At 50.8% G+C, this 143453-nt stretch overlaps 1 protein-coding gene across 1 annotated transcript; it reads left to right on the top strand.

Annotated features, from left to right (window-relative positions):
* The first annotated feature begins 29546 nt into the window (after positions 1 to 29546).
* TMEM132E (transmembrane protein 132E) lies at positions 29547 to 82905 on the top strand. Its single transcript, XM_077163272.1, has 10 exons — positions 29547 to 29671; positions 66182 to 66258; positions 68815 to 69745; positions 71155 to 71301; positions 71528 to 71720; positions 72532 to 72675; positions 74975 to 75180; positions 76945 to 77233; positions 78126 to 78317; positions 79220 to 82905. Exons 1-10 carry the CDS (start codon positions 29547 to 29549, stop codon positions 80276 to 80278), a joined length of 3363 nt encoding a protein of 1120 aa, XP_077019387.1. The 3' UTR covers positions 80279 to 82905.
* The last annotated feature ends 60548 nt before the right edge of the window (positions 82906 to 143453 follow it).

Raw genomic sequence — 143453 nt, 5'->3', positions numbered from 1 at the left:
CTCTTGACCCGAAAGGATGCCTCAGTGGTCTAGACAGAGAAGATTTCCCACACCTCAAAGTGTGAAAGAGGCAGTACTGATTACTCTGCAGGCAGTCATGAAAGCCCCATGAGGACAGGGACCTCAGCCTTGTATCCCCAGCCCCTGGGATCCAGCAGGCAATCAACAAACGTTTGTTGCACCGCCAAGTGAATGAGTGAGTATGAATGGATGCTTCCACATCCATTTACCCAATTCCTTTGGGTTTTTCCCCCTCCCCTTCAAATAATTATTGACACCCACAGTACCTCAGGATCAGAGATGAACAAGCATTCTGCAGTTTAGGAGCTCATTGCCAAAGGGACAAACAGATGGATGACTCTGATCTAGTGCAACAGGTGCTAGGAGGGAGGACACCCAAAGGGGCTCGGCCAGGCCTGGGGTGAAGGGGAGGTTCGACAAAAGCTTCCAGGAGGAGGTTTCTTGAAGTTGAGTCCTGAGGGACAACCCACTGTCACCCAGGCTGGCAGGGCCCTGGGCCAGGGGCGTGGCGGGGGTGGGGGCACATTGACCAGAAAAGAGTGTTCCAGACCAAAGCAAGGCATGTGCAAAGGCAGGGAAGCTGGAGAAAAATGTGACATTTTCAAAGAACTGACAACAGTTTAGCGAGACCAGAGAAGAGAATCGGGGCTAGAAGACAAGGACAGGGTTGGGTGGGGGGGGTTGGCAAAGCCCGGATCAGGAAGGGCCAAGTGAGCCGTGCTGAAGAGTTGGGACGCTACCCTCAGGGCAAAGGGAAGCTATCGAAGGGTTTTAAGCTGGGGAATGACATGACCAGAATAGCAGTTTAGAAAGATCACTGGCTGCTGCATAGAGAATGGACTAGAAGCAAGGGGGCTTGGTCCCAAGCAGAGCAGCTAGGAGGGGGAAACCGAGGGCCTGGACCAGGCAGGGGCAGTGAATGGAGTGAAGTGTCCAGGAAGGATGGGCAAAGGACAGTGACAATCAAACGTGGGGAGGTAGGTAGAGAGGGGTGCAAATATCTTGGGTATGTAGGCAGATGGAATTGCCACTGAGGACATAAAGGGAAGTACAACTGGCAGAGACATGGGGCCTGCTGCGAATGCCTCCCAGGGGGAAAGCTTCCAGGGCCACCTCCCCGATGTCGGCTACCTCTACAGTACTTCCACCTGTCTGACTTAAATCCAGCCCACTGCAGTGCCATATCTGTGTGCTTCCCCTGGGAAAGCATAGGTATGAAGCCTTTGGTGCTCAAGCTGGCATGGGCCTTAAAGGGACCTCTAGATCAGTCTCTTCATTGTCAAATGAAGTCTTGGAAACCGAGGCCTGGGGTGGGGGGATGACTTGCTCAAGGTTACCAGGTGACTGAGTGGCAGAGCTGGGAACAGAGTCCAGGTATCCTGACTCAGAGCAGAGACATTTTACAGTGACTGCATGTTCCAGATTTCCTGGGACAGCCCCGAGTCCAGACGCACCACGTACCTGGCCCATCAGTGCACTTGGGCTTGTCACACCTGTTTCCCTGTGGTGGGTCAGCAAATGCAGTCTCTGTAGCTACACTAAAGGGCAGAACTCAAAGGCCTTCCTTTAGACTAAAAAGTCTAGAGGGCCAACTGCGGAGTAGAAAGGAAAAAGAGCGGGTGTCAGATCTGGGTTTGAAGCCTGCCTCTTCTGGTGGCACTTGCTGTACAGCTTTCTGAATGGCTTCGTGAACTGGAAAGCGCCATGGGTGGGATAGAGGCTTCTTAGTTTCATGGTTGCACCTCTAAGAAACACTTGGCCTTGACCGCTCCATTCCAGACAGGCCTCTAGACACCTCAGGGGATGCAGAGAGAACTTAGATGGGCTGCACAGAGGAACTGGCCCCTCTCACTGTCTCTGGGCTCTAGGCAAACCAGGACAGACGTTACGGGGTACTGGGGCCAGTGCAACCAGCCAGAGCTTCCCTGTCACTGCCTGGGACCCTGAGGCTGGACCCATCATCCAAGGGAGGGAGCTGCTGTCTGCCCCACAGGACCCTTTCAATAAACCTTTATGGTACACCAGGTGCCCTGCTAAGTCCCTTCCCACATGGAGCTTACACTCTAATAGCAAACAGATCACATCACATCACACCCCTGCTCTGAAGCCTCCCGTCACACTTAGACCCTGCCTCACTTCAGCTGCCAGCACTGCCCTTCACTCCACTCACACGCACCTCCCACCTTTTCTTCAAATATGCCTACATGAGGTCAGAGACTTTGTTTTGTTCACTGCTCCGCCTCAGTGCATTGTATGCAATATTGGTTGATTGATTGAATGAATGAAGTCAGTAGACTATGGCGCTTGTGCCATGAGAGAAGCATCTACTGCATTTCCCTGCCCCAAGACGCACTTCCTAAAAACCTTTGCACATTTTTGGAACATAGATACGTATATTTAAAGCAGGGTTTATTTTCCCCCAAAAGATATTGGTAAATCAATGTTGCTCTCTCACAATCGATGGCATCTTGCAATTGAGGAAATGCACAAGAACCCAGAGAGGGCAAGGATCCATCTTCTTCAAGGTAGAAACTTTACCAAGCAGTGACTGTTTAACGGAGCTTTGGGGAATGAGTGAGCATTTTCTGAAATGAGACGTAGAAAGGACATCCCCAGCTGAGGAAAGAGTACGTGCAAAGGCACTGAGGTCTGGAGAAGTCTGATCAGGGCAGGAAGAGCCCCACAGGCTGGTGTGGCTGGGCTGGAAGACGACTGAGGATGACACTGGAACATCACTTCAAGGGGCTTTCAATGCTCCTCTAAGGGCTGTGCTCCAGCGGGGAGCCACAAGGGTCATCAGATGAAGCTCTCACCTTCCTGCCTCACATCAACCCCACAGCAGAGCACAAGAGAGAATGTCTGTCTGGATTTAGTAAAGAGGATGAGTCCTCAATCCCAGCAGCAGGACCCGAAATGGATTTTTTCCTCCTTCTCTCAATTATCCAGATTATTTGCTACTAGGCCCTGGTTCTGCTTGGCTTATAGATGCCACATCAAGGCTGAGTCCAGGGGGCAAGGTGCTCCACTGGCGTCCCGAGGCAGCCTGAGGGATGGCAATGAGGTCTGGTCCTCTGCACCCAAGAGTGCCCTCCAGCCCCAGGCAACTGACTCCCTCCTGCTCCGGCAAGGAAGGGCCAGCTTTCCCCCAGCCAGAGAAGGCAGCGGACCAGGCCCCCTCCTAACAACGCCATGTGCCTGGAACTGTGCCCAGCCCAGCATGCCCACAAACTTCTCCCCTTGAGCAGTGAGTGATGTTCCAATACCCATTTCACAGATGAGGAAATGGAAGCTCCCCCTCCAGCCCCTGCAAATGCCTGGCCCATAACACACCACGGGAAACATTTCATTTTTCCATAAACACCAATCGAGCATCTGCTGGGTGCAAGCCTTTCCTCCAGGATCCACCCCCAAATAGACTCTGAACATGCCGCACCTATGCTGTCTCCTCTGCAGAAATTCTCCTCTACCCTGTTACCACCCAGAAATCTCCACGAAGACTCGAAGTCACTGCTCAGAAGCTACTTCCTCAGTGAGGCTTTGCCAGCCCGGCCAAGCAGGGTCCCTTGTTCCCGCCTCTGCTGCCCACCCCGCACGGCAGGAGGTGTTCACAACCTCTCCCTCTTTTAGGGCAGAACGCAGGTGGGGCACAGGTGCATGGGTTGGATGTGTGCATGACTCGGTAAGCCAAAGAACCCCCAACCAAAAGGCCTCACCCTAAAGGAGAGCAGGGCCAAAAGGTGGTGGGCAAGGGGACAGGCAAAGCAGAAATGTGAGTCAGGGGTGGCCACTCTCAGCTCAGCCAAGCTCTAGGGCTCATGGCAAGGGTGGGGGGGTTCCAGGGTTCCTCCAACCAAGAGCTGAAGCAAGGACAAGGGAGGCTTTCATTGAGGACTGTGCAGGGCTTCGAAAGGGGGCGTGAAGGACTTCCCCAGGGGGGGAAAGTGGGGTGGGAGGAGAGAGCTGTGCCTGGGGAATCCAGGGTGGGAGTGGAGCGCTCATTGAACAAATGCAGCCTGGCGTTCAACAGCTCTTCACCAAGCTCCAGCAGAACAGAAGCAATCTTTGGGTTTGCAGTTAATTTGTTCTTTTAATGGACCCATCTTGTTATCAGCTATTAAAATGGGCTTTCCCCATTAGCTGTTGGAGGCCAGAGAGGCAGCTGGTTTCCCAGCCCCTCTGCCTTAACAAGGAGTGACTGGCTGGCACACACTGTGCTCAGGCACTGAGGGAGGGGCTATGGCTGTTAACTTGCCCAAACAACTAGCCCAGGGGCATTTGTGCCCTATGGGCTGAACCATGAAACTTACGCAGAATATTTTGAAAGCAGACACAGGAGTCCAAGAGATTAAAAATGTGAATCCTACCAGTATTCACACACAGGGATCTCAGTTGGGAAACAGACTCAATGATTCATATATTCATAAAAAAGGAGAGCTGAGAAAGGCCTATTGATAAAGAGAAAAGCCCAGAGAGGGCAAGTGACTTTCCTGAGGCTACAGAGCACCTGGATGCCAGAGCCAGCCTGGAACCCAGGACTAACTGTGCCCAATCTCAGAGATCTCCTGAAAGATGAGTTGTAAATGCTGGTCCAGGCACTTCAGAGCTGGGGTTCCCAACTGTCCCTCCAGATACCCCTTCTTGTTCATTTTCCACTCCACAAACTTATCTCTTGAGTATAAACTCAAATATGTCATCACAGCCCAACTAACAATAATTATACTCTCCGACATGTGCATGCACTTTACAGTTTACAAACTGCAGTACCTCGTTACCTCTCCATCTCAAAGGTAGGCAGAGGTGGAATTATTTTAATCCTCATTTTCCAGATGAGGAAGCCAAGGCTCAGAGACCGTCAGGGATACGCCCAAGGCTCAGAGACAGCTGCAAAAGATAAGGCCAGTATTCAAAGCCATGCCTCCCAAATCCAAGTCCCAGGACCTCTCAGCACTGCTCTGTGGCTGCTAGCTGCAGAAATCAAGCTCCATTCTCCCAGAACTATGCTCAGAAACACAAACATGCAGAAGCACACACCCATGGCCATCACCCCACCCCACCACATGTGCCCAGACAAATGAGCGCGCGAGATGTGCCCCCAGCACACCCCGCCCCCCTCAAACACACTTATGTGTTCCTCCCCCCAGCCAAGCCTGGCCCAAATCTGCCGACACTCTGGGCACTTAATAAGCAAAAACATCAAGTCACTCAATCAATAAGCTCAGCTGCTGACAACAAGCGAGGGCTGAGCACTCCTAAGAGCTAATAATGCTTTGAGCTATAAACATAGCCATTAGCCGGCTCCCACCCTGCCAGGCTCTGCCGCTGTGGGCAGGGGCGCCCGTGCCTGCAGCCAAAGGCTGTGGCATTTTACAGTTGACTGAACCCATTTGGCCTGCCCAGGCTGGGCTGCTGCTGCCACCTCCTTCTCCTGGCTTCCTCGGGCACCCCTGCCCAGGCCCAAGGAGGGGCTGCCAGGCTAAGGAAGTTCCAGGTGGACCCACCAGAACACACAGAAACCCGAGGTTCCCCAGATCCAGGACTCCTGACTTTGAAGGCTGTGCTGTCTCCACTGCCACACAGCACCACCCTTGGAGGCAGCCTTGGAGAGCCACCTTGGATTGTCAGTGGAAAATGCTACTCACCCAGCCCTTGATGAGACCCTATTCAAGGATGATGCTGGTCTGGGTTCAAATCCTGCCTCGGCCATTTATTAGCTGCAGGACCTTGAGCAGGTAACTTAACCTCTCAGTGCCTCAGCTGCCTTGTCTGAGAGGCACATGGTGAATAACCTATCTTCCAAGGTGATTCTGAGAGTTAAAAGGGATTGTTGTGTGTAGCAGAGTGCCTAATACACAAAGATACCCGAGAATCGAGGCAGGCGGAAAGTGATCAACTAGAGACACATGTGTGGTCGAGGGAGTCAGCATGGCTGGAAGGGGAGAGAAACACCAGCCAGGTGGGCTATGTTCCCTTCTGCCTCCCACACCTTGACATTCACCATGGCCAGGCAGTGAGCAGAGGGGAGCCTGTTTCCAGCTATTGCCTCCAGGTGATCTCTGCCCTAACAAATCCCATCCAGACAGGGCAGGTGGAGGAGATGAGGGATAAGCAACCCCGGATGTCTGGGAAGACAGGGACCCACTGGGGTGCCAGCCCTGGATCAGGGAGGGCCATGGGGCCACATCACAGATCCTAAATCTGAGCACAGATTACACCATTCTCTCCTCTCAGATGAGTCTTAGCCCAGGTGGGGAGTTGCAACATCTGAGGATTGCCCTTAATTAGTTGTTGTTCCAAAGCACAGAATCAGGGGGCATGTACTCCCCCACTTCCCACAGGAAAATAATGTGCCTTCTTAGTAAGAAGAATTATTTTAAAGTAGTGTCAAAACAAGAGTCTCTCTCTCTCTCTGGAAATCTCTCAGTGTTTCTGACTTTCCTTGTCTGCCTATCTGTCTGTGTGTGCTCTCTCTTTCTTTCTCTCTCTCTCTCCCTCTTCTGCTGTCTCTATTTGTCTCCTCTCTGTGTTCCTTTCTACCTTTCTCTATCTTTGTCTCTCTGTCTCTTTCAATCTCTGCCCTCTCTCTCTTTGTCTTCTTTGACTCTGAGACAGATTTTGTGTGCATGTTTGTGTGTGTGCATTTTTGCATGTGCAATTTTATTTCTCCTACTGCTGACACTTTTCACCCTGCTCAGAATTCCTGAAAATTTCTTGATAAGAATTACCGCTAATGTCCCAAGATTAAGGGGGAAGGCATCTTCAAGGTAAGATAGTTCAGGACCGTGGACAGTTCCACATTGGCCCAGGAGAAGATCCTGGCTCAGGATGCCCGGGGTAGGAGGAGGCAGGAAGTATGGGAACTGGCCAGGTCGGAAGAAGAGGAGTCTGCGTGGGTGTAAATGAGCAGGGCTGACCACAGGGTGAGGATAAAAGGATAATGAGGATGAAGGGCTAGACGGATGAAAGGAAATGGCTCTGAGTGAGTGTGAAGGGGAGAAGCTATCGGCTCAGGTGGACCTGGGTATAAAAGAGAGGTGAGCAGAAATGTCATTGTCCATGAATGTGAAGATAGGTATAAGGTATGTGCAAAGGGGTACAAAGGGGTTTAGCTCTGGGTCAGTTTCCTAGCGTTTCCCTTGTCATTGCCTCCTCGGAAGCCAAAGTGACCTCGAGAGGCAGCAGGGGCTGGGCCAGGCTAAGCCCCAGGTTGGGGTGGAGTGGCCTGAGTGCTGAGCTCCCACGCTGGGGGCTCTGCACTGTGAAAGGAAGGCGGGGACGGGAAGTAGGCCATTCCATCAGGCTGGCGGATAAATATTTAGAGGGCTGTTTCAACGTGTATAAAAACTCAGCGCGTCTGCTAGGCAGTGTTTGCAGAGGCTGGAAGGGGAGAGCTGGACCTGGGCCAGCCGAGAAGCCGTATGTTTAAACCCTCTAACTCACAGCTCGCCTAGCCCACGCCACACCGGCCTTCTGGCTCTTAGAGACACGCACAGGGCACTCAGCCCACTGGCACTCACACACCAGCACCTGGCATACGGGGACATACTTAGGTACACACATAGCTCATTGGTTCCCACACAGAGGCACACGTGCACATACGCCCACAGCATCTAGCAGGCGAGCCACAGACTCACATCCAAACGTAGATAACCCGCTTCATGCTCACACAACACACGAGCTGTGTCACACAGTAACACATACACAGCCAAACCACATAGTGCACGTCTCATTATACAACCTTCACAGCGGCCCGCACAGTTCACACAATACACACACAAACACGGTTTACATGGTATCACGCTCATGAATATAGATAGGCTTAAACATACAGAGACTAATTGCAGATTAAACAGTATCACAGGTTGACCAAGACATACACAGAATGTATACATGACCTCACAGAGGAATTAAAATATACTTTAAATATCTTGTCACTCACACACACACACAAATGCACAAACATAGGCATTTAACACTCATGGACTCTATAGCTCTTTAAACATGAACTCACAAACACAGTGCACATAACATCACCCATAAACCCACAAGTCCCCAGATGCATTCTGCAGTACCACACGCCATCATGAACATGCAGCTGGCCATCACCTGGGAGGCTTTATCCTATAAAGATAAAGTTTATAGGGTCATGGTGGAGACACACTCTGGAGTCAGAAGGCCTGGGCTCACATCCCAGTTCTTCACAAGCTTATCCTTACAGTGGCGGTGTAAGGATTACGTGGGATAATGCACTTAGAAGGCGTCTCAGCACATAGCAAGCACTCAATAGATTATATGATAGTGAATCACACAGTGTATGCATATTTACTGTCCCCATTTCACAGGTTAGGTAATTGAGGCCCAAAAAAGTGGAAGCAACTTGTCCAAAGCCATGAAAATGCTGATAAAGGTGATGCTGGTGATGGTGGTGGTAGTGATGGTGACACAGTCAAGTGCTGTTCTAAGTGCTTTCATATATATTATCTCAGTTTAATCCCCATAACAACCATTTGAGATAGGTACTATTATCATTTCCACTTTACAGTTGAGGAAATTGGGACACAAAAATGTTGAGTAACTTACCCCAGGTGACACAGCTAATGAAGGTAAAACCAGCACCAAATCCACGCAGGCAGCTCCGGAGTCTCCCCAGCGTTAAGCAGGCCCTGTCCTGCCCCTCTGGCCCACTTACCCCAACACCCTTCCCAGGGACTCCAGGACTCCGGAATAACGTGGGGTGTTCTCCTTGGGACCTTACCCCACCCACCTGCCAGGGCCTTTCTCCCTTACTGTCAAGGCCTCCTCTCCAGTCCACATTCTTTTCTAGGAATGTGGACCTTGTTCTTGGCCCAGCGTGCAGGAAACCCAGGGAGACGAGAGCCAGGAACCCTGGATTCCAACCCCAGCTCTGGACTCTCTCAGCCACGCAATTCTGGCCAAGTTCCTTAACTTTCCTGGCTCCCGGTTTTCCCAGCTGTCGAACAGGAATGACTGTATCTCCCTCATTTGTCATGAGGATGAGTCTTACCAGGAGCATGAGAAGTCTTTGCAAACTATGAAAACTCTCTGCAGATACTGATGGCAGGGGGCTGAGACGGTCACGGAAACCCTTGGCGCCCGGGTTCTGTGCTCAGAGCAGTGTGAGGTTCTCAGCTGGCTGTGTTGGGAATGTTCATAGAGCCCAGGGCCCTCCTGAAAGCGCTCAGGGAGAGATGGTGGATGAGACTTGGGAGCAACCGGCTGACAGGTCTTTTTCAGTGATAAGAAATAGGAATGTCAGGGAGCGTGGGTGGTTACATGGTAGAATTCTCGCCTGCCATGCAGGAGACCCGGGTTCGATTCCTAGCCCATGCCCTCCCTGCCCCCCGCCCCCGCCTAAAAAAAATCAACAACAAATTGTGCTGCAATAGTCACTTGGAAAAAGAATGAAATGTGACCCCCACCATACACCATATAAAAAAAGAAGAGTGTCTCCATCAGGACAGGCTAAGTTATACTGCAGTGACAAATAACCCCCTCATTATTTCTTATTCACGCTAAATATCCAACACCAGTCAGCAGGGGCCTCTGTTTATGGTGGTCAGCTGGCCCGAGGCTGATGGAGCACTTAACATCTTGCCTGTAGCCAGTCGCTCTCCCAGAAGGAAAAGAGAGCTCTGGAGGGTCTCTCTTCAGCAATTAAATGATTGGTTTCAGGTCTTAAGGGGCCAGGCTGGGCAATCCCACCACGTGCCCCGTGATAGTGGGCAGCACTGGGAATAACTAGGTAACAGTGTAAATGGTGAGCACAAGAAGGAAGAAGCAGCAGCTGTGACCCCACAGCAGTGGGCACTGCACCGTGTCTCCAGAACTCCCCTGGGTGGATTTAGTATGCTGTGGCCAGTGTGCCCGGTCCTGTGAAACATGCGATTGCACCCCTGGGGAGTGGGCAGCCCTGGCCCTTCTGTCCATCAAGCAGAAGTTCTGGGACATACAGTGCACTGATGGGCTAACAGCTAAAGAAGTCCACCTCCCAGAATTGCAGGAGGCATTCTAACCCCTGCGTGTGGGTCAGGAGCACGGCTTGCCCCAGGTCATCGTATGAGTTGATGCCCAAGCTGAGGCTACAGCCCAACGTCTAGGCCAGTGCTGCAAGGCCTCTGACAGAGGGACCCTTGCTGGAGGGACGATGCCATTCTCATTCTACACCTCCACATCAGATCCCTTAGGGATACAGGCTAAACCTGCAACCCTACTCCCACCACATCCCATATGCTGGACCTCCTGACGGTGTCAGGGCCAGAAGCAGCCACATCAGCTCCCTTCCTGCTGCGGGGTGTAGGCTGTAAGGAGGAACACATCCATGAGAGGAGTCCCTGACATCCTTCCTGGTGTCTAATCCAGAGCATTCTGAAACCTCAATTCAAGACGCACGGAAGTCCACGTATGAGCAAATACAGGCACACAACCGCACAGGCGCTGCAGGCAGAGCCAAAGCTCTTCGGAACTACTTTGAGGCTGCACTGTCAGTCCCTTTGGCAGCCAGTTCTCACCCTAGAAACCAGGGCAAGGGTCCGAAGTCAAGCCCACACACATCAGCAGCCCTTTGGTCCTGCTCAAAGGCGCCTTTTTCCTCCCTGGGCTTTTGGCCTCTTAAATCTCCTCTCTGACATTTTTTTTCCCCCTTTGGTGCTTTCTGTCTCTATCTCTATTTCTCTCTGCATCTTTTTGGCTCTTAATAGGCCTTTCCATTTTGGTCTCCCGAGTCTTTCTGGATTTTTGTCCTTGTCTCCATGTCTCTATGTCTCTGTTTTTCTGTCTTTTTTCATTTTTCTCCCTCTCTCTGACTCTTTTTTTCTGTAGCATGATAACAGACTGATAGGTTAGAAAGGGCCCTTAGACTTCATCAGACCAAAACCTGTACTTGTGAAAATGAAACAATGGAGCCCCACAAGGGGAAAGGATTTGCTCATGGGCATGTATTTAGGCTTCTACTACCACGGATAAAGCCTGTCTTGTTTCATCAAAGCTAGAGCCTCCCTTGCCAGCTTATGCTGATTGCAAGGAGAAGGAGGAGGAGCAGGGGGAGAGCAGTGATGATTCCATGGCAGAAAGGCATAGAAGGAAGAGTCTTGCAACAGCAGACGAGCACTCATTTCTAGTACTAGCTTGTCTGAAAACATGCTGCTTAACCTTGGGCATGTCACTTACCATCTCTGAGCCTCAATTTCCTTTTATGTAAAATAGAGATAATCAAAGCCTCTCTGCCAGCTTCACAGGCCTCTGATTAATTTCGTATTCGATGAAGGATGTGGAAATGTTTTGAAATAAACTGTAAAGCATCTGCCAGGAGTGGAGGACACACCGTGATGGCTGAGTGGTGATGGTGATGATCCTGATGATGACAACGATGCTGCTGGTGATGGTGGTGATGGTGGTGGTGGCGGCGGTGGCGGTGGCGGTGGCGGTGGCGGTGATGGTGGTGATGGCGGTGGCGGTGGTGGTGGTGGTGGTGGTAATGACCATGGCAGTAGTGACAATGGTGGTGGTGGTGGTGGTGATAGTGATGGTGGTGATGAGAGAGGTGGTAGTGGTGCCTCTGTTAATAACAACATGTAACGCCCTGGATCCAGACCTCTGAGATTGAGCTGTAAATTAGCGGCTATCCTTTGGAGACAGAAGACCCCTCCACCTCACACCAGGAACTTCTCCTCAACTCCTACCATCTCAGGTCTCCTTCTCCCTTCCTCCCCTCAAATCACCCCAAACCTCAACTCCAGGCTCCATACCACTCCCTTCCCATTCCCCACAGTCCCTTTCCTGTAGGTGCCATTCTTTCCTGAGCCCGTGTGCGTCGTCTCCCTCTAGCAGCCTCACTCCCCTCCTTCCACCTCCCCAGCCTGAGCACGCACACTCACCGTAGCTATTTATATCAAGGGACACCTCACATTTCCCCTGCCTTGGCCTCCTTCCATTCAGCACCACCCTGCACCAGCTTTCTCAGATGGGAGGCAGGATGGACAGGGCTCTGCCTTCTGCCCAGACCCAGCTCTTCCCCCACTCTTGGGACAGGACCATAGCAGGATGGAAGAGGGCTGTTCACTGGGTGGCACCAAACCCACTCTTTGCCTCAGTTTCCCCCACAGTGGAGTGAACTTCTGGTCTCTGGAGGCTATGAGAAGAGTTCTTGCCTGGTATAGAACAGGGTCAGTAGCTTCTAAACTCCACAGCCACCTTGCCAGCTCTCAGCAGGCCAGAGAAAGAGACAGAGGTTTAGAGAGAATGAGGGAGGCTGTAGGAGGGACAGGACAGGTACAGGAGGATATCACAGCTGGTCAGGGGATCAGAAGGGATGAAGAGCAGGTGGGAAATAGCTATCAGCCAGAATTGATGACTGAGGTTTGGAGTTCCTGTGTTCTCATCCCAGCAATGCCTCCCATTGGGTCACTTTCTCTCTTTGTGACTCAGTTTCCCCTTTGTATAAGGCATAGCCGCTGACTGATGCAGAAACCCATTGGGTGCCCTCATTGCAGAAGTGGACAGAGGTTGGCAGCTTCCCACCATCCTGGCCTCCCCAGGGTCACGCACGGACTCACCCATCCCTCCCCGCCTTGCCGAGGCTGTGCCTTTGACAAACACCATGAGGGAATCAATCATTCCCAGCAGAGCCGGGCCCCGGCCCCTGACATTCCAATTAAACATTTCACTCTGACCTTGGTTGCATCATCTCGGCTTGGAATAACGTCATCTATCTTCCCTGGACAGACGGAGCCTACAGGCCAGGCAGCAGGGACCAGCCAGCCACCCATCCACATTGGCCTCATCACCACAGGGACACATTTCAGTCAGGAGGAAGCCCGCCCTCTCAGGAAGAAAAGCCGCCAGCCTTCCCAGGGACAGCCATTCATCTCTGTCGGAGGAGAAAACCAGCTTTCGTCCCCACCAAGGGGAGTCCCACTGTTTACTCCACCGCCCTTCCTACTGGGTGGCTGTCACCAGTCAGCTAGGAACTCTAGAGCTCCAAGGAAGTGGCAAGGAAGGTTAAAGGGAGACCTGAGGGCAGGGGCTGCTGGTACTTGGTTTGAAGAGAGGGATAGCACTTGCCTGATGGGGAGACAGCACTCCGAGAGGTGAGAGAGGGCGTATGCCCTTGGGCTTCTCCCAGACTGATGGGAGAGGTGGGTTTGCTTTGGGGAAGCCTCAGGATGACTTAGGGAGTCCTGCCCTTGGGGACTTTTTTTTTTTTTGGCATGGGCAGGCTCTGGGAATCGAACCCAGGTCTCTGGCATGGCAGGTGAGAATTCTGCTACTGAGCCACCGTTGCCTGCCCCTTGAGCAACCCTGCCTCAGGGAGAGCTCAGTCTGAGAAACCAGCCCCTTGCCTAGGGGAACCCTGGTGGTGAAAACAAAACTCCATCTGGGGCAGCATCTTGAACCCTCCCCCGCCGGCACACATACCCCGCGTGTGGCCTGGAGAAGGCGAGGTCCCCCCATACACAGCTCCCTAAAAGAACGTGTCTGATTTTTGGCATCAGGTAAACCTGACTTGAGTTCAAGTTCCACCTCTGTGCTCTCCTGTCCGTGTGTCCTTGAACCAGCGACTCAGCCTGTCCTTCACCTGGAAGACGGGGTGTGCTTTGAGGAGAAAGTAAGGCCCCGGATGAAGAGTCCAGCAGAGCATCTGGCTCACACAGACTGTCAGTGGAGGGCAGTTGGCTCAGGCTCAGATTAACTCACAGGACGGGGCAGGGTGGCCCAAGCCAGCTCAAGGATTCTGGTCCTCAGAGGGGAGAGGGAGCGGCTCAGGTCCCACCCGGTAATAACCACGCCAGCCACAGAATCAGGAGCAGGGCCCATGCCAGACCCTCCCTGATCCAGCAGGAGACGGCCCAGGGGCAGATGCCCAGTGCACACACTGAGATGATCCAGGGGCTCAGTCTGTGGGCGAAGAGGCAGGACCCACCCCCAAAGCAAGTCCAGGTTTAAAAATTAGAATCTATTACCCCAGAAGTACAGAAGAGATTTCTTGGACGCCTCCACCTCCAAAGAGCCACTTCAGAGCTGGCACTGTTTCCTTTAGGATTATTTTTAGCTTATATTCCCAGTAATAATTCTTTCGGATGGATTTCAGGGTTGTAGCTGTGTGCTCTCTGGGAGATGGGAGTGGTTACCATACAAAAAAAAAAAAAAAAGAGGGTGTTATTCATAGTAATTCTACTGCATTTGTAAAGTTATTATTAAGCATTTGTCACCACAAAAGTCACTTTGAGTTGGCTTTCCATGGAGCTTTTCTCCCTGCCCAATTTTGCTTCCTCATCTTACATAGGACGCTGAGAGAGTTTAGAGGACTCATCCAAGAACACATACCAAGAACCAGAGACCACTTTCCCCAGAAAGAAGCGAGAAGACAAACTCTTTGAGGTTTGCGTCTCCTATGAGGGGCATGATGCTTATAATAACGAGAGCAAACACATCCAGAATATTACCATGAGCCACTCACTGCTCCAGAGTGCTTTCCAACACTAGGAGGGAGGCACTATCATTAGCCTCATTAGCCTGATTTTATAGATGAGGCACTGGGCACAGAGAGGTTAAGTAAGTTACCTAAAGTCACACAGCTAGTAGATAGCAGAGCTTGGATTTAAACCCAGGCAGTCTGGCTCTAGGACATAGGTACCGAGCCACTAGATAGCCTCTGGTAACCTGTAAGGATCTGAGAGTCAGGTGGTAAGGTGGAAACAAAGTCGGGGCTCCAGTGAAACCAAGATTAATCTCTCTGCTCTGTTTTGCAATTCTATAACATTGCTTTCCTTGACCTGAGGCGAAGCTGGGATCCCCAAGTGAGGAAAACATCTGCAGACACCCCAGACTCCCTCTGAGTGTCCCCTGCTGACGGATTTTGAAGCGCACATGAGATTTCGCAGGGAGCTCAGCCTCAGGGGGCATTTATTATTGGATGTGCTCTGAACAGGTGAAATGAACACAGCTTTTAGAGGCAGACACACTTGAGATCAAATCCCAGCTCTGCCACTTTCCAACTGTGTAACTTTGGGCAAGTTTCTTTGCTTCTCTGAGTCTCAGCTTCCTCATCTGTGAAATGGAGATAAACTCACATACTGCTCAGGATTATTGTGAAGATTCAAAGAGCTAAGGGGTAGAAAGAACCTGAAGCAGTGTAGGATACTGGTCTCCAAACTATGGCCTCTCCAACCCTCTATTCATTAATATATTCATTTTTCCAATAAACATTTTTGAACACCTACAGCACAATATGGGACTGTGTTGGAATTTGAGGGAGATTCAAAGAAGAATAAGATGCAATTTTTGCCCTTAAGGATTCTGTAAGTGAGTAGGGAAAGTTAAGATCAAGGTAGGGTGAATTTTAATAACAAGGCAGATTGGTTCTCCCTGGAGTGGTTTGGTTGAATAAGGCTTCACAGAAAAGTTTCCACCAAGAGGTGGGGAAGGATAAGCAGGTACTCCAAGTATAGTGAATGTCATGACAAAAGGCACCAAGGCAGAGAAGAGCACAGCTTGTTAGGGAGATAGGGGCTAACAGGGGGTTGGGGGCTGGGGGTTAGGTAGGCATTGAGCCTAAAGGCAAATTTGGGGAATTCAGAGGTTATCCTGCAGGCAGTGGGGAGCCACAGATGGTTTTATAGCAAGAGGGAGACTTAAAAGCTGAGAATCAGATTTGGGAGGTGAGGTGGGAACTTGAAGCATAGATTCCAGTTTTAGTAGAGCAAGAAGGAGAACTTGGGTTTTGATCCCAGCTCTGAAATCAGGCATATCACCCGCTGCTGTGAACTTCATATTCCCACTTGTAAAACTCAAGGATTACCCAAATGGCATGGCAGAAGAGCTCTTCACAGCACGCTTGGCTTCCTCCCCATTTTCAGCATGCCTGGATCCTCTCCCCCACCTTCACCAGCAGCCCAGGCTGGCACTCTCCACCTACAGCGAGGATCCTGGGCACTGCCAACCCTGGGTGCCAGGTAGAGCTGGCTCAACAGTGCTCTAGGGTCACACGCAGCAGTTCGGGAGGTCCAGGGAGAAGCTGGGCTCATGACTCTTCCTACACCACCTACACCTGGCAGCCAAGGTGGCTGACGCAAGAGAGGTTGAGTAATAAGTCGCCGTGAGCTCAACAGTTTACTGCTACTTAGCTGCTGGGCTGTAACAAAGGCAGCGCACTCGCTCCTGCTCTCTCTATCTCTCTTGTGCTCTTGCTCTTTCTCTGCTTTGTGTTTTTCCAGAGCTTTGTCCTGGAATTAAATGAAGTTGCGTGGGGGTGGGGAGGAGAAGAGGGAGAGGGGAGAGCCCGGCCCACATGGCCCAAGTCCAAAGCTTCTTTTGGCCGTGTGCCCAGGGTGGTCCTAGCTTACCGTCAGTGTGTGCCGAGGGGGAGAGGGAAAGGGGACAGCGAGGGACAAGGTGCGGTGGGGTGGAGGAGGGTGCTGCCTGGAGGAACTAAAGACAAAGTTTTTAGGGAAATGAGAGAAGGAAGAACCATAAACGGACAGTGCAGAGGGCAACTCATCACAGGGAGGTGGTATGTGTGCCAGCGCACGTGTATAACAGGCCATGCTTTATAAGCAGCTCAGTGCCTTTAACACCTCTAGCTCTGTATTTGACTGTGTCTGGAGAACTCTGACCAGGTACAAGTTGTGTGTAACTGAATAAACTACCCTTGGAATGCGTACACAATCACGGGCAGGTACCTCTGTGTGTAGGGCCGTCCACGTATTTGCTACTTAAGTTGTTTGCTCACTATTACGTATGTTTACTGCCATTACAATGCACGGTTCATGAGTGCAGGGAATTTGGCAGTTTTGCTCATGGCTGTATCCCCAGTTCCTAGAGCAGCGCCCGGTCCATAGTAGAACCTGCATAATTATCTCTTGAATATTTGAAGCTGTAATTCTGGGTGCCCCTGTGTGTGAAGCTGTCCATATGCGTGTGTGTGTTGTGCAGTTCTGCAGTGTCTATCTAGCTGGGGAGTTGTGTGCACCCTCTCGGCGGGCCATGCTGTACCTGGAGATGCATTGGCAGCCCAGCAGCATCTGGCTAAGAGGTATGAGGCTCAGGACCAGGAAGACATGGGTCTGGGACCTGTTCTAGAAGGAAGGCAGAGCCAGCCAAGAAAGGCAAACAACTCAGGAAGGAAGGCTATCTGAGCTCTGGGGGAAAGGGCAGTATCCATAAGCAGAAGCTCTTGCAGCCCACGAACGTGAGGGGAGGCGGAGGTGTTTCTGAGGCAGTAAGTCAATCTTTAAGGGCAATGCAGACCCTGAAGGACCTGGGCCTGGGAGGGGGCACATACAAGGGACTCATGGGCCAGAGGAACAAGGCAAGGGAAGGGAGACTGCTTGTCTCCCCAGCTTCCTTTTCCAGCTCCACTCCAGCTCTCAGAGGCTCCAGCCATGCATCACAGTTTCCTTACCACAATGCACATTCTCTGGCTCCAGGCCTTTACAAAAGCTGGTCCCTCTTTTTGCACCAGCCTCTTCTCCTCTCCCTCTGTTCCCTACTTTCCCTGGCCCACACCAGTGCATCCTTCCTTCAGTGCAGCTCAAAGGTCACCTCCTCCAGGAAGCCTCCCCTTATCCTGCAATACCCCTGACCTAAGCTGAACTAGGTGCTCCCCTCCACGCCCCTACCAGCGCAGTGCTTCCCCTCCGTGGTAGCATTCACCACCATCCTGCACTGTAATCCTGCATGTCTGCCTGTTTATCTCCTCTAGAGGATGGTGAGCTCCTCTTCCTCTACTGAAAAATCATTAACTGAACACCCAACAATTTTCAGGCAAGGTGTTGGGCATACAATGGGGACAACACAGAGGTGGCAACTGTCTTCCTGGGTCTCACCTCAATAGCAGGAGACAGACACGTCAGGACAATGTGAGAGATGCTTAGAGGCAAGATGCACAGGGCACTGTGGTTACAGACAAGGACAAAGGTGTAGGCAGCGTCAGGGAAGCTTCAGAGAGGAAGAAATGTCCAAGGTGAGACTGAGTGAATAAATACTTATATGCTGTTATTAGAACTGGAGTTCACGTCTGAGCTGAACCAAGAGCCACACTGAATCAAGGCAGAATGCCCAAACCAATGGCCTGGGGAGATGCATTCCCTCCACCAGGCTGAGCCAGGAGGCAAAACTTTGGGGACAGGCCAGGCCCATCCTTATATCGAGTTATATTCTTGGTTTTGTCAATAATTGCTGTGTGATCTTGGAATAGTCTATAGTTCTCTCTGGTTCTTAGGTTCCATGTCTAGAAAATAGGAGGAGTAGATTTTGATCTGTAATTCTAAGTTGAGAACCTGACCCCGTGCCAGGGGAATTTACTGTGTAGTGATGACTTTGTGCTCAGGATGCAGAGAGAAATTGAGCAGAGGGTAATGCAATCACGGCTTGAATGCTGACTGATTCCAAAGTTGCTGTTTTTCTCTTTTTTGCATGAGGCCACATAACCATATCACAGTGAGTCTGGGAAGACCTCAGAGAGAAGCCTAAGCTCCCCAAGTCAGGGTGAGGCTGGGACGGCAGCTGGGGGAACTCCAGTCTCTGCAGGGAACAAGGCCCAGTGAGAGTATGGACAACCACGACGAGCGTTGGGGGTAAAGGTGGCCTGGACAGCAGCCTCCCAGCCTTAAAAGGTCAGGAGACTAGGTGCCAGGTGGATCCCTTGGGTGAACTCAGATCCAAGACTCAATTATCAGGGCTGGGGAAAACCTAATGCCTAATTACTGAAATAAATGGTTCTGAATAAGTCATTCCATCAATCCAGAAATATTTGTTGAACACGTATGCCAGGCTTGCTCCTGGGCAGTGGGGACTCATCAGAGAACAGCTCATATGTTCTCTTGACCCTCGTGAAGCTTATATTCTAGCGGGAGGACAGAAAAGAAGCAGACAGATTATAAGATAAAATGCCAACAGCTATGAATCAAATTCAAGTTGTGTAAGAGGATAGAGCAATGAAGGTCAGGTGAGAGTTATGTTATTTTAAATCAGATGGTCAGGAAAGATTTCTCTGAAGAGGTTATCGTTGAACAGTAGCCTGAATGAAGTAAAGGAGAAAAGACCAGAGAAGTTCTAGCGGAAAAGTATTCCAAGAGGAGGGAACAGCAAGTACTTGGGTCCCGAGACAGGAATGCATGTGACATATTACTGCAGGGGGGGGGGGGGGTTTGGTAACCACAGTGTACTAAGAAAGGGAGAGTGGTAAAATTGAGTTTGGAAATGTAGCTAAAAGTCTAATTATATAGGGTCAAATCATAGAGACCATAGGAAGCAGATTGGTTTTAATAGTAACAGTCACGTATTTGTGCCCAATTCTATTGTGCAATCTGCATACATTAACCAGCATTTACAAAATCCCTGGGGGGGAGAGGTCGGTGTGATTATCCCCATTGAACAGATGAAGAAACTGAGGCTCAGAGAGGTAAGGAGGTTTGAAGCCATACTGCAGAATGAGTGATGGAACCAGAATAGGGCAGCAAACCTTATTTTTTTGCCCAAGACGATCCATTGAAGGTAATTATTAATAGTATCCCTTCTCACACTCAGAAGTATCCCGGTTTGGATGATAAATTATTTGGTCACCACATACACTGGAATCCATGTCTTGGGAAGCCTACATGCTGCCCAATAATCCATGCTGCCCAGAGGGGAGTAGGGGGCCCACATCCCTACAAGGCTGGCAGCCTGATGCTAAGGCCCTGAAAATTGCCCTTTGTCACTGTCCTGGTCTAAGGATCAGTATTACCTGGAATCTGAGCTGGGAGCTCAGCCTGCAGGAGGAGTCAAAATGGCCCAGCAGCAAGAGCAGGGACCAAGCGATTGTTGTAGCAGTCACGTGAATGCATAACTGTGTACTAAACTGGGTATATATATAACTGCAGGTAGGTGTGAATGTGGGTGCTGGAGCAAGAGAGGCAAGAGGCTCTGTCTCTCGGTGTGGTGCTGCAGAGAGGACATTATCTGCTTGTCTGTGGCTCCTGTCCTCCCCCAGCCCCTGTGCTTGCCTCCTTCACAGCATTGCTCTCCTCGCTCTGAACGGGCTGTTTGTGCCTGGTCCCTCCACTATACTATGAGCATCTTCAGCTAGAGACAGTGCTTTGTCACCTATGGAATCCTGGGTCCTGATACATACCTGAGCTTTGGCGTCACATGCACCTGGTTTCGAATTGTGGCTCTGCTGCTTTCTAGCTATGTGCCTTGAGGCAAGAAACTAGTGTTTCTGAACCTCACTTTCCTCATCTGGAAAATGGCAATAATAATAGTATCTACTTACTAGGGTTGCAGTAAGGTCCCAGATAATGCATGCAAAATGCTCAACAATACGCCTGACATAAAAAATCCTCACAAACCATTACCTATTAACATTATTAGGTGCTAAATATTAGATGAAACTAACTCATAAACTGTCCCCATCTGAGTCTTATTCAACCTCTATATTCTCAGTACCTAGTACAACGCTTCACACATAATTAGAGCACAATACAAATTTCAAAGCATTTAATAAAATGACTGAATTAACAGGACTCAGTTTTTGCAGCTATAAAATGAGAAGGCTGGCTTAGAAAACCCCTTAACCCACCCCTAACCCCATTCCACGTCAGACAGACTAGGATAGGATTCCAGGGAGATCTCCAAAGGAGAACTCCCTCAGTGCTGCCCACAATGGGAGGAGGGGAAACTGAGTCAGCAATGGGAGACCCATTTCCCTACTATTACCTAAAAGCTATGGGAGGCATGTCCCATATGTCCCAGGGCCTGCACACCTTGGCCAGGACAGTGCTCAGTTTCCAGAGAGGGCAGGGAGAGCAGGCTGGAATTATGGTCCTCAGACTCCAGTGTCAGCTGCAAACATTTGTGGAGACCAGCGGTTTTGTCCATACAGCTGGGGAACCATGCAGACTCCTCAGCTAAGAAAAGCCACCTCATCTCTTACCTCCGGCCTCTCTGTGCTTCTTCAGATTGGGCAGGTGGGCAGGGGTGGAAGGGCCTCCCTTCCCCTGACCTTGCCTCAGCAGGCTCCTTTCCCCCTTCTCCCACACACACACAGCCTGTTCACTGGCTTGCCCCTCAGTGGGATGGCTAATAAGCCCTTGGGTAACATTAATTACCATCAGGCATTAGGGGCCTAATGAGAATCATCCTCCTTGAAGACTCCAGCACCTTCCATCTCCAGGGCTCGGCTGGGAAGAGCTCCGTGAGCCACCCCCTCCCCTCCCCTCCCTACACCTCTGTCCCAAACAGACGTAGAGGTGGGGGAGGGGTAAGAGCCACGGTCTGCAGGCCCCAATACCAAGCCAAGGTAGCAACCCAGCAGCCTGCGAGGGGAAGCTTCCAGGAATGTCCCACTCACCTTTTCCAAAACAAGGAAATGTCACTTTGGGGGATGAAAAGGAAACTCGCAGGGTCTGGAGGGCTAGAACTGAGTCAGGCCGATTGGGGATCGAGGAAGGGGGCTTGTTCAGCACCCCAGCTGGTTGAGTGCAAAGGCTTGGGGGGAGCGATCCTCAAGGTCCACAAGCATCCCTATACAGGCTTTGTCCATAGGATTGAAGACCCGTCCCTTGGGGTTTGGGGCGTGATACCCAAAGATGACATAAAAATCACTGCCATTGATCCGATGCCTCATTGGCGGTTGACTTGCTTGGTCTGATCTGAGTTGCGCTCTAATGGAATGGGCCAGAAGGTGGAAAAGAATTGCACCCCCGACAGCCCTCCCCCTTCAACAGCAGGTGCCGGGGTAAGTGTGCAAGAGGGCCAGTTCCTCATCAGCACTTCATGCCCTTTTCAAAGCTGACAAAACAACCTGTAGAAAGGCATGTCCCCTCCTCTCCGTCCCCACACAGCCCGACACAAACACACCCCTAGTCTCCCCCCCTCCCGCCCCAGCTGAGTCCCCCACCCATTCCAGCACCGGAGAGGGGCTGGGCGCGGCCGCCGTGCTGGTTGACCACCGGGTGCCCCTGAGAGCTCCAAGTAGGGTGCCCCTCCCCGCGCCTCTGGCAGAGACGCTGCAAAACACCTCCGGCTCTGGGTACGCGTGCATCCTTTGCAAAGAGGCATCCGCGGCTCGGTGGCTTCCATCCTGGAGAAACGCAGCCGCCGCAGCTGGTTGGACCCACTCGGGCCCCGGCGCTAGCCTGCACTGGGGGAAGAAAAGCAAAACAAAACGGCGCGCGGGCCCGCGGGGTCGGCTCTTGCCGGAGCCTCAAGAGCCGCGCGCGCCCCCAGGCTGGGAATGCGGAACGGACACGTGGACAAGAGAGAAGGAGCTGGGGGGCGGGGGGTCTCCGTGGCGCGCGAGCCGTGGGCCGCGCGCTTCAGGGCCACGTGACCACGGGGAATCTGGGAGGGGAGAGGAAGGGAGCGAGCGCGCTCTGCTTGGCGCCCGCTACTGCCGGGGTGGGCGCTGAATCCCGGACGCCGGAGGAGGGCGGGCAAGCGCGAGTGTGTGTGTGTCTCTCTCGAGTCATTTACGGTGGAGCAGCCGGCGCGAACGCCGAGGAGGCGGCGGCAGCGGCTGCTGCTTCGTGCAACTGTGACCCCCACCCCCCCATATCTTCCTTTTTGCTCCTTGATTCTTCTCCCAACACACACGTCCATGGGGATCCGGCCCCTCGACCGGCACCTCCTCTCGGCTCGGCTCGGTAGGCACCAACTGCCGCCTTCCCAGTCGCGGGCTAAGCGGATGCCGGGTGCCCCGGCCCCTGGCGCGGCGCCCGCGTCTCGCAGCCCGCAGCCCGGACTTGCGCGGCGCTCTGCTCGCCCAAACTGACTCCGAGACTGCGAGAGCCGATGCCGCGCTGCACCGAGACGGCGGGCTGGATGGAGGGCGTCCGGGGACAGGGACGGGGACAGCGAGGAGAAGACGACGTCGGAGACTCTGAACCCCGGAAAAGTTCAAGGTTTGTGTAGATCCCCCCCGGGAAGACGAGGAGCGAAGCGGGGCAGCTTTTCCCTCCGCTGAGACAGCGAGACCTGGGAGGAGAGGGTGGCGGCCCAGAGCTGCAGCGGGCTGGACGAGCCCCTGGCCATCATTTAAAGCATAGGGCCGGGAGGCTGGAATCGGCGCCCCGGGCAGGAAGGGCTCCAGTCAGGGTGCAGTAGCGGGCTTTCTCGCTCCCTCGCCTCTTGAAGTCCCATCTCCATGGGACAACCAGTACCAGCCGTGCCACATTCATCCCAGCCACGGAGCAGCTGCCCGGGAAGACGGCGCTGAGTCGGCCCGAGTCGAGCCCGGGCCCTTGTCGGACTGGAGAGAGCGCGCTGGAGCCGAGAAGCGAGCTCAGCGAGGGGACAAGACGCTGGCCTCCCGCCTTGGGCATTCCTCCCGGGAGGCACCCAGGGTGGTTGCGACCCTTGTCGCCAGTCTCAGCACTGCACGGAAACTTTTCCTTCTCCAAATGGATTAAAGTTGCCTGGGTTTTCTCATCTTTGCGAAAGAAACCATTCATTTGCGGTTTCTGGGACCTGATCTGGAATTTTTATGCTGGAGCTGCTGCTGCAAGGCGCTGGGAGGAAGGAAACCGCGCTATCCATGTGGGTTCACTACTGAAACTGAAGACATTGGCGCTAGCGTTGGAAATCTGCACCCTCGAGCGAGTTCGGATTCGAGCTGGGCCGCGGGGCCGAGACATCCAGTCCTCAGCTTCAGCAGTCCCCCGGACGCCCGCGGCCACCGGGCCCCGGGACGGCACGTGCGGCTCCCCCCTCGCCGCAAAGATCCTGCAGGGGGCACCAGCCAGGGGAGTGGAGGCTCCTCCCGCCCGGAGCTGCGCCCCCACCAGCTCTGAGGGTGTAGCCGGCGGTGTCTGGGACGCCCCCTCCCCGTAAAGTGTCCCCGAATTGCCCTCTCTGGGCCCCGAAACATAAGCAGAGAGAGCCAGGCGCCACGGCCACCTTGAGTTGGATGTGACCAAGCCCAGCCTGGGGCCAAGTCGTCGACTGTTGCCCCTCTATCCCCTCCCGCCCCCGCCTCGGCCATAGCCCCAGACATGTCGGGCCGCGGCGGCACCGCCCTGCTCTGCCTTTCCGCGCTGCTAGCCCATGGTAAGTGTCGCGGTGCGGACTCGGAGGTGAAGACGCGGCGGACGCCGCCGGAGGGGGGACAGAAAGGACTGGAGAATGGTGACCCCCTCACCCCCGCCCTGGTTCTGGCCTCGCAACCGCCGCTATCCACTTGGCTGCAGCTCGAGTTACCTCCAGCTCCCAAGCTCTCCGGCGGGAGCGAAGGCTACAGCCCCGCCCTGGGGACCGAACCCGGCCGATTAAAAGGGCGGGGGTTAGGGGATGGGTGGCAGTCGTTCCAATATTCTCGGGATTAGAAGGAAGGATCCAAACCCGAGAGTGTGGGGGCGTGTCCGCCCACGGAGATCTATTAAGATCCTCTAGATCGCATCCCGGCCTCCCCACCGCCCACGGCTGGCGGGGCTGGGGGCTGTTGGGACTCCGCGGGGATCGCGTCTCCCTCGGCGCTGGCGCGCAGGCGGGTGTGGGGCCGCGTCGCCCGCTGCCTGGCTTTCTGCGGCGGTCCTCGGGAAGGGAAGTGGACTGACTGTGGCCCGGGGCGCGGTAGTGGCTCGGCCACCCGCTGTCCTGTGAGCTGCATCTAAATGGCCGGCTTAGCGGAGCCCGGAGGGCGGGGGTCTGGGCAGCGGGAGCAGGCCCGGGAGGCGGGCGGCGCGCGGAGGGCGCAGGCTGCGAGCTCAGCGCTCTGCAATCTGTTGCGTCTGCTCCCCAAGCTCGCCCAGGGCTCAGCGGCGCGGGAGGGGGCGGGGTTGGCGCTCTTTGGCTGTGGGACCGCAGGGGTACCGGTGAGGGACCATGGAGCCTCTGGGCAGTCCCCTAGAATTGGAACTTGGACCCGACGGGAGGAGGCTGCGGCGGGTCTTCCGCAAGCTGGAGGTGCTCCAATAAGGGGAGGGGCGCTGACCGAGGAAGAAGGAGGAGACCCGGGTGGGGGGGTTGGAGAAGAGCTGCCCATTGTGGCCTCCTAACACAAAACCACAAGACCTGAGACACATTTCTCCCAGCTATCGGGTGGAAGGGCTTTTCGATGCCCGGAGCTGAGGGGTGAACGTGGGAAAGGTTGGAGGGGGTCTTAGAGACTAAGTCTCCTCCTCTCTTTAGGACCCTCCATGTGTGGTGCTCAGCCTTTGCCCAGATCTGCCCCAGCCTGCTGCGCACCCACACAAGGTCTCTCACCAGCAGCCTCTCTCAAGGTTGAAAGAATAAGGAAAGAGGCATGGGCCCTTGGAATCTTAGAGTCCTGGGGCTAAGAGTGGGGTGGGGAGCAGACTGATCTCCCCCTATGGGTATATTGGTTCTTCCCAACCGGGGGTGACGGAGGGGGCTGTTTTGCTCACCAGAGACAGTCAACCTCACTGCTTTATATGGGAGGAATGGGCAGGGCAGTGTGCCAGTGGGAGTGGAGTGCAGCCGGGAACCAGAAATCTCAGCTCTGTGTGAGGATGGGGAGAGGGTGGGGAGGTGGGTTCTCATGTCTGGGTACCGGAGCTACAAGAGCTGAGCTTGTGTCCCAGCCCCGGTGAGCAAAGGGTTTTGGTACCCTAAGGAAGCTCATCAACTCAGGCCTGGGTCCAGACGTGGTGCTTTCCTTTCCTAAAACCTAGGGGAGGTCCCGCTTCTTGGTAACTCAGATGCTGTCACTCAGGTCCCCACTGCCCACCTTCCTGACTGCTCAGCCTGGCATCAGTAGGTCCTTTCCCCTTTCTCTCCTGCCAGAATCCTGCCTGCTTCCTAAGACCCAGCTCGAGTTTAGCCTTGATGTCCTAGATGTACTTCTCTCCGAGTGTTAGCAATCTGTCTTGTTTTCTAGTTTGGTGTCAGTGGCTTCTCTGCCCTGTTAGTCCTGAAGCGGTTGAGGCAGAGCCACTGTCTCTCCACGCAGCCCACGCTTATGTGGCACGGTGCCCTGCTCGAGGGACTAGCAAGATCTGAAGAAGCTATTTGAGGCGGTGGGGAGGGGTCCCTCATGTAGCAGGCACCGTCCCCCACCCCCCGACAATCTGGCTTCCTGTCCAAGCTCCTTTCTTTGAGGTCTGAGTCTTCTCCCTCTTCCATGCCTCAATTTCACCTTCCTCTGGGAAGAGTGCTGCAGATGCTCGAAGCTGAGAATCCTCCAGATGGGTGAGGCCAGAATAGCAAAGGTTCTCTCACCCACCACCCACCCCTACTCCTCTGGATTTCCTCTTTCAGGGCTGTCTGCACCCATCCACCCAAACCTTCCCTTGGTCGGGGAAAGGGTACACGAACTTAATCTCACTTCAGGATAACTTTTGGTCAGGGTTTCTGAGGGTGGGGTAGTCACAGTTTTCTGTGCCTGGCAGGATTCTGACCACACCCAGGCCGCATGGTTCTGACCACACAGCCAGACTGGCAGCCAAATGGCCTGGGCATGTGTCGAACTCTGACGCCACCGGGCAGGTTGCCCTTGGGCTGCCTTCCTCTTGGTTCCCATCTTCCGCCAGCACTGTGGTCCCTACCCCATCTTGCCCTTTCTGGCTCAAAGGTCACCTCCTCCATAGAGCCTTCCCAGATCCTCTTCCCACCCCGGCTTCTCACCACTTGTTCCATACCCTGTCAGAAGTAATTGATCTCTTTCTAGTGCTACCTTAGCACTTCATGCTGTCTTCTAGCATGCGTCTCCTCACAGGCTGCAGTGTGCATGGGCAAAAGAGGTGTGTGCGTGTGTTCACATGCCTCTCTGCACCCCCACACTTACGTTTTGGTCAGGAGCCATGTCTTACCCAGTTTGGCTTTTACTCTTCAGTGCTTGATACATTGTAGGTGCTCAGCAGAAATGAATCAGGTGGAAAGACAACTCGGGGGCCCTTTCCCATTGTCAATTTAAAAGGGAGCTCTGGGGTGTGCGGCAGAAGAGGGAAGGGGAGAGGATGAGCAGAACAATGGGATGGAGCAGGGACTCCTGGACGCACGGCCCTGCCACGCCCCTTGGGTGGCACACACAGGACATGAGTCCTGGGTGACATGTTATACAGGGTCTCACAGGATAGACATGTAGTGTCCTGTATTGCTCTTTATACATGATCTCAAAGGCAGGTGTCCTTCCTTCTCCAGCCCCAGCCTAGCAAGCCTCGAGTTTCCTCCGATCGTGTCCACTCTTCCCTCCCTGAGTCGCCAAGCCCTAGGCTCCCTTGGAGATGGAGGAGGGACACGACAGGAAGGAGGGTCAGTGCCGGGCCTCAGGGGGCTTCCTTGCTGCTGGGAGTGAGGCATCATGCTGTCTCCTCTCTCCCACACCCATCTTCCTTCTAGCCCCGCGGAGCTGCGTGCTCCGGAACACCCTCGCTAATGTTCAAGACCAGTAGGTGGGGATGTGTTATAAACTTGGCTGCAGCAAATGAGCTTTATTAGAATCCATTCTGAGAATAGCTCGATCCCTGGCTGCAGGAGGTCAGCCCACTTGGGAGCACCATGGCCGGACTCCAGCCTCTCTTTGGTCCTCTCTCACTGGGGAATTGATAGACCCTCAGGTCTGAAATCAGTAGTGAGTGCTCAGTATGCTGCAGAAACTGAGACCCTGAGAGGCAACGTATCCCCCAACTCCCCCCACCAGTCTGGTCCATCCTCCCGGGGGAGGCCTGTGGGGAAAGGGGAGGGTTTACTTTTGTTGTCCTGCATTTAAAGATGTCCACAGAGCTGGAACTGAAAAAGACCACAGACCCACAAAATCCAAGCCTCATGTGGCACGGGGAAGAGTCTGGCTGAGGTCACTCTGCAAGTGGGTGCCAGAATCAAGACTAGAACCCCGGTGCCCCAGCCTGAACAGGCTTCCTAGGTTGTCGGTCAGCTCCAGCCCCTGCAGAGATCCCGCACTGCTGTCGTCCCCTCTCTCTCAGCGAGTTCTGAAAGATACTTTTCAGGTTTCAAGCTAGACTATGGTCCCAAGCAGACAGGGTGTTCACCAGTAAGGTTAATAGCACTTGCCAAGGACCTACCTATCATGAGCTCAAAATCCAGTTGGGGAGATGGGACAAAACCCCAGATTCTTGAAATTCAAGGCTGTATAAAGCCATTGTATCCAGGATACGGGAGATGTGGATTCAAATCCTGGCTTTGTCATCAATTTACAGAGTAGCTGCAAGAAATTCACCTCCCTTCTCCATGTCTTGTTTTCCTCTCCCAGATAAGGGGGCCTGATGCTCGCCAAGCCCCCTTTCAGCTCTTCCATTCTGTGATGGAGAGTCCCTCTGACCTCCCTGATCTTTCGCCACCCCTTCCCACCCCGCAGCTCCCACACCGATGTCTGCGCAGAAGCTAACAGGTACATCTGCTCCTCCCTTCCCATTCCCTCCCCAGGGTCCTTCCTCCTTCTACCTTGCCAGTACTCAACACAGAATTTTAATATGAGATTAATGAACCCGTTGTTTTGTTTTTGTTTTTTTAAGAAAATAAATTCTTTTCCTATTTTCCTTCTCCCTCATTCTAAATGAGAAGCGGGCCTCCTTATCGCCGATTTGGCTGGCTGCGCCAGATTCCAGCAGTCTCCAGAGGTGGGGAAGTATATCAGGGAGTGCCAACACTATACTAGCAACTGCACCAGTCTCTGGAGATGGAGGGAGGGAGGCACCGGGACAGGGAGGCCGGTGTGCTGACAGAGGGGCGCAGGCCAGCCCTCAGCGTGGTGGCGGCAGCCCCGGCGGGGGCCAGAAGTCATCATCCTCTTCCCTCCGACTAGTTCGCCTCTTTCAGCTTTCCCTTCTCTTCTCCACACATCTACCCAGGTCCTGCTGGCTGGCAGACAACCCAGCAGGAAGAAGTAGAAAATGGAAGCAATTACCTAGATAATTCAATGCTTATTGTATGAATGAATGAATGCAAAAATGAATAATTCAGTGCAAACAGAAGGGTAAAAATGGTAATTGAAGAAAATCTTTTTGCCTAAATTATCTAGATAGTTATCTACCTTTGGGAAGTTCTGCTTTTTATCTAACTAGAATCCTATTAGCTGTATTCTCGCCCACATTTTTTTTGACCAGTGAGGATGGGCAACTGGTTACTCTCTTCCCTTGAATGACTGTTCCTGCTTGGTTCAAACTAGAGACAGTGGATGGGACGTGTGGCTGCTGGTGGAATTTTCTCTGCTTGTCTCTGTTCCTGGGTCTGCTTCTTATGGTTCTCGGAGCTGGGAGAGTGATACACCCAGCTCTCATAGGTGAGAGGACACCCAAAATGGTCTAGGTTCTCAGAGGCATGTCGTGCCAAGAGTCCCAGCACTCGGGGGCAGGACCCTGGCTCCAAGACAGAAAAGACAGCCAGGAACCCCTCCCTGGGGTCATAGTCCCTCAGTGGTAAGCCCTTAAAAAAGCCCAGCCGCAGTCACATCGAGGGACCCCCCCTCTCTGTTCTTCTGGGGGAGAAAAGGGGAGGATGGGAGGCGTTCCTGTCCTCGGGAAGCCCCCAGTATGACAAAGGAGGCACAGTCTCATCTTCAGAGAAGCCCCAATCTGACAAGGGAGGCACAGCCGCCACCCTCAGAGGTGGCCGGTATGCGCCTGCCTGGTGAGGGTCTGCAGTGTGCCCAGAGGTTGGAGGGCCCCACGCTGCCGGCATCCCTGCCTCCCCATGCACCCCGGCTCCTGGGGCTGTTGGGGAGTCTGGCTGTGGGCCAGAAGTGAGTGTATTTTTGGCTGCTTGGTACAGATGATGCAGCAGACTCGTCACGGTGGGAGAACGGTGTCGGGGGGTGCTGGGAGCGCAGGCGCCTGCTGGCGTGCACACCCACATGGTCGTGGCCACATGCTCATACGCTGGGGTTATGACAGTTCTTTGTATTCAAAGCCGTGATCTCCTTGGATTCTTACAGCAGCTGCTATGTGAAGGCAGCAGTTGTTATCCCCATTTTACAGAGAACAAAGCTGAGACTCCATAAAGTCCTGGCAATACCAGTTCTTGAAGTCAGGTTTTCTGGCTCTGAATATAGAGCTCTTCTTGCCATACCTCTCTGTCTCTTGTCTGCGTGGAATAAACCCAGACACAGAGAGACACAGCCACAGGGGCCCGTGTACCTGGGCAAGACCCCTTGCCAGCCGGCCCTGCCATCCTCTCCAGTCTCATCTTGACCCCCACCCTCTTGCAGCCCCACCCAACTAGGCTTCTTTCAGCCCCTTGAGTGAAGAATGCTACTTTCTACCTCAGAGCCATTGTACATGCTGTTCCCTCTGCCCAGAACATTCTTCCACCCCATCTCCTACTTCAGGCCAAAAGGTATCTACCACTTCCTCCAGAAAGCCCACCTTGGTTTCCAGAAAAACCAAGACCTCTTTTTATGGTCCCATACCTCCTAACTCATTGAAGATTTGCCATGTGTGTGCACTGTCTGGCTTCCCTGACGGTCCTGAACTGTGCTTGACTGTATCTCCGGGACCTCTCAGGATGTCTGGAATAAAGTGGACATGTAATGACTGACCAGCAGATTAGTGAATGAGCCCTTGTGCATGTACTTGTACACACGGGTCCCACCCTGCGCCTTCCCCATCCCTCACTGGACATTCTCTTAGTGTTGCTCTGGGCCAGGCACTATTCTAGGTACTTGGATTTAATCAGTGAACAAAGTAACACCCTTGCGTTTCTGGAGCCTACATTCTCCTGGATGTGGGACAGACAATAAGTAGTGAACATATTAAATAAATTATATAGGATATTGGAAGACCACAAGCGCTATAGGTGGTCCAAAGTTGAGAGGGGGAGGCAATATTAAGAAGAATGATCAGTTGATTAAGTGTCATTATGCAGACTTGAAGGAGATGAGGGAACAGACTTAGGGACTATCCGAATCCAAGGGCAGAGCGTCTGGCCATGTGAGAGCCTTAGGGCAGGACTGGGCTTAGAGCGCCCTTGGGAGGGATTGGGGCCAGAGCTCGGTGAGGGGTGGGAGGGTGGGCGGGGTGGGGTGGGGCTCTTACAGGGCCTCTCTGTGAAATGGGGAGGTGCAGAGTTCAGAGCTGACAGTGACCCGAGCCGACCCGTACCTGCAACTTCCAAAACTCAGGAGCAGGCGAGGATAAGCTCCTGCCCCCGGGGACTGCAGACAAGGGCCTCTGTAGGGTCTCTTCAGCCCGCTGGTTCCCCGCAGTCCTATCTTATGGCCCCCCAACCACCCTATCCGAGGCGGGACCAGGGTGTGCATGGTCCAGACTACAGCAGTGGCCACCCAAAGAATCGGGAGGCTGCTTCCCAGACCTCTTGCTACCTGATTAACTGTGATTCATCCAGGGCTCTTCCAGGCCTTGGCCTCCTCATCTGTAAAATGGGGCTTTGTTTCGAGTTGGTTACATGGCCTCCTCTTCTTCTCCTCTTCCTTCTTCTCTGTCTTTTTCAAATTTTATTGTAGTAACCTAGATACACCACTAAATTTCCCATTTAAGCCACCAATGCGTCTATTTCAGTGTTATCAGTTACATTTTATGCCACCATCACCACCATCCATTGCCAAACTTTTTCATGACCCAAACAGAAACTTTGCCCATTAAGCAGTAACTCCCAGCCCCCACCCCAGGTCCTTGTAAACTGCATGCTATTTTCTGTCTCCCACAGCCTCTTCCTGCTCAAACACCGTCCACCCCTCCGTGCTGGAAGCCAAATGCCAGCTGTCCTCATCTCCACTGAGGCATTGGGCTGCTAAATAATCTTCACTTTCTTTCACAGATTCTGATTCTTTAATCCTCTTTCTTTAAAAAAAAAAAAGAAAACATCGGCTGTAGGTGTGTTGTATGCACTTGTCTGAACTGTTGGATTATATGCCACTCTAATTCAAGAACGACCAGGAGGGCTGGAGACTCTTGGGTTCAGGAAATGCAAAGCCCACTTTGCCTTGATTCTCTGAGATTACCTGCTGCTTTGACCTCTCTGCCTTGTTTTGGGTCTGCAAGTGTCTTAGTTGGTCACCTTCTCTTCCGGCCACCAGCCCGCCGCCACAGCGTGTCCACACCTCTTAGCCAGGGAGGAGGCCCACCCTGGGACAACCCACTCTCTCCCTTGCTCTGTCCTTTCTGGGAGAACAAGGCGTACGGGGCCCTCGTCCAATAGGAAGGAGCTCTTGGATTGGAAATCGGAAAAGTTGCCATTTTCTCGGCTGCCAACACAGCAGAGAAATGGTCTCAATTTTCAGTGCCTGTTCTCTGCAGGAGAAAAACTGCCAGCTGCCAGCCGGGTGCATGAGAGGTCTGAAATGCCGGGATAAAGGGCTGGAACTGGTGGAGGGGTAGGACCCCCTCCTCTTCCCTCCAAAGTGGATGTACGACTTCTGATGAGCCTCTGAGGTGAGGGCGAGAGGCAGAGGGCTTGGCTTAGTATGGGAGGCTGGGGTCCCCTCTTGGACCCTGCCCGAGTGGGGACTGTAATAAATGAGTTATTGCATGTTGAATATTAGAATAGTGCCTGGGACATAATAAGAGTTGAGACATGCTGCTTGCCAATCTTAGCATTGATTGTGCTGTGCAGAGTGCCAAGACAAAGGCACGATGCCTGCTCCTCGGGGAGCGTCTGGCGTGGTGTCCTGGGGAACTGAGACAGGTCTGCAGGGATGGTGATAAAATGCAGAGTGATAGATATGTGGGAAGGTCAACAGGGTGTTGTGGAGGGAGAAACCTGTTGCCTGTTAGAGGGATCAAGGGAGGCCCCATGGTGGAGGTGCCACTTCCATCAGGTTCACGCATTCTGCCCCTGGAAGATTAATCGGTCAGCATCTATGGTATGCCTGATGTCTGGGGAAGACAGAAACACAGGGCAGAGTGGTGGCTGGTCTGTTCTGAGTCCAACTCAGGGAGGACCGAGCTGTGTGTAGGAGCAGCAGGGTATGAGACATAATGCAGAGAATGTGGTTGGTAATTCTTTGGCTGGATGATCTCTTAAGACGTCTCAGAACTTTAACCCTTTGTTCTCTGGAGTGCTGGGGAGCTATTGAGAGTTTTGGAGTGAGGGAGTGACATGATCAAAGCAGAGTTCTAAACAATAACTTGGTCTGGGGGCAACATGCAGATTGGAGCAATGTTGGAAGCTGTTGCAGCTGTGAGATGGGAAAAGGCCACTAGAAGTCACCCAAAATACCACCCCATGGCAAAGAGCCCACTTTCGGAACCAGAGAGACGGATCTGAGTGTGAGTGCTGGCTCTGCCACGTACCAGCTGCCTCACTTGTGGGAAGTCGTTAAACTTTTCTGCTTCTTGGTTTCCACTTCTGTAAGATCAGATCACAAATGTGAGGCATAGAGCCTGCGGGGTAAGAGCTCAATATGTAGAAACTCACTTTATTATTTTAGCAACTAAGACCCAGAGAGCAAAAGGCACTTGCCTGTGGCTCACAGCCTGTTCTGTCCACTCTTGGCATATGGAATATCTTTGCTTTACCATCCAGTCTTGAGGTCACTGGAGAAGGTGGCCGTGTTGGAGAACTGAGAGAGACTGACCTCCCTCACTATTTTGAATCGAGACTCAGGCTCCCTTCTCATTCCCACCGGCAACCAGAGGCTAAGGGTCAGTCCAGAGTCACTCTCGGCATTTGGGTTCCAGGAAGGCTCAGGAGCCAGTGTGAGGTCAGAGAATGAAGGGTGAGCTTTTGAGTCATGCAAACGAGGGTTCAAATGCCACAGCCCCCCCCCCCCCACCGGCCCAGGAGCAGCTGTGACACTTGCAGAGTGGGACTACATCACCTCTCGGGCTAGACTACCGCGAGGAAGAGAGAGCAGTATACATGGAAGGGCCAGAACGAACCCTGCGCCCTGCCGCAGGCCTCGGTAAACGCTCCTGGGGTTCCTTCCTTCTTGCCTGGAGCCAGGCCTCGCTGCTGGGAAGCACGCCTAAGACAGCGCCAGACACTTCCCAGAAAGCTGTTTTCTGGTGCTTGGGGGTTTTTTTTCTTTGTATTATTTGGGGTCTTTTTTTTTTTTTAATCTTTTTTCTTTTTCTTTTGCCCTTGATGCCTCCTAGCAACGTGCTGCTTATTTTAAAAACAGCAGTGGCCAGCTGCCGGGCCCTCTGACTCCTTCTCTTCCTCCCTCCCTCCCTTCCCAGGGAAAACTGCCACAGGCCTCAGCTCTACTTTGCAATGTGGGGTAGAGGGAGCATCCTGGGTCCAGCAGCCAGCCCCCACCCAGGAAATGCCTGCTCCCAGCCTGCAGTCTAGAAGCACTTGGGGACGCACGTTTTGGGGCCTGAGGCTCCTGGTCTGAGACAGGCGCTTCCACTCCTTGCCGGGGGACCGAGGACAAGTCACTTTTCGGTCTCAGTTTCCTTAATCTGCAAACGGTGGGAAGAATAAGAGACCCAACTCATAGGGCTGTGGGTGGGCGCAGGCGACCGCGGCTGGCTGTGCGCCCTGCCTGGCACACTCAGCACTTGGGAAATGGTCTGGCATCCGTACCAGGTGAGCCCTTAGGAGTCACCTGACCCACCCAGAAGACCCTCACCCACCGCGCTCTTCCTCCACCTGGTGAGGGGGCTCTTCCCCAACTCTGGGTCTCTCCGAGGTTCCTTAGGCATCATGACATCCAGGCCTCGCCCTGCCCCACGGGACGGGGTTGGCGGGCCCAGAGGGGAGCAGACCTCCTGGCTACAGCTGGTGATTGTCCTGTATGTGGAAGAGAGGCAGCAGCCATCTTTCCCCTGGGGTTCGGTTTCCCTATCTTTGACACGGGGGTTGTTGTCGCACCAGAGCAGCACCGTGCGTTCTAGAAACAAAATGCCAGCCACATATGTCAGTTAATTTTTTCTTGTTATCATGTTAGAGAAAGTGAAAGAAATAGGTGAAATTAAGCTCTCTTTTTGTTTTTGTTTGAAATTAAGGTTTAATAATATGTTTTAAACAGTATGCCCCAAATATTGTCATTTCAACAGGCGATCAGTATAAAAATTGAGATATTTTATATTCTGTTTTTTCATACTAACTCTGCAAAATCCCGCGTGTGTTTTATGCTCGCCGCAGCCCACCTCCATTTGAAGCAGCCACGTTTCAGGGTCTCAGTAGCCGCTGGCTAGTGACTGCCAAACTGGACAGTACAAGCCTAGACAGGCCCAAAGGACCGGGTCAGTTTCTCCCCTTGGTGGTATTTCTGGGGCCCTGGAGTCAGGGGTTTTGGGGACCACTGAGCTGGGCCCCCTCTCCTTTCTGCAGTCCTTCTTGAAGAACTGCCCTGCTCGGTCCTTCTCCAGCCCTTATCCCTGCCCCCAGTCATTCAGAGGCTATAGCTCCCAGCGTGGGGTGGGCAGCCCAGGGCCACCTCCCGGAGTCGCTCTCCTTCTCTAGGTCAGACCACATCACCCTCCTGCTCGGAACCCTCCAGAAGCTTCCATCTCATGAAAAGTGAAAGGCCCCCGCCTTCCAGGGGCTGACAAGGCCCACGCCATCTGCCCCTTTCCCCACATCACCTCTCTGACCACATCTTCCCTCTCCCTGGCTCAGCTTCGGCCTTGCTGACCTCAAACATACCAGGCCTGCTCCCACCTCAGGGATTTGGCACTTGTTGCTCCCCCACATGTAATAAGCACGACTGGTCCCCACCACCCCTTCAGGTCTGCGTGTACCCTAGCCTTCGCTCGCCGCCCCTCTCCAAATGCACCCCTCACCTTGTCCCCTCGCCCTGCTCCCTTTCCCTTCACCTGCCGTCTTACATAGTTACGTCTTTGCTTCTTTAATTGCGCATAGATGGACTGCTGGAATGGAACCCCCTGAGACCCAGGCCATACTGTTCTGTTCACTGCTGCATTTGGCACCTAGCCCGGGACCTGGCACAAAGGAGATGCTCAGTTAATACTTATAGTGTGAAAGAACAAATCACCGAAGTTGCTCCTTCCCATCCTCTCACTCTTTCCACTCCAGGAACCACTGGGAAGAGAGATCTGGAAGCTAAATGGTGCTAGGAATGAGAAGCAAGGAAATTTATTCCTTCCTTCACTCATTCATTCATTCAATCACGAACACACTCACCTGCCATATCCTCGCTGTGTGGTCTTGGGAAAATTACTTAACTTTTCGGGTGGCTCAGTTTACACATCTATAAAATGGGAGAGAAAGAAAGAGTACCTTCTTCATAAGGTTGTGGTAATGAATAAATGAATTAATGCATGTAAAGTGCTTGGAGGAATACCTGGCATGTTTTCATACACAAACTCCATGTCGAGCACTGTGGCAAACATTGGATGTGCAGCGATGGGGACACAGGGACAAGGATGCAAATGGTTTCAGAGCAGTGCAAAGCTGGGGTAGTGGAGGAGCTGGGAGACTGGCCTCTCCTGGACTTTGGAGAGGGGGCAAGCATGGTTTCCTATCATCTCGCAGCAGCCACTGCTGAAGTCTCTGTGAGCTGGTGAGTTGACTCCAGCAGTGCATGAGTATCTCCAACCCAGAATGTAGATACTCAGCTCTGCCTCCAACACTGGGGAGTCAATTCTGTGCTCTCAGCCTCAGTCTCCTAATCTGTAAAGGGGTCTCATAGTAAGCAGTAACTCCATCTCAGATCATGGGGAGTCGATGAGCTAACACCAGCATGTGCTGGATGCTCAATAAACAAGAGACACTAAATCAGCCTCATTGTTAAAATATCAGCCAAAGGAAAGAGAATTCACTGTGGCTCTCCTTACGCGGCCCTGCCTGCAGCTGGCGGTCCATCAGTGCTTGCTGAACTGCGCCACAAGCCAGTTTGCACACTAACATTCTCTCGTGGGCAAGGCTGTGCCTTATTCACAGTCCTTGGCATCAGGGAGGGTGAGATACTTAATGCCAGAGGAACTTGGGACAGGAGAGCTAGAAGGGAGCTTTAGCTCAATCTTCCAGGAACTATCCCTATTTTAAAAGATGGAAAGACTGAAGACCCAGGCCCCCGGCTCCCGGGCCAGTGGGCTTGTTATGATGTCTACAGGGGTTTGGCATGAGGGTGTTGGGGGTGGGCAGGGAGTGACATCCTGGAGGAAGCTGGTCGGTCACAGGGGGGAGCACCCCCCATCCGGCTCCAGGTTCCGCAGGGACTGTATCTGGGGGCCTTGCTGCAGCAGGTGTGATGTTTACACTGACAAACCAGATTCCATCTCCAATGATCATGTCCCCACACAGCATGCGATGGGAACAGTGTGGAAGCCTTTGCTAAGTGTGTGACTGATTGTGTTATTTTTCCTTCCGTTCCCCTTCCTCTCCCCCTCTGCAGGAGCCCCACCTCTCCCCCTCGCACACCATGCACACGTGCACACACACACCAAGCACACGCATGCACATGGCCTGCATTCCCCAGGCATCTGCTTCAGGCCGGTTTGGTCCTTCTCCTGCCCTGGGGTATTTGAGTGCCAGGTGCCCCCCCTTCAAAGCTCCCCAGCTTAACGGAGGAGCCCGGACTCTGTGACATCTCAAAAATGGCTACCAGACACCCTATCACATGCACACCTCTCCACAGCCTGAGAAATTGGCACTCATTACCCCCAGTGTGAGGTTTAAGGAGGGGGAGCACTTGCCCAAGCACAGGGAGTGGCAAAGGGACCCTAACTCTGGAGATTATCCTTCCACTCCCCCTGCCCTGTGCTTCTGGGTCCCAAGGCCCCTCCCCCAGCCCCCGGAGTCACATGCATTCAGCTTGGCCCCAGTGCCATAAGCTTCACTCATATGGGCACCCCAGTCACCAAAAGGGAAACTGAGGCATAGAATGGCTAGCTCATGCAGTGGGGCTGACTTGCCTCTTCACAGGTGCCTCAGCCCTTTGCTCACTGCACCCTCCCCGCTCTTCCTTCTCCCCCATCCCTCGCTGCTGCGCCCTAGCGCCCAGCCCTGATTTGCCAAACCAGAACCCTGCAGCCCCCTCCTCTGCTCCACACCCCTCAGAACCCAGCTTCTCCTTCTCTAATCCTTGCAAAGCTGATCTGCATCAAACTGTCCCTGAGCCCTGCTTTTAAAAGTCTTCATCTTTTCTCTTCTCCCTAAACAGTCCCTAAATGATTTCTGTAAATTGCTATAAGTAGCTCAAAAAATAATAATAATAACTCAGCAGCTCGCTGCCTGATCAGAATGTCAATGGCTGTCTCCCCGCCTGACCGCAGCTCCCGGCTCCTTCCCGACAGGCACCCAGACATAGGCCACTCCGCACCCCACCCAGGAAGGGGGGCATTGCCTCTGAGACGGAGCCTGGCCTCCTCCATCCGGCAGGAAGCTGCTCCAGGTCAGGCTGCTCTGTCCTCCTTCCCAGCTCCTCCGCCTCCCATCCCCTTCCGTTCCTCTCCCCCAGCCAGGCGGGGGACTCTCCCAGGGGAGAGCTGTGCCTCCTTCATCCGTCTGGGGCTCCAGCAGAGATGACTGTGCCTCTCTCATCAGTCTAGGAACTTCCCAGGAGAGGCCGTGCCAAGTCCACTAGACAGGGGACCTCCGGCAGAGTCGCGGGAGGCGCTCAGACGCGCCTCTGATTCTAACGTCCCTTATTCTGCAGCCGGTTCTCTTATAGAGCCTCCTTTCCTTCACCCCAGACTAGAAATTTAGCTCCTGATTCCTAGATTGGCATCTGTCCCATTGATTCAGCTAAGCATTCATTCATTCATTCATTCATTCATTCTACAAAGCCTTCCTGAATAATATTCTGTGCCAGACACTGACTAAATATGGGTCCTTCTGCAGATCTGGCTTTTTGAAAAACTCATGGGACCAGAGGCCCCAGTCATGGGCCTGCTTCTCCTTGGAGTGGGCACTCGGCCAAAGGGCGGTCACCAAGGCAGCCTCCCCCATAGATGTCACCCCAACTCTGGCCCCTGGTCACGTCATCATCTCCTGACCTCTGTTCAGTGTGGGCCAAGGAAGGCCACCCTGGGAAAGCAGAGGCCCACAGTGAGAGGGCCCCAGCAGGTCTAGGGTGCTGCCTCCTGTGGGCGCTGGCCTACCTGCCAGCCCCAATCTCTACCCATAGCCCCCTCCTCACCTCTGCCCACTGAGTACTGAGACCACGGCCTAGGGACTTCCGTCCTAGCCCTGCATCCCTGAAAACGGGTGTGACCTTGAGCCTCCCCTTCCCCACTCTGGGCCTCCATGTGCTTATCTGTGATGTGACAGCGTGGGACTAAACAAGGGATTTCCTAAATGTTTTCTTAAAAAAGCCAGGGACATCCAATCTAGAGTAAGATAAAAGCAGAACCGCTGGTTGAAGAGAGAATGGAGTTGTCCCCCATCTGTCCCCTCTTCCCCATCACCCTGGTGGTTCTTGGGATTCAAGCCCTGACCCTCCTCAGCCCTCCCTCAGCCCCTTCCATTCTGCCGCTGCTTGGATCGGTGGTGCTGCTGGATGAGGGAGAGAGTCCCTCGCCTCCCTGCCCCTCGTTCCCGGGGACCCCACTCAGTTTTCCAGTGGGGAGGAAGCTCGTGAGAAGAAATGGCCTTTGCCTGGACACCCAGCCCGCCCCACCCCCACCCCCACCGTGGGCCCTTAGTGAAGGGTCTGCATTAAAAAGGCAGGCATGAGAGAGGCTCCCAGGCCACAGGGGCGCCAACCCCAGAGCCCTGCCCATTCCCTTCCTGTTCAGAAGGCAGGATTGTTCCAGAAGAGATAGAGCCCGTGTGTCATCCTCCCTGCCCTCGCGTAATGTGCAGGAGGAAGGAGGAGAACAAACACAGACACAGCCCTCCACTTCCTCTCTAGTTTAAGTGGAGCCCAATTAAGTGAGTAATTGTTGCAAATGCGCAATTCCCTCCCACCAACTTGGGGATGTGAGCCTGGCAGCAGCATGAGCCCAGCCAGCCCCGGCCTAGCAGGGGAGGTTTCCCACACAGGGTGGGAGGTGCTGACCTGCAGACCTCTTGGTCCCCGCACTCCAGCTAGAAGAGTTGCCGGGTGACCCAGGCCTGACCCTTGCTGCAGACCCCAGCTGCCCCCGAGGAGCACAGCCTCAGGTCTCCAGCCTCAGGTCTTCACATTCAGCAAATCCTTATTGACTAAGAAGTTGGCTTACCATCCCAGACCCAGACACTTGTTCACGAGAGGTCAGACGCCTGGAAATAAGTGGCACCATCAAAACAGGGGTATGGCCCCCAGGAGGAACAGAGACAGGATGAGGGGCCTTAGTCCCATCTGGGACCTCGCAAGCCTTAGGCACAGACTTTTCCAAGGACGTAGGAGTCGGGCTTGGCCAAAGTGGGTCTCTGCAGAAGAACCAGAGATGGAGCTTTCTCTGGAGCAAGATGTATAGAAAATCAGAGCACGGAAGATGAATTACTCACACCAGGGAGCATTCTAGAAACCTGCATAAGGTGCCCCACACTGTGGGGCTCCAGCTAATAATGTCTGCCAACCACCCAGTGTCCAGTGAGGAGGGGGCCAATGCCCTGCGTGGGCGGCAGCTTGTCCTCACCTTCTGGGTGGGCTTGCCTGATGATGGTCTCTGTATTATAGCCTTTAGGGGATAAAAGAAAAAGTGCTATCCCCAAAAGGCTTGGGTGGACACCTGCAAAACAAATGGCTGATGCTGCTACTGCCACTGTGCAATCTGGAGGGAGGAGAAGAGAGGGCAGGTGTGAGTTCTAGTAATCTCTGGATTCGCATGTAGGGAAAGGAAAACCTTTGTGAGAAATACAACTCAGGCAGTGGTTCTTGATCTTGGCTGCACATTGAGGAGTTTTAATAAAATGCCGTTGCCTGGGGCCCAGCTCCAGGGATCCTGAATTCATTAGTCTGGGGCGTGGCCCAGGTGGCAGGAGTTTTAAGCACTCCTAGATTGTTCTAAAAATGATCGTGGGGACTTCCGGAGAAGATGGCGGCTTAGTAAGACGCGCAGGTCTTAGTTCCTCCTCCAGAACAGCTACTAGGGAGGTAGAGGCGATACAGGGCAGCTCCCGGAGCCACGACAGAGATCAAGAAGACAGCATACCCCATTCTGGAGTGGCTGGCTGGCTGGGAGAACCTGCTCCGGTGAGATCGCCGAGGGGCGTGGGCTTCCCTGGGCCGGGGCGGCAGGCGGCCGGAGTCCCTCCCGCCCTCCTTCCTGGGCCGGCTGGGAGAATTAGACAGGCGGTCCCCTCAAGCCGTGGCGGCTGGTGCCCCCCGCCCATGCGCGGCCCCCCGGACCAGCTGGGAGAATTGGATCGGAGATCCCCAAGCCGCGGAGAACGGCGACCGGGGTCCCTTCCAAACATGTGGCTTCCCGGTTCGGCTGGGAACGGTGGATAGGCACTCCCCCAAGCCGCGGTGGCTGGCGCCTCCCCACCACACTTGGCGCCCCAGGCCGGCTGGGAAATTTGGACAGGTGCTCCCCCAAGTCATGGAGTCCGGGGCCCCCCCACCACGCTTGGCGCCCCGGGCCAGCTGGGAGATTCAGATTGGCACTCCCCCAAGTCGCTTCGGCTGTCGACCCCCCCCCCACAGCGAGAGTTTTCCAAAGTTAAAGGAGCCACAGCATCTTTTACTGGTGGGACCCGCAGACAGACGAGCGCCACGAGCGCCACCTACTGGGCAGGATAAGAAAAACAGAGCCCAGAGATTTCACAGAAAAAATTTTCAACCTGCTGGGTCTCACACCCAGGGAAATCTGATTAAATGCCCAGACGCCAGCAGAAGATAACGGATCACGCTCAGAAAATTGAAGATATGGCCCAGTCAAAGGAACAAACCAATAGTTCAAATGAGATACAGGAGCTGAGACAACTAATGCTGAATATACGAACAGAAATGGAAAACCTCTTCAAAAACCAAATCGATAAATTGAGGGAGGACATGAAGAAGACATGGGCTGAACAAAAAGAAGAAATAGAAAAACTGAAAAAACAAATCACAGAACTTATGGGAGTGAAGGACAAAGTAGAAAAGCTGGAAAAAACAATGGATACCTACAATGGTAGATTTAAAGAGACAGAAGCTACAATTAGTGAATTGGAGGATGGAACATCTGAATTCCAAAAAGAAACAGAAACTATAGGGAAAAGAATGGAAAAATTTGAACAGGGGATCAGGGAACTGAAGGACAATATGAAGCACACAAATATAGGGGTTGTGGGTGTCCCAGAAGAAGAAGAGAAGGGAAAAGGAGGAGAAAAACTAATGGAAGAAATTATCACTGAAAATTTCCCAATGCTTATGAAAGACCTAAAATTACAGATCCAAGAAGTGCAGCACACCCCAAAGAGAATAGACCCAAATAGGCATTCTCCAAGACACTTACTAGTTAGAATGTCAGAGGTCAAAGAGAAAGAGAGGATCTTGAAAGCAGCAAGAGAAAAACAATCCATCACATACAAGGGAAACCCAATAAGACTATGTGTAGATTTCTCAGCAGAAACCATGGAAGCTAGAAGACAGTGGGATGATATATTTAAACTGCTAAAAGAGAAAAACTGCCAACCAAGACTCCTATATCCAGCAAAATTGTCCTTCAAAAATGAGGGAGAAATTAAAACATTCTCAGACAAAAAGTCACTGAGAGAATTTGTGACCAAGAGACCAGCTCTGCAAGAAATACTAAAGGGAGCACTAGAATCAGATATGAAAAGACAGAAGAGAGAGGTATGGAGAAGAGTGTAGAAAGAAGGAAAGTCAGATATGATATATATAATACAAAAGGCAAAATGGTAGAGGAAAATATTATCCAAACAGTAATAACACTAAATGTTAATGGACTGAATTCCCCAATCAAAAGACATAGACTGGCAAAATGGATTAAAAAACAGGATCCTTCTATATGCTGTCTACAGGAAACACATCTTAGACCCAAAGATAAACATAGGTTGAAAGTGAAAGGTTAGGAAAAGATATTTCATGCAAATAACAACCAGAAAAGAGCAGGAGTAGCTATACTAATATCCAACAAATTAGACTTCAAATGTAAAACAGTTAAAAGAGACAAAGAAGGACACTATCTACTAATAAAAGGAACAATTAAACAAGAAGACATAACAATCATAAATATTTATGCACCGAACCAGAATGCCCCAAAATACGTGAGGAATACACTGCAAACACTGAAAAGGGAAATAGACACATATACCATAATAGTTGGAGACTTCAATTCACCACTCTCATCAATGGACAGAACACCTAGACAGAGGATCAATAAAGAAATAGAGAATCTGAATATTACTATAAATGAGCTAGACTTAACAGACATTTATAGGACATTACATCCCACAACAGCAGGATACACCTTTTGCTCAAGTGCTCATGGATCATTCTCAAAGAGAGACCATATGCTGGGTCACAAAGCAAGTCTTAACAAATTTAAAAAGATTGAAATCATACACAACACTTTCTCGGATCATAAAGGAATGAAGTTGGAAATCAATAATAGGCGGAGTGCCAGAAAATTCACAAATACGTGGAGGCTCAACAACACACTCTTAAACAACGAGTGGGTCAAAGAAGAAATTGCAAGAGAAATTAGTAAATACCTCGAGGCGAATGAAAACGAAAACAGAACATATCAAAACTTATGGGACGCAGCAAAGGCAGTGCTAAGAGGGAAATTTATTGCCCTAAATGCCTATATCAGAAAAGAAGAAAAGGCAAAAATGCAAGAATTAACTGTTCACTTGGAAGAACTGGAGAAAGAACAGCAAACTAACCCCAAAGCAAGCAAAAGGAAAGAAATAACAAAGATTAGAGCAGAAATAAATGAAATTGAAAACATGAAAACAATAGAGAAAATCAATAAGACCAGAAGTTGGTTCTATGAGAAAATCAATAACATTGATGGGCCCTTAGCAAGATTGACAAAAAGAAGAAGAGAGAGGATGCAAATAAATAAGATCAGAAATGGAAGAGGAGACATAACTACTGACCTCACAGAAATAAAGGAGGTAATAACAGGATACTATGAACAACTTTACACTAATAAATACAACAATTTAGATGAAATGGACGGGTTCCTGGAAAGACAGGAACAACCAACTTTGACTCAAGAAGAAATAGATGACCTCAACAAACCAATCACAAGTAAAGAAATTGAATCAGTCATTCAAAAGCTTCCTAAAAAGAAAAGTCCAGGACCAGACGGCTTCACATGTGAATTCTATCAAACATTCCAGAAAGAATTAGTACCAACTCTCCTCAAACTCTTCAAAAAAATCGAAGTGGAGGGAAAGCTACCTAATTCATTCTATGAAGCCAACATCACCCTCATACCAAAACCAGGCAAAGATATTACAAAAAAAGAAACCTACAGACCAATCTCTCTAATGAATATAGATGCAAAAATCCTCAACAAAATTCTAGCAAATCGAATCCAACAACGCATTAAAAGAATTATACATCATGACCAAGTAGGATTCATCCCAGGTATGCAAGGATGGTTCAACATAAGAAAATCAATTAATGTAATACACCATATCAACAAATCAAAGCAGAAAAATCACATGATCATCTCAATTGATGCAGAGAAGGCATTTGACAAGATTCAACATCCTTTCCTGTTGAAAACACTTCAAAAGATAGGAATACAAGGGAACTTCCTTAAAATGATAGAGGGAATATATGAAAAACCCACAGCTAATATCATCCTCAATGGGGAAAAATTGAAAACTTTCCCGCTAAGATCAGGAACAAGACAAGGATGTCCATTATCACCACTATTATTCAACATCGTGTTGGAGGTTCTAGCCAGAGCAATTAGACAAGAAAAAGAAATACAAGGCATCAAAATTGGAAAGGAAGAAGCAAAACTATCACTGTTTGCAGATGATATGATACTATATGTCAAAAACCCGGAAAAACCCACAACAGAATTACTGGAGCTAATAAATGAGTACAGCAAAGTAGCAGGCTACAAGATCAACATTCAAAAATCTGTAGCTTTTCTATACACTAGTAATGAACAAGCTGAGGGGGAAATCAAGAAACGAATCCCATTTACAATTGCAACTAAAAGAATAAAATACCTAGGAATAAATTTAACTAAAGAGACAAAAAACCTATATAAAGAAAACTACAAAAAACTGTTAAATGAAATCACAGAAGACCTAAATAGATGGAAGGGCATACCATGTTCACGGATTGGAAGACTAAATATAGTTAGGATGTCAATCCTACCTAAATTGATTTACAGATTCAATGCAATACCAATCAAAATCCCAACAACTTATTTTTCAGAAATAGAAAAACCAATAAGCAAATTTATCTGGAAGGGCAGGGTGCCCCGAATTGCTAAAAGTATCTTGAGGAGAAAAAACGAAGCTGGAGGTCTCACGCTGCCGGACTTTAAGGCATATTATGAAGCCACAGTGGTCAAAACAGCACGGTATTGGCATAAAGATAGATATATCGACCAATGGAATCGAATAGAGTGCTCAGATATAGACCCTCTCATCTATGGACATTTGATCTTTGATAAGGCAGTCAAGCCAACTCACCTGGGACAGAACAGTCTCTTCAATAAATGGTGCCTAGAGAACTGGATATCCATATGCAAAAGAATGAAAGAAGACCCGTATCTCACACCCTATACAAAAGTTAACTCAAAATGGATCAAAGATCTAAACATTAGGTCTAAGACCATAAAACAGTTAGAGGAAAATGTAGGGCGATATCTTATGAAACTTACAATTGGAGGTGGTTTTATGGACCTTACACCTAAAGCAAGAGCACTGAAGAAAGAAATAAATAAATGGGAGCTACTCAAAATTAAACACTTTTGTGCATCAAAGAACTTCATCAAGAAAGTAGAAAGACAGCCTACACAATGGGAGACAATATTTGGAAACGACATATCAGATAAGGGTCTAGTATCCAGAATTTATAAAGAGATTGTCCAACTCAACAACAAAAAGACAGCCAACCCAATTACAAAATGGGAAAAAGACTTGAACAGACACCTCTCAGAAGAGGAAATACAAATGGCCAAAAGGCACATGAAGAGATGCTCAATGTCCCTGGCCATTAGAGAAATGCAAATCAAAACCACAATGAGATATCATCTTACACCCACCAAAATGGCCATTATCAACAAAACAGAAAATGACAAGTGCTGGAGAGGATGCGGAGAAAGAGGCACACTTATCCATTGTTGGTGGGAATGTCAAATGGTGCAACCACTGTGGAAGGCAGTTTGGCGGTTCCTCAAAAAACTGAATATAGAATTGCCATACGACCCAGCAATACCATTGCTAGGTATCTACTCAAAGGACTTAAGGGCAAAGACACAAACGGACATTTGCACACCAATGTTTATAGCAGCGTTATTTACAATTGCAAAGAGATGGAAACAGCCAAAATGTCCATCAACAGACGAGTGGCTAAACAAACTGTGGTATATACATACGATGGAATATTATGCAGCTTTAAGACAAGATAAACTTATGAACCATGTAATAACATGGATGGACCTAGAGAACATTATGCTGAGTGAGTCTAGCCAAAAACTAAAGGACAAATACTGTATGGTCCCACTGATGTGAACCGACATTCAAGAATAAACTTGGAATATGTCATTGGTAACAGAGACCAGCAGGAGTTAGAAACAGGGTAAGATAATGGGTAATTGGAGCTGAAGGGATACAGACTGTGCAACAGGACTAGATACAAAAACTCAAAAATGGACAGCACAATACTACCTAATTGTAAAGTAATCATGTTAAAACACTGAATGAAGCTGCATCTGAGCTATAGGTTTTTTTTTTGTTTGTCTGTTTGTTTGTTTGTGTCTTTTTTTCTTTTTCTTTTTCTTTTTACTATTATTATTATTTTTATTTTTTTCTCTATATTAACATTCTGTATCTTTCTCTGTTGTTTTGCTAGTTCTTTTCCTAAATCGATGCAAATGTACTAAGAAATGATGATCATGCATCTATGTGATGATGTTAAGAATTACTGGTTGCATATGTAGAATGGAATAATTTCTAAATGTTGTGTTAATTTCTTTTTTTTCTTTAATTAATAAAAAAAATGATCATGGGGATGAATACACAACTGTGTGATGATGTTGTGAGCCATTGATTATATACACTGGATGGACCGTATGTGTGTGTGAAGATATCTCAATAAAAATATTACAAGAAAAAAAAGTCCTAGATGACTCTAATGGGCAGCCAAATTTGAGACCCGCTGCTAGAACAAAGCTTCCCACAGGTGCTGGGGGTGGCAAGAACAAGCTTCTGAGCTACTGAATGCAGATGGCTGGGAGGGGCTTGGAAACCTGCATTTTATAAGCTTCCTAGAATTAAGACAGACCTGGGGAGTACAGGGGTGGGGGTAGGGTGGGGGGTGGGGAATGACTCAGGGCTGTAGTAATAAATAATATTTATTAAATTAATTATGGATATAATGTATCTGGTGGACCAGCCCAGGAATCTAACTACTATAGATAACATTGTCTCTATAGGGAAACCTGTTGATATGTGTTTCCAAGTTCCAACAGCCAATTTGCAGTGAACTGTTTTTTTTTAAACATGGGCAGGCGCCAGGAAACGAACCTGGGTCCTCAGGCATGGCAGGCAAGCACTCTTACCTACTGAGCCACCGTGGCCTGCCCTGCAGTGAACTTTTGATAGGCAGCGCATCTATAAATGGGCGTGTGTGTGTTTGCTCTCAGGGTCTGGGTTGTCCTGCTGTCAGCGAGCCCAGCTGGGGCTCCAAGCTTGAGGGTCTGCTCTAAGGTGTAACCTTGACACCTGGATTGCACCAAGTGGAGCATTTGTGGAGATGGCAAACTAAAAAGTGGTCAGAAGGAGGAGGGCCCGGGTGGTAGTGGTGGAGGCAGGCAGCAGGGAGAAGCCAGCGAAGGGCTGGGGCAGGCAGAGCCCGGGCCGGGGGGGCCCAGGGCTGGAGTGTGAGCAGCAGAGCTGGGCCCAGGTGGAGCGCGAAGCACGCAGGGCCTGGGGCACTTTCACGTGGCTTCAGCCCAGCCCAGCGTGCAAGGGCAGCCTTGAGGGGTGAAAGATTCCAAGTAGGGAAGAGACAGGTGCAGGAAAGAGAACTTGCAGGGAGCTTCTTTGCCCAGGCCCAGCACACGGCGGGTGCCCTCTCGGGTTTGCTGTGGGACAGACTGAGAAGGGCCTGCGGAGGGCGTTGGGGCGGGGAGGAGTGTCCTTCTGCCTGCTGTGTGGAATTTCACCAGTAACAGCCTACAGGAATCCTGGGGGGAGAGTGCTGCAAGAGGCCAAGGACAGCTCTGGCTCTGGATTTAGCCATCACCCTGACGTTGGTGAGGCAAGCGGTGGGAAAGCTGAAGGAGAGAGGCAGAAGCAGATCCAGGGTCCCGGGCTGTGCGGCCTGGGTAGGACTTCCATCCTCTGAGCCTTCTGTAAAGTGCAGAGCTGGGCAGTGTCTACATACGGCCAGCCTGCAGCCCGACGGCCCTGCTGGACCCCTCCCTCTCTGAGGGGCAGCCACTGAACTCGGAATAACGGGTTTGTGGGAAGAACCCCCAGTACCTGGGACTGCCTTAGTAGCTGGGGCCAGGCCTCCTAAGGCCAGCCTGTCAGCTCCGCAAGGAGCTCGGTCTCTGGCTGGAGGCTGTCTTTGTCCCCAAAATCCCAGCCCTACTTCCAGCAAATGGTGAACTCCTGAGAGTTGGCCATTCATAGGGAAGATGACCCTGATGGCCTTGGGGGGGGGCTGTCCCTGACCACACAGGGTGACAGTGATTAAATGCACCAGCAGCTGGGCCATCTGGGGCCCTCTCTGCTGCTAATTTGGGTCAATTAAGCCAATTTGTCTTTGTCAACTTGAAGTCCCTTCTCTATTATGGCTGCAGCCCCTCTGGGACCTCAGAGGACAGGAGGCTGCCTCTCTCCCACCCCATCCAAGGCCCCAGGCTCAGGGGCCTTCCTGCACCTTGTGACCCCTCCACCTCCGTCATCCCTGCAACTTCCCTGTAACATAGATCAGATAGGTTTAATCCCCATTCCTCAGGTGAGCAATTAGAGCATCTCCCTAGAGGGACTTCTTCAAGTTAGCCGAAGAGAAGGTATGTGGACTGGCATTCGGACCCCAGGCCCGTGCCCTTGGCTTTGTACCCCATGATCTTTACCATTTCCATAAGTGGCTCCGTCTACAGTCTGACCCCAGTGAGCCCTTGCTGACACGGCCTCTGAGGGGTTACAGGGAACACAATTTGGAAACCACTTTCCCACCCCATCAGGTTCCACCTTCCACAAAAATAGAGATGGAGTCAAGAATTGGTGTCTCCAGAAAGAAGACAGCTGCCTCTGCTTGGCCCCCAGCTCTAGGTACAGACAGACATGCTGCCCTGAAGCTGGTCCTGGGAGACGTCAGCCTGTCTAGAGCTGAAGTAGCAAAGCTGTCCCCTTGGGCCTGGCCCAGCCTGCAAGATGGATTGGGCAGTAGCATTTTTGGCATGTACTAGGCCAGAGGCCAGACCCCAGCCCCAGGCTGACACTTAGCTCCGTCTACCCTGAGCTGTGTGCTCTGGCAGACCCCTGCCCTTGTCTGGGCCTCTGTTAACCCTTCTCCAGCAAGGCGGGGGCTGAAGCAGAAGGTTGGGCTAGGACCCTCTCAGCTCTCACATTTGAGGAATTGGCCTGGAGGTGGTGGGGTGAGAGGAAGGGGGCATTTCTCTCCTCCCTGCCTAGGAAACCAAGCACTCCTTCTCTCACCTGCATTCTAAACAGGTGAGAGCAGGTGGGACATTTTGCCTCACTGGGAGACCGGCAGTGATGAGATGAGCACCATGCTCCCTGAGAAGTCCCCAGGGGAGAATCCCTTCTGTCCCCTTCCAGCTTGTGGTGGCTTCAGGGTGTCCTTGGCTTGTGGCAGCACCTCTCTAATCCCTGCCTCCATCTGCACATGGCCATCTTCCCTCTGTGTCTGGCTCTAAATTTCCTCTTTTTATAAGAACACCAGTCATACAGGACTAGGGCCCACCCTAATGGCAGCTTAATCTGTTGGGGGGATGTGAAGCACCAACTCGACTGCTCATTCCCAGCCCCCTTAACCCCCAAGTCCCCTCCTGTCTCCCAGCTCACATAGTGAAGCGGCCCTCCTTCTACCTGATGTCACCAAGGGAAACCTGCCCCTCCTGCGGGACCCTTCCCTCTCTCCCCTCAGCTCTTGACACAGCTGGCCTTGAGTCCAGGTGAGGTGCTACTTAAAATCACAACAATAGCTGTCACTGGTGCTCACCAGGCATTTTTCTAAGGGTTTTGCACATATTAATTCATTGAATCCTGAGGTAGGGACTGTGACTGGCTTAGAGAGCGTGATAAGTTGCCCCAGGCCACAAAGCTGTGCCAAGTGGCAGAGCTGGGGCTCAAGCACAGGGTCCTCTGTGCTCTTAACTGCTTCCCCGAGCCCCTCTTCAGACCCAGTTCTCAGGAAGAGTCCTCTCCTTCCTCGCTGCCACTGCCCAGCTCAACCCAGTACCTCTCCCCTGGAGTTCCTTCCCTGCTCCCAGTCTCCCATCCAGGTTGCACTCCTAGAGAGCTCTTTGCAAATGGAAATCTGAACAAGGTATACCACCACTCCATCAGGAAGCAAGCCAACACCTTTAAGAGATTTCCAGTCTCCCACTGCCCAAGTATTGGATGAAATCCTGCAAGCCCCTTATAGTGGCATTCAAGGCCTTCCTTGATCTAGCCTTGACTCTTCTCCAGGTCTCCCCCTCCTTTTCCCCCCTTCCCCCCACAAACACGCATGTGCTCACACGCCTATGCACACACTCACACACATGCACGCATATGCACGTGCACAAACTTGCACACCTGCACGCACTCACATGCCATGTTCCAACCTACTCGAATGACAATCTGAGTTTGAACTCATGCAGCCCCTGCAGGTCCCCAGGTTGTCACTCTGGCCCATCCACCCTTGCTCTTCCTGGCAAACTCATACCGGCTCTATTAGCTGTGCTGTCTTTAAAGCATCCCAGGTGCAATTCTCCACATGCCACCCTGTGTACCCTCAGCAGCATCTCACATAACTGCCAGAGGGTCTGTCCCACTCAAAGACCAACTGGAACTTCTCTGTGTCCCTGCCCTCACATGGGAGTCCTTCAGTGATCGAATAAAGAGAGGAATGCATTCTGAGGAAGATGAAGTCCAAAGTCTAATAAAAAAGATTAATTATTAATAGCAATAGCTAATGTTTATTACTGAGCACCTATTCTGTGCCAGGCACCAGACAAAGCACTTTCACTTAATTCTCACAGTAACCCCCATGAGGTGGATGCTCCTGTCGTCAGCACTTTACAGAGAAGCAGCTGAGGCTCAGCAAGGTTAAGCAACTTGCTCAAGGTCACAGAGTTGCATGAGGCAGGCTGGGATTCAAAGCCAGGTTTACCTGAGTCTGGAACTGAAGCTTGAGACCTCTTCTGTCCATGCTTCAGCCACCCAGAGCTGTCCAGGATAACTGGGTGGCCCTGGAAGGGCTGCATGGTAAGGTTGTGTCTGTCCTCCGTTGCCTAAAGAGCTGCTCACATTTCCTTATAGAATCACCTGTGAAGCCCTGAATGAGTGGCCTCAGGTCCTTCACCCCAACTGTTATGCAGGCCACTGGGGGCCCCAGAAAAGGAACTATGTGAAGGGTGAGTCAGGCCAGCTTCAGAACCACTCAACTCTTCAACACTGGGCCAAGAAAAGGTCCCTCCTTCTGAAATAAGGGGGTCAAGTGTCCTCAGAAGTCAGCACACAGGGGCAGAGTGAAGCAGGAGAGGCAGCCCCTTCCCAGTCAGCTTCTCCAGAGGCCCTACTCTCCCCAGAGCAGACCCCACAGAACTCCCCCAAACACACCCTCTGCACTGGAGCAGCCTGACCCCATCCTGCCGCCCTGACTTGACAGACAGACAACTTCTCTGTGCCTTCACTAAGCTGCCGCCACCTTCAAAGACCCTTTCTCAGAAACACAATTCCATGCATCAAGGAATGAGGATTTATTAGTCAGATACTGCCATGATAATGCTACATAACAAAACAACCCCAAATTCCATGGCATAAAACTGGGCATGCACCTCTCATGAGCCTGCTGGATGTCTGGAGGGGCTGGCTGCTCTAGACCAGACATGCTGGCCGGACCAGGGGCTACTTGGGGCTGTTCGTCTCACAGTGAAAGTCAGGAGCACTAGAGGGCATGGCCAATTGGGTTCAACTCCACACAGGAAGGAAGAGAATTGTCCAGAGGTCAGAGCTGGAAAGGGCCTGAGAGGTCACAGGCAGAGGAAAAACTGAAGCCCAGGGAAAGGTAGGGACTTGCTCAAGTCACACAGCAAGGGCTGGACAGAGCTTGGATTAGCACAGCTTCTCCCTCACCCCTGCCTGCTGCTTGCTGTTTGGAGGCTCCTAGAAGCCCACTCCCTGAGAAAGGAGTGCCCGGGGAGGTAAGAGGCCCTAGCCTCATATTCAGACTTTCGTTCTGGTGAGAGAGAGGAACTGGGCCAGGCTGGAGATGGGCACGGGGTGCCGCCACCAATCCCACCGACCTCCCCTACTGAGCAGAGAGATGCCATTTGAGTCTCTCCACCGCCAAACTCATCTTCTCTTGCTGGGTGCACTTCCCCTGCTGCAAAGACAGCGCAGGGACCTTCTTCCCCCCACTTGGTGTCTTCCACTCTCTTCCCTCTCTTTCCTCTCACCTCCTTCCTTTCCTCTGCCTTCCTCACAGTAGTTAGCAGTTTAGCAATGGGAGCCTCCCAGAATCTCATGGTTGGAGGGTCATCTAGGCCAACCCTCCGCCCAAGCAGCATCCCCGATGGGGCAGCTGTGGCTACAGAGAGGTGAGAGTCACTGACCCCCAACCTCAAGAGGCACGAGGAACCGGCAACAAGGGTGCCAGATGACAGGGGCACTGTTAGGGGGAAGTTGGGGGGCCGTGACTGTTTTGGGAGGAACAACCTTACCTCCCTAGGGCAACAAACAAATCTCTTTCCTGGGATGCCTTGCAGACTCCTAAAACTTGCCAGGATATCCGGGTTTCTCATTCACAAAATCACTTTGGATTTTTCCTCCTTCAAATGATATGGTTTCCAGGGTTCTCACAATTGTGGACAACACCTCTGGACACATTTCATGGAATCTGTATCCCTCTTAAAGTATGGTTCTCAAAGGGGCAGCTGCTTGAGAGAATGAACAGCTATCCATCACCTCCCATCGTCTGACCATATACTTCTGTTAATGTGATTTGAAATATGGAAAAATGCATGGGCTTTGGTGCTAGTCAACCCTGGGTTTCAATTCCAGACACGTCATCTATTAGCTCTGTGATCTTGGACATGGTTAAGTTGCAGTGTCCTCGCATATAAAATTGAGATAACGGATACATACTTGTGTGGGAGAACGGAAGTAAGATACACTAGTCACATGGAAGAGCTCAACCAATTGGGACACATAATTGTTAATTATGCACCCCAAGATGGAATTAGCATTTCGCACATTTGCACTCATGAAGTTAAAATTTTGACCTTCAGAGCGGGACTCAACATTTGCCTCCAAGTTTGAATTAGCAGAGACCTGTTGGGAATGGGACTCCATTATCTGCCTTCCTGTCTCTTTTTCTCGGAAATGAGGACCAGAGGCTGTCAGAGACAAGATGCAGCTAAGGGCTATTGAGACCACATGAGAGTGAGAGCGATATCCTTTCAACAGAGGTGGGGGAGCAGGTGGCTATAGCATTGAAGAGGATGGCATCTGCTCTTGTGTGGCCTGTCCCAGAACCTCAAGGCTGTAGGCAACCTCAGCAATGTCTGGGGGAAGGTCCCATCCGAGGCTTGGAGTCAGCAGGCTAAAGCAGGATCTAGCAGCCGCTGTTGCCCCGCCGGGTGCCCATCTAATCAGCTGTGACTCTCCGTCCCCCGAATTTGGACTCAGATTCAGATCATCCTCAACTGAGACTCCTTGGCCTGTAAGATAAAAACTATTAACCAGCCTTGCTGTGCAGCAGCCCCAGGCAGACTTCCTGGAGAAGGTGGGATTTGGGGATCTTTTTGAAATGGTGGGTGAATCATATTAAGCAGCAATGAGGAAAGCACATTCCAGGCACAGAGTTGGGGGTGTCTGCGAAGGGTCCTGGGTTTAGTTCTTCACGTGGCAGGGAGGAAAAAGCCTCTCCGTCTGCTCTGCTCTCTCAGAACCTCTACAGTAGGTGCTCAGGCAAGAAGGGAAGGGAATGTAGGAAAGAGAATGGGTTGGACCCGAGTGGAGTGGGATGGGGCCCGAGAAGAGGGGGACACAACTGTGGGCAGACGGGCCATTAGGGCCAAGTCTGTTTGCAGGAGAAAGGGGAGACGCCCACGGGGGTCCTCAACCCTTCACCTTTCACCTCGGATGCTGGGAGCTGAGCCCAGGGCAGGGAGCCCTTCCACCACCCCAGCCCCAGCTGGGCTGGGCTGACCTGATGGGTAGTTGAGATGGTATTAGCTCAGGAAATTAATTATAGCCCTTGATTATCCGGTTACATATCAGCCCCTTGGAACGGCAGCTTCATTTGTCTCCCCTTCCTTTGTCTGAGAATATATGGGTAGGGATGGGAGAAGGGCAGGTATCACCCCATGGTGTCCCTCACCTGCTGAAGAACCCTTGTGGCTCCCTCTGGCCCACGGCATGTGGGACAGCTTTTGAAGGCACAGGATCTATTATTCACATAAAAGCCTATGTGAAAATCACGATTATCAAAGCTGCTCAAGATTCCTGTTGCCCCCTTTCCCTGTAGGGACCCCTCCAGAGAGCCCTAGAACTCCACAGAACACAGTTTGAGACCTCTGGGGTAAGATCCGCAGGCTCCTTAGCCTGACCTTTGAAACTCCTTGCCCTCCCGTTGCCGCCGTGCACACAGTCTCCTCCCTCACCTTTCCCTATGATGGGCCATTCTGTCCACACCATCCCTGGCTTCATCCGCTGCTGTGCTCTCTCCTCCCGGAATGTGCCTGACCCCTACCCAGTTCGGTGGTTGCATTTCCACCCACTCTTCAAGACTGTGCTCAAATGACTCCTGCTCCTTAAAGCATTTATGTGTAGGCATCTGGCTCTTCTTAGAACACCCAGGGAGCTCTGCACTTCTCCGAAACCGCAGCCCCGCAGCACTTCCTACCTTTTAGCATGGTTATTTATGTATTTGTCTGGTCTGCCTGTTAGCCAGCAAATTCCCTAAGGGCAGAGATGATCTGCTTTATCTTTGTCTCCCTAGCAGTTCCCAGCAGGGTCTTGGACCGAGAGGGAGCTAAATAAATATTTATGTGTTGAGTATGGTTATTGAGCCTCTGTTACAAGCCCTAGTATTGTGACAGGCAGCCAGGCTACTCGGTAAAAGCCCTGGCTCCTGCCCTCAGCAAGTCTTCCTTCTAGGAGAGAGTGAAACACACAAACTGACAGTTGCAATAGAGAGAAAAAAGTACAGAATGATGTATGCGAGCAGCTTAGAAGTCAGTGCCTGACCCAGCCTTGGAGGTGGTCAAGGGCGTCTTCACTGGGGTGGTAGCACCAGGGAGAAGTCAAAGAACAAGTGACACCTACCAGGTGGGACAGTGTGTGCAAAGGCCCAGAGGGCCTAGAAAACAAGGCTGGAGATGCTCAGACTCTGGCGTATGAGTGGCAAATAGACAACAGGGGGACAACTCAAGAGATAGGTAGGGGCAGGTAATGCAGAGCACTGAGGGAAGGAAACCCTTATGGGAAAGTTGGCCTGGGAGCAGAAAAGAAAGCATTCCACAGTGAAGGGGAATGGACGACAGGGTAGATGGATGGGGGAGGAGGGAGCTTTGAGACCATGAGGACAGATTTTCTCCTCTCTGGACCTTAACTTTCTCATCTATAAAGTGGGTACTTTGAACCAGAGAGTACTGACAACCCCTTTCCAGCAGTGAGTTAAAAATGCTGACGAAGCACATTCCAGACAACTTCTATTCACTCAATATGGTACCAAGATTAACCAGGTACAATGGGACCTTCTCTCTCAGGAGTGGTCAGATCGAATCAGGGGGAGCTCCTGGGGGAGGTGAGGCAGGGGAAACGTCCCCTGTGAGCCAGGGTCTGTGAGAACCACCCTACACGAATTCCCACTTTGACTTTTCACAACTGTGTGTGGCGGTTTTGTTAACACCCATTTTGCAGATGAGGAAATTGAGGCTCAGAGATTAAGTGACTTGAATCCACACCTATGAGTCTGATCCTCTGAGTCTCTCCCCCCGCCCCCAACCCCATACATTGAAAGCTGGCCAAGTCCTTGGCAGCCCTTCTTATAGCAGTTCTCACATTTAGGCCCTTCTTCCTTTCTGTGGGGCAGAGGGAGGAGGGACGGTTGACCTCGTTCTCAGGTGACCAACTGTCCAGAATTTTCTGGGACTATAGGGGTTCCTGGGACCCAGGACTTTCCATTTTAAAACTGGAAGACTCCTGGGCAAACAGGGACAAGTTGGTCACCCTACTTGCTCTGCAGGTGGTGCACTGTGGCCCAAGTCACCCCTTGCAGGGCCCAGTCCTGGGAGCCCCCCACCTCCGGTGCACACTATATTCATCCCTGCGTGCCTGGGGCAGCACACCAGGGCCCCCTCCCCAGCCACCCAGGTCTCAAGGCTTCCAGCCTCCGGCCCCAAGCTGGCGGCTGCTGCAGACACTAGGAAAGGAGAGAGCTTGGTCTCTGCACTCAGAGGACAAATAACTGAATCAGGGAAACCAAAGAAGACTCAAAGCACAGCTAGAGGATGCAAAGGGCTAATGCCGAGCCCACCCTCCTCTGGCTCTGGCGCCCAAACCAGCTTGGAGTGTGGTCTGCTCGTTGCTAGGTCTGTTCACTCTGTCCTCAGTGGGAAAGCCCCCGAGGGGCCTTGGCTTGAGTGACCCACTCTAGAGCCCTGGCCAAGCCCCCTCCTGGGAATCAGGGGTCTGATTTCCAGTCCCCACTCTGCTAATAAACCTTGGGGACCTTGGACAAATCTTCCTCTCTCTAGGTCTCAGTTAAATTGGGGGTCAGAAGAAGGTTCACTGCTCAGACGTTTGTCAAGAGCACAGGATATCAGTAAGCCTGCTTAGTTGATGGGTCCCAGCTCCCAGGCCCCAAGAAATGCACCAAGAGCCAGAGGAATCTGGAGGGCCCATGGGCCTAGGCCCAACTGTGTGTCCGTGGTCAAGCCCCTTAGCCTCTCTGAGCTGCAGTTCCTTCTTTGGCAAAAACAGGGATATTATTTGCCAGGGTTATTGTGAGGGCGGGCATGACCCATGTACCCAAGTGCCAGGTGCCAAGAGGTGGGCAGTCTCTGAGTATCAGCTGGGCCCCCCTCCCCAGGTTTGCTGCAGCTCTGACCCTGTGCCCCGGGCTGAATGGCTGGAAGGATGACGTGTCTCCCCAGCTCTCGCCAGAGCCGCCCCTCCCCAAGGCCCACCCCCAAACCCACCCCGCTGTCCCTCACACACTTTCTTTTTCCGATGTTTGCGGCTAATTGTTTATTAGGAGATGCAGGCGGCTGCGCCGGTGGGAAGGCTCAGCTTGCTCCGCTATAATTAGGATAATGCACATTAGTCATTTAGTGTAACTCGGAGAGCAGCCCCCTCCCCCGCGCTCCCGTCCCCCGCTGCTCCTGCCGCAGCTCACGCTCCGCTTTCCTAGGCCGGGTTCCTACGGGTTGGTACAGGCTCCCCTGGGCCAGGCGGCCTTGCTCCCTTGGCTTCTGTGGACAACCCTCCCCCAACCCTCCCCCGACCCGTCCTCCCGCCCTCTGCTAAGCCTCCTTTACCTGGTGGTTCATTTGGGCACCACCCCACCCGCACGCCGCGGTCCTGCCTGTACGCTCTCCACTCCCCCTTTGCCCCCCTCCTCCCACCCCCTCCTCTTCTCTCTCTCCGCCTCCCTGCCCCTCTTTTCTCTCCCTTTCTTTCTCTCTGTCTCTCTAGTCTTACTCCTTTATTCTTTCCTTCTGTCCTCTTTCTGTCTGTCCCCCACTCCTTTCTCCCCTCCCCTTTCTTTCCCTGTCCCCCCACCTCTTGTCTCCCCCTTTTTTGTCTGGGTCTTCCTGTATTCTTCCCTCTGCCCCTCCTTTCTTTTCTCTCTCCCCTCCTCTTTACTTTCTGACTTAGCTTTCTCTTCCTCCTTACTTCTGGTCTCTGCTCCTCCACCCCCAGCCCCACCCCCTCCCACCTTTGTAGCCGGAACCAGAGAAGGAGCCATTAGGTCAGCCAGCAGAGCAGATGAGAACCCGGGTTTCTGGGGCCTGCCTGGAGCTGGAGGGGATGGAGGCAGGGACAGTTCTAGATACGGTGTGATCATCCCCCCTCCCCAACCCAGGGCCCTGACCCAGCCTCCCAGGGGCTTGCCCCCTCGCTGCTGCCCTCCCCTCTCCCCTGCCCTGCCTGTGGTCTCTCACACTCACTGGGCCCAGGACTGGGCTGGCAAAGGCAGAGTGGGGGGAGGGGTGGAGGGAGGGGTGGGAACGGTCTCCAAAGGCCCCTCCCCCGAGCATGTCAGTGTGGCTTCATTGATCTGTTGACCCAAGAAACCAGGCTCCACAGGAGACTATTGTGTTTGGAGGGGAAGTGGGGGTCCCACAGGGCAGCCAGGTGGGGAGCCCTCTGCCCTCACATGGCCTGGGTGGAACGGGCCAGCCGGTGGTGGAGGTATCCATTAGGTTTCCAGTCTACTAGGAACAAGGGGCTATTCCAGCAGGAAGCAGGTGTCCTTGGTCCCTAGCCCCCACCTACTGACAAACTCCAGACCTGGTGACAGATGCCCCCCCCGACCCCCATGCTCCGTCCCTGGGTACCCCCACCCAGCCCTTTCCCATCAGAGCCCATTATGGCTGGGCCGACTGAGGTGTAGGCCCAAGGGTTGGCCCAGCGCCTACAGTAGTTCCTGGGGACAGGAGTGAGGATGGCGGCCCCTCCAGATCTTCATAAATAAAAGAGCAGTTCCCAAGGGCGAGGACTGCTTGACTGGAAACACAAGGCTTCCTTGTCTCCCCAAGCTGACTCTACCTCTGTGCCCCACACCCCTCCTGCCTTGGGACGCCTCCATCACAGAGACACCATCCCAAGAGTCCACGTCACCCCGTCCCAGGCTTCCCTTCCCACCTCCACCCCCTCCCCGTCAGGGCCCGGAGGCTGCCCACCCCAGGGTCCTGTGGAGCTGCAGGAGCCCATGGGAACAGAGACTAGAGAGGAAGGAAGGGACCCAGCCACTCTCTCAGGACCTTTGCTTGGTCTCTCCTGGGGATTGCTTCCCCCCTGCAGCGAGGCTTCCAGGGACCAGTAGTGAGCTGGGAAATTAGAGCCTTATTGCCTCTAATCCTACCTTGTTGGGTACTGTGGGTTCGTCATCCCCTCCCTGGGACGTGGTTCCCACTCCCAGGAGCAGGACTACCTGGCCAGTTCCAGCAGGACAGGCAGGGCCTATCCTGGCAGCAGCTTCTTGAGGTCCCAGCCCCTAGGTTAGCTGGGCTTGGTTCATCTGTTCTCTCAACCATATTTGCCCCTCGTCTCCTCCGTTTCTCTGCCTGGCTTTGTTCTTATAGCCGAGGGCAGCCTCCAGTCTGGAGGAAAGCAGGATTTCCAGCTGAGGGAAAGAAAGGAGTGGCCCGTTTAGGATGGATGTCCTAAACTGTTTAGAATGGGGCAGGGTGACTGCAAAAGGAAAACTGGTGTGGACTTGTATGTGTGTGTGTCTGCGTGCGTGTGTGTGCATGCATGCGTGTGGCAGGAACACCCACATCCGATCCTCTTCCATTCATTTATTCTACAACACTATTCAGCACAGTAGTGGTGCTGACCCCGTGCTGGGGGCTGGGGGTAAAGGAAGCAGCAGGGCGGTTCCCTTGGGGGCAGGCAAATGAACAGCCTATCAAACACAGGGGGCTCCAGCTGGGGTTCAGGTGGGAGCAGGGGGTGGGGGAGCCACAGAGTCTCTGAGGAGTTCCTGACTCAGGAGCTGCCTGGTAAGAGGGGTTCTGTGTGCTGATGGTGATGATGACACTGAAACAGGAGCTGACATTGAAGGAGGGCTGACTGGGTGCCAAACCCACAGGAAGCACTTTGCAGGTATCCTCAGAACAGGTGCATTTCATCCCCACAACCAGCCTTATGAGAGAGGTGTAGTTGAGGAAATAGCGGTGGAGAGATGTTAGCTGCTTACCCGATCACACAGTTAATAAACAGCAGGGCCATTCTGACCGGAGCCTGCCTGACCCTCAGTTTCTTCATCCGTAAAATGTGGGGAGGGTCCCTAGTGTCCCTTCAACTTGGAGACCAGAAGTTCCCAGCCAGATGGTAGGAATGCCCCAGAGCAGCCAATCTCCAGAGCTGCTGGGAGTAAGCAGGCAGGAGGTCTCCTGGGAGGGGGGTGAGGGCTACATGGGGGCAGGGTGCCTCTCTGGTCGGTCCCTCCTCCAGCTGATTTATTCCAACACTGTGTTCCAGTGTATTAGGAAGCTGCCTCACCAGGATTTACAGCCTGCCAAGGAGATAAGTAAAAGTCATCTGGGGGTCACAGGCTGCTGGGAGGCTTCATTACCCCAACCCCATCCACACCCACTGTGGGAGAGGCCCCGTGCCTCTGCCCTGGAGTGCCTCTGTCCAGCCCAGGTTGCCGGCACTTGGGGGTCCTCAGTGTTGGGGTCACAGGGGTCAGAGGAAAGGGAAGCCTCCAGGCTGATGGAGAGACGTGGCCCTGCCCTGGGGGGGCACCCGCCTGGGCTGGTCCTAGAGGCAGGTGTGCAGCTTCCTGGCAGGGAGTGCCTGAGCTGCTTTGGAAAGGAGGGAGTAGCAAGTCAGAAGAGGGAGGTGTGGCAGCCTGGGGGTGGGGGGCACAGATATGCACATGAGCCTGTATGTCATCTTTGTGAAAAAGGCGCCCCCTCCAGACATAAGCAGTCCGCACTAAGTGCCTCATAAGCAGAGCTCGGGCTGCATTTTAGCCCCAGTCACTCCCTCAGCTGGGTTTCTTTGCACAAGACACAAACTGCTCAGCTGTGCACAGAGACCCTGTCCTCGGTGGAGGGTGGGGGGCAGTGTTTGGAGGTCCACACGCCCAGACATCACATCCCCTTTATCCAGGTAACGCCTGCCTGACCCTGAGCACACCAGCGCTCCTCGCAGACATGGCCCCTGCCTGCTCCTTTGTGGTCTATGTGGCAGGCAAGGGAGGGATTATCCTCTTCTCACAGATAAGGAAACTGAGGCTCAGAGAAAGGAGGGGATCTGCTAAAGGTCACACAGCAGGTCAGTAGAAGAGTATCCTGAGCTGGAGTCCAGAACCCCCAGCAGCTCAGTACACTTGTAGCCTCTAGCCGCTTTCAAGGCCTAGGACATTCTGCTTTGTGTGCCATCTCTGTACTTGTCCTATTTGGACCTTGAAAGGGGACCTGCCGTGAGCCAAGCAATGCACCAAATGCTGGAGAAAAACAGGTCAGCACCTCCTCATCTCAGAATTAAATAACCATTACGTGTTGAATGAATGAATGAACAAATGAACAATTATCTAGGCACTTTGTGCCTAGAAACTAGACCAAGTGATTTGCTTATTTAATCATGTGAACTTATTAAATAGGTTCTATGATCTCACTTTACATTTGCGGAACTCAAGACTCAGAGAGGTTGAGTAACCTAACCAAGGTCACACAGCTAAGAAGCATTAGGATGAGATTTGAATATGAGTTTGTATGGCTCCAGAGCCACAAAAGTCCTTCTTTTCTTTTTATTTCCTCTTTATTTTGTTCTATTCTTGGAACAGCTTCAAATCCTTCCCTTCATTTTTAATGACATTTATTGTTTTCTTCCTAATTTTATAAGCAATACATGTTCACTGAAGACAACTGGAAAATACATAAAAGCATAAAGTAAAAAATAACAATCACCCATAATCCCTGCCCCCCAGAGAAAACCACCATTAGCATTTTGATGCATTTTCTCCCAGTGACTACATCTTTTTAACAAAATTGGTATCATGTGTATAGCCAGTTTTATACCCTGCTTGATTCAGTTCATAGTATTTTGTGAGCATTTACTCATTCAAGTAAACAATTTTTTGATAACTGGATTTATAATTGCTACCTGTATCCATTCTAATGCCTTTGTCCTAACCCACTGCCTACTTTTGGACATTTAGGTTTTTTTCTAATTTTTTTTTTATTAATAGACCTAACACTGCAGCGAACATTTTTCTACATAAATCTTTGAGCAGAGTTTTGCTTATGTTTTAGGATAGATTCCCAAAGGAGGAGTTACTGGATCAAGAAGCATGAATAGTTTTAAGGCCTTTATTTTGAAATTACTTTCCAGAAGGCTTGGCCAATTTACCCTCCAACAGCAGACATACGAATGCCCCATTTCTTAAAAACCTTGCTAATACTGAGTATCACTAATTTGGAAAGCAAAAAATAAAAACCTTTCTGAAGACTTAGGCTTTTCCCACTGCATTGCAAACAATAACTGTTTGGTGCCACTGGCTGACATCGAATATAATTCCCTGTATTCTCCATGGGAAGATTGGACCCTAAAGAGCAGAAATGACAGGCTTGTCTTAGCCAGATCCACACAGAGGAGAAGAGCAGAATTGGAGCCCAGGCATCCCTCCTCCCGGTTCAGGACCCTCTGCCCTGCACCCCCTGCGTCACCTTCTGTCATTGCAGCTCTCGCGGGCCAGGGATGTTTCCCCAGGCCAGTCCTGGAGACCAGCATGGGGGAGGGGACCCTGGGAGCACAGTCCTTTTGGTCATGGACCACTCGGCCCCTGGACCCTCAGCATCTGCAATGATCAGGGCTCTTGCTTCTCTCAACCATTCAGTGCTTTGACAGACTTGGTCCAGGTCTCTCCCCTGGAAGTTCTGTGTAAGCCTGGGTTGGGCCCTAGAATCCATTTGCTGTGCTTGTTTTTTGTTCCAGCTGATTCATGTATTCACGCAAATTCAGGAGCACTGCGCTAGAAGATACCCGAACATGGACACCTGGTGTCTGTGTGTGTATATGTGTGTGTGTGCGCCTGTCTGTCTGTCCCTCTCTCACATACACACACACATACACGCACACAAGCACGTGCGTGAGAGGTGAGCCAGCCGAGCCCTCTCCCAGTGCGGCCCCACCTGCCCATGAACCTTGCTGGCACGCCCCACTGTGCCCCTCAGCCTCACACTCACCAAAGCTAATGACAGTTTTTTTTCTGATTTACCAGCGATTAGTTTTAATTTAGGAACAATTAGAGGTAGAAGCGGGAAGCATCTGATCTTGATTAGAAGCAGAGAGGGACAGAGGCGCCCCCACCCCCGGGGGTCCCTGGTCCCAGGCTCCAGACAGATTCATTATCTATTCAGTAAGGGTGGGAAGGCCTGGGGGTGAGGTGGGAATGTCTGGGGGTGGCCAGAGGGCCCCAACTGTGCTCCCTGATGGGACAGACCGAGATGGAAGATGTGGGGCTCTGTCCCACGCTGAAGGAGAAACTCAGGGCCCTGGGCAGGCACCCCAGGGGTTAGAATTGAAATGTGTTAGGCACCTACTACGTGTCATACTTTGTCCTGTGCAAAGCTGGCTCAGACTTACCATCGGCCCACATCTCAACCTAGCTGGAAAGGCAAAGAGTAAACAAGTTCCTGCCTTTGGTGTTGGCGGCAGCCTGAGAGACCTTTGCACAGCAAAGGAGCCCCTGGGTCAGTGTCTTGCGGCCCAGGGAGCACTCATAGAAATGACTGAGGAGACAAGAGATGGCTTGTGCATAATTTGCATTTCACGTTCCTGCTAGCACAACACCCCTAGTCCAGCAGGGGGTGTAGGGGACAGAGCAGACAGTAGCAGAGAGGAAGAAGAGCTGCCTACCTAAGCAGGGTGGTGGCAGTGAGAGGGGCCAGGAAAGCTTCAGGGAGGAGGCAATGGAGCCATCCGGCCCGGGAGGAGGGGAGGGCAGGCCCCTCCCCATATGCAGGCCTTCTCTCAGGCCCAGCGAATGCCCTTCTGCAGGGCCCCAGGGAGCCAGGGGAGGGACGAAGGCCACCAGCCTCCCGGCAAAGTGGGCCCCTGAAGTGCTCCTGGCACACTCCTGAGTCCCTGGAGGCCGGGCAGGTCAGTGCCCAGGGGTGCTGGTGGGAGAGGGATTTGGGGTGACAGGAGGTGAGGCATGCCATGTTCGAAATGAGTCTCCCACCCTCGGATACATTCTTTACAACCTAGGACAGCAAGTTGTTGTAAAGAGCTGGCCGGGTCCTCCCGGGGCTGTGGGGAGGAAGGAGCCGGCGCCGCTCGGCCGTAAAGGGTCGCAAGCTCAGCACGGTCAGGCCAGGGATGAGAAGGTCTCAGGCTGTAACAGAAGCTGCACAGTCCCAGCTTGCCTTCCCATCCTGTTTCCCAGTCTGGTGTCTCTGCGTCTTCCTGGGGAAACTGAGGCTGTGAGGGGCAGAACTAGCCAATCCCCATCAGGAGCCAGAGACCTGGAGAAACCCTTTCCATATGAGATCGCTCCAGGGAAGGGGGTCCCAGGGCTGGCCCCAAATAAGAAGCGGTGATCCCTGAGGCCCGAGGCTGCATAGACAGAGGGGAAACCAGCTGCTGCTCACAAGCAGAACTGAGGTGGCTGACGGGAAGGTGGTACTAAGAATCCCAAGCAAGCAGGGAAGCCCACAGAATTGTTACGGCAGCCTGGTGTAAAGTCCGAGGGGCAGGCTTGTGCCAGCCTGCGTGAGCCTGAGTGTGTGTGTGCATGGTGTGTGCACACTCCTGGGGCAGTCTGGGGTCCCACTGCTTGGTGTTGAGTGTATCTGGGGCTGGTAGGCTCAGGCTGTCACTTCCACCCTGGCCTTACCTCTGAACCTGGCCTGAGCTCGGTCCCTATTTTGACCTCCCCTTCTCCCCTTTTCCTCCCCAAGCCCATTTTGTGCTCCATGATGTCTGGACATCAGAGCTCTGTGCTAAGTAATACATGTGTGTTAGCGCACACACATGGGTATCCTCTAACACACAAGCACACACATTTGCATACCCAGCATCTCCGAAAAGTTCATGGAGCCAAATGCTGATGCCACCAGTCTCAACTCCCCTTTCTCCAAGCGTATCCATGTCTGTCTCCTGGGAGACTGGGGACCAAAGAGGCAAAGCTGCTTCCTTAGGCCCCAGAACAAGTAAGTGGGAGAGCGGAGACTAGTGCTAGCGTCTCAGGAACCCTTCCCTGACATTCACAGAGGTGGTAGGAGGGGGGGTGCTACGTGTCACACTGACATAAATAGGAAAATTGTAGTATCTTAATGTCTTTTTGGCTCTCCTTTCTGAATGCTCACTGTTTTCATAAGAGAAGTCACTTTCTCTTTAAGAAACTTAGTTTCTTTATTTGTGGGGGTGCAGAGAGGGATCAAGAGACCCTAGCCCAATGCCTGGAACCCTCCCCCTTTGCCCTAGTGCAACTGATCAAGTGGTCACCCTGTCACCTCTGCAATGCCCCGTTGACCAGGACCTCACTAGCCCCACAACAGCCCAGTTAGTGCTACAGCTTATTCAAACCATTCCGTCATTTAATAAAAACTCGTTGAGATCCTACTATGTGCCGGGCCTCTTCCAAGCCCTGGGGATATAGCAAGGAGCAAAGCAAAGTTGTTGTCCTTGTGGAGATTAAAATCTAGTTGGCAGAATCAACAAGTGCATGATATAATTAAAATTCGGTGGTGGTTAAGTGCTATGAAGAAGATAAAACAGGAAAGGAATGGAGAGAGATCAAGGGTGGGCCAGTGGGGCAGGGGTGCTGCTTGAGGTAGGTTGATCACGGCTGACGAACATGGACTAGAAAGTGAGAGAGGCAGAGAGAGAAAACCACATGAATATCGGGGGAAGAAAGTTCCAGGCAGAAAAAAAAAACAACAAATGCAAAGGCCCGGCGGCAAGGACATTATTTTAACATATTCAAAAAAGAACAAGGATGATTTAACCTAATAGATTTTGGCTTTGCCAGACCAGCTTCCCATTCCAGGGTTGGGGGTTGGAGAGGCATGCAAATTCCAGTCCTTTCCTTCCCGCCCCTCTGAGTCCAGGGTCCATCTGGTAACCTCTGTCCCACAGTGACTTCGAGGTGTCCAGATGGTCTGAGGTTAGGATGGGGAGAGGGGAAAAAAGGAACTAAGTGCTACTTAGCAGCCTCTCGGGTCCCCTGGGGATGGATAAGAGAGGGCAGTGTCAGCGGTTCTAACCTTCCCCGTCCCCACCCTGCCTCCTGGGCCTGGAGAGTCAGCACTTACAACTCACTGACCACAGCCGGACAGACAAGCACAGCCGCCCCTCCCCAGTTCCGCCCCAGGACTCACTACACTGACATCCACACCTGCAGATTACAGAAAACACCCTCCCCCTTGTCTTTTAGCTACAGTCCAACATCCCCTGAGGAGGTAGGGCTGATGTCACCTCCTCAGTTTTACAAGTGGAAAATGAAACTCAGAGGTGAGAAGCAACTTGCCCAATGAGTCTTTGGCAGAGAGAGGCCTTGAACTTGAATCCCCTGAACCCTCTGCCTGTCTGCATGTTTTCTGTTCCTTCTAAAGCAGAGGCTTGGCTATTGTACCCAGCTTAAGTCACTACCCTGGACTCCCACATGCATGCTTTGGGGCCAGCCTACCCGACCCCCCACCCTGGGCAGCAAGGACACATTCTCAGAGACTCCAAGGGTAACTGGGACAGGAATTCCAGGGGCCAGCCAGGAAGATGCGTTCCATCTCTGCAAACATCTTCCCGTTCTCGCTTACACTCCGGTGGCCACCTCTACCCCACTGTCAGCAGCCGGCCATTTCTTGTAGAGCGCAGAGTATCTAGTGGGGGAAAAGGGGTATGGAAGCTGGGTTCTCCTGGGAATGGAGGGAAGGCAGGCACTCTGGTGGTAAAGATATGGGCTTCCCAAGGGGAACACAGTCTGGCGGTTTTCCAAGCTCATCCTCAGAAGGAGTCCTAAGGGGGAAGGGTGACACCAAGTGTCACTTCTCTCAGAACACCTGACCCCAAACACCTTTGCCACCCCCCCAAGCCAATTTCTTCATTTTTCAAATAAGGAAATCAAACCACAAATTTAGACAAAAAGACATAACCTCGACACTGGAGCATCAAGAGTAGGGAATTTTTAGTTCATTGCATTTATGAGGAATTGGCTTTGGATGTTTGTGAAATTGTCGAGGTTTAATTGACAGTGATAAAATGATGAATATGCATAAACTGCAAGGAAGTGTCATAGTATTGACTAGGAATCTCCTCCTTGGGACACAGTTTTCTGTGGAATCCCTCAGTGTAGATCAGCTGTGATTTGTTGAATGCTTGCTGGTACAGGGTTCTGTAGATAACTAACCCTCACAAGGCAGAGTGTTAACAAGTCCCATCACTGAGGACAAAGGTCTGATGAAATTCTGGGTTGAAGTCCCATTATTGTGGAGGACTTCCTGGAGGAGGTGGCATTCCAGCTGGGCTTGAAGGAAGATTCCAGTTAGACTGTGTAGGTATGAGAAAAGAAGAGAATACCATATGGAGGACACAGCACGAGGAAAGGAGGGAGAAGAGCCCGCATCAGTGAGGGCTAACATCAGTCAGCTATGCAGTTAGGCTGGAAGCCAGAGCTTGGAGAGGGGAGTCTTAGGGGAACGGGGAAACTGGAGCCACACTGAAGATGGCCCTGAATGCCTTGCTCAGGCCCAAAGTGAGTTGGGATATTAATAACATATTTGCATCGTGTTGCATAATTTATGAAGTGCATAATCTATGAAGTTTGATTCTCAAAAATGAAGAAAATAACTGCAAAGTACTCAGTGCGACCATCATTTTTATTATTTTGATTTTAGAAGTAGAAGCATGACTCAGGGTGTCCATGGGAAGGTCCAGAATTGGATCGCAAACCTCACACCTATATCGTGGGTCTTTCCTGTACCTTGACAGTGGCAAATAGATTTTGAGCTGGAAATGAGGGAGTGACAAGGTCAGACCTGTCTAAAGGAAGCCCACTCTGGCTGCTACGGGGTGGGGGCTGGGGGGATGCCTGAGTGCGGGGGACAGGGACAGGCAGAAGACCCAGTTGGGAGGTGTTAGAGACCAGAACTGGGGCAGAGGCCTGGGGGATAGAGGAGAGAGGAGAGTCTAGGACAAGTCAAGAGATGGAATTGCTAAAACTTGATGGCTTCCTAGATGGGTAAGGGAAGAGGGCCGAGAGGAGGGAGAAGTCAAACACGAAGCCCACATTCGGGATTGGGAGACTGAGAACAAGATTCCTTGTTTATATCATACCTGGCAAGTGGGGGTGGAGGGTGGTTACAGGATCCGCTGGGGACGCTGGACCATTCAGAGGCAGCTGATGCTATAGTCAAGGCTCAGGTTTGGAAGTCAGGTGGTCCCAGGTTCTAATCCCTCTACTGACCCCTTTTCCCATATGACTTGGGTACATTATTTAGGCATCCTGCAGCTTGGTTCCTCCATCTGTGGGATATAATAGGCCCTCAAAAAATAGAAGTTATTGGTAGAAAACTGGCTGAATAAATGGAGATGATAGTAACATCCACCTCAAAGGATTATCAGTAAAAGAAGGACCCCAGCACTGGAAAGCACCCAGGGATAATAGTAAGAGCTAACACTTCCTTGGTGCCTGACCGCAGTCAGCCCTTTATGCACACAAGGGCACTTGGAGGTGAGAACAATTTTATACTCATTTCACAGATGAGGACACCAAGGTCTCAACCTTGTTAAAGCCTCTCAGTGCTCCGCCCTGGGATTAGCTTTACCCCTATTTTACAGATAAGGAACCGAAGCAGCAGAGAGAGGGCAATTCTCACTCCCGCAATGGGGGAGGCAGGCACGGGAGCCCAGGAGCCCCGCTCCAGGGCCCACCGAGAAGGGAGAGCAGCCACTGAGCCCCTCCAGCTTGCAGAGTGGGAGCACCCTTAGTGAGGGGGGGGAACGGGGGCTGGCGCGTGGGGCGCGAGCACCGGCCTCTCCTGACCACTCTGGGCCTCTTTCCTCTGCCCCCAGCCTCTGGCCGCTCGCACCCAGCCAGCCCCAGCCCGCCGGGGCCGCAGGCCAGCCCGGTGCTGCCGGTCAGCTACCGCCTGTCGCACACGCGGCTGGCCTTCTTCCTGCGCGACGCGCGGCCCCCGCCGCCCGCCGCCGCCAACGGCTCCCTGCAGCGCTCCGAGCCCTTCGTGGTGTTCCAGACCAAGGAGCTGCCGGTCCTCAACGTCTCCCTGGGGCCCTTCAGCGCCAGCCAGGTGGTGGCCCGGGAGCTCCTGCAGCCGTCCAGCACCCTGGACGTCCCCGAGCGCCTGACGGTCAACTGGAAGGTGCGGGCCTTCATCGTGCGCGCCCGCGTGCCTGCCTCGCAGCCCGTGGCCCAGGTGCTGTTCTACGTGGCCGGCCGGGACTGGGACGACTTCGGCGCCACCGAGCGGCTGCCCTGCGTCCGCCTGCACGCCTTCCGGGACGCCCGGGAGGTCAAGAGCTCCTGCCGCCTCAGCGGGGGCCTGGCCACCTGCCTCGTGCGGGCGGAGCTGCCCCTGGCCTGGTTCGGGCCCCCGGCCCCCGCCGCGCCGCCCGCCGCCCGCCGCAAGTCTCCCGACGGCCTGGAGCTCGAGGCGGCCGGGGAGAGCCAGCAGGCCGAGCTCTACTACACGCTCCACGCGCCAGATGCGTCGGGGGGCTGCGGGGGAGCCCGTCGTGGGGCCGGGCCCGGAGCCGGGGCCCGCGCCGAGAGCCCTACCCAGCACCCCCTGCTGCGCATCGGGAGCATCAGCCTGTTCCGTCCGCCCCCCAGGAGGCCCCTGCAGGAGCACCGGCTGGACAGCAACCTGATGATCCGCCTCCCAGATCGGCCCCTCAAGCCCGGGGAAGTGCTCAGCATCCTCCTCTACCTCTACCCCAACTCCTCCTCCCCCTCCAGCCCCAGCGTGGAGCATTTCACCCTCAGGTAGGGAGGACTGTGGGTCTAGGGGTGGGGAGAGACTAGCTTCCCTTCCAAGATCAACAGCCTGCCCATCCGTTGTCCTAACCCCAGCTCTTCCACTGATCACTCGAGCAACCTCAGGAAGACACCCCACTTATTTGAACCCCAGTGTTATTATCTGCCTAATGGGAACAAAAAGTCCTGCCCCTGCCTCCATACTTCGCCAATTTGGCATCATGGTAAAAGCAGACATGTTAGTTTTCACAGGCAGAGATGTCTGAAATGATAGAGCTGAAGCTGGAAGGGTCCTTAGACAACAGCTGATACAACGCTCCCATTTTACAGATGAGACTGAGGCCCAAGAAGAGATCAGAGAGCAGCCCTGTGGCTGGGAGCAAAAAGATGGACAAGAATGTGTACATGCATCAGGACATTTTGCCCCAATCCTGAAATTAGGAGAAAAATTTTCAGGAGTCTCAGCTCTTTTTATACCTTGAGCTGGATATAGTTCATGAATTCAGAAATACCTTAAATCTTATCACATCCCCACAGAATATAATGTCTTATAGTAGGAGGTCATGATTGGAGGCATGTGGGTGACATACAAAAGGACCCACCAAGAGGCCCTCCCCCTCAACCATTCTGCATGGGACCAGAAACATCACCATTATTCTCCAACTTCTTTGAATTAATGATTGCCTTCTCTCCTAAATGTACCACCTGAAGTTCAAATTTTCCTGGAAGGCACCATGCCTGATTCAATGGTTGACAGCTGAATATGAATGAGTTAAACTGGTCATCAGACATCTTGGGCTGCATTAATAGGGGTATAGGATATAGAATTATGGAGGTGATAATCACCCTGCTTTCTTCAGTGTTAGAGCACAGTTTTCTTTTTAGTATAGAATGTTCCACATTATGTATTCACAACATCCAGAGGAGAGACTAGGACATGAGATAACTTGAAACTATGGCAAAAAGCAACAACTGGACAAAATGGAAAATTTTTAGGCCTAGGAAAGAGAAGACTCAGAGAACACCTGCTCAACTCTCAAGCTATCAGAAGAACTGTCACAATTTAAAAGGGGGGGAATTAGTTGTTCTCTCTTCTCCCGGCAGAACCCATGACCATGTTTCTAAATATAGGGAAGCAGTTTCTAACCATTAGAGACTTTCTGGAAGTGGAATGGGATGTGTTCAGAAGTAGTGAGTTTCCTGCCAATAAGGTATACAAGTGGAGGTTAGCCACTTGGCAGGGATATGCTAGAAGTGATGGCATCTTCCAGTACGGGTGAGGGGCTTCAGCTACATGATACCAGATTCCCCAAATCAGTTTCAAACAGTGAGTCTAGAACTCAGGGCTCTTGGCCAGGCAGGTGCTTTTGGGCCCTTACCTGACCCTCTACCTGTTCTTCCTGCCCCTTTGTCCCCAGGGTGAAGGCCAAGAAAGGAGTGACCCTACTAGGCACCAAGTCACGGAGTGGCCAGTGGCATGTGACCTCAGAGCTGCTGACTGGGGCAAAGCACTCAACAGCCACCGTGGACGTGGCCTGGGCCCAGGACACGCCCTTGCCTCCCAAGTGAGCCTGAGGGGGCATCCTTTGCAGGAAAGACACCTGGGAAGAGTGGGGAAATCTTGCTCAGGGTGCGGGGATGGCCTTTGCAGAGGGCTAGGACTTGGTTTATGGGGACACTGGGGTCTGGGCCCTAGGAAGGATCCCGAGGAGGGGGGCTCTGGTTTGGGTGGGAACAGGCTGCTCCCAGCCCTCCATCCTCTGTTCTCCTTCCTTCCCTCGTCCCCAGCAGGGAGGCCCAGGGGCCCCTGGAGATCCTGCAGCTGGACTTCGAGATGGAGAACTTCACCAGCCAGTCCGTCAAGCGGAGGATCATGTGGCACATAGACTACCGTGGCCACGGCGCCCTGGCCGACCTGGAGCGGGCCGTGACCGAGCTGACGGTCATCCAGCGGGACGTGCAAGCCATCCTGCCCCTGGCCATGGTGAGTGGACAGGCGACTGGGCCAGGAGACGGGTGTGTATGTGTGTGCTCAAGTGCACGTGCATGTGAGCCTGAGTGTATGGCTGCCTCCTGCCCCTAAGAGTGCACACGTACCAATGTGCCTGTGTGCGCACTATTCCAGGGGCAGGCTGGACTCTGTGCCAAACATGGGGGAGTACAGGAGATGCTGAGGCAGGTGGATGTGGGCAAGGTCACCCACACAGGGGCCTCAGGGAAGGTTCTTAGACATGGCCATTAGGTTGAGCTTTGAAGGTCACGTGGGAAGAAGGCCTAGCCCCAATTACAGAGGATGAGAAGTGTGCGCTAGGCAGAGGGATTATAGGGGTGGGGAAGGTGAGTCGTTTCAAAGGAGCCATACGGTCAGAAAGGGAGTGCAGTGGGGTGGGATGGCAGCCGGAGTGGTTGTCTGCCTAGCCCAGGCACACTGTGAATGGTCAAGGGAACGTGGGGACAGCCCAGGTCCAAGCTGCAGACATATTAGATGTTATGTGCGTCTGGAGGAGCAGGGAACACTTTTAAGAGACAATGGTAGAGGGCTGGCAGCAGAGGGTGGGGGTGGGGGTGGGCCCTAGAGGATCTTGCAGGAGTCCAGGTGAGCAGACCACGTGAGAGGGAGCCTGAGTCTGTGTGGGTGCAGATCCCTGCACAGGCTTAAGAGTGTGTCCCTGGGGAGGGCATGCACCTGAGGAGTGGGGGCAGCCAGGAGCTGGGCCCCAGCTGCGTGGCCCAGAGAAGCCAAGAAGGACCAGCACCCTGGCCCAGCAGAACCTCACGCTCCCTTACCCCCGCAGGACACAGAGATCATCAACACGGCCATCCTGACCGGCCGGACAGTGGCCATCCCCGTCAAGGTCATCGCCATCGAGGTGACCGGCCTCGTCCTGGACGTCTCCGCCCTTGTGGAGTGTGAGTCTGACAACGAGGACATCATTAAGGTGGGCTTCCTGGAGGTGGGGAAGGAGGTCTCAGACATTCAAGGGGAGTGGAACCCCAATCCAGAGGGAAATTCACATTCCAGGCAGGTCCCCTTGGAAGGCCTGGGAAATGGGAAGTCGCAGGGACAGGAGAAGAGCTGTGGACACCCTGTATCCAGCCTGAGTGAGCTGTAGGTACTGCTCCTGCCGATCCTGGAGAGCTTCCTGTAGGAGTAGGGAAGATACCATTAGGCAGGCCAGTGAGGAGAAGGCAGTGTGGACGGCTTGAACTCAATCCAGCAAATAGCTATTGAGCCCCTGCTGCGTGAAAGACACTCAGCAAGACACCAGGGCACCAGTGAGAGAGTGTTCTCCTCAAAACATACCCTGAAACCAAGGGGCTGGTGAGCAAATGGAGGAAATCAAGTTCAGAGGAAGCCTAAGGAAGCAGGTGAGTAGGCCAGGAGTAAAAGCTGTGTAAGGGAAGCCCATTCCCAGTACACACACCCCAACTCCTCCGACTGCTGAAGCCCCAGTACCCACCCCTCCCACCAGCCATGAACCCCCTCCCTAAGCCCCTTCCCAGGGACCCCCTCTGGGCCATGGATCCTCCACAACCCAGGAATTAGGACATTTTTCTGACTCAAATGGCCCAGTTTGCCACCTCAGCAGGAGGGCCTCCCGATGTCCCCCTCCCTTGGCTCTGGAGCGTGGGTCAGAGGTGAGATGGCGGGGTGCACAGTGGAGCGGACTGCAGTGTGACAGGATGTCTGGCCCTGGTACCTGTGTGGTAGGCAGGCCGTTTGCCGCGCCAGCCTCCAGCAGGTGCCCAAAATAAAAAAAAAATGAGACAACTGGCTCTGCTTTCTGTACCAGTAATTCACCTGGAAGGAGGGCAGAAGGAGTGGGACGAGTGTGCTCTTCTCCTGCTCACTCGGACTCCCTCACTCTCTCTCTACTGTCTGCCTCTGGCTCTCTCTGGTTCTGGGATGCCCTCAGGAAGAATGCTTTCTAAGAGGCCCGGGGAGGGAGGCTGGGTACCATGCCGCCATCACCGGCTTAGCAGTAGGCGGCTTGCCACAGGCCCCTGGGCTCTCCACTGCTCGGGAAGAAATGGACATGCACCCAGGAGCCTCAGCTGGCACCTTCCTCTGACTCCACCTCCCCACCCACCCCAGCCCAGAGCAGACCAAAGCAAAATCAAGATGGCTCGGATGCCAGAGGGAATTAGTGAAGATCCTAAATGGAATTTGTTACAATTCTTGGTGAAACAGTCAGATTCTTTATGGAGTTTGCCAACATTCTAAATGGAATCTGCCAGCCCTCAGATGCAATCCTCTGCCTTTTGAAGCAGGAAATCAGCATTTCTGGCAGGGCTGCCGTCCCCACCTGCTTCCGCCCACCACTCGGAGATGAGGCCTTCAGGGGACTGGGACAGGCCAGGGGCTCATCTCTATGGATGGGGCTAGCCCCAGCACCCTTTCCCCGCAGAGCATGATCTCACCATCCAGCATGACAGACCCTCTCCCAAACATTTGGGTCCCCCATGTGTGCACCCACGGGTGTACACCAGCAGTAGCCACTCCAAGTGTGCCAGGTGTGTACGTGAGCCCATTTAACACATACACCCATCCACATCTGCCCTTCAGGACTGGCAGGGACACCTCTGAGTGGGCACAGATGTCCGCCAAGCTGTGTTCTGCAGCCATGTGCCCATCCAGGAAACTTGTCAAAATCCAAGTTGGTATCCAGGTGGGCATGCAAAAGCCATGCCCGTTGGTGGCAACCATCCACATGTCTGTGCCTGCAGTTATCCAGCCCTGATTTTTGCCTCCCCCTTTTCCATCATCTCCACACCTGGTTAGCATAACCCCCCCCAACCTGTAATTAGCCAGCTGCTCGTTCTTCTCACCCCCATCCACTCCATCGCTGCTTCCTCCCTGCCCAGTCAAGTGCTCAGCGCAGGCTGCTCTTCCCTCCCACCGAGGGTCCTACCTCTCACACATCTGGAGCGGGGGCAGGCCCTGGGAGGAGCCCCTATATAAAGACATTTGCCTGTTGGCTCCTCACCAGGGAATAAAACATTCCCACCATGGTCAGCAAGAGATGATCTCTGGAAATGTGGAAGCAGGGACATGCTGAAGCTGCTGCCTCTCAGAGGAATTAGCAGCCTCTCCCGCGGGTCCTCCCATTTCGGCCTCCTCAGACTGGCACATTCTCCTGTGGCCTTCCCAGCCCTGCCTATGAGACCAAAGTCCCCATACTGTCCTGCAGGAAGACCTGTGTGGCAAGAATGCCAACTGCCCCTCCCCTCCCCCAGGTGTCCAGCAGCTGTGACTACGTGTTTGTGAGCGGGAAGGAGTCGCGAGGGTCCATGAACGCCAGGGTCACCTTCCGCTACGACATCCTCAATGCCCCCCTGGAGATGACGGTCTGGGTGCCCAAGCTGCCCCTGCACATCGAGCTCTCAGATGCCCGTCTCAGCCAAGTGAAGGGCTGGAGGGTACCTATCCTCCCCGACCGGAGGTACGGCCCCTCCCCACTCAGCAGATACAGTGGCAGTGCGTGTGTGTGTAAGGCTCTAGGGTTACACAGTCACCAGTCAACAGGTCAGTTAGGCAATCAACAAACCCTTAATGAGCAACTTCTATATGCTGGGTACTGATTGGTGCTTGAGACATGGATGTGAGTGTAGGCAGTACCTGGCCCAGCTGGGGAGGCAGTCATGAACCCCCAGTGTAACATGGTGGTAGTTGGAACACCTGAAACAAGTAGCTCAAAGAGAGAACACCCCCTTCCTCCAGAAGTCAAAGCAGGCTTCCTGAAAGAGGTGACCCTTGAGCTAATTCTTAAAGGATGAGTAGAAAGGAGCTAGCTGGGGAGACACCGAGAGCAGTCAGACAGACAAAACAGTGCAGACATACGAGAGAGGAGCATGCACAGCTGTGCCTCAGCAGGGGCATGCTAGGGCACACTCGTGAGCCCCTAAGCCCAGGCACACCGTGACTCACACCAGGGCTGCCTCACTGGGATACAGCCTCACATACCCAAGCGCCCGTCTGGGGAGCACATACTCACCACACTCCACTCCTCCACTCAAAGATGCTGGAAAGAAAGGCCCGGCAGGGAAGAGTAGAGAAGAAAAGTGGCAGGCTGCTGAAAGCAGGAGGAGTGTGGGGCTGGAGAGAAAAGCCGGGGGTAAGAGAAACGGGGGCCAAGTTCAACTCAGCAGAGATTTAGAAAAGCAAGGTAGTATAGTCAGAACCTCACAAACTTTATAGTCAGAACTTCACAAACTTTAATGTGCACATAAATCATCTGGGACTTTTGCTAAAAACGCAGATTCTGATTCAGTGAGTCTGGGGTGGAACTTGTTATTCTGCATTTCCGATCAGCTAACAGGGCATGCGGATAGCTGTGGGCTAGTGAGAGTATAGTGGACTCTGAGGCTAGACAGCCTGGATTTAAATCCTAATTCTGTGTTTACTAGCTGTGTAATCTTGGACTTCTTACAGAGTCTCTCTTGAATATTCTGATCTTTTGATCCTTTCGAAGCACTAGCAAAAGGTTGTCCAGCCACACCCTTGTCTTTCTCTTTAGAGCACGCTTCCCTGACAGTGACTTGGAAAAATTAGGAACGATCCTAATTTTAAGCATCATTTGCAATCTGGATAGGCTGAGAATTTCCCAAGTCATCAAGTCCTGGTTCAGTTTTGCTTAACAGACTTTCCCTCAATTTATTTCGTTCTTCTCACGTTTTACTCTAAGCAGCAAAAAAGAAACCAGGCCACACCTTTAACACTTGAATTAGAAATCTGCTCAGCTAAATCTCCAAGTTCACTGCTCACAGTGTCTGCTTCCCACACAACCACAGGGCCCAGTTCAGCTGAGCTTTCTACCACCACATAACAAGAATCAGTTTTCCTGCAGTGGGGAGCCCGAGACAGCGCCAGGAGCACACTTAGTGCTGCAGAAGATGCAGCAGTGTTAGCCTTTCACTCCCGCCCTTCCCGGTCAGGGGCTAAGCTCAGTGGGGGCGGTAGGTGGACAAGAGCAGGTGGGGAAGAATCCTTTTCCAGGAGAGAAAAGGCTGCGACTCCAGGCTCCAGACTAATGAGAGACAGAAGGAAGGGACCAGGGAGGGGACTTGCTGTCTATAGAGCTTCCACCTGTGGGGAGCTGAGGATGAACCCCCAGGGCCAGATGGGAGGGGAGCGACCCGTCCGGGTCAGAGCCCAGGGGAGACGCCACCAGACCACCAGCCCTGACCCCGGTGCCTTCCTGTCCCAGGTCAACCCGGGAGAGTGAGGACGAGGAGGAAGAGGAGGAAGAGCGGCGGCAGAGCGCCAGCCGGGGCTGCGCCCTGCAGTACCAGCACGCCACCCTGCAGGTCTTCACCCAGTTCCACACGACGTCATCCGAGGGCACGGACCAGGTGGTCACCATGCTGGGCCCAGACTGGCTGGTGGAGGTCACCGACCTGGTCAGTGACTTCCTGAGGGTTGGCGACCCCCGAGTGGCCCAGCTGGTGGACAGCAGCACGCTGGCAGGCCTGGAGCCCGGCACCACCCCCTTTAAGGTTGGTGTGGGCTCCGCCACGGCACAACGGATGTTCCTCCGACAGGTCCCCAGAGCTCCAGCCCCCAAACACACTCTCTTCCCTCTCTGCTTGAAACTCCACCAGCAAGGTTCCAGCTCCTCGAGCTTAATTTTGGTGAGGATTCTCGCTCAAAGCCTATCAGCCTCTTTCAACTTTGCGTCGCTCTGCTAGCGTGGGTATCTCAAGCAGACCCCTCCCTGAGAGCAGGTGTGGATAGAGGAGGGGGCGCAGGTAAGAGGAGACAGCAGGCCTCGAGGCCAGGAAGGGCAGTTCTTAGATCTAGGAACTCAACTTTGATCTTCCTCCTTTGCAATTGGGTGTCTGGGTAGACGCCACCCACCAAAGAGTTTGTAAATAGTGACACATGGGCTGGAATCTGCCCGCAGACATGTTTTGTTTGTAAAAGAACTGATTCAACATTTATAAAACTGGAATGTTTAAAAATCTGAGCTTCTGGTTTTACAAAAAAATCAATATGGCAATACTGGGCCTGTTTTCCCACCTGGCAGTAATCACCTGGAGCCCACATCGGCCCCTTTTACATGGGTACAATCCCCACCACTCCCTTGTGCGTCCCTGTCATTGAGGCTGACCATCAATTGCTATTGATCACTGAGCAGGACTGTTTTCCTTAAAATTGGCCCATCTGTCTCATCCGAGTTGTTGCCTGGCTCCTGTGTGTCACTGGCCTTCACTCCAACTCTGGGCTCTGGTTCCTGGTTCCAGACTTAAGGCAGAGCCCAGACATCCTGCTCCCAGCTGCCCCTCCCCTCTGGGCTCCTATTCCAGCAGGGCTGGGGTTCCTTCCTGGTGGAGTTGGGGCGGGCACTGCTTCCCTGTCTCTCTCCCACTCGTGCCTGCTCTGCCCCAGGTGGTGTCCCCCCTGACAGAGGCTGTGCTCGGAGAGACACTGCTGACAGTGACAGAGGAGAAGGTCAGCATCACGCAGCTGCAGGCCCAGGTGGTGGCCAGCCTCACCCTGTCCCTGCGGCCCAGCCCCGGGAGCAGCCACACCATCCTGGCTACCACCGCTGCCCAGCAGACCCTCAGCTTCCTCAAGCAGGTAACCGGCTGCCCAGCCTACCAGCCATGGAGTCTGGGGGTGGAAGAAGGACTTCCGTCTGCCCCCTGCACCATGAGTCCCCGTAAGGCTTTAGGCGATGGAAGATCTGTCTACCTTTGGGCCCTGGGCACCTGTCCTGCCCCATCCCCACGCCATTTGCACAGGGAGACTGACCATGGTCTTGCCTGCTCCATCCGCCACTCTAAGTCCTGTTGAGCAGGGTGCCCCCTCCTGGAATCTCAGAGAGCCTGTCACCTCTGCCCCCAGGAATTAGCTCCACTTTCTCTGGAGTCCTAACTACAGCCCCCCCACCCCCACCCCGACACACCGTGGGCCCTGGCTACAGGTCAAAGCGGGCAGCACTGAGCCAGGAGTCAGGAAGGACAAAGGTGTCCTCTGCCCGTAGCTTGCTCTGTGACTCCTGGCCTGTCACTTCTCTCTGGGCCCTGCCTCCTCATCTGCAGGGAGAGAAATTCTCAGAAGGTTTTAGCCAACACAGCAAAGGAGGGGGCTGGGGCTGGGATGTTTTTTCAGTCCCCACGTATCTCACAGGGGTGATCCCACAGTTGGGCATGGAGATGTGGGGTTGCTCCTGTAGAAGGAGGATTCAGTTAGATCTAAGGAAAGAGAAGTGAGTGGGCAGGAGATTCTGGGGCAGGAGGAGGCCTGGGCATCCTAACTTGCAGTTCCCCCTCCCCACAACCTATAGAGGAAGACACCCACTCAAACAGTTACTGAAGGTCTGCCCCATCCCAGGCACAGGCCCAGTCCTGGGAGTATGGTAGGGAACTGAGACCCTTGGTCTCTGACCTCACAGAGGCCCTTGGTCTCTGACCTCACAGAGCTCAGGATATGGCAGGGAACCAGCTCTCTGACTCCTGTTCCTCCTCCTCCTCCTCCAGGAAGCCCTCCTGAGCCTCTGGCTCTCCTACAGTGATGGCACCACGGCCCCCCTCTCCCTCTACAGCCCCCGGGACTATGGGCTGCTGGTGAGCAGCCTGGACGAGCGTGTGGCCACAGTGACCCAAGACAGGGCTTTTCCACTGGTGGTGGCCGAGGCGGAGGGTGCCGGGGAGCTGCTCCGCGCAGAGCTCACCATCGCCGAGAGCTGCCAGAAAACCAAGCGCAAGAGCGTGCTGGCCACAACGCCCGTGGGCCTGCGGGTGCACTTCGGGCGGGACGACGAGGACCCCACCTACGACTACCCGGGCCCCAGCCAGCCGGGGCCCGGCGGCGGCGGCGGCGAGGACGCCACGCGGGGAGCGGGCCGGCCAGGCAGTGCGGCACCCCCGCCGGAGGCCCCGGCCCCGGGCACCGCCAGCCCCGCCGCACCGCCCACAGAAGACTTCCTGCCGCTGCCCACGGGCTTCCTGCAGATGCCGCGGGGCCTGACGGACCTGGAGATCGGCATGTACGCGCTGCTGGGCGTCTTCTGCCTCGCCATCCTGGTCTTCCTCATCAACTGCATCGTGTTCGTGCTGCGCTACCGGCACAAGCGCATCCCGCCCGAGGGCCAGACCAGCATGGACCACTCGCACCACTGGGTGTTCCTGGGCAATGGGCAGCCGCTGCGGGGGCAGGGCGAGCTGTCGCCGCCCGCCGGGAGCTCCCTGGAAACCGTGCCCGCCTGCTGCCACGGCGACCACCACAGCAGCGGCAGCTCGCAGACCAGCGTCCAGAGCCAGGTGCACGGGCGCGGCGACGGCTCCTCGGGCGGCTCGGCCCGGGAACAGGCCGAGGACCCCGCCAGCTCGCCCACGTCCAAGCGCAAGCGGGTCAAGTTCACCACCTTCACCACGCTGCCGTCGGAGGAGCTGGCCTATGACTCGGTGCCCGCGGGCGAGGAAGACGAGGAGGACGAGGACCTGGGTTGGGGGTGTCCGGACGTGGCGAGCACCAAGCGGCCGGCCCCGCCCCCGGACCTACACAACTACGTGCGCAGAATCAAAGAGATTGCCTAGAGGCGCCGTGCGGGTGGCCGGGGCCTCCACTCGCGGGGGCGGCTCTGTGTCCCACACAGCCGGGACCTCCGGCACCCACTGGCGCGGGGCCACTGAATTTGATTTTATACTCCCTGCTCCTGCAGCTTTGCTCCGTGCGGGGTGGGGCCGCCCACTGTGTCTCGTCCCTCCCGCCTCACACCGTTACCCTCGTCTGCCCCCTGCCGGTGGAGGGCGCTCCCTCCTCCAGTGGCTCGCAGAGAATCCCGGCCCTCGTTCCAGCCTTTCCAAACCTCTTCCCATTTCAGGCCGTCCTTCTGCCCCAAGAGTGAGGCGATGAGGCCAAACTTGGGGCGAGGTGGACCCACACTGTGCCCCGCCTCTGCCTCCCATGTCCCCTGTCTTCCCCTGGTGTGGGGGGATTTGGGGGGTCTTGTGTCACAGGCTGCACAAAGACTTTTCTCAAACCAATATTCAGGGATTTCCGTCCGGCAGGGTGGGGAGGAGGCAGCTGCCTGCCCTGCCAACGATCTTGCTGTGGGCAAAATATTGGGGGGAATGGGGGGACAATTGTAGCATCTGTCGGCGTCCGGGCCCCCACCCCCACCCAGTCCCTTCCCAGGACTGGGAGCTGACTCTGCAAAGGGGCGCTTTCCTGAGTTCTCAGGACCACCTCCTCTGCCCACCCCCGAGGGCTCTGGGCAGTGGCCAAAGGGGGAGGAATCCTCGGTCCACCCCCAGCTGAGCGCCCCCCCCCCCCCCAGCACCCTGGTCTGGACAGGCCCTAGGAGGCCTGGGTGCCTCCTGCCTCCCCCACAGCACGGCAGACACCACGCCTTAGCCCCCTCCTGCCCTGCTGACCACCCGTCTCCCCTCTGCAGGGGAGGGGGTACGGCCACGCATCCCCCCAAAACAGAGTCTGGTGGGAAGGGGAGCAAGGGCCACCGGGGTGATGCTGTGAGAGACCTTGGGGTAGGCAGAGGCAGAGGGAGGTCTGGTGTCCCCCCTGCCCCCCTCCACAGCCATTCTCTGGGGTTCTACCCACCACTGTGTTGGATTTTTCTTAAATAAATGGAGGCGACCAGACTGGGGGTGGGGGAAGCAGCTCCCGGAGAACAGACAGTACATGGTGGCTGGCTCTTTGTCTTTTCCTTGGGCACATACACATACGTGCGCACACATGCACTTACACGCACACTCTGAGCACACTAAATGACACGAGACTGAAACGTAGCTGAACCAAGCAGGTCCTGCTCTGGCTCCCTGGGCCCTCTGGTGCTGTGGGGATGTCCACGTCAGGGGGTAAAGGATCCACTGACCCAGAAATATACCCTTAAAAGCACTTTGCCATGATTTGCATAGAGGAGGAAGGGCAAAGCTTGAGACCCTTGAAGAAATGCCTTGGGTTGGGGGTGGGGGAGCACAGAAAAATGAAGTGAGAAGCAAGAGAGTGTTGGCATGCACCTGCAAGCTCAGCCTAGACCCCTTCACTGCCTTTAGTCCTCTCAGAGGCGACCCCTCCCCATCACCACCTCTCCTTGGCCAGCCTTCTCCGTGGGGTTGATGTGTGTATTGCATCCACCCCATCCACAAGGGGGTTTCCACCTTGTGGAGCCAGGCAGGAGGGAACACAGGCAGGAGGGGCCTGCCTCTCCCCCACCAGTGGGCATGGGCTGACCTATAGCCCCGCCCCTCGTGGCGCCCTTGGTGTGTGCACAAGCACATCTGTCCTCTTGAGGCCCCGAGAGACAACTGCTCAGCATGGGTGGTGACCCAGGGGCTTGACAGGGAGCAGGAGCCTAGCTGAAGCTGCCTGTCTGGCCTCTGGTGCCCAGACAAGTGGCTGCCACAACCTCCTTGGAGAGGGAGAGGAACAGTAATCAGATCAGCGCCAGAACCGGGGCTTCAGTCAGTGTCTGGGTTTGGCTGCAGCCAGAGGGGCTGCCTTGGCACCTGCAGGGAACCTGGTGTCGTCCACCACAGAAGAAAGCCTGGCCTGGCCTTCCACCATCATCTGCTTGACCCATCATGGCAATCCTGAGGTGGCATGAGGATGAAATGAGATGGCATGTGTAGAGTGCTCTGCACAGCTTCTGGCAGCAAAGCACCTAGCACAGGCCTTGCTGTATGGAGGTTCTCAGCAAATGGAGTTTTCTACATTCAGGTCTTCATTTGCAAGTACAGTGTGAGCCAGAAAGGGAAGCTAGAGATCAACCAGCACTGCCTAAGATGTGTTTGGCAACAAAGGGCAGGTGGAGCTCAGCATGCTCAGTGGCAAGGAGAGAGGCTGCTGCAGGAAGTGTGTCCAGAGAGTGCCCCAGGGAGGGCTTCGCTGAGGGCTTTCACTGCACTCCCAGAGCACCAGATACCTCTAGTCGGCTGTGCCTGGCTGTGAGCTCCTGGGAATGGGGTGGGGTGGGGGTCTCAGTCATTGCTTTAATCCCTTGTGCCTCACACAGTACCTGGAATTGGCAAGGGCTCAACTAAATGTTTGCCAACTAAATTAAAGTCAATGCAAACTATAAGTGGCTTTTGCATTCTCCCAATTTGGATATTTTCTGTATTTACCACCTTATCAGTGTAGAAAACCACACATTATCTAAGCCATCCCCTTGGGGTTCTTATAAGAGAGTGAGATGAGGAAGAAATAGGTGTAAGTCAAGAAAGAATATCTCAGATTGGGGGGAGGGGCGCCATGCTGATGTTAAACTTGGAACATGGACCCATTTGTTCATTCAGCACCTGAAGCTCCTGGTAGGCAGTGGGCCCTGCTGGGGAGTCTGGGAAGCAAAACAGTGGCCCCACGGGGAAGATGGACACCTAGACCTGACCACTGTCATCTGGGATGATTGACGCTATCAGTGACAACTTTTCCCTGGGTTGGTGGGGGCACAAAGGAAGAGAGGGGAAGACATAGTCAAACTGAGCTTGCCAAGGACAGGGAATAAGGACATTCCAGGAAGAGGAGATGGCATGTAGGGAGGCTCCTAGGCTCCATACTCAACACACTGCTTTCTTTTGCTGCATGTCTTTGCATATGCCATTCCTTATGCCTGGAATGTGAGTCCCTGGGATAAGGAGACATGCAAAGCACATACGCAGAGGCCTGGAGGCCAGAGAGAGTCTGGAGGATTCAGCATAGATTTGAGACTCAGCCTCAGAGGAGGTTCAGCTCCTTTCCCTGCCCACTGGGTGAAAGGACGAAGGAGGGACAAGGAGACCAGTTAGGAGGATGCTGCAGCAGAGGGTGAGGCCTGAGCCAGGGCCCTGGGAGCGGAGCTCGGGGGACAGCGGTGTTCAGGAGCTAGAAGTACAGCATTTGCCAACTGCCTTAGCACATGGGGTGGGGTATGAACCTCTGCTTGACTTCCAAGGCCTCTTTCCCAAATGAACTTCACAGACCAGGCCACTCCAGGGAAACAAAGTAGATACTATCATAATGTGTTTTCCAGAATCCATCCTCTCACAAATGGGGAAATGAGAAGCCAGAGAGGGAAGCAGGTGGCTGAAAGTCACACAGCAAACCGAGTAACAGAGCCAGGAGCACTGCCCACACCCTGTCTTATAACTTAAATCCCTTTCTCTTCATCCCTCACCCTCCATCCAAATGAGGGAACTCAAAAGCAATTGCTAGAAACGAACACCTGACCCCTGTGCCATTCAAGAGGGAACAAGCTTGGCGGGAATGAGGCAGGGACATTAAGTTAACGGCCCCTTTGGAGTGGCCTTGGCACTGAACTCGTCTTTAAAAATTTGTCTTCAACCCCAGAAAACGAATCAAGAGACCTTGTAAAGAATAGTTATTGACAGAGAGCTGCTCAGGGAGCACCAGGGAACCAAGCCTATGAATCAGCTCACTAACAAAATGAGATTTCCCAGACAGCCGGGGCCTAGGAAGGCAGAGCTGGAGACACGGAGCCTCTGCCCGTCCCCAGCCCCCAGCTCCCCACCCCAATCCCCATGCACCGCCCGCTCTCCTACCCGCGCTAACCCTGCCTCCTGCTCCATGCCTTTCACAAGTATTGGCCATGCACCTCCTGTGTGCCAGGTGCTGTGCTCCCCTTAAAGACACGGTCTTGAAGCCAAATGGGAAAGTTCAAACTATAATAAATGGCTAGGGAAGGAAACTTACTTGAAGGGACAAACTTCTTAAGACAGGTTGACAAAGACTCTTGAGGTCTCATGGCACATTTGCTGTGTGACCTTTAGCCAATGCGGCACCAGCTCTGGGCCCTTGTAAAAACACAGAGAACGCCACTGATCTCCCTGATGAGAGGCACCACTGTTTCAATGCTTGCATGTCTAAGGATAGTCTTGGGAAATAGGCATCAATATTCCCATTTTACAGATGAGGAGACATACACAGAGAGGGCAAGTAGCTTGCCTGAGGTCTTCAGCTTAGAAGTGACTTGGTGGGCAGCTCCAAACCTATGTGATTTCTGCCACCTCCTGAGGCAGCTGATGAAGCTGCTGAGTGAAGGGGAGTGGGGTTGGGAGATTTGGAGGTATGAGACAGCGGGCAGGGGTTTCTCAGGGTTCAGTGTGCTCAATCATGGTGGCAAGGCTGCGGGGCCTCTATTTAAGTCATAGGTCACGGAGAGGATTGGGGCAGAGCACGGCTGTGAACGTGGCCCAGGAATTGGCCTCCAGCCCAGTGAAGGAGGGGTCGTGCTTCCTCCCCCACCATGGAAACTCCATTCCCAGCTCATCGGCACAGCTGACAGCCATCCAGCCCTCTGTCAGTCACCCCCCAGAGCAGAGTGGTTCCGGGCAAGGGGCTGAGCTGGGCTTGCCTGGAGAGCTTGCAGCAACACGGGGGCGAGCCTGCACTTGCCCTTTGCCCTGGGATGCCATCCCATGTCCCCCACCTCTGCCACCTGGCCAGGTGAGTGTTTATTAAGCCTGTGTCTTAGATCCAACAGAGTGCCAAGCACAGAGGAAGAAGTACACAGTAGCAATCGTCATCACTTCCTGAGAGCTTGCTAGATGCTAGCTGCTTTATAACCTTCATTTTATTGACACTTCACAACCACCAAGTAAGGCAGGTATTATTGTTAGGCATATTTTACTGATGAGGAAACTGAAGCTCAGAGAAGTTATATGACTTGCCTCATGTCAGACAGCAAGTAAATAGACAGGATTCAAACCCAGGTTAAATCAGTTCCAAGTTGCAGGGTTTTCCCACTGCCCCACACAGCTGTCCTCGGTGTTCAGAGAACCGTCCTGATACTATGGCAAAAGCACTGGGCAGGGAGTCCAGGACCTTGTCGAGGGTTCTCTGCCATGGACTGGTTGCATGTCCATGAGCCTGGCGCTGCCCAGTCTGGAGTAAGTCTCCACCTGCATCTCAGAGCAAGGGCACTCAACTAGAAGCTGGTCTCGAGGTGTGACGCCCCGGCGCTGTCCATTCCTGCCACTGCACACTTCCCTCGCTCCACTCTGTTAGAGGAACAACACTTGCAGGGTGGGAGGTGGGGGGCAGTCACAGGTGTCAATGAACTCGGCTGTCCTCCAAGCTTGGCCAACTCTGTGATCCTCTACCTGATGCCACAATTGGCCGGCACTCCCTGTGTTTTGGGTTTTGCGGTGTTGTCTTGGCGGCAGGCGGCATGTTGTGACAGATCAGACCAGGGGGTGGTGACGGGGAATGGGGATAGTAACTATCCCTGTGTATGCCAGAGAGGTGATGAGTTTGGAGGATAGACCGAAACTGAAAATTCAAGTTGTCTGTCCCCTGCCCACAGGGAACACCCAGTCTAATGAAAGAGGAGCAGACCCTGTCCTGCAAGAGCTCCTGGTCTGAGGGAGGGGAGGGGAGACAAGGTGCGGCCCATGGGGAATACCCAGCCTGCCCAGGGGAAGACTCACCACGCCTGAAGGAAGTACTCCATATGCATAGAGAAGCAGAGAAGCAGAGAAACAGGGGCTGAGAAGCGCAAACCGATCTGTGCCGTGTGCTTTGCTCACAGTGTAGAAAAACTAAAGTCAATGTGGGAAGCAGTTAATCCAGAAGGTTGGCATGGAGGAGGGTTGTCTCTATGTTGGGGGTGGGAAGCTGGTAGAAAGGATCTACCAGATGGATTAAGGATTAAGAGATGAGATGCTTAAGGATTAGGAGGTGGGATGGATTTATCCTGGCTGGAGCGGTAGAGCCCTGGAGAGGCTGCTGGGGTGAGAGCTGCTGCTGCCCAGGGTTGAGAGACACCTGGGAGAGAGGTTCCCCCAACCCCCGGCTCTCAGACAGGAAGAGGTGGCCCGATACAGAGGGAGGAGCCCTGGGCCAGGGTCAGGAGGCTTGGCTTCCAGGCTCCTCGATGTGCACTGTGACCTTGCCTGAATCCCTGGTTCTCCGCTGTGAGAACTGGGCTGGATGTTCTCTGAGGACCTCCCTCATTAGGAACCCAACTATGACCCTATCCACAGACTGGCTCAAGCATCATTGTCATGGGTACCTAACGACCCCCTCCTGGTGTGCTCAGTGGGGCTCAGCCCCTGGGGAAGCTCCCAGTCTAGGGGGGCAGATAGCTGCAGGGTCTCCTAAACGGCAAGGCCATCGGGGCCTGAGCCTCAGCCTGCCAGGCTACCCTGTGTGCCCTGTGCAGCCCACCAGCCTGTGGGCCCTTGGGGGTCAGCAAGTGACCTTTCCGTCCTGACATTCTTCAATTTTGGAATGGCTTTCCTTCTCCTCCATTACAGAAATTCCCCACAGGCCTCCTATGGCCGGACTGGGGCTGCTCCCTAAACTTATTCCCTAAGGAAGAGGTTTTGCCCACTGGGACAGATGACCAAGAGTTGCCAGAGAACAAAGAAAAAGTGGGCAGGCAGGGACCCGGGAGAGGTGTGGGCCCACTGTGTGACTTTTGGGTCTCTGGATGGCCTGGCCTTTGCTCGAAGGTTGATCCCACATGATCGAACCCCTCCCAGATATATGAGGAGGGAAGGTGGTGGGGAGGGCAAATGAAGGTGCCTCTTGCCCTCCTCTTCTCTGTCCCTCCTCATTATTTCCTCCCCACCTCCACCTCCACCCACTCTCAGACCCTCTGAGAGGTAGAGAGAGCTGAGCCCTTCCCTCCCCTCCCTGGAGTTGAAGTGGGGCATGCAACACATCACACTGACACGAGCTGGGAGTCTGTTCCCTGGGCCTCCTTCCTGTCCCCCCACCCCCACCACACCCTCATACACACACACACACTCACACACACACCTGGAGTCCTCCTTTAGCAATCTGTTCCTCTCCCCAACCGCGTTTGGTTCCAGACTCACCCCCTGTGGAAATGCTGTCTCTCATGGCAAGGGGTTGGCCCTGCCAGGGGGTCTGGGCATCCCACAGGGAGGGGAGGTGGGGGGGGATGGGTGGGGAAGAAAGAACACAGCCTCAGCTGCAGCTGCTGGAGGAAATCTCCAGAACTGCCGGAGCCACAAGTGATCCTCCCCACAAGAAAACCCGTTCCAGGAACAGACACAGCGAAGGACCAGCCACCCCCAGTGCATAAGGTGCCCTTGTCAGACGAGGAAACTGCTCTGGCAGACGGCTGGGCAGGGAGAGCACACACAAGTGTGCACACACGGAGCATGCGCATAACTGTACACTCTCCGAGCACCCCTATTCATTCACATGCTTGCCAGACTCACACGTGTGCATGAGCTGGCACACATGCCCCATGTGCACACACACACACACACACACACACACACGTGTGCACATGCACGAATACCAGTAGTTGAAGCCCCACTGCCCCCCCCCCCCATGCAATAATAACCAGAGGCGGCTAATGCCACCAGGGAAGCTTAACCATGTTCCGAGGTTAGACCCTTACGGGCCCTGCACCCCACCACCCCAGGAGGACAGGAGGAGGTCACAGGGACCACCTGGCCCAGATAGATGCTTGTGAGTGAAGGAGGGGTGGACCCGACAGAGCCTGCCTGGGCACATAGAGGTAAGTCATCCCTTTGGACTCCAGTCCAGTGCCCAGGGGGTCCCGGAAGAGAGGAGCTGCCTCCGCTACTGCATAAATACCCTCAGGGGAGGTGGTCTGCATGTGAGCTCATTGGAAGGAGGGATGGCCAAGAGCTTACTTAATCTATGCTTGAACAATAAATAGTCTCCCAGCACTCAGAATAATATCAATTTACAAGCAAACCATAACTGAGTTCATTGCAAAGATTCTTATCTGTTCATTAAAGCAGACTAGAGGGCCCTCTTTACACAGTCAAAGGGACTGTGTTATCAAGTCTAATGAAATGAGCTATTTTGGGCCATATTTCGGGGGAGGCGCCCCAGGTCTCTGGGCATACAGACTTTGCCAACTCTTCTGGGAGGAAAGGCACAGAGTCCCTAGAGACTTTACAGCCCCTCCTACGGATGGGGCTGTAAAGCCTGAGCCTGGCTGGAAGGAAAGGACACCCTGGGGTGATCAGGCTTAATCTTGCCTAGAGAGGAAATGAACTCTGGCTTCAGTAACTTGTCTATGCAGTGGGAATAAAACGGCACCTACCTCACAGGATTCTTGTGAGGATCACATGAGTTATTGCATATAAATACAAAAAATGTTTGGCCCATCACTCATCTCAATAAATACTAGCTTTTACTTTATTGTTTTCCATTGAAAGATGAGTTTTCTAAAGTGATGTGAACTGAAGGCCTTATTCCAAATTTTTATTATTATTTCTTTAATTTTTTTGGCTCAGTGTTTAAATTCAGGATTTTCCTCTTGGCCTGAGTCGTGTCTCTGAAGTGCTTCAGCAATTTCAAGGAGTTGTGACAGTCCCCAAAGAAAGATGTTGTTTTGCTAATTTGGGGCAGAAGGGATTTAAGCAATTAGTTTGACAACTCAAAAGAGATCTGACTCCAATCTGGTGTCACGGATAGTTGCATTTAAAATGTTCGAGACAGACTTTTCCTTTGTCTACCCTGAAATTATTCTAAAAGTAGGGGTCCCAAACTGAATCTTGTCTCTATGTGTCAGTCGGGCAGGCAGTAAATTGACCTTCTTGGTCCAGGTGACATTACGGGAGAGAGGAACCCAGATGGCAGGGCCTGGAGCTGAACCAGAGACACTTGGCTCTGAGAACCAGGCCCTCAGCTAAGGTAGGCCAGGGGCTGGTTTGCAGGCCACAGCAAACCACCCTGGCACAGAGCTCAGAGGACCACTGTGGCCGTCAGCAGGCAGCCAGGAGGAGAGGTGCAGCTGCAGGATGGAGGCCAAGGCCCAGCGGCAGGGAGCTTATGTCACCCGGCCTTTCTCTAAGCTGTGTCTACAGGCCACTGAGGCCTGCCACCCTGCCCACTACAACCTCCCATTCTCTCCTCTTCCAAGGCCCGAATCCGAGTCCCCGCTGGGGCTGCACCCTGGGACGGGCTCATTCCGGACACGCCAGGCTGGACCCCTTCTGGAGGGGGGAGATTCTGCTACTGGGGCAGTTAGGTGAGAGAGGAGGGACAAAGTCCAGGAAACTCCTGGTATCTCTGAGGGTGGGGACCCTCTTTCCAGGGCAGCATCCAGCCTGGGCATGATGAGCCTCGATCACACTCCCCCCTCGGGATGAGTCTGCTGGGTGGGCTGTGACTCTCGTCTTGGAGGTGTGCATCCGTCTATCCAGGATGAGTAGACATCCACCAGTCCTCCACGTCCCCCAAGCAGGCCCACGGAGCTGTCTCTTGCTTGTCTCCCTCCCAGACCCAGACAAGGCTGTTGGCCTCTCCTGGGCAGCCATGACTCAAAATAGATTGCTGGAGGTAGGGCGTGGGGAGTGATTAAGTCACCTCTCCGGACCTCCTGACCCCTCCTCCATCTTCTAGGGCCCCAGCCGGGACCACATCCAAAAGGGCCAGGGTCACGGCCAAAAGGGCCACTCACTCATCCCAACAAAGAGTGGAAAGTCACAACAAAACTAAAATAAAACAAAACCTTCATCCCCAACTAGCCCAAAATGCATTCTCAGATGAAATCGCTCTGAATTGCAGTTATTCTATTTGGGCTGCACTGTGCTCCCAACCCCTCTGTTGGAAGGGCACAGTACTGCAGCCACCTTATTTCCCCGCCCCTGGGAACCCACGGGGGCTGGGAGGCAAGTCCAGCTCATCTCCAACTGGCACGGTGGACGATTCTTGCATTTCCTGCCCTGCTCACAACTCACACCCACTAGACAGACACTGGCAGGAACTGAACTCAATGACCAAATTAGAAAAATCCCTCCCTGTCCTCATCCACTCAGCCCCATCCCCTGCCTGTGCTTCAGTCTCCTGTAAAAAGAGGCTCAAATGGGCAGTGACTGCAAAACGTTTGGGACTTCTTTGGGGCTCTAAAATTGATGGTGGTGATAGTTGCACAACTCTGTGCATATACTGAAAGCCACTAAGTTGTACACTCTAAATGGATAATAAAGCTGTTACAAAACTAATAATAAAGCAGCTCAGCCCTCTTGCCTGGAGAGCTTCCAGGGGAGTGGGGATGGGAGTGAGGGACAAATTCCAGCGGCTGAAAAAATAGGGAAAACATCAATAAGATTCAAAACCTTCTTCTGGAAAACGAAAGTATCTCTCATTCTGGCAAGGTGGGAAACCCAGAACCCGGCAGAGACCCAGAGACCGGAGAGGAGCTGGGGAATTTTGGAAGCTCACAACAGCCACTGAGCATGGTGAGCACACTGGGACCATCGGGAGAGGCGAGACTGGGCAGGTAAGCAGGGCTGGGTGAGGAGTTGGGACTAGGCCCTGAGGTCAGTGAGCCCTGGTGGAGACTTTTACCCAGATCAGACTTTAGGGGACGCCTCCAAGGCAGGCAGGGCGGGGAAGGGGACCAAATGACAGATGGAGTGAGTCCAGGAATGGAAATGCTTCTCTAGAGGGCTCTTGCAAGATTCCTAAATCCCCCTGGATCTATTCTTTATTCCTCTGTAAGAGCCCCTGAGGCCCAGTCCCCCACGAGTCTGTTTGCCCTGGGACAGTCAAGTCATCTGAGAGAGGGCTCAGGAGTCCCACCGGGCTGGATTTGAACCCTGGTCCTGCCATTTACTCCTTGCATGTCCCACACCTCAGTGCCTATTGCCTCACCTGTGGAAGGGGCTGGAGTTCGCTTCTTCCCAGGTGGTGGTGAGGATCAACTACCTTTTCCATATATCCGGAGCAGAGTCAGTGCTCACTAAATGGTAAACATTAGTCTGTGTCTTTAAATTCCCAACAAATGCTTGTGGGTCTGGACTCGCCGGTCATGAGCACTGGAAGGAATCCCTTCTAATCTTGGGGGGAAAACAAGACTCGGAGCCGTGGGGTGCTTTTCCCAAAGGCCTAGAGTTTCATTGATAGAAAAGTTGGGATTGCATACCCAGGTCCGGTGCTCGCTGTTCCATCTTCCTCGTCGAGGCCCCCACCGCCTCCCAGGCAGACGTGGCCTTCAGACGCTTCGGGGAAATGGTGCCCACCAGGGAGCAAGATTGCAGGAGGTCAACGGGGCTATCGAGGCCCCCCCAGATCGCAGCCCTGGCCTCCCCTGACTCCCTGTGCTGCTGGGGGCTGCAGGTGGAGGGTGGGCCTGGGGAGAGAGAAGGAGCCCAGGAGAGGAGAGATGCTGAATGCTCGCCTTGTGTCCGCTCCCTCCCCTGGGCCCGAAGCCCGGCTGAGGGATGGGACTGTGCTCTGTCAGCACCCAGGCCGGCCGCGATGGATGTGGAACCTGGGAAGGTGGTGTCAGCAGCACTTGGCGAGATTCATTTTCCTGCTGCTACAGGAGAAAAATGCTGCCTCCGAGTCATCCATCTGCTCTGCAGCAAGTAGTAAACAGGCGCTCCAAGGAGGGCCGGTTGGAGCTGAGCCCGGCTCAGCAGCCTCCCCACAGGGGTCAGGAGAAAGCACCAGATTCAATTCTTTGGGTGCCCGTGACTAGCGGGACCCAATGCAGGGGACCCACGCACCTTCCGTTCTGGATCTCACCCCACCTCCTCTTTTCCTCTCTGTCTCCTGAGGCCTTGAGGGTAAGGGGCAGGGAGCAGGAAGATGGTGTTATGGTGTCCCCACGTGGGCACCCAAGGCACACGTGAACCAAAAGTTAGCGTCAGATGGGCCATGATTACATTTTATAATCCTTCTCACCGTAGAAATGGGTCAAAGAAGAAAACAACTGGTCTTCCTCGAGTTCCTGGAGCCCTGTGTTTGCCATGTGGTCCCTCCTCTTGTTCTATTCCTTGCTTCATGTCAGTCTCAGAACCAACCCATGGCCAGCACAAGGCCCCCTCCTCCAAGGAGCCTTCCCAGATCCCCCCAACCCTATCTCCCTGTGCCCTTGCACTTAGCCGTTCCTTTGCAATCAAAGGAACAAATGCAGCTTTAGCTAATTGAATAGCTTTCATCCCACCACCACCCTCCCCAGCCCTACATCTCTGACTCAGTTCCTCTTAGCCGCACCTGTAGTGAGTTATTCACGTCGGGCCGGAGGCCGTCAGCGTCTGTGCAGGAATACGTGTAAAGTCAAAGTTCACAACTTCCCTCCCGAGTCAGAAGCCACCTCCCAACAGGCTCGGTCAGATGCTCTTGTCAAATACATTGGACTTCCAGGAAAGCTGCCAGAGATCCAGAGTACAGTTTAACTCGTCCCTCTCCTGACCTTTCCCTCTCCTTCCCGGTCACTTCTTCCTACACAAACTTTCCCAAGTCCTTGCCTACAGTCTCTACTTCCATCCTCTATAAATGTCAGCGCTTTCCTGCCCAACCTCCTGCCTCCAGACAAAGGGTTGTTACTATGATTATTTCCCATTTAGCACGTGGGGAAACTGAGGCCAAAGCAGAGAAGAATCTCACACACGGTGACACGAAGCCAAGCAGGCATAGCTTCCTTTCCTCCCTTTCTGCGTGCTTAAAGGCCACAGCAGGGCGTGAGGCCCGGCAGGTCCCTGGTCACCGGCAGGGAAGGCCCAGTCCAAAGCTCTTTTGCTCTGTGCCCCCCTGTCTCCCCAGGACTCTTGCAGCATCCGCCCCCTAGGCTCTCCCGGGGCAGCCTCAGGTGGCAGAGTCATCTGTCTCATCTGTGCCCGACGGCGTCACCCTCAGCGAGGCTGTCTTCCTGTCCCCAGGCAGGTGTCCTTTGGGGGGCTGGGCGTGATAGAGATGTTTATGCTACCCCAGGTGAGGGGTCCTGGAAGGTGTTTCTCGGCTGCCTAAGTGCTTCCTTCACATTCCTGGGCACTCTGGGGAAGGGGGACGGGCCCTTATCCACACGGCTGCACTCCCTAGACTTCGGTCTTCCCACCAGTTCCCACCGCCCAGAACCTCAGTCCCGTGGTTCCCAAGGAGAAAGGGCATGCAGGGGACAACCAGGGAACCCGAGTTTAAGTGTCCCCCTTCAACGCATCTCTTTAGCCAGGTGCTGGGTGGTGGTGGGGAATGAAAATGATCACAACCCAGCCCGGCCCCCCTGCGACACTAGACCAGCCCCTCCCCACCCCCAGCCCAGCCCCTCCCTGCGACACTGGACCAGCCCCTCCCCACCCCCAGCCTGGCCCCCTGCGACACTGGACCAGCCCCCCCCACCCCCAGCCTGGCCCCCTGCGACACTGGACCAGCCCCCCCCACCCCCAGCCTGGCCCCCTGCGACACTGGACCAGCCCCCCCCACCCCCAGCCTGGCCCCCTGCGACACTGGACCAGCCCCTCCCCACCCCCAGCCCAGCCCCTCCCTGTGACACTGAACCAGCCCCCCCCCTCAGCCTGGCTGCTCCCCATGACACTGAACCAGCCCCTCCCCCCAACCCCCCCCCCCCCCCCCCCCCGTGACACTGGACCAGTCCCTTCCCCCCAGGTGCTAATCAATAGGGTGGAGCCCAGGAGATCTTAACTTCAGGGACTTGGGGTCATGAATCGAAAAGCTGATGAAAACCAACAAACCCTACCTGTCTCTTAAAAAAGGTGCCACACACAAAATTGAACATACTATTCAGGGATATGGTGGGCACTTGAGCTCCCCCATGGACTCTCCCCTAAAGCTCCATGGAGGCCACTTTCAGAAGCCCTTGAAAGATGGTTTCTAAGTGCCTTCCTAGCTTCGGATTCCTGAGATTCAGCGCTCTGCACCCTCGGGCAGAAGCCAGGCGGGGCAGCCCCTCCCTGTCCCCTGGCCACCAGCCCCAGCGAAGGCGCGTTTCCCCCACCCCTCTCCCGGGCTGCCGGTGGAGCCGGCATCACCATCACTCGCTGAGCCAATCTCGGGCTCCAACATTGGCCTGACCCCCACTCCTCAGGAGAACAAAATTAAAAGAGATTTGTCCTGGAGCGAAGACAGTTCATCTCTCTCCTCCAAGCAGTGACAAGCCCCCAGGGGCAGCGGCCCGGCTGCAGGTAGGGATCCCTGGGTGAGAGTCTGAGCAGGAGGCTGAGAGCCCACAGCAACCTGGCACGCCGCCAGCGTCCTCCTGCTCCAGGTGGCCCCTCCCTGCGCAGCCTCCTCCCTCCAGCCCCACTTTAGGAGAGGAACATTTTCAACGGATTCCATTTAAAATTTCAGAAGCAATCCCTTTCTAAAGTTCACAGCCCCAGCATTAGGTCCTTCGGGCTCATTTATTCACTCCTTCATTCAGCTAGTAGCTCGATTTCCCACCTCTTTGCTGCTGCCTCCCTCCCTGCCCCTCCAGGCTGAAGTGTGGGGCCTGCTGGGTGCTCCCACAGTGAGTTGTCCTCGGGGTGCGGCCTGAGCTGCTGCCTCTCTGTCCCTCCTGCCCGTCTGGGAGCTACCTGAGGGCATGGACCCTTTGGATTCGTTGTTGTTAACCCAGCTGAGTCTGCCCTAGAACCTGTGCCAAGAGGGCTGGCTGCACCTATTGACTGGATCACCAGGTGCCAGGCTCTGGGCAGGCCCAAAAGAACTGAGCCAGAGCAACTCAGGAACAAGCAAAAAGCTGCTGTGACCAGTGCAGCCACGGGGCTGCAGACCCTCCACCCTAACACCGTTCCCTTTTCCTACTTCGCCCTCATCTCTGGCCACACAGGTTGCATCCTCGGCAGAACTCTGGAGCTAAAATCAGGTTCCCCCAGGCAGACAAGTCGCCTGGCTCCCCAAGACCCTCTGGCCATCCCCGCTGCTATCCAGGACACTGGGGCAGAAGAGAGAGCTTAAGGAATGCACACCTGAAGGGGAGCAGAGGGTGGTGGGAAATTCCTTCATGGCTGTCCTTATAAAGAATGGGGAGAAGCTGGCAAAAGGGAGGAAGGATGGAAAGCCATTCTCTTGGCCTGCCCCTCACCACTTGCTGGCTTTGGCCTCACTGGTGAGAGACTGTTATTCCAAGTGACATGGAGACAGCAAACCCATTCCAGAAAATAAATGACACCCTCAGGATCGGACTCAGAAGACCCACCTTTGGGGATCTTCCCAGCCCCCCAGATCTTCTCCTTCAGGGAGCTTGCAGCTACAGCAGAAGTCTAGACTAGTTCCCATTGCAAGTGAGGGCTCCCTGGGTTCCAAGGCCCCAAGGCATAGACCACTCAGACCCTGCCCAGGACTGGCAAACTTTCTTAAAGGCCAAGATAGTCACTATTTCAGTCTTGCTGGCCGTACCAGCTCTCTTGAAACGGCTCTGTCCTTAGAGCTCCTAAGCCGCCATACATATATGTAAAGAGACGGGCATGGCCACGCTCCAGTAAAACTTGACCCATACACCCGGCAGCAGCCTGCTGGCTCTTCCACGTTACACGCGCAGGCACACACAAACACATTCCCGTGCACATGAAAGAACAGACGGGCACCTCTTGTCACTCAGGATGATTATGCCCAGCCCTGGCACAAGGCAGCCCATAATCCTAAACATCTGCTCTCATGATCAACACTGCCCGGGCCCCAGGGAAATGCTTCTAGGCATCTTTTGCTCTATGCCCTCAAAATAAAAGACAACAGATTCGGAATACCGTGAAGGTTTCTGGGATCTGCTGCTGCTGACATGAGACTCCACTTCAGAACACAGAGAAGGAAAGAGCATCAGAAGCCTTCAGGCTAGAGAGAGGAGAGATTAATTAGCTTTGCAAACTCTTGCTCTGAGAGAGCATGAACGCAATAGATGCTTGAAAAACAGACTATCGTTTCCAAGTAAGGCCAAGAGTCCATTCCCTAGCCCTCTTCCTGTTCCAATTAGTGATTCTGGAAATCCTCACCGATTATCAAATTATTATGTGTAACATTTGCTACAGTTGACACAGCAACCGAGGAACATTTTGTTTCACTAAACAATTAATATTAATCCTGTACTGCATATGTAGGTCTGGAGGTAAAAAGCACACTACTGATCATTACTATTGACAAAACTGGGTATTTAGTGTTGTCAATGGTTTTTCAATGGTTTAATTTTTATAAAAAATTTTAATAATATTTATATATCTTTTTTAATTAAATAGAATTTCAACTTTAAATTATCTTAATTTTAATTTTGATATTCATTAATTATAAAAGGATAATTCTACCTTCTAATTTTAATTTTAATGGATCATTTTGAATAATTTTTCAAAAACATATAAAATAACTTTACTTTTCAATTTGTTGCCATTGCTTGAACTTAAATGTTTAATGAGAATACATTCAAATTTTGTGCACTTTGAATAAAATTTCATTTTATTTTTTGATTCTTTATCTGAGCTATCCACTTCAGTAGCCATTACCTACTACAAGCTATTGAGTGCTTGGGATGTGGATTGGTCCCAAATGAGATGTGCTGTTAATGTAAAATACACACAGAATTCCAAAGACCTAGTAGGAAAGAAAGAACATAAGAGCTTGCATCAATATTTTTTTATGCTCATTACCTGTTGAAATCATATTTTTGGACATCTTGGATTAAATAAAATATAATATTAAAACTAATTTCACCTGTTTCTTTTTACTATTTTAATGTGCCTAGTAGAAAATTACATGCACGATTCACATTTGTGGCTCGTATTTTATTTCTATTGGACAGGGCTGCTTAGATCACTACCCTCAAAAGAACTCACACTACATGAAGATTGTGATTATAACAACAAAATTGGTGATTTTGCTGAGATAGTGGCAAGAAAATTTGATTGTATGGAATAAATATATAATAATTTAGGCCTTATGCATATCTATTCTTATATGATTTTAACACTCATTTAATTGAAATTTTTCATTGTTCTTATGTCTTGTAGTTTTCTGTGTTTTTTCTGTTGTTTTTTTTGTTTTGATTTGTTTTTTTCCTTTCTGTTGTTTTAGAGATATAATTTACATACAGTGACATGCCCTCATCTTAAGGGCATAGTTGGGTGAGTTTGGACACCCATGCTGCCAACACCCCAACAAATATGACAGCTCCTTCCCCCAAGAAAGTTCCCTCATACCCTTTTCCAGTTAAACCCATCTCCCAGAGACAACCGCTTTTCTGATTTCTATCCCCATAGATTCATTTTGCCTATTCTTGAACTTAAACAGAATTATGCACTATGTGCTCTTTTGCATCTGGCTTCTTTCACGTCTTTATTTTATTACCCATCTAAATGTCAGCCCACCAATACCACACTAAGACATGCTGTTTCTGTTTGCTAAAGCTGCTGGAATGCAATATACCAGAAATTGATTGGCTTTAATAAAGGGGACCTATTAAACTACAAGTCACAATTCTGAAGCTGTGAAAATGTCCAAATTAAGGCATCACAAGAGGATACCTTCACTCAAGAAAGGCCAGTCATGTCTGGGTTTTCTCTGTCACATGGGAAGGCATGTGGTGACATCTGCTGTCCTTCTCTCCTGGCTTCTGGTTTCAAACAGCTCTCTCAGATGCTGGCATTTCCTGGGGCTTCTGGTATCTTCTGCATCTCCAAATGTCTGTGTCTTGGTTACCTCTCTGCTCCTTGTGTCAGTTTTGAACTCTCTCTGTGTTTTCTACTTTTTATTTTCTTCATACAAGGCTCCAGTAAAAGTATTCAGACCCACCTTAAATGGCAGGGGTCACATCTCCATCTAATCAAAAGGTCCCACCCACAATTGGGTAGGTCACATCTCCACGGAAACAACCTAATCAAAAGGTCCTACCAAAATAGGTTTGCCCCTACAAGACTGGATTAGAAGTGGTTTTTCTGGATTACATAACAGTTTCGAACAAGCACGCATGCACTAGAATAATTAAACTCAGTTGTCTTTGATATTTGCCACCATAACTTTATACATATTTTTCAACTTGATCATTACAAAGGTACATTTGCTAAGGGAGGAGGCCAGGACATGTTTTATGTAACAGTCTGTAAGCTGGATTCATAGCTCTTAGATATTGAGGCACATGGTATGCAGGCCCCCTTTTGCACCTTACCCTGGCCCCCACAGAGGGTAGCATGGGCCCCCAGGAGTGAGAGGGGAGAATGGGCAGGGTGGGGAAAGGGTCTCCACCTTCTAGCTCAGAACTCGGCCTCAGGGCTGCCTCATGGAGCACCCTTGGGCTGCCTCATGGAGCACCCCTGGGCTGCCTCGTGGAGCACCCCTGGGCTGCCTCATGGAGCACTCCTGGGCTGCCTCATGGAGCACCCTTGGGCTGCCTCTCAGAGGAGACGTGAGTGGAAGGATCGGGCTGGGCTGGACATCAGTGGAGGGAGAGGAGGCGGAAGGGGTCCTGAGGTGCCTATTTGGCTGGCAAATATCTAGTGACTATCTGTCATATGCCCATAGTGTGTTGTTTTAGGGTTACAATGGAGGGAAAAATTGAAAAGATAACCCTCTGCTCTCATGGAGTTTACAAAAGGGTAGAAAGACAAATGTTAATCAGATCATCACACATGCGAGGTCAAAAACCTACAGGATCCAGTCCAAACATTCTAGCTAAACATTCCAGCCTTTATCCCTGCTGTCTTCTCTTCTGGAGAAGCGCCTCTCGCTCTTTCTTCTGCCTGTGGAAGTGCCAACTCACCCAGCAAGGCCTGGCTCTAAGCCTTCCATGGTATCTTTTGTCTAGATTTGCTGCACTTTCCCCTGAGTTCTCACAGCACCTTCTTCTCACTTCTGGTGTTGCACACGTCATGGTGAGTGGGTGTTCTTTGTCTCTGCTTCCACACCTCCCACCACAGAGCGTTTCTCTGGTGTGTGTGGGGCTGGAGGAAGGAGGCAATGTGCTTTAAGGCCTGAGTTTGAATCCTGGCTCCGCCACCTGAAAACTCCAAGACTTTGCACCAGGGAAGTACCCTCTCTGAGTCTCAGTTTTCTCATCTGTGTAATGGGAACAATGATATTTACTCTATGAAGTAAATTTTGTGAGGACTATCTCCTGAATGAATATTGGTCCTCATCCCCCTTTCACCCTACCCACCCTTTGTGGGGAGGCCCAGGACCCATTTGAAAGAGGCTGTGATTGATCCCATCTGGCTTGGTAGCCTCTGTGTCCAAGGCCGGCAGGGTCGTTCAGAGCAGATAGCAGCAGGAACAGAGCATGAGAGGGGGCAGAGACAGGCTGGAGATTCAGGGCTTCTGGGTTCCCGGGTGGCAGAACTGGGTGACCCGGTTCCATATGTAAGGCGGCTAGGGGTAGGGAAGAGGTAGCACCCAGACTCGAAGTCGGCTGCCAAAGAGAACTCTATGTGGTGGGCAGAACAGGCACAGAGCAGCTAGAATTCAGGTGGGCACGGCCAGGACCAGGGTCAGGATGCTGGACCACTGCCCAGTGCTGCTCCCCAAATCCCATCCTCTTTTCATTCCCAGAACGTGGCTACCACCACTGCCAACAAGCCTGGCAGCCTCTGGGCCCTCCTTTTCCAGAGCAGCCTGGGAGCTGGGGACTCTGCCAAGCTGGCTGCTGGCGAGCCGAGGTGCCCTGGCCTGAGTTCCTCATCTGTCCAATCACCAAGCCCTGGACTCCAGAATTTATTGACAAGTTGTCCTGGAACAAAGCCCACCAAGCTCAGATCTAAGGAAACCACACCTCCACCCCAGAGAAGACAGGAGAAGAGCCCTGATCTTGAACTCACGGCTCCTCTCTTTGAACTGGGCTAGTTGCTTTTCTTCTCCGAGTGCCCATTCTCTCATCTATACAATGGAAATGATATGTGCCATTCTCACTCTACAACATGCAAGGGGTGCATTTTACACATGGGTCAACTTGCTGTGTTACCTTAACTGAGTTGCTGCCCCTCTCTGTGCCTAAGAGGCAGCACTAGCAGAGACATTAGTAGTATCACCCACGCTCCCACCCCAGTCTAGAGGAGAGAATGTCTCTTAGCAGGAACCACCTGGGGCAGATATCAATTTTCTTTTCCTAAGAGACAGCCCAGGCTTGAGTCCCACTCCCTACCTTTACCTACCCTTGGAGACATCCAGTAGGGTCTACCTATGTCCTGGAGGAAGTCTTGAGAGTTAAGTCCCCAACCAGATGCCAGCTTTCCTACCAACAGCCAAGCTTAGCTGGGCCCTTCCCCAACCTCCCACGCTATTTATTGCAGTCCCTGCAGCTCTTCTTGGAAGCTAAGACCTCCAAACATTGCTTAGCCAGGTCTCTCCTTCCTGCCCCTCCACTTTCATCATCTTTTGTCCAAAATCTTGCATTAAGTAAGAATTCACTGGAGAGCCTGCTAAGGTCGAGGCAGTGCACTAGGGACTCAAAAGTCAATGAGATACAGCTATGCTCAATGAGCTACATAGACAACCCTCCCCCAGTTACCCAGATGCTATGCTATCTCACAGGGGTGGGATCAAAGCTACTATTTATGTAGTACTTGCCATGCTCCAGGGACAGGGCTGAGGGATCTGCAAGCATCATCTCATGAAACCATCACAGCACTGTGAAGTAGGTATCATTACTAGAATAGAATGGCCCTGTTTCCATGTTCTAGATGAGAAAACTGTGGCCCTGTGAGATCATTTCTTGCTCAAGGTGGCATATCTGATGGGTGGCAAACCCCAAGTCTAGACCAGGTCTGACTCCAAGCCCCTTGAACTACACCCCCTACATCACACCACAACAACAACGGAGTGATGAGGGGCCATCAGTTTAGCCTGGGAAGGTCTGGGAATGCAAAAGGAAGGTGACTTGTGGACAAGGATAGCCTTGGTAGTGAATAGTGCTTTGCCAGGTGGGCAGAAAGGAAAGTCATCACAAGCAAAGGGAACAGCATAGACAAGGCGCAGAGGCACGGAAGTACATGGCAGGCTTGAGGAATACAGCTCTTACTGGGGTTCATGCAAATCCTCTCATATCACACCCTCTTTACAAGCCAGGCAGTCAAAGCTGGGCCCGGGACCCTGGCCCCATTCTCCCCCAGGCTGGAAGTTTAGCTCCCATATCAAGTTCTGCTTTCCTCATCCTTCCTCCTTTTCTCTGTTTTCTCTTCTCTCTCACCTCCTACAAACCCACCCTCACTTCCCTTTCCCCACCTGCCACTAGAAGTACACCAGGAAGGCCCCCACCTTCTGCCATGAGCAGGGTCCTCCACCTTCTCCACATCAACCTGCCTTCCTTTGCTACCCTCAGCCTCCTCTAGTGGCTTTGTGCAAAACACAGAAGTCCTCTTCCTTGGTTAGGGGTGATGGTAAGATGGGAAGCATTTTATTCTTCTGTGTGTGATGCTGAAGCCACAGACTACTCACCAGCAGGTAGAATAGAGGTTTCAGATTAGCTACTCAGTTCAGTCCACTTCCAACACGTGCACGGGAACACAATACTCAGCATGCACAGGCCACTTCCCAGGGCTGGGAACAAGCCAAGTCCAGAAAGGAGCTGCCCCAGGAGCCAAGAGCCAACAAAGCCTGAGAGGGTCTGCCCCAAGAATCAGTAGATTTGTGTCTGGTCCCTTCCAGCACCTCCTGCAACTTCTCAGGGCCCAGTCCAAGACCAGCTCATCATTTGCAGGATCCATTGCAAAATGAAACTGTGGGCCTTTCTAGCCTCTTTCCCTACTACACTGTGCCATCTTTCGTGTTCCAACTGGTAGCAATGCAAATAATTCTTGTCCATAGAAATGCAAAGTGTTTCAGAGGAATGCAATTGATTATTGTCCTGTGAATACTGAATAATTTCACTAGTTTTTGCATCAATCGTAAATTCCCTTCAGCATACCATATTTAACTACATAGTGAGGTACTTTTATTTCTCCTTTGAACAGGTTGTGACATCTTCATGGTTAGCTCATTAACTAATGAGTTAAATAAAGCGACACAGGATCATTTTATTTCTGTATGAGAGTTATGACGGTACTGTTTCAAAATAAAATTATTCTTTTCCTGCTCCTGAGATGGTGGCCAGCTTCTCATCTGGAAACCAAAAGGGTTAGGGGCAGGGTGGCCCCAGCACCCCGGCTCCTGTGGAGTTGTCCTCCCTGCCCCGACCCTGCACCCAGCCTGGAGGAGAGGGTGGAGGGTTCCTAGCGGTCCCTCCCAGCCGCTGCTCCCCTACATCTTTGTTAACAGGAGCGCAGGAGGATGTGCACTCCCTCCTGGAGGGAGGGCCAGCTCCACATTCTGAGCACAAAGGGGCCTTCGCTTCTCAATCACACCCCAGTCCGCAGGTCTGCAAGAGGAGACGGGAAAATGGGGAGGTGGGGGCCTCTTGCTCGTTCCACAGCCAGCCACTCACTCAAGCAATGTTAACTGAGCACCCAGCACCCAGTACCTGGCACCCTGCACATGCCACAGCCCAGAGCACAGAGCTCAACCAAGGGGGCTGCCCCTCCCGACCTCTCTCACTTCCTCTGGGCTTTCGCTCTGCTGTCCCTTTGTGCCAGTGGGCCCTGGCTTCAGTGGGATCTCCGGGGTCCCCAGGGGCCCTATGTTCCACCCCAGCAGGCCTGACCCCAAATCTTCCTGTGGGAGACAGGGTTCTCTGGACTCCAGGGCAGCAGATCTGCACCCCAGCTTCTTCTCCCTGGGGGGAAGATTTCCTTCACAGTGGGCCTCCCACCCCAGGGAGGACATCTGGATCTTTAGCATCTCCAGTTGTGGGTCAGTGGAAAGCTCACTGGACAGCCCCCTGGCTTCTCTCCTTTCTCTTCTCTTGTCTCAGACAGCGAAGTCGGAGTCCTGGCTCTTCCACCAGTTACTGACTGTGGCCTCGTCCCCGGGGTCCCTCACCTGCAGGGCCATGAGAGTGCAGCCCCACGGGGCAGTGAGCCTCACAGGGGACCCTGCCGGGAGTCTCAGCGCCATGCCCAGCACACAACAGGCTCTGGGATGAATTATTAATCTCCCCCTTAAAAGGCTAAGTGAGGTCAGGGCTGTTAATGCCATCCCATAAAGTGGCAAATTGAGGTCCAGATAATAAGGACCTTCAAAACATCCCTAAAAGTGAGTTCAAGTAGAAAGCTGGAAAACAAGAACCTGGGGTACACCATCCCCCAACCTGAATCTCCCCTACCCCCCCCCCCCCCAGGAAAAGAAACAACAACCAGGAAGGGAAACAGAAAAGGACCGTTTAATAGACAGATGGGACAGGAGGATGAGGCTTTTGCAAAGGCCTGGCACCCAAAGAACCCATGCGTGCTGAGCCCAGTTTGCTGTGTCCACTGTGGAGGACTAAAGGGGCCACACAGGCAGAACACCTTGCCTGGGACCATGGCCTCACCTCCAGCTTCCCCCTTTCTCCAGGGGAACATGGCAGCAAGTGAACCCTTCTTCTGAGGCTCCCTGCACTGCATGCCCGGCCCTCTCCCCACGCCCCCTTCCCCTGGGCTGGGCCAGCCAGCAGAAGCATCAGACACGTCTCCTGGGAAGCAGGTGAACTGAAGGCCCCTGCGGAGGCTCATTAAAGAGCTATTGGAGGCTTCCACTGCAGCCCTGCAGGTGGGTGGATGGATGGGTGGGTGGATGCATGGATGGGTGGATGGATGGATGGACAGACAGATACATGGACAGAAGAACAGAAGAGTGGAGAGAGATCTTCCCAGGAGACCACAGCCCCACCTCCCCCTGCTGTGCTCCATTAGCCACCCTCACCTTCCCCAAGGATGGTTCTAGAAAGAGGAGGAGCAGGAAGGCATTTACAACCAAGACTCTCTCTCCTCTCAGGCATAATAGGTATGGCAGGGATCAAGGTGAAGGACTTCCAGAGGAGGGGAAAGAGATCAGAGTCCATGGTGGGAGGCAGGGATGCTTTAGATGGGATCATATTTATTTGAGTTCCTGTTATGGGCCAGGCATTGTGCTAGAAATAATTGATGACCCTCATCGGATGCTTACTCTGTACCAGGCACTGTACATGGGCTGTTTCTTTTAATCCTTACACTACCATCAGAGGTGATGTTATTATCGTCACCACTTTACAGATGAGGAAACTGAGGCACAGAGAGATTTTTTTAAGCACCATGTGTATAAGATCTCATTTAATTATTCTAACAACAACTCTGTGGTATAAGGGATTATTTTTACTCACCATTTTATGGAGAAAGAAACCATGGCTCAGAGGTGTTAAGTAACTTGCACAAGGTCACACAGCTAGGAAGTAAAAGAGTATGGATTAGGGCGGGCCGCGGTGGCTCAGCGGGCAAGAGTGCTTGCCTGCCATGCCGGAGGACCCCGGTTCGTATTCCCGGCCCCAGCCCATGTAAAAAACAAACAAACAAACAAAACATAATAAAACAAGAAAATGTTTAAAGATGTTTCCCTTTCTTCCTCCCTTCCTTCCTTTCATCCTTCCTTCCTTCTCTGTCTTTCCTTCCCTTCCTCCCTCTCTTAAAAAAAAAAAAAAAAAAAAAAAAAGAGTATGGATTAGAATGCAGTTTTCCTACCCATTAACTCTCATATTTGGGCTCCTAATCACCATAACATATTGCCATTAACCCAGAAAGGGAAGTGGCTTTCACCAGTCCCATTTTCTCATGGGAGAAATTTGGGCTTTGAGGAATGAAGAGACTAGCCCAAGGCATGCAGCTGGTCATACTTTATCAGACAGGAGTGCAGCCATAGGACATTGCACACTGCTTTGCACACGTACAGGTCCCGTCTCCCCCATCAGACGGAGGCCCACCCCACGGCCACGCCCACAGCAGGTCCACACCTTCCCATCAGATGAGGCCCTCCCTGAATTAGGGGCTGACACCTCTCTGTCCCCAGGACTTCGGACACAGGCTTCCTGGACCAGAGCTGTCTAAAAGCCGACCAGGTGGCCTCCCAGGTAGGGAGCTTCCTCTCCCTGCTGTGGGTCTCAGAGCCTGGGGTGGGGTGGGGGGTGAAGATGCGAGCCTAGGGCTGTTCTGGCTCCTGGACTCGCCTCCCTCGGCTCCCCTTCCCCACCACTCCGTGACCCTGGGCCTTGGGCTCTTCCCCTCTGGGCTGGGTTGCTGCAGGTGGGATCTGAGGGCCACACCCCCAGCCCCCCCAAACATCTGCCCCAGTGGCGGCAGCCAGGATCCACCCTCCTGGAGAGGGGCTACCCTCCACCACCAGCACGCAATTGCTTGTAGATGAATGTGTTTGCCTGGACGAAGTGGGGAAGATGCAGTGAGAGAAGGAGGGAGAGGGAAAAACCAGAGAGAGAAAGAGACCAAGAGATGACTCCAGCCAACACAACAAGCAAACTCACTGCCCCCCACCCCCACATGGGACATGACTCCCAGGGGTGTGGACCTTCCTGGCAACGTGGGACAGAAATCCTAGAATGAGCTGAGACTCAGCATCAAGGATTTGAGAAAATCTACTCGACCAAAAGGGGGAAGAGGGAAATGAGACAAAATAAAGTGTCTGAGTGGCTGAGAGATTCCAAACAGAGTCGAGAGGTTATCCTGGAGGTTACTCTTACGCATTAAATAGATATCACCTTGTTAGTCAAGATGTAATGGAGAGGCTGGAGGGAACTGTCTGAAAATGTAGAGCTGAGTTCCAGCAGCCATGTTTCTTGAAGATAATTGTGTAATGATATAGTTTTCACAATGTGATTGTGTGATTGTGAAAACCTTGTGTCTGATGCTCCTTTTATCTGCCTTATCAACAGACAAGTAAAACATATGGAATAAAAATAAATAATAGGGGGAATAAATGTTAAAATAAATTTAGATTGAAATGCCAGTGACCAATGAAAGGGAGGGGTAAGGAGTATGGTATGTATGAATTTTTTTCTGCTGTCTTTTTATTTCTTTTTCTGAATTAATGCAAATATTCTAGGAAATGATCATGATGATGAATATGCAACTATGTGATGATATTGTGAATTACTGATCATATATGTAGAACGGAATGATAGGTTAAGAATGTTTGTGTTTGTTGTTATATTTTTTATTTTAAATATTAATAAAAAAAAGAAAAAAGAGATGAGAGAGAGAGAGAAAGGCAGAGAGAGAAAGAGACAGAGATGGAGACTCTTAAAGAGAGAGCAAGAGAGAGTCACAAAGTCTCAGCACAAGGGGAGAGACAGAGCGAGAGAGACACACCTACAAATCCTAATATAGACCCAGAGAAAGCAGGGAGAAGGAAGGTAACTGAAATAACAGATGCAGCAAGGGGGAGGAGGAAGGGGAGTGGGGAGAAAGAAGGGAGAGAGGTGGGGGGAGAGAGAGAGAGAGAGATGCAAAGAAAGAGGGAGAGAAAAGACCCAGAGAGAAAGCTAAAAGGAAATTCCAAAAGGAAACCAGAGATGAGATGCAGAAGAGCAGAGAAAGGGGAGAGGCCTGGGGACTGGGGGAAGCGAGGAAGAGAGGCAGAGGAGGGAAGGTGGCAAGGAAGGGGAGGCAGGTGCAGGCGGGAGGGAACTGGAGCAGCGGCGGGTGCAGCATCGCCCCTCCCCGCCCCCACCAGCCCTCTGCAGCATGTGGCTCCTGATTTCCTGAAGGCCGAGAACGATAACCATTAATCTCTATAAATAATTTTATCCACCAAGCCTCCTAAATGGGTTCTCTGTGTCTATGAAAGCTTTTAAAAAACATTTGCTGGGTAAACATGCAGGCAGCAAACAAAGGCCTCTTCCTAACAGCGGGAGAGGAGGCAGGCAGACCAATTAGGCTGAGGGGTAATTAAAAGGAAGCTGTGCCCTGGCTAGCCCCTGGCCCGCCTCTTTCCCTCCCAGGCCCACGGAGCCAGTGGAGGCAGCTGGGGTCCAGCCTCAGATAGAGTGGGTCCCCTGGATGCTCCCCATTCCCCACAGTATTCCTCTCTCGGGGCCCAGTGTGGGCACGTGGCCAAGCTCTCAGGCTGCAGGGGACACTGAGAGGGCACCTCGGCATTGCCTGCCCTGAGTTAGCCCATCCCCACGTGGTGGGGGAATCTTATTCTTATCAGGATCCTTACAGAAGGTGAGACCTTGACACTGATGTTCCTAAGGGTTTGGAAAGTTCTTCTTTGTCTCTAGCCTGAGTCTTTCATACTTTTCCTTGCCTTCCAGCCTTTGGCCTCTCAACCCCAATGTTTAGTGTTGGCCCCAGGCCCTTCTTCCAAATTTGATAGGGCAATCAAGGCTCTTCCTGGGCCCTCTACTTGGTCAGTATCCTTTCTAAAACCTGCCAGAGCTGGGCCTTCCCAGAGAATGACAGTCTTGCCCCTTGTTTAGGCTCCTGTCCTCCTGTTAGCAGAACTCAGCTGAACCCTAGCTGTTTGCATCTCACATAGTCCTCCCCAGCAATTAACCTGCTGCCTCCTGCTTGCTCTCTGATTATTTGCTAAAGCCCCAGGCTTTTGCCATTCCTGCTGGCCCCAGCCTTTGATTCCATTTCCAGAGCAGCCTGGGAGCCGGGGACTTCACCAGGCCGCTGCTGGCGAGCAGAGGTGCCCTGGCCTGAGTTCCTCACCTGTCCAGTCACAGGCTTTCACCTTTGTCTCTGTTAAGTTTCATCTTGTCTTATTCTGCTCTTGGAGCCGATCTGCAAGCCCCGCTTGGACCCGGGCCCTGTGGTCCAGCTTATTCAGCCCCTTTGGCCTCTGCTCACCTTCCAGGGGAGGTGCCCCAGGGCACCGCTGGGGACACACCGGGTGGCGCTGGGGCCAGGACACTCACGGCTCCCCCTCCTCGGCAGGGCTGCCCTGGCTCCCGCTGCCATCAAGCCCCCGCTTCGCACTCACACGGGAACTCAGCCATGCCAGAGCCCCGTGGGGGCCTCCACCTCCCAGGCCACACCCTCCACACAGACTGGGCAGTTCAGTGGTGCCCAGGCACCCCCAGCCAGCCCTCCCTGACCCCTGAGTCCCACATTTTCCTGACTATGAATTTAAGCTAACCACCCCAACCCAGGGTCCAGATAGCAAAGGGAGGCCCTGCCTTCCACTGACCCCAGCCCCAGCTGTGATTAAGCAAAAGCCTGCCCATTCAACGCCACCAGAGCCGTGGAAGAATGGCCCACGGGTGACTGCCTGCGAGGGAAGGGTAATGGATGACATCGGTTTCCCAGCGCTGGTATTTAGCAGCTCTCTGCACAAAGCACAGGTCGCCCAGGGACATCGCAGTCGTGTCTTCTCAAACCCCACCTGCTGCAAACAGAAGAGAGAGGAGGCGGACTCCAGCCAGCTTTTCCCCAAGTCCTCTGTCAGCAGGGCCCAGGGCAGGATTAGGGTAGAGTGACCTGCAATGGCAGAGGGGGTAGAGTCAGGGGCATGGTCTCCTGGTGCTCTGAAGAAACCCCTGCGCCCCACCTGACCGCACCCTGCATGCCCAAGCATGTGGCTTGAGACATCCTCCAGCCTCAGGGCCTCTGGGTCCATCCCTCCCCTGCCTACCCCAGGTCTCAGGACACCCCTTCTTCCAGCTGCTTCCTCTAGACCCACAGGGTCTCAGCCCTGCTGGAGAGGGCCTGTGCATGGTGCTGTTCCCAGCTCCACCCTGTTCCCTGTTCTGCTGTTTCAAAGATGCCCTAATTCCAGCTTCCCAGCATTACACTAAGAGCTGCAGAGCCCAGAGAAGCAGCGTAGTGAAGGGGAAAGGAGTAAGGAGGCCCGAGCTCAGATCTTACTCTGCCTTTAATGCTGGGGTGAGCTCAGGCAAGAGCTTTACCTTCTTTGTGCTTCAGCTGTCCTATTCATTCCACAGATGTGCACAGAGTAGCTTCTGCATGCCTGGCCTAAGCCTGGGGGTTGAAGCAGAGGACACCTGTTGTCCTGAGCATTGCATTCTAGTGGGAAGGAGTCAGAAAGGGACCAAATCAACACAGAGAATGGCAGGTGGGGGGATAAGTTGTTAGGGATAAAAATCAGCAAGGGAAATGGTGAGGACTGAAGGAGTTTGGGATAGAAAAGTAATCAGGAAGCCTGCTCTGAAGAGGTGACACATGAGCAAAAGGAAGGGAGTGGATCAAGGCCTGTAGATATCTGGGGAAAGGATGTTCCGAGCTGGAGAGAACAGTGCATGCAAAGGCCCTGAGGCAGGAGCATTTGAGGAGCAGCAGGGAGACCAGGGTGGTGGAGGGAAGCAAGTAAAGGGGAGAGTTGTAGGTGAGGTCTTGGGAGCTGAGTTAGTTTGCAAACTAGAAGGCAGTATACCAGAAATGGAATGGCTTTTATAAAGGGGAATTTAATAAGTTAAAGTTTACAGTTCTAGGGAAGTGAAAGTGTCCAAATTAAGATACCAACAAGAGGTTATCTTCATTTTAAAAAGGCCGATGAGTCAGGAACACCTCCATCCGCTGGGACGTCACGTGGCTGGCACCTGCTGGTCTCCTGCTCCTGGGCTCTGTTGCTTTCAGCCTCGGTTCCTGTGGGGGTTCCTCACTTTACTTCTCCGGGGCTGGCTTTCATCTCTTAGCTTCCCTTGGCTCTCTCCAGGCTCTGGCTTGCTTAACTTCTCATGGCAACGTCTGCTGGGCTCCAAGCATCTGCAAACATCCGTGACTCTGTTTTCCACGTGTCTGCCTCTGTGTCAGCTCTGCTGTGAAGTTTCTGTTAGCTCTGAGGTTTCTGTCATTTGTATAGGCTCCTGTCATTTCAGTCGTTTCTGACTCTCTCCAAAATGTTTCTTCTTTTAAAGGACTCCGGTAAACTAATCAAGACCCACCTGGAATAGGTGGAGTCACATCTCCATCTAATCAAAGGTCACACCCACAATTGGGTGTGTCAGAACTCCATGGAGATTATCTAATCAACTGATTCCAACATACATTGCTGGATCAGGAGTAAAAGAAACGGCTGCTCCCATGAGATTGACTCAAGATGAAAACATGGCTTTTCTAGGGTATATAATCCCTCCAAACAGGCCCAGGAGCTGTGAAGGGGACTTGGGTCCAAGCCCAATGAGATGCCAAGCTAAAAGTAATGATTTTCTGGGATTTCATGTTGTGTAAAAACACCTAGCACAGAGTCTGACACAGAACAGAAGCTTAGTACACATAAAGCCCTAATACCCCAGGGCAAAGGCCCTGTCTTCCTGGCCATTCTGGGAGCTCCCTTGGGCTGGGCTGTCTCCTCTGTCAGTCTAGGGGATCTCCCCCTTCAGTCTGGGCTCCCAGGCCTGCAGGGCCGTCCTTGGGTGTCAGGAGGCTGCTGTGGGAGCCCCGGCCTGCAGGACCGTCCTTGGGTGTCAGGAGGCTGCTCCCGGAGCCTGGCCTGCAGGGCCGTCCTTGGGTGTCAGGAGGCTGCTCCGGGAGCCTGGCCTGCAGGGCCGTCCTTGGGTGTCAGGAGGCTGCTCCGGGAGCCCCGGCCTGCAGGACCGTCCTTGGGTGTCAGGAGGCTGCTCCGGGAGCCCCGGCCTGCAGGACCGTTCTTGGGTGTCAGGAGGCTGCTCCCAGAGCCTGGCCCTCTCCCAGCAGCCTCCACCATTGCAGCCCCTGTTTGTGTTTGCATAGCATTTCCTCACAGTCCTGCAGTTCTGTTAGTTTTTGTTGCTCCTTTATTAATTGGCTTTTCTGTCCTTGGGATTATTTGATTTCCAGATAATTGCTTGAAGACGGCGAGGTTTATTTTTGTTCTTTTCTTTCCCAGAAAAGGGGCAGGAGCTGGAGAGGGGGCAGGCTTAGCTGCCCAGGGCTGTCTGCCTTCCCGGCCTTCTCCCTGCACTTCAAGTCCCCTTCCCACCTGTCACCCTGCAGGGATGGAGGCAAGAGCCCGGAGGCTGCGGCAGCTCTGAGGCCCACGTGGGGTTTAGGGGGTCGAAGGGCTGGAGCACCTGTGGTGGAGCACCTGTGCCCCTCGTCTGTGGGGCAGTACCCTGAGCCCACAGGGCTGGGCCTTGAACACACACCGTCACTCACCGTCACTCGCAGCAGCCCAGAAGCGGGAGCTATTAATAGCCTATCGAGGCAATGGGAGCTCCCAGAGAAGCTGCCTGGGGTGGCAGAGCGAGCACGTGGCAGGACAGGAAACCACATCTCTCCCTTCCACCATGCACGCATGCCACCCTCTAGGAACTCTCAGAGTAGGGCAGGAGGAGAGGTAAGTCAACAGTGAACGTGAAGGTAGAAAATGGCCCTGCTCTTGGCTGAGTGAAAGAAAGCAAGTCAAAAAGCATGCAGTGTGATCCCGTTTTAGTAAAATGAACACTACATATACACAGTACTACATATACACATGTATGGAAAGGGTCATCCTTTCAACGTTTACGGGGCGCTTTGCAGGCCTTTTTCTCATCTGGTTACAAGTGGGTACATAGCGGTGGGAGACAAGGCCCCCGCCCTCACAGAACTCACATGAGATGATCAAAGATGAGTAAATGAAATAATTTCAAATAATAATACACGCTGTGAAAAAATAGGGGTCAATGCCAAATGGCATGGTCAGGGAAGACCTCTCCAGGTCAGGTGCTAAGCAATTTGCTGAGAGTCACATAGCTGTAAGTGTGGTGACAGACTTGGAACCCAGATCTGTTAGAAACAAAGTCTTTTGATACTACCACCCTCAGAGCTGGAGAGGGGAGGACTCTTGTTTTCAGGGACTGGTTAAGGATGAACTAGTACACGGCTGGTGCTCGTTACGTTGAGGGTAAGGGTGGGGTGGGATGGGGCTACCCAGGGCTGACAGTACTGTGGGGTGGGGGTGAAGGTAGAAAATCTAGGTGGAAGGTTCTTCCTTTGTCCACGGGGATCTAGACCCACGCCTTGGCTGGAGCTCTCAGCAGGACTCTGAGCTGGCCCCATCTTGAGTCACTGGGCTGCTTGGGACCTGACCTTCCAGATGAGTCCTCTTCTCTTTCACTACTTTTGGATCTCAGGGCTGCTCAAAAAACTTTAGTGATACACACACATACACATAACTCTACCAACAAAGTTACATGTGACCTCTTAGCCGGGCGTTCAAACCTCTGCCCAACCGGGCCCCAAACTTCCCAGGCCCTTTTCTAACTACCTGACACTATCCCATCTGGTCGCAAGCTGGGGTCTTAGCTGAGGGGTCTTTGGTGGTCAGGAAAGAGGGTTTGCTTTAAGAATCACATACAGGGAAAGATACCTGATGGAAGCGCTCTGTCCGCCTCCTCTGAGATCCCCAGGGTCCTCTCTGCTCCCCACTTCCTTCTCCTATTCCTTAATGCATCCCAGCTTTCTCTGGTTACTCACAGCCCCATAACCCAGGCTGGGAGATAACTTTGGCTTATCTGTCACCAATTTCCAGCTCCCACACTCTGTGTCCTGTCAGGTCACCTGCTTACCACTGTCAAGTTCAAATTCCAAATTCCCAGGAGCAGGGCTCTTTTTGGTTCAGCATGGGTCATGGGTCCACCCCAGGTCCAGTCAGCTGTGCCTACAATAGATGGAGTCCCATGGTCACTGGACTATCCTAAGACCCTGGTCTCTAGGGGTTGACATTGGGCCACTTCCAGTTCTCACGGGCTCATACTTGCAGCCTCTGACCTTTACGTATGCTGCCCCTCCACCTGGAACACCCCACCCACAAATCTCTGCCCTTCAGGGTCCAGGCCAAGTTATTTGATTTCTCCAATCCTCCAACTGGGCAACACCCCCGCCCCCTGAACAGCTTTAGATGGCCTTCCTCCCGGCCCTTGCACAGTGGCCTCATCAGGCAGCTCACTCCCGGCCCCTCCAGGCCCTTCCCTACACACACCCTAGATTTGGGACTGCTCAGCTCTAATTTTCCCTGGTCATGACACAGTCCACCCAAGTCTGTCGCCTTCCCCCAGTGCTCAGCACCAATGCTCAAACGAACTGAACAGGGGAAAAGAAAACACAAATGCTAAAGCCCTGATCAGTCTGTGGTACTACCTCATAGGGGAAACCAGTTCCCAGGGGTTTCCACGGCAAAGCTGATTTCCTCTCCAGATTTGGAAAATTTCTCCTCCCCCTTCTGACCCCCCACCAGCCCAGCCTCCAAGGCAGCCCCCACCCCCAGGCTGGACCTGACTGACCAGATCCCCCCAGCTGCCCCCCACCCCTTCCTCAGATTCCCCTCTGGAGCCCACCCCTCCCTTCCCAACACTTAATCTGAACCGCTCTGGGTGGGGGGGGGGTGAGGCACTCCTCTACCTCCTCCCCACACCCGAAAAATCTTTTAAATCAGAGATTACAAAATCAAAATGCTTAGATGTCAAAGATAATAATCCCACCTGCCTCACCCCGTTGGCCGGCTGAGCAGAGGCTCACCTGGATTTTCCATTCTGAGCCCCATTAATTTTTCCCTCTCCTTTTTTAAACACAGGGTAATTTAAACCCTCTTTACACAGATGAGAAGCTTTCAACTTTGGCACCAGAACTTGAGTTTGATTTATTTTTTTGATCCTCAGAATAGATTTTTCAGAGCCAGAGGGACCCCTGACTCTCTGGGCTGAGCTTGAGCTTTGACAGAAATGAGGGCTCAGAGCGAGGGAGGAGAGGGGACTGCTTTCTCGCTTCCCGTTGCTACAGGTGGTCATTTTTTAGAACTTGCAGGATATGTGCATTTAAAGGGAAAACCAGGAGGAAGGATAGCACCACCTTAGAGAAAGCGGAAGCCGAGCCCACTCCCCCGGGGCCTGCAGAGCTGGGGGCCGGGCCTGGGGAGAAGTGCTGGAGCCACAGCGCCCGCGCTATGAGGACACAGCCGTGGGGACTCTGCCCCTGACACTCCGGGGGGGTAGGGCAGGGACCCCAGGAAACACCCGTGGCTCTTGCTGCCGCTGTTAACAGACATGCAGGCTTTGAGGGCTGCTTCGTGCCATGCGGCATCAGTCTCCTGCCCCTGGGCCCTGGGCCCTTAGGCCCACCCTGCAGATGGGACACAGGAGCTCGCTCAAGTGCCTGCGGCAGTTGTGTGCAGGGGGGCTGGAGCTGGGAGCCACCTGGCTGGGAGGAGCCCACGCTCTGACCCCAGCGCCCTCAGACTGCACAGTCAGGCTCTGCAGACTGGAAGGCGGCCGGGGGGACAGAGTGGAGTAGGACGCAGGGATTAGCGCAGTCACCGACGACAGGGGGTCCGGCGGGAGGACCAGGGGCCGGCAGGTAGCAGACAGCTGACCTCCTCCCTGCCAGGGCGGACCCTAGTGAGCAGCTACAGATGGTCAGACCCTCCCTATGTCGACTCCCCCTCACATTCCAAGGCAAGACACCTGGAAGGCCCTAGAAGAGAGGGTGCAGCCCTGCTACATGGGGGTGAGTGGCATGAAGGAACCACGCGCACGTGCGTGCACACACACACACACGCACAGACACACGCCACATCAAAGTAGAACTTGAGGGAAGGGGCCTATGCCAGGGGCCATGGAGAACACCCGGCCCCATTCCAGATAGAGAAAAGAGTTAGTCACCTTAGCGGGGAGAAGAGGAGGAGGCAGCCCAGGTGGGTAGAACGATGAAGCCGTGCTCTCCCTTGAGCTGGGGTCTTAGGAGGTGTAGTGGGTTGACCAGGCCCCTCCCCGAACCCCCAAATCCATGTCCGTCCAGAACCACAGAAGGCAGCCTTATTTGGGAAGTGTCTTTGCAGATGTGACAACGTTAAGATGAGGTCACGGTGGATCAGGGCGGGCCCTCGACCCCGTGACGGTGTCCTTTCGGGGAGAGGAGAGGACACGCAGACACACACGGAGGGGCGACGTCCACGTGGGGACTGGGTAGAGATGGGGTGACCCAGCCACAAGCCCAGGAGCACCAAGGGGTGGGGGGGGGCCGGCCGGAAGCGAGGAGGAAGCAAGGACGGATTCTTCCCACAGGCTCCAGAGGAAGCCCGGCCCGGCTCTCCCCCGGATTCCAGACTTCTGGCCTCCAGAACCGTGAGAAAATCAATCCCTGTTGTTTCAAGTCACCCGGTTTGAGGTACCCCGTGACGGCAGCGGCGGGAAGAGAAGACTGGGGGGGTGTGTGTGGGCTGGGAGCCCCGCCAGAGGAAAAGCCTCCGCTCCTGTGACGGCCGGCGGGGTCCCGTGTGGCCCCCGTGGCCTCGCCGCCCGCAGGTCCCACCACCCGCCTTGGCGCCTCTCTTCTCCAGCCACATCGCTGCTCTGCTCTGCCTCATACCGTGGCCGGGGCTGCTCCCTGTGCCTGGAAATTGCTCCCCGATGGCACGTGCTTTCCTCGCTTTTTTCAGGTCTTCACTCACCTGCCACCTTCTCACCGACGCCGTCCCTGCCCATGCCACCTAAAACTGCAAGTCACCCCCATTGCCCAGCCCCTCCTTTCTTCCTTTACTTTTCTCTGTAGGACCTCTGGTCATCTAATATAATATGCTTTGTTCCACTTTATAGATTTGCTGTCTCTCCTGCTGGAGCATCAAGTCCACCAGGACAAGGATTTTGTCCGTTTTGTTCATCGCTCTATCCCCGAAGCTTCTCTGGGAGCCTAGTGCATGAGTGAGTCATCACTGAGTCAGGGTTTGAGATTTCTCAAGGCAGCACTGCCTGGGTCACACCTGGGCAGGTATTTGGAAGCAGCAAGATGTCACCTCCAGGCACCTGTAAAATGACCCCCACTGTGAGTGTGCCTGTGAGGGAAAATGGGAGCCAGAAGGCCAGGCCAGGCCACAGAGGGAAGCGCCACCGGGTAACCCCAATTAGCATGGCAATTACAGCCACACGGTTCTCCCCATTGCAGCATATGCTTCTATTCAACCAGAGGGGTCTAGGCTAGCAGTGAGGTGGGGTGGTCATGTATGTGTGTGTATGTGCGTGTGTATGTGTGTGTGTGTGTGTGTGTAGTGTGAGCACAGAAAGAAATTTAGAAAAAGGTATTCAGGACCAAGAAGCAGCCACAGATAGACAGAAAATGAAAATGAGAGGGAGGGGGTAGGGAGAGCCAAGCTGCCTAGAATATCTTGTAGAATTACTTGAATACGGGAGCTTGTGCTGTTGGAATTCTTGCTGCACTTTTCACAGTGTGTGTAGCTGTGGGTGGATGTGCCTCTCTCTCACTCTCCTGCTGCAGTGTGGGCTCTTTGAGGACAGGGACGATGTTGCACTCACATTGGCCTCCTGAGCCTAACTTGGTGCCTGGCCAAAGACCGCATCCTTTCCCTGCCTATTAAACTTGCCCCAAAACTCCCAACGGTTGGAACTTTTGATGCACCCCCCCCCCCACTGCCCTTTGTCTGTATTTGTTATGACATCATGGAGAGGAATGTCAGGGACTACCTCTGACTGGTTTCTGTCCCCTCTGTACTGTCAGCCAGAGTAACCTGCACAGATACATGGTGCAACAGCACACCAAGGACCCCAGCCCCAGGCAGAAGTCATCACCAACGTTGGAATACCTGCCAGGCACTGTCCTAGAGCCCTTACGTGCATGAACGTATTTCCTCCCCACACCTTTGTGAGGCAGGTACTTTGCCATCCAGACTCTACAGATGATGACACTGAAGCTCAGAAACCTGAGCAAGGACACAAAGCTGGGATCTCAGCCCAGCATCAAAACCCATGTTCTTAGCTACCACGCCTACTGCAGGCCCTCCCCAAGCCACTGGCCTAACCAAGCTTGCTGCTCTGCCATTCCCATCCCCACCCTAAGCCTGGCTCTCTCCTCTGGGTACCACAGCCTCTGCTCCTGGAAGGGGCAGGCCAGGGTGGGTTGCTTATAGTTACTCTTGCAGCAAGGGACAGGCTGGATTCCTGGTCCCAAGCCCTGCGTGGAAAAGAGGCCTGGAAGAGAACCAGGGTGGAGGACTTGAACGAGGCAGACACTCAGCACAGGAAAGCGAAAGGCTGACTGAGTGAGAGGGGGTGAATGGGCACTGAGTGCATGTGCTGGAGGGATGAGAAGGGAAAGATGAGTTGGGTTAAAGTTCAGGGCCCCTAACTCTGTCCCCTACCCCAAAACAAAACCTTAATTGCACTAGCCACACAGCTGGCCACAGTGTAAGAGGAAACCTTCCCAAACCATGCGAGGGAATAGGGCAGCAACTGCCACTGCCTTCTCTCTTCTATTAAGACCTTCATAGGCGCTGTGGGACCCTGAGCCAAGAATAAAGGGCCTCTAGGGAGGAGCCACTAATGGCCCCTGTATTTACCTGACATCCAACCTCTGGATGAAAAGTAAAAATTATCTTTGTCAGGTTGTTTTCTTTTCTCTCTCTGTATGAAGTCTAGGTATTTAAGCCATCCGAGTGACAGGCTGGCTGAAAGTGCCTTTCCTCCAGATGTTTGGCATTGTCGAGGCCCAGCCTGAGCATGGTTTCTGCAGAGACAGGCTGAGATTGGGGAGGGACAAAGGTCCAAGCAGAAGCAGCCAGGGGATGATAGGGAGAAGGGGCAGTCGTCCTGCCCTGAAGCCCCTTCTGCCACTTGGCTCATCTTATCCTTCGCCACCACTCAGAGGTGGGAGGATCTGCTCTCCTGCCACCCTCACACAGCCCCCAGGCTGCACGAAGCTAAGTGACATTGACGTTTATATGACATCTTCCGCTGGGAATCAGCTGGCCCAGGACAGAATTAGCTGGCATCTTCCTGCTCCTGGATTATGCAGGCAGAGACTTTGATTGAAGCTGGCAACCAGATTTATGAACCAGTCGATATTTATTGCAGGGAACAATCCATCTTCATATCTGGTCTGTGCACACAGAACCCTGCTCTCGGCACACGCAGCAGCCTTGGTGCTAGATGTTGCCAGGGTCTCAGTGGATAGCAGCTGAAGGAGGGGCCTGACACCAACGAAGAAGGGGGAGCCAATATAAGGTGGGAGGTATAACTGGGGGAATGGAGGGCAGTTGTCACTACAATACCCATCTATGATTGACCTGCTCTTCTCACACCCATGCCCACTCCCCTTGCAGTCTAACTTGATAAAAGTCAACTGTTATATTATTTGAAGTCAAACATGATGCAGAATCTTGATATAATGCAGTCCAAAGTGAACTAAAGTATATTTTGTTTTGTTTTGTTTTCCTAATTACTCTTTTGTTCCTTCTACTGGCCTAGTAAAGAGGATAATGGAGCGGGAATTCCCAAGCTCAGGTTTCTGATGGTTCAATCAGAGAGCTGAGGTTATAACTCTGCTAATGAGTAGCCAAGGAAACGGCTACTCAGGATTATCTCATTTGCATGCCTGCACTGATTGGCTAAATCACTGCCCCCTGTGGTAGAAACCAAGCTCCCAGAGTAACCCAGGCACCCATCCATCCAGTGGCAGTCAGCTCATTTGGAAGATGGTCTGTCCTTGCTTCTCAGCCTAATGGGAAGAAGGGAGCAAGGGGCAGAGTTTAAGATGGGTGGAAGGGGAGGAAGTACAATAGTCTCCCAAATGCAGCCCTCTACCACCTCCTTTTCAGGCCTAACGCTGCCTCCCGGGCGTGACCTCTCCTCATTCCTCTGGCCCTGTTCCCCAAAATGACCACCTTTCTGGCACTGTGCCCACAGCCAGTCCTCACAAACCCTCCCCCACTTGGGGCTTCTTGCAGAAAATACAAGGAACTGAGGGACACGGAGGAGGAAGAGGAGACATGTTTGGGGGAGCTTAAGAGACCCCCCCAAATTAGAGTATAGAATCTCTACTAGCAGCCAAGATCAGAGAGACCCTGATCTTTCTTCATTTTTCCAGGCTTCACCCATCCCAGGAGCATGGAGGCTGTTCCCGCAGGGATAGAGTTGCTGGGAGACAATGGCTGGGCTGGGGAGACACCACCTAGGGACCATCTCCAACCACACACATGTTCTGAAGTTGGGTGGAGGAACTGCTTTCTTGTTTTACAGAGGCAGAGTGGGCTGGGGGTAAGCAAAGAGGCTGATCAGGAACTAAGTCTCCATGGATGGCACAGGGCAAGAAATGGGTGAACCAGCCCCTTGGAACTGACTGATGGGAGGAGAATGGGAAGTACCCAGACATGAAACACACACACACACACACACACACACACACACACACACACACACACACACTGCCTGGGACAGCTGGACTCTCAACCTAGCCCTGGGCCTCTGCTCGTCTTCACCTCTCCAGACTTCTGTAAGATGAGGAACCATCCATTCTCAGACTCCCTCTGTCACGGTTAGGGACAGGTGTCAACTTGGCCAAGTTGTGGTGCCTGTTCATCTGATTGGGCAAGCGCTGGCCTGTCTGTTGCAATGAGGACATTTCATAGGATTAGGTCATGATCACGTCAGCTACATCCACAGCTGATTCCATCTGTAATCAGCCAAAGGGGAGTGTCTTCTGCAATTAGTGATGCTAAATCTAATCATGGGAAGCCTTTTAAGGAGGACTCAGAGGAGACAGGTTGCATTCCTGCTTTGGCTGGTGAGCCTCTCCTGTGGAGTTCATCCAGACCATCCATTGGAGTCATCGGCTTCGCAGCCTGCCCTGTGGATTTTGGACTCTGCATTCCTACGGTCACGTGAGACACTTTCATAAATTTTATATTTGCAAGTGTTCCCTGTTGATTCTGTTTCTCTAGAGAACCCTAACTAATACACCCTCCCACAGGTAAACAAGACAACATAGGTTCAGGGCTTCAATCTCTGTGGCTCCAAAGATCAGAACCAGGACTGATGGGTAAATGCACAGGGTGACTGGCTTCCACCCAGAATGCAGAGAGTGTCTATAATCAAAGCTGTATAGCAATGGAAGCTGTTCAGATAGTGATCTCCCCATCACTAGAAGTATCCAAGCACAGTTTAGATGGCCATTTGTTGCAAAGTAAAATTTCTGGACATATTTCTGCATTGGATGGCAATTTGGGCACAATCTGTTGGCTGCCTCTAAGTCTTACGATTCTGTGATTCCTGTGCTCAACAAGTGTTCATCAGTTTCCTGTTAGGCCCAGTTCTACCGCTAAGGGACTGGGTAACCACCAGTTTTCCTCTCTGAACCCAGCTTCCTGCTCTTAAATGACGGGTGTTGGGCCAGAGGCCCTCTGAGGTCCCTTGCAACTCTGACAGGCTGCTTTGCTCTAAATTACACATTTAAAAGAATGAGGGGGGACTACAAAGCCCCACAAAACCCCACCCTTCTTCTTTCTTCTCCTTCTCACTGAACTACCCATAACTTAGTAAAGTTGGGACAGAATGAACTTCTCCTGGCTGGGAATGCGATGTGAAGCAGATGGCCCCGTCACCATGGAGACCAAGGAGATACTTGTCCTGAGGGGCTGGGAATTGGGTGGGGGGAAGGCAGGCCTAGGTGATTTACTCCCGCAATCGCCCAGCCTGAAATCTACATGAGTGTTAAATAGGCGTGGCTCCAGGCAATCACTCGGATAGGTCAGAGACCACTTAAGAGGAAAAATCCAGAGCATTTGTACATCTCTGCCCGAGGATGCCTGCAGCTCCCCGCTTCCAGCCCTGTTCCCATGTGCACAGCCTTGGAAACAGCCCCCTCTCTGGCCCAGGGGGTTTGACTCAATTTTCCCACAGGCAAAGCCGGAGGAGCACATGGTCTCTGCTCCAGAAGGGATATAGGTAGCTCTCAAGGGAACCTACTGGGGACTGTGGGAGGCTGAATTCTTGGTGCGATAGAAAAAAAGCTTCTGCAGCAGTCAGCCCTGTGCAACCACAGATGGGCTGCCCCAGGAGGGAGGGAGGTCCCCACCCCTGGAAGCATTCGATCTGGGCCAAGAGGATCATCTGTCAAAGATTCTCAGAACAACTTTCCCCATCAAGTAGAAGATGGAGCTGGTGACTTCTCAAAGCAGCTCTTCCAATTCTGAGTCCTTGTGACAGCAGACGCAGTGGCATGCGATGGTCAGGGACGTGCGCTTCGGAGTCAGACAGACCTGGGCTCAGGTCCCGGCTCTGCATCTCACTGTGTGACCTTGAGCAAGTTAACTTCCTCTGAACCTCTATTTTCTCCTCTGCAACGTGAATCTAAATCAACGTCTCTGAAGTTCCTAATACAGTATTTTGTACATATTAAATTCTCACTAAGGGACTTCCTGGAAGATGGCGGCTTAGTAAGACGCGCGGATCTTAGTTTCTTCTCCAGGACACCTACTAGGGGAGTAGAAACGATACAGAAAGCGCCCAAAGCCACAACAGAGATAAAAAAGACAGCGTACCCCATCCTGGAACGGCTGGCTGGCTGAGAGAAGCAGCTCGGGTGAGATCGCCGAGGCGCGCGGGCCTTACCGGGCGGGGTGGCAAGCGGCCGGAGTTACTCCCTTCCCCCTTCCCGGGCCGGCTGGGAGAATTGGAGAGGCGGTCCCCTGAAACAAAGACAGCTGGCGCCCACACCACGCGCAGCCCCCGGACCAACTGAGAGAATTGGATCGGAAATCCCCAGCCCGCGGAGAACGGTGACGGGTGGGGGAGGCCCCTTCCAAACCCGTGACTCCCGGGGAACGTGCACTCTCTCGGGCGGGCCGCTGCCGCTGGCGCGCTCCCGCCACGCTTGTTGCCCAGGGCCGACTAGGAAATTCGGACGGGCTCTTTCCCTGGCTGCGGCGACCAGCAACCCTCCCTGCGTTCGGACCCCGGGCCGGCTCAAGCCGTTTCGGCTAGCGAACCCCCAGGACGGCGAGAGTTTTCCAAAGTTTAAGGTCCCACAGCACCTTTTACTGGTGGGACCCGCAGACAAACGGGTGCCACGAGCGCCACCTACTGGGCAGGATAAGAAAAACAGAACCCAGAGATTTCACAGAAAAATATTACAACCTTGCTGGGTCCAACACCAAGAGAAATCTGAATAAATGCCCAGACGCCAGCAGCAGAAGATAACTGTCCACGCTCAAAAGATTGAGAATATGGCTCAGTCAAAGGAACAAACCAATAGCTCAAATGAGACACAAGAGCTGAGACAACTAATGCTGAATATACGAACAGAAATGGAAAACCTCTTCAAAAATGAAATCGATAAATTGAGGGAGGACATGAAGAGGACATGGGCTGAACATAAAGAAGAAATAGAAAAACTGAAAAAACAAATCGCAGAACTTATGGAAGTGAAGGATAAAGTAGCAAACATAGAAAAAATAATGGATAGCTACAATGATAGATTTAAAGAGACAGAAGATAGAATTAGTGATTTGGAGGATGGAACATCTGAATTCCAAAAAGAAACAGAAACTATAGGGAAAAGAATGGAAAAATTTGAACTCAAGGACAATATGAACCGCACAAATATACGTGTTGTGGGTGTCCCAGAAGGAGAAGAGAAGGGAAAAGGAGGAGAAAAACTAATGGAAGAAATTATCACTGAAAATTTCCCACTCTTATGAAAGACCTAAAATTACAGATCCAAGAAGTGCAGCGCACCCCAAAGAGATTAGACCCAAATAGGCGTTCTCCAAGACACTTACTAGTTAGAATGTCAGAGGTCAAAGAGAAAGAGAAGATCTTGAAAGCAGCAAGAGAAAAACAATCCATTACATACAAGGGAAACCCAATAAGACTTTGTGTAGATTTCTCAGCAGAAACCATGGAAGCTAGAAGACAGTGGGATGATATATTTAAAATACTAAAAGAGAAAAACTGCCAACCAAGACTCCTATATCCAGCAAAATTATCCTTCAAAAATGAGGGAGAAATTAAAACATTCTCAGACAAAAAGTCACTGAAAGAATTTGTGACCAAGAGACCAGCTCTGCAAGAAATACTAAAGGGAGCACTAGAGTCAGATACAAAAAGACAGAAGAGAGAGATATGGAAAAGAGTGTAGAAAGAAGGAAAATCAGATATGATATATATAATACAAAAGGCAAAATGTTAGAGGAAAATATTATCCAAACAGTAATAACACTAAATGTCAATGGACTGAATTCCCCAATCAAAAGACATAGATTGGCAGAATGGATTAAAAAACAGGATCCTTCGATATGCTGTCTACAGGAAACACATCTTAGACCCAAAGATAAACATAGGTTGAAAGTGAAAGGTTGGGAAAAGATATTTCATGCAAATAACAACCAGAAAAGAGCAGGAGTAGCTATACTAATATCCAACAAATTAGACTTCAAATGTAAAACAGTTAAAAGAGACAAAGAAGGACACTATATACTAATAAAAGGAACAATTAAACAAGAAGACATAACAATCATAAATATTTACGCACCGAATCAGAATGCCCCAAAATACGTGAGGAATATACTGCAAACACTGAAAAGGGAAATAGACTCATATACCATAATAGTTGGAGACTTCAACTCACCACTCTCATCAAGGGACAGAACATCTAGACAGAGGATCAACAAAGAAATAGAGAATCTGAATATTACTATAAATGAACTAGACTTAATAGACATTTATAGGACATTACATCCCACAACAGCAGGATACACCTTTTTCTCAAGTGCTCATGGATCATTCTCAAAGATAGACCATATGCTGGGTCACAAAGCAAGTCTCAACAAATTTAAAAAGATTGAAATCTTACACAACACTTTCTCGGACCATAAAGGAATGATGTTGGAAATCAATAATAGGCAGAGTGCCAGAAAATTCACAAATACGTGGAGGCTCAACAACACACTCCTAAACAACGACTGGGTCAAAGAAGAAATTGCAAGAGAAATTAGCAAATACCTCGAGGCGAATGAAAATGAAAACACAACATATCAAAACTTATGGGACGCAGCAAAGGCAGTGCTAAGAGGGAAATTTATTGCTCTAAATGCCTATATCAGAAAAGAAGAAAAGGCAAAAATTCAGGAATTAACTATCCATTTGGAAGAACTGGAGAAAGAACAGCAAGCTAACCCCAAAGCAAGCAAAAGGAAAGAAATAACAAAGATTAGAGCACAAATAAATGAAATTGAAAACATGAAAACAATAGAGAAAATCAATAAGGCCAGAAGTTGGTTCTATGAGAAAATCAATAAGATTGATGGGCCCTTAGCAAGATTGACAAAAAGAAGAAGAGAGAGGATGCAAATAAATAAGATCAGAAATGGAAGAGGAGACATAACTACTGACCTCACAGAAATAAAGGAGGTAATAACAGGATACTATGAACAACTTTACGCTAATAAATACAACAATTTAGAGGAAATGGACGGGTTCCTGGAAAGACATGAACAACCAACTTTGACTCAAGAAGACATAGATGACCTCAACAAACCAATCACAAGTAAAGAAATTGAATTAGTCATTCAAAAGCTTCCTAAAAAGAAAAGTCCAGGACCAGATGGCTTCACATGTGAATTCTACCAAACGTTCCAGAAAGAATTAGTACCAATTCTCTTCAAACTCTTCAAAAAAATCGAAGTGGAGGGAAAACTACCTAATTCATTCTATGAAGCCAACATCACCCTCATACCAAAACCAGGCAAAGATATCACAAAAAAAGAAAACTATAGACCAATCTCTCTAATGAATACAGATGCAAAAATCCTCAATAAAATTCTAGCAAATCGTATCCAACAACACATTAAAAGAATTATACATCATGACCAAGTAGGATTCATCCCAGGTATGCAAGGATGGTTCAACATAAGAAAATCAATTAATGTAATACACCATATCAACAAATCAAAGCAGAAAAATCACATGATCATCTCAATTGATGCAGAGAAGGCATTCGACAAGATTCAACATCCTTTCCTGTTGAAAACACTTCAAAAGATAGGAATACAAGGGAACTTCCTTAAAATGATAGAGGGAATATATGAAAAACCCACAGCTAATATCATCCTCAATGGGGAAAAATTGAAAACTTTCCCCCTAAGATCAGGAACAAGACAAGGATGTCCACTATCACCACTATTATTCAACATTGTGTTGGAGGTTCTAGCCAGAGCAATTAGACAAGAAAAAGAAATACAAGGCATCAAAATTGGAAAGGAAGAAGTAAAACTATCACTGTTTGCAGACGATATGATACTATACGTCGAAAACCCTGAAAAATCCACAACAAAACTACTAGAGCTAATAAATGAGTACAGCAAAGTAGCAGGTTACAAGATCAACATTCAAAAATCTGTAGCATTTCTATACACTAGTAATGAACAAGCTGAGGGGGAAATCAAGAAACGAATCCCATTTACAATTGCAACTAAAAGAATAAAATACCTAGGAATAAATTTAACTAAAGAGACAAAAAACCTATATAAAGAAAACTACAAAAAACTGCTAAAAGAAATCACAGAAGACCTAAACAGATGGAAGGGCATACCGTGTTCATGGATTGGAAGACTAAATATAGTTAAGATGTCAATCCTACCTAAATTGATTTACAGATTCAATGCAATACCAATCAAAATCCCAACAACGTATTTTTCAGAATTAGAAAAACCAATAAGCAAATTTATCTGGAAGGGCAGGGTGCCCCGAATTGCTAAAAACATCTTGAGGAAAAAAAACGAAGCTGGAGGTCTCGCGCTGCCTGACTTTAAGGCATATTATGAAGCCACAGTGGTCAAAACAGCATGGTATTGGCATAAAGATAGACATATCGACCAATGGAATCGAATAGAGTGCTCAGATATAGACCCTCTCATCTATGGACATTTGATCTTTGATAAGGCAGTCAAGCCAACTCACCTGGGACAGAGCAGTCTCTTCAATAAATGGTGCCTAGAGAACTGGATATCCATATGCAAAAGAATGAAAGAAGACCCATCTCTCACACCCTATACAAAAGTTAACTCAAAATGGATCAAAGATCTAAACATTAGGTCTAAGACCATAAAACAGTTAGAGGAAAATGTTGGGAGATATCTTATGGATCTTACAATTGGAGGCGGTTTTATGGACCTTAAACCTAAAGCAAGAGCACTGAAGAAGGAAATAAATAAATGGGAACTCCTCAAAATTAAACACTTTTGTGCATCAAAGAACTTCATCAAGAAAGTAGAAAGACAGCCTTCACAATGGGAGACAATATTTGGAAATGATATATCAGATAAAGGTCTAGTATCCAGAATTTATAAAGAGATTGTTCATCTCAACAACAAAAAGACAGCCAACCCAATTACAAAATGGGAAAAAGACTTGAACAGACACCTCTCAGAAGAGGAAATACGGATGGCCAAGAGGCACATGAAGAGATGCTCAATGTCCCTGGCCATTAGAGAAATGCAAATCAAAACCACAATGAGATATCATCTCACACCCACCAGAATGGCCATTATCAACAAAACAAAAAATGACAAGTGCTGGAGAGGATGCGGAGAAAGAGGCACACTTATCCACTGTTGGTGGGAATGTCAAAGGGTGCAACCACTGTGGAAGGCAGTTTGGCGGTTCCTCAAAAAGCTGAATATAGAATTGCCATACGACCCAGCAATACCATTGCTAGGTATCTACTCAAAGGACTTAAGGGCAAAGACACAAACGGACATTTGCACACCAATGTTTATAGCAGCATTATTTACAATTGCAAAGAGATGGAAACAGCCAAAATCTCCATCAACAGAAGAGTGGCTAAACAAACTGTGGTATATACATACGATGGAATATTATGCAGCTTTAAGACAAGATAAACTTATGAACCATGTAATAACATGGATGGACCTAGAGAATATTATGCTGAGTGAATCCAGCCAAAAACTAAAGGACAAATACTGTATGGTCCCACTGATGTGAACGGACATTCGAGAATAAACTTGAAATATGTCATTGGTAACAGAGTTCAGCAGGAGTTAGAAACAGGGTAAGACAATGGGTAATTGAAGCTGAAGGGATACAGACTGTGCAACAGGACTAGATACAAAAACTCAAAAATGGACAGCACAATAATACCTAATTGTAAAGTAATCATGTTAAAACACTAAATGAAGCTGCATCTGAGCTATAGGTTTTTGTTTTGTTTTGTGTTGTTTTGTTTTGATTTTACTATTATTACTTTTATTTTTTTCTCTATATTAACATTCTATATCTTTTTCGGTTATGTTGCTAGTTCTTCTAAACCAATGCAAATGTACTAAGAAATGATGATCATGCAGCTATGTGATGATGTTAAGAATTAGGGCGGGCCGCGGTGGCTCAGCGGGCAAAGTGCTTGCCTGCCATGCCGGAGGACCTCGGTTCGATTCCCGGCCCCAGCCCATGTAAAAAACAAACAAACAAACAAAATACAATAAAACAAGAAAATGTTTAAAGATGTTTCCCTTTCTTCCTCCCTTCCTTCCTTCCATCCTTCCTTCCTTCTCTCTGTCTTTCCTTCCTTTCCTCCCTCTCTCTTTAAAAAAAAAAAAAAAAAAAAAAAAAGAATTAATGATTGCATGTGTAGAATGGTATGATCTCTAAATGTTGGGTTAATTTCTTTTTTTCCGTTAATTAAAAAAAAAAAAAAAAAAGAGAAGGGATAATTGGAGATGAAGGGATACAGACTGTACAACGGGACTGGATATAAAAACTCAGAAATGGACAGCACAATACTACCCAATTGTAATGCAATTATGTTAAAACACTGAATGAAGCTGCATGTGAGGTATAGGTTTTTTGTTTTTGTTTTTTTTTGTTTTTTTTTTCTCTTTCTATTATTGTTTTAATTCTTATTCTGTTGTCTTTTTATTTCTTTTTCTAAATTGATGCAAATGTACTAAGAAATGATGAATATGCAACTATGTGATGTTATTAAGAATTACTGATTGTACATGTAGATTGGAATGATTTCTAATTGTTTTGTTAATTCTTTTTTTAATTAATAAAAAAATATATATATATATATAAAAAAAAAATTCTCACTAAGTAGTGGTTATTACTAGTATTCTGCAACTGGCAAACTTACAGAGGAATTAATCTTTTTAAGCCTCGGTTTCTTCATCCTTATTAGGAGACCAATGCATGATAGCAAGCTAATGTTCGTGCAGAACCTTGTCTGTAGTATAAACCCAATAAATGTAGCTATTGTTTGTCCTGTGAATGGTAAGGAACCAAGAGAAGCTTTATCCTCATATATTTTAAGGAAATTAATCTTTCAATGGAAGGAAGGATGGATCCAAAGGAGACAAGGGGAGACACCAAGAGACTGGATTAGAGGCAGTGGTCCATGGGCGAGGCGATTCTGCTTTAAAATGTGGTGGAGGCAACAGAAAAAGGAAGAAAAAGAGGAGGAGGCAGCCTGAAGGAAGCCCACATGGATGTCTAGTAACTAATGGAAAAGAGCAAAGAATCATCTGTGGCTCCACACTTTGGAGAAGGAGGAGGGGAGGGGAGACCCTGAGGGAAGTGTGAAAGAGGGATTGATGGGGAAAACTGAGTGATCCACACGGAAACTCTGATCTTTATAAAATGCAAATGTCAGGCGGGCCGCGGTGGCTCAGCGGGCAAAGTGCTTGCCTGCTATGCCGGAGGACCTCGGTTCGATTCCCGGCCCCAGCCCATGTAACAAAAACAAAGAAACAAAATACAATAAAACAAGAAAATGTTTAAAGATGCTTCCCTTTCTTCCTTCCTTCTATCCTTCCTTCCTTCTCTCTGTCTTTCCTTTAAAAAAAAAAAAAAAAAAAAAAAAATGCAAATGTCAGCAATTCAATCAAGCACATCCTGAGCACCTACTGTGTGCCGGGCTCTAAGGATCAAAGTGCCAATAGACATGTTTCCTGCCCTCAGGGACTTCGTGGCATCATAAGGGAAACACAAATACCTGCAATGAAGTAGAAGAGAAGCTTCTATCTAGACATCTGTCCAAGTAGACTGTGGCACAAAGAAGTGGTTGCTCTCTCCAGGCTGCAGGGAGGAAGCTTCCTTGTGAACTGAGTTGGTGCTCCCCTGGGAGACTTTGGGGGCAAACACACTCCATGTAGAGGGGAAATCATGAGAAAAATACCAATGAGTACAGAAGCATGGCATGTTCCAGACATGGATTACTCTGTGTGGTCAAGCGTTCAAGGCAAATGAGCCAGAGCTGATGCTGAAGGGACTGTTTTAGTTTCCCAACACCAAGACGAATATCATCCAATAGATTGGCTTAAACAGTGAGAATTTATTGGCTCACAGTTTTGAGGTTAGGAGAAGTCCAAAATCAAGGTGTCAGCAAGGCCATGCTTCCTCCCCAAAGACGGTAAGGTCCTGGATCTGGCTGTGATATCCTCTGCTTTTCCTTTTGGGTTCTGTTGACTTTCAGTTTCTACTCCTTCTTATAGGTTTCTCTCTGTCGCCTTTTCTATAAGGGCTCCAGCAATAGGATTAAGACCCGTCCTGAATCAGTTGGCCACACCATAACTAAAAATAACATCTCCAATAGTTCCTATTTCCAATGAAATGGATAAGATTAAGAACATGTTTTTCTGGGGTACATAACTCAGCCTGCCGCAGGGGCCGTGGCCTGGGCGGCAGTGGGGACCGTGCGTGGAGAGAGGAGGCTCAACAGAGCACTGTGGGGTTGGGGTCCTAAAGGAGGAATAGGAGCTAGAAGTTCCGAGCATGGGTTTGGGGTCAGACATATATGGAGTCAGACAACTTCCCTTTAGTTGGGAAGGAGCAAGGATGACTTTTCTTAAGGTAAGAGGGAAGAAATAAAGAAACTATACAGATATTTTGAGGCAGAGAGAGGAAAGGATAGGCCTGCAAAGGTCACCCTTGACCTTTCTAGAAAAGTCAGGGGCAAAGCCATTGGTTAAAAAAAACAAAAACAGGAGCATCAGTCCAGTTACATTGATCAAGGAAAAAAGAGAGCACAGCTTACTGATAACAGGAATGAAAGAGGGACATCGTTATAGTTCCAATAGACATTACAGGAATAATACATTATGAACAACTTTATGCCAATACATTGGACAATTCCGACAAAATGGACACATTCCTCGAAAATTACGTTACTAAAACTGATACAACGTGAAATAAGAAATCTAAATAGCCCTACATCCATACAAGAAAGTTGAATTTGCTATAAAAAAATTTACCACAAATAAAACTCCAGAAATAGATGGTTTCACTATGAATTTGATCAAGCATTTAAGAAATAAGGCCAATGCTACATAAATTCTTTCAGGAAACAGAGGTGGATGACCATTTCCCAATTTGTTTTATGATACCAGATTAGCCCTGATACTAAAACCTGACAGAGACGTTTCAAAAAAGGAAAAAAATTACAGACCAATTGCTTCGTGGCTCTAACATCCTTAACAAAATATTAACAAATTAAATCCAGCAATATATAATAAGAGCAGTATTTCATGATCAAGAGGGTTTGTCCCAGGCATGCAAGGTTATGCCAACATTTCAAATTCCATCAATATTATCTGCCATATTAACAGAATAAAAGAGAGAAATCATAGGGTTGTTCTTATAAGGTTCAACACCCATTTATGATGAAAAGAAAAAGAAACCTCTCCGCAAATCAGGAAAAGAAGGAGTGTCCTCAAGCTAACAAAGAACATCTATAAAAAACCCACAACTAACAGAGTATTTAATGACGAAGTATTGAACACATTCCCCCTAAGTTTGGGAATAAAACTAGCATGTCCAGTCTCACCACTCCTATTCAACTTTTTTTTTTTTAGTTTCTAACTAAAGCAATAAGACTAGAAAGAGGAATAAAAGGCACAGTGATAAAAAAGGAAGAACTAAAACTGTTTCTATGCACAGATGACGCGATTGTTCATGCAGAAAACACCAAAGAATCTACAAAATAGCAACTAGAACTAATAAGTGAATTTAGCAAAGCTGAAAAATAAAAGGGCAACACATATAAACCAATTATCTCTCTATAAACCCACAGCAAACAATTGAAAAATATTTTAATTCCATTACAACAGGGCCAAAAATGTAAAATACTTAGGAATAAATTTAACAAAAGGTATGCGACATATACATAGAAAACTATCAAAAATGCTGAGATAAATTTTAAAAGATTTAAGGGGGTGCAAGGGTAGTTCAGTGACAGAATTCTCGCCTGCCATGCGGGAGACCTGGGTTCGATTCCCGGCCCATGCGCTTCCCCCTGCCAAAAAAAAACAAAATTCAACAAAGGGTGCTGCAATTACAGGATAGTTACATGGAAAAAGAATGGAATGTGCCCCCCCCACCATAAAACATATAAAAAATATATTTTAAAATAATTAGCGTTTACAATGTGACTGTGTGATTGTGAGAAACTTGTGTCTGATGCTCCTTTTATCTATGGTATGGACAGATGAGTAAAATATATGGATAAAAATAAATAAACAAATAATAGGGGGGACAAAAGGTGAAGTAAATTAGGTAGATGGAAACATTAATGGTCAATGAGAGGGAGGGGTAAGGAGTATGGTATGTATGAGTTTTTTCTTTTTTCTTTTTATTTTTTTTGCTAGAGTGATGCAAGTGTTTAAAAAATGATTGTGGGGCGGGCCGCGGTGGCTCAGCGGGCAAAGTGCTTGCCTGCTATGCCGGAGGACCTCGGTTCGATTCCCGGCCCCAGCCCATGTAACAAAAACGGAGAAACAAAATACAATAAAACAAGAAAATGTTTAAAAGATGTTTCCCTTTCTTCCTCCCTTCCTTCCTTCTATCCTTCCTTCCTTCTCTCTGTCTTTCCTTAAAAAAAAAAAAAAAAAAAAAAAAAAATGATTGTGTGATGAATATACAACTATGTGATGCTATTGTGAGCCATTGATTGTACACCATGTATGGAATGTTTTTATGTCAAGGATATATTTGTATATTAAGTTTTTACAAGAAAAATTTTTAAATTTAAAAACTATGTATTTTAAAATAAGACAAATAGATATTCCATGCTTATATATTAGAGGACTTGACATTGTTAAAATATCCATTCTTCCCAAGTTTATCTATAGATTCAACATAATCATAATTCCAGCAGGCTTCATTTGTAAAAATTGATAGGTTCATTCTAAAATTTATATAAAAATGCTAAAGACCTAGAATACAAAGTAATCTTAACAAAGAAAAAGAAAATGGAATACTTACATCATCTAACGCCAAGACTTACTATAAGGCTACCATACTGTATGAAGACAGCATAGTAACATAAAGATAGACATATACTTCAATGGAACAGAAATAGACCCACATTTATAAGGTAATTAGATTTTCAGTTAAAGAGCCAAAGCAATCCTACAAGTAAAGAAAAGACTTGCGAACAAGTGTAAATGTGTGACTGGCTATCCACATAGGAAAACGCGAACCTTGACCCCTGACCTCATATAATAAGCAAATTTTAATTTGACATGAATCATAGACCTGAACATAAAAGCTAAAACTATAAATATTCTAGGAAAACAAAAAACTTAGGAGAAATTCTTCATGACTTGAGGATAGACAAAGATTTCTTAGACAGAAGGCAGAAAGCAATAATTATTTAAAAAAATGATCATTTAGACACTACAAAAATTTTAAACTTCTGCTAATGAAAAACATGGTTAAGAAAATGAATGACAAGTCACAGACTAGGAGAAAATATTTGCAAAATATGCATCTATTAAAGGACTCATGTCTTAACTCCTAGTGTTAGGTCGGGGGGACAGGAAAGATCACCACAACTGGAGCTGTGCAAGATGTGTTGCCCCTTCTAGACGTCACCTAACCCCCTTGCTTAAAAACCTCCCACACCAGGACCCAGGGGCGAGCTCACAGCTCCCTATCTGGAGTTCTGTGAGCCCTGCCCAGGAGCGCAGGAATAAACTCGCTCACTCTAAGGTTTTTGGGTCTGCCTCCTCTCTCTTTCACTTTCAAAACCTTTCACCTACAACCTAATAATATAAACACCAATGACACAATAAAGAAAAGGGCAACAGTCACTTCACAACAGGGTAGTATGCTAAGTGTGTGTGTCTCCACAGGACCCAGCAATTCTACTTCTAGGTGTTTACCCGAAGAGAAATGAAAACATATGTCCACAGAAAGACTTGTACAAGAATATTCATGGCAGATTTATTCATAGTAGCCCCAAACTAGGAACAACCCGAAACAAACTTTCCATGAATGGGAAAATGAATTAAAAATTGTGGTTATTATTCAGTAATAAAAAGGAACAAAGTACTGATATATGCAAAAACATAGATGAATATCAGAAACCTCCTGAGAACATACTGTATGATCCCATTTATGCGAAGTTCTAAAAGGGGCACAATTAATCTATGGTTGAAAAAAAGAGAGAACGGGGATGGCCTCCTAAGAATGAGGATAGTGATCGACTGGAAAGGGGCATAAACAGACCTTTTGGATGATGGAAACATTCCATAACTTGATTAGTATCTGAGTTCCACATGTAATTATTTGTCAAAGCTCTTCAAAAGATATATTTAATATGGATAAGAAATAAACAAGTAATGGGGGAACAAAGGATAAAATAAATTGAGTAGATTGAAATACTGGTTGCCAACGAGAGGGAGGGGTAAGGGGTATGGGATGTATGAGTTTTTTCTTTCTTTTGCTGGAGAGATGCAAATGTTCAAAAAAATGATCATGGTGGTGAATACACAACTATGTGATGATATTGTGAGCTGTTGATTGTAACCATGTCAAGAATGTTTGCATGTCAAAAAATGAATGTCAAGAATGTTTGCATGTTTGTCCATTGTTTATAATAAAAATTTTTTTTAAAAAAAGATATATCTAAGGTCTGTGTGTTTCACCATTTCACTGATGTAGCTTTACCACACACACACACACACACACACACGTACACACACACAGAATCACTAGTAAATATTGAATTCTGCTTGATGATATATGTGCTGAAGCAGTTAGGGATGAAGCATAATGATGTCTGCAACGTACTTTAAAATATTCCAACGGTAAGATGGATGGAAGAATGGATAGACATTTGATAAAATACATACAGAAAAATGTTGACAATTGCAGAATATAGATGCTAGGTATATGAGTACTTATAATTCTTTCCATCTTTCCATGTATTTAAAATGTCTCACAATAAACCATTTGGGGGTAATTAGGAGAAGGGACTGAGGGCTGCACAAGAGTGGGAAAAATGCAGACCAGCCCTGAGTTTAGGGCAGGAAGTCGTGGTCAGGATTGCCCGGGAGCATTGACTGTTCAACTTGGGTTCTTGAGCCCTTATGTGTGAGAAAGTGGCCAGCATGTGCGTGTGTCACAGAGGTTCTCCTGCCAGCAGTCACCTCCAGCCATGAGCACCCCAAGCCAATAGGACATCTGGAGTCAGGATGGTTCCATCACCTTCTCCATCTCCTGATAAAGGTTGCCGCCCCTATCGGGTCATAGGTTCCCCTAGGGCAGAGACGAGGTCACCCTCATCAGACTAAAGGCTTTTTTGGGAGTAGGGGCTAGGTCTCCCCATATCACACTAGGGGAGCCCTTGGGATTGGGCCATGTTTCTCCGATCAGCCTGGGGTCTCCCCCAGGATGGAGGCTATCTCTACCATCAGACCAGAAGGCCCCTCTGGGTGTAGCCTCCATCTGGTTCCCACAGTGCTGCTAATAGTTTCTCTGTATTCCCCAACAACTCCCACTTGGGCCCAATATACTGAGCGCACTCAGCAGAGATGGAGGGAGCAGTGATTGACAGTTTCCAGGTGGGAACACTCTAACTTCAATCATCCTGGGAGCCAACACTCACTTATATAGGTTTCACATTTAGCCAGGGAAAAACCATATTAATTCACTGTGATGATTGAGATTTTACATGCCCTAAAATGAAGAAATTTTAACTCAAGTTTCCCCCAGCAACTGTAACTGGGCAACCTCAGCCCCAGGCATTGACAGGAAGTCACAGTATTCAACAGTCATTGGGCTGGTAGAAGTGCTGCCACCTTCACACACCTGGGTCCATAGGAACCTGAGGGTGAGGTACACCCAGGGAGCCAGGGAATGGGGGTCAGAGTAGAGGGCCCAGGAAGAGAGTGCCTCCACTCCAGTTTTCCAGTGGTCTCAGATGTAGTGCATGCAAAATGGTGGGAGAGTTGACCAAGTAAAGGGACCTGTGTGGAGAATTACAAACAGAAGAGAGAGAAGGATCCAAAAGCATATCTTCTTCTTTCCTTCCTCAGTGCACCCCATCAGATATAAGGTGTGTCTTTTCCACCTTCTTCCGCCTACATTCTCACTTTCTCCTGCACACACAGAAAGATGCATGGCTTAAAGTATGACTTATGCTCCCAAAGGTAAGTTCCCTAGCAACTGATGACACATTTCCAATACATTGCCTGATTAAATACCTGGAATCAACACCTGGCTAAGACATGGAAGAAACTTGGTTATTTTAACAGAGTTTGAGATCTATTAATCCCCATCCTCCAATCGAGTTTCCCCAGAGGTGCATGCACCCTAACCCCTATAAATTTTTCAATAACTCCCAGATTCTCTGTAAGGTCTATCAGGATAACAGTTTGTTTTTATTATTCTGGGTGAGATGGGGAGGGGAACATTAAACCAGGTCATGAGAAAAATAATCTCCTACTTTCTGTGTCAGAATTTTTCAAAGTGCCATCTTTTCCTGCTTCCTGTAATGCCAGACTAGAGAACCTGATGGGTCTTTTCACTAAAAAACAACTACCTCCCTATCAAAAGAAACTTGAGTGCATTCCTGGGGTCAATATAAGAAAGAGAAATATAATTGTCTCACCCATCACCCCAAATTCACCAAAATTAGGGCAAGAGAAGTGAGGAACTAGGCAAATCAAAAGGCAGGTTTTCCCTGAGGGTAAATGCTGATTTCATTTCTTCCTGTAAAAGGGCTATTAAACCTTGGAGCAGTGGAAAGGGGGAGAAATTGAACCAAGACTTCTACTTTAAACTGGTTCTCAAAATGTGTTAAACCGGTTCTAGAAAAGTAACATTCCCCTGGTTACTAGAAGAAGCAAATGCAAGTCTTCTCTGGAGGAAAATATCCTAATTCAGACCCTGCATATTCCCAGAAATTATTTGCAGCCAACCACACATTTACAATTCAAAGGCCACAAACATATAAGGAAATAAACTGTTATGAGTGAGAGTCAGCAGAAACAACAAACAACAACAAAATCAGGCTACCAAGGACTTCAGATGTTTGAATTACCCACTAGAATGTAAAATTCCATGAGATCAGACATTTTAATGTGATTTTTTTACTGCTAAATCCCCAAATTGCATAGCAGTGACTGGCACATGATAGGCACTAAATAAATATTTGATGACTTATCAGATATAGAAAAAATTAAATAGGCATGAAAGTTTTAAAGATATTTAACATCACAAAAATGACCAAGCAGTAATGGACCATAAAAATGATCAGAAATAGGGGGAACAAAGGTTAAAATCTATTGAGTAGATGAAAATACAAGCAATCAATGAGAGGAAGGGGTATGGGGTATGGTATGTGTGAGTTTTTTCTTTTTTCTTTTTCTTTTTCTGGAGTGATTCAAATGTTCTAAAAAATGATCATGGTGATGAATATACTACTATGTGATGATATTTTGAACCATTGATTGTACATCATACATGAACTGTTTGTATGTTAAGAATGTTCATGTTTGTATGTTGTTTTGGTTTGATAATACAAAATAAATTAAATTAAAAAAAACAATAAAAAAGATAAAAGAAAAAAAATGATCCAAAAGATTTGTGTAAAGAACCAACTAGAATTTCTAGAAGGTAAGTGGATACAGCAAATAGATGCAGTTGAAGAAGAGAATTAGTAAATTGGAAGATCGATCTTAGGAAATTATTCAGAGACATAAGATGTTGGAAAATAATGAAAGAGATTAAGAGATATTGAAAATAGCATGCATTTAATCAGAGACCACAGACAAAAAGAATGAGAGGCTCAAAGTAAGGAAACATATGATTAAAATGGCTGAAATTTTTCCATAAATGGAATGCATCCAAATATATAGAAAGTACAGCATATACCATGAAGTATTTTTTTTAATTCACATTTAGATAGTGTTGTGAAATTATAGGATAGCAAAGCCAAAGAGTTAGTAAAAGAGCCAGAGAGAAAAGACAGATCATAAACAAGAAAGCTAGAGACTAACAGTAGATCTCTCAAGAGGAAAAATAGAAATCAGAAGAAAATGAATTGCTTTAAAAGTGCTAAGAAAAAATAGCCATCAATCTAGAATTGCGTACCCTGAAAAAACTATCTTTCAAGTCAAACTAAATGTATTTGCACATTATCAAAAACTGAAGAGTTTGCCACCAACAGACTGTCACTAAATGAACTTCTCAAATATCTACTTAGAGAAAAAGAAAAATTATTCCAGAAAGAGTATCTCAGATGCGTAGTGGAATGGTTGGCAAAAAATTGGTGTACATGTAGGTAAATAAAAACATCATCTATTGGGAATAATAATTATTGTGATGTCTAATGTGGGTACTAAAACAAAAGACAGAACAAAAGGACTAGACAACAATAGTTTGTAAATTGTTAAGAGGATGGAACAAAGTAAAAGCATTCTAAGGTGGGGGTTAAGAAATTAACTTAAGACTTTGTGGAGACCACAACAAATACACAGACAAATCAGGTGATCTCATATTTTCACAAGAAGAGCTCCTTTATGATTCTTTTTGAATCAAAGGGAAATCTTTTTGTCAGATATAGAAGAAAAAGCTAAAGGCTAAAAAACAAGGAGAATACAATCATGGGAAATAGCTATTGGTGCCCGTGCAAGAGGGTAAAGGGGGGCATTCTTTACTAAATGCCTGGAGGACCTGGGAAGGAAGCTTCCCATCAAGAATAATATTTCTGGAATCACCTCTGTCTGAAAAATTGAAGAACCTTTATACAATACCTGGTGGTCATCCCAGTTTTAGTTGGCTCTAAAACCTGAAACATCATCTCTGTGAATTCTATTTCTTGGGTGACTCTTTGGTGAGAAGGATTTATTTTCCCCAAGAGGTTGGATACATCATCCTGTGTAACTACTTGGTATTGGAACTAGAATTTAAGATATTTCCCAGCATATGCTCAAGAAGCCTTACCAAATCTTGATAGATATAAGAAATAAACTGGGGTGCATCTATAAATTTATATGAAGGTAGAAAAGGCCATATCTTCCATGGGCAGTGGAGCTGGTGATATGGGCAGTAGTCACAGTAAATCAAATTGTCCTATACATGGAACCAGATATAGGTAGTTGCTACACACCTGGATAGCTCTCCTTCCTGTCCACCAGTACCCGGAAGCTTCTCTAAGTTGGAGGAATCCCAACCATTTTGGAAACACAGAAACCACCTGAGTGGAAATTCCCTTTTGGCTTTCTGAAGAAGAGAAGGACTACAATATTACTGTGTTCATAACTGAAACTACAGAAGTTGAAGAAAACATCAGTGAGTCATCCACTAACTCTAAACCACTAACTCTGAACCAAGGGAGCCCATACTGGACACTGTGCTCAGATCTGTCCATCGGATTCTGGTGAAGTTCATCTTTGAAAATCGGTTTCCTGTACTGGCCTCTTACATCACTCAAAATTATTCCTGACATAAGACATCATCCAGTCATGTTTAATAATAAAATTAAATGCATATGCAGGCCTTGTATACTTACCATTTTTTCATTGTGTTATTTATTAATATATATAAATGTTATTTTTGATATATATGTATTTTATTTCCAAATCCTTCTTTTTGAAAATGAACAGGTTTTACCCTTCAGAGTGCTTTGAAAATAATTAAACTTTATGCACATTATAATTTATGGGTTATGTACATCCTATGTACTCCTGACAAAAGTGTGGTTTATTGACTGCCCATATCAGACTCATCTGTGCCATGTACTAAAAACTCTACTACATTCCACTGGAACTCAGAAATCTGCATTTTATACAAGATCCTTTCATTATGCTCCCAAGCTAAAGTTTGAGACTCACCGTCATAGGAGATAAAGAAGGGCATCATTAGGAGCAGAGAAGAGGCATTTGAGAGGTGAATGGAGGCTTTGGCACAATCTGTCACCACAGGAGATACTGAAGAATTGGTGGAGATCTCCCTGGCAGACGAGCTCACATGTTCTTAGAGTAGGGTGCCATACCTCCCCATCCTTCTCAAACCTCCCCCCCCAACACACACACACACACACACAAACACACACAGTCACACCTTATGACTTACTCTGCAATGTTATGGGAAAACCAAAATTACAAGAAGGCGAGCAACCACTCTGAGGTGGTTTCTACAAAACAACTAACAACAACTATAGCTACATCAGGGGAGGCGTGAAGATGGTGGAGGGTCCTCGGCTTTTACCAAAAGACAATGGCAGGTTTTGAAGACACAGGATATGAGCTGACTTACATTTATAAGGAAACTTTTGGGGACAAGGATAGAAGCAAGGAAACCAGTTAGGAGCTATTGAGATTATCATGGCTTGGTTCTGAATGTAGCAGTGGAGGTAAGAAGTGGGCAGAACCTGAATAGGTTCTGTAAATAGATCCAGTAGGACTTAGTGGCAAAATGGGTACAAATGGGCAGAGCCATGGACAACACGAAGTATTTTAGACCAAATAAGGGATAGTTGGAGTTGGCAGTTAAGGAAATGGGGGAGACCGGAAGGGGCATGTTTGAAAGAGGGAATCTCAAACGTTTCTTTGGGGACACATTAAGTTTAATTGGCCTATTAGATGTCTAACAGGAACTTCTGATTAGGCAGCTGGATATAAGAGTCTGGAGTGAGGTGTGTGTCAGATGTGAGGAAACTCAGGTTCAGGATTGTCAAGACACTTGCCCAAGTTCACACAGTTAAAAAGTGGCAGAACTCAGGACTGTCTGCAAAGTCTGGGGTCTTACCTCTACGTAGTCCAAGGTGAACCAAACTTCGGTTTTGGAGGGGAGAGAGTAGAGTGGAAGTTTCCAGGCTGCCAATGCATGGTATTGGTGACTATAATTCTCCCTGTCCCATCCTGAGTTGTTTCTAGATCAGGTCTCCAACTGCACTCCCTCTCAGCACATACTTGCCTTTCGAAGAAATCCTTTCCCAGGTAATGGACAGTTTGTGTCTCTCTGTGCATGTGAATAGGGTGGGAGGGAGAGTTGTTAAGATTTCTTTCTTCCTTTCTTTTCTCCTTATTTTTTTTTGGAAGCTGACTGGGGGACGTTGTTGCTGCTGGTGGTGGCAGTGACTGCTACAATCAGAGCAATTTCAAAGCAAAGAGCTAATTTACTGCATGAATGACTTTAGCTCAAAAGAAGAAATAAGGACGATCAGGAGTCCTAAGGGAACAGAATAATAGGGTACTTTACATGGGGAGATGAGGAAGATGGGAGAAACATTCAGGGTAATTTTTTTGCATAACCTTTATTTTATATCTTCGTCCTTTTTCCCTTTTCCTCTCCGGGGACAGAGCCCCAGCTCAGAGATGTTTCTGGTCACTCCCCAGGGATGATATCTATAAAGAAGAAAAGTTCCAGGGAGACGGGGCAGCTCAGGCTAAGGAAGAGAAGGCCAAAAGGTGGTTTCGTGGCTGTTTTCTAAAGCCAGTGTCCATGGGGGGAAGCTGTGTGGGAGGCCCCCACTGACCGCTGAGTGTTGAATGCAGAAGAGCTGAGGTCTGCCCCACTGTATTGGGAGGGCCCCAAACTAAGAGCTCACCATTACCCAGATTCTTCATTTCCCAACACACAGAGGATTTGGGCTGGCAGGGCTCTTGGAGAGTATTTAGCCAGGATCCATATCCTCTGAATCGAGGCGATCACTAAGACCTGGGTTCCAGTCCTGACTCCAGCACGTACTGCCTATGTGACCTTGGTCAGACCCTGAAGCCCTGGGCTTCCTCATATGGAAAATCAAGATTGTCATCGTCTTCACTGAGAGTCATGTGGCTCAAATGAGGTGACGTCTGGCAAAGCACTTTGTAAATGGCAAAGCACCATATAAATGTGAGCTATTACTATTGTTATTTGTAGATGAAAGAAACTGAGTCCCTGAGGAATTAAGTGATTTAGCCAACGGTCACCTTGCAAGTAAATGCAGAACAAAGACTGGAACCTAAGTCTTCAGTGTTCTTTCCTCAGAAAGACAGTGCTGTGGACTGGTTAAAAGCACAGACTCTGGAGCCAGGCTGCTGGGTCTGCCATCTTCCAGCTGTAAGTCTTTGGGTAAGTTAGTCAGCTTCCCTGTGCTTTGATTTCCCTGTTTATGAAGTGGGGATAAAAATAGTACCTACCTTGTAAAGTTGCTATGTGAGTTGTGTGAGTTAATGCATGTGGTGTTTCATAAATGATAGCTATTCTTAGTGCTTAGGAAATATGGGCTGAACTTTGGTATAGCTAAACCCAGTTAAGAATAAAAATTAAGTTTAACTTTCATGGAACTTATCCTGGCCCAGGATGAGAAAAACAGAACTCACTAAACAAAGGGCTGCAAAAACAGCTCAGATGGGTCTTGCAGGCAGGGGAAGGGGAGGGCCTCCGATGGAAGCCTAGAATTGGCGCTAAATCCTTATATAGGTAAAAATAAGTTTAAATAAGTAACAGCCAGGGTCACTGAAATGTTAAGTGTAATCAAAAGCAGGAACCTTTGGTGGGAAATTTGCATTAGTTAGACTATCCAGATAGGCTGTAACCTCTGGAGTATCCAATCAGTGGAGAAACAGGGAGGGACCTGTGTGCTAAGCTTAAGGTATAAAATCTGTGGCATTCTATGGCTTGGCATGCCAGCTATCATTTCTTCGGTTGAGTGCCTGTTCTTGCAAGATTGTGAATAAGTTCTTTTCTTCTGCACAGTCAGATGAGCATTTGTTCTCTTTCAGGTACGGCTTTCTTTCTAACACCCAGGAAAACTCAAAGCCTTTGGGGATCCTCTCTTGTGCATCCTCTCAAAAACCAGGACAGATAAAAGTGAGAGTCACATGCAGCAATAGGAATTCAGATTACCAAGACAGAACATCAAGTCTGGTGGAGCTAAAGCATCCTGAGTTGGAGTCAGGAGAGAGCCACATGACTCTCAGTGGGCCAAAGGGTCCTGAGTTGGAATCAGAAGATCTGGTCCAAGGTCTGCCACTCTGAGTGACCTTGGGCAAGTCAGTCTCTCCAAGGCCCAAGCTCCTCATCTAAAAAGTGAAGCTAATAATCCTGTCTCAGCCTGTCTAGATCACAGGGCTCAATTTGTTAGGCCCAAATTGAAAGCCTCATAAACTATAAAAACTGTGAACACATGGTTATTCCTGGCTGTACGGATTCCTGTAACAAACTTTGCAGGTGTATAGAGGGGATGGAGCAAGGATGGATATGGGATTCCTTAACACTGGAAAGCACGATCAAGAGCCAGCTTCCCAAGAGCGTCAGGTCATCGTCCTCTCCAACAGCACGAGGGTGCTCATGGTCTTCCGTGCCACAGCCTGGCTCAGGGCTACCCAAAATAGGCCTGAGGGAGGTGGGACAGGGAAAGTCAGCTCCATGTGCCACACCAGCCTCCATCACCTGCAGCCTCCCTGCAGGTGAACCGAGGCCAACTGACTATCTCTGCATCTTTCAAAACCCCATAATAGACACCCCTCCTTCAGGAAGATGGCATTGAGTCCTCCAGCAAGAGATCATGACACCCTCCTCAGTCTACTTTTGTTCCTTGTGCAAACAGTGAACTCCAATTAACTAGGGTCATGGGACACAGGCTCATGGAAGGAAGTTGTAAAACGGCAGCCAACCCTTCATTATGTGCCGTTAGTGTTTAAGGAGAATACTAAGCCTGGGGATGTTCCCTTTCCAGAAGCGGCCTGAAAATTGGACAGATTATGATGAGTGTAATTGCAGAAAGGAGTTAACCTTGGGGTCAGGAAGCTAGGGTGGGGGTGGAGAGGAGGGGCTGGGTGGTTCCCACAGAGGCATAAATAAGAGAACTATCTGACCCAACAACGTGGAATCCCAGATATTCTCCCCTCATAAAGGAAGCCTCAGTATACACTAATCATCTTCGGTGGAAATGAGTATTTTAATCACAGTTAATGCATTAATTAACTCCTAGATAATTAATATGAATATGGTTTTATTGCTACATATAACCTATTACTGTAATTTATTTGTTACTCTTTCAAATCCCCTATGCCCAGAGCCTGGCATATTGTAGGTGCTCGATAGAAGTTTTTTGAGTGAATGCTTGTTGAATTAAGAGATTAGAATGGGTCATTAGTTATTAGGGAGATATTCTGGAAAGCTTTCACCTGCACATCTCTGCCTTTTCTAGGACTAAGAAACAAGAACTTTACTCCCTAAATCTGCCTCTTCCCCTGCCCTGGACAGCTCCGGGTAGGATCCTCAGGAAATGGGAAGGGAGGAATCTGAACTCA

Source organism: Tamandua tetradactyla, chromosome 6 (assembly GCF_023851605.1).
Source record: "Tamandua tetradactyla isolate mTamTet1 chromosome 6, mTamTet1.pri, whole genome shotgun sequence".
Taxonomy (NCBI): Eukaryota; Metazoa; Chordata; class Mammalia; order Pilosa; family Myrmecophagidae; genus Tamandua; species Tamandua tetradactyla.
Note: the sequence above shows the minus strand (reverse complement) of the source record. Positions and strands in the feature narration are given on the sequence as shown.

Excerpts from the sequence above, each read along its gene's own strand:
- TMEM132E (XM_077163272.1), top strand. The coding sequence starts at position 29,547 with ATGCGCCTGCCTGGTGAGGGTCTGCAGTGTGCCCAGAGGTTGGAGGGC. Across the intron at positions 66,259-68,814 it reads GTGGAAAATGAAACTCAGAG|CCTCTGGCCGCTCGCACCCA; the intron begins GTGAGAAGCAAC and ends CTCTGCCCCCAG. Across the intron at positions 71,721-72,531 it reads CCATCCTGCCCCTGGCCATG|GACACAGAGATCATCAACAC; the intron begins GTGAGTGGACAG and ends TTACCCCCGCAG.